Raw genomic sequence first — 143,664 nt, forward strand, 5'->3', positions numbered from 1 at the left:
CCCACCCCCCCCCCCCCCCACCCCCCCCCCCCCCCACCCCCCCCCCCCCCCACCCCCCCCCCCCCCCACCCCCCCCCCCCCCCACCCCCCCCCCCCCCCACCCCCCCCCCCCCCCACCCCCCCCCCCCCCCACCCCCCCCCCCCCCCACCCCCCCCCCCCCCCACCCCCCCCCCCCCCCACCCCCCCCCCCCCCCACCCCCCCCCCCCCCCACCCCCCCCCCCCCCCACCCCCCCCCCCCCCCACCCCCCCCCCCCCCCACCCCCCCCCCCCCCCACCCCCCCCCCCCCCCACCCCCCCCCCCCCCCACCCCCCCCCCCCCCCACCCCCCCCCCCCCCCACCCCCCCCCCCCCCCACCCCCCCCCCCCCCCACCCCCCCCCCCCCCCACCCCCCCCCCCCCCCACCCCCCCCCCCCCCCACCCCCCCCCCCCCCCACCCCCCCCCCCCCCCACCCCCCCCCCCCCCCACCCCCCCCCCCCCCCACCCCCCCCCCCCCCCACCCCCCCCCCCCCCCACCCCCCCCCCCCCCCACCCCCCCCCCCCCCCACCCCCCCCCCCCCCCACCCCCCCCCCCCCCCACCCCCCCCCCCCCCCACCCCCCCCCCCCCCCACCCCCCCCCCCCCCCACCCCCCCCCCCCCCCACCCCCCCCCCCCCCCACCCCCCCCCCCCCCCACCCCCCCCCCCCCCCACCCCCCCCCCCCCCCACCCCCCCCCCCCCCCACCCCCCCCCCCCCCCACCCCCCCCCCCCCCCACCCCCCCCCCCCCCCACCCCCCCCCCCCCCCACCCCCCCCCCCCCCCACCCCCCCCCCCCCCCACCCCCCCCCCCCCCCACCCCCCCCCCCCCCCACCCCCCCCCCCCCCCACCCCCCCCCCCCCCCACCCCCCCCCCCCCCCACCCCCCCCCCCCCCCACCCCCCCCCCCCCCCACCCCCCCCCCCCCCCACCCCCCCCCCCCCCCACCCCCCCCCCCCCCCACCCCCCCCCCCCCCCACCCCCCCCCCCCCCCACCCCCCCCCCCCCCCACCCCCCCCCCCCCCCACCCCCCCCCCCCCCCACCCCCCCCCCCCCCCACCCCCCCCCCCCCCCACCCCCCCCCCCCCCCACCCCCCCCCCCCCCCACCCCCCCCCCCCCCCACCCCCCCCCCCCCCCACCCCCCCCCCCCCCCACCCCCCCCCCCCCCCACCCCCCCCCCCCCCCACCCCCCCCCCCCCCCACCCCCCCCCCCCCCCACCCCCCCCCCCCCCCACCCCCCCCCCCCCCCACCCCCCCCCCCCCCCACCCCCCCCCCCCCCCACCCCCCCCCCCCCCCACCCCCCCCCCCCCCCACCCCCCCCCCCCCCCACCCCCCCCCCCCCCCACCCCCCCCCCCCCCCACCCCCCCCCCCCCCCACCCCCCCCCCCCCCCACCCCCCCCCCCCCCCACCCCCCCCCCCCCCCACCCCCCCCCCCCCCCACCCCCCCCCCCCCCCACCCCCCCCCCCCCCCACCCCCCCCCCCCCCCACCCCCCCCCCCCCCCACCCCCCCCCCCCCCCACCCCCCCCCCCCCCCACCCCCCCCCCCCCCCACCCCCCCCCCCCCCCACCCCCCCCCCCCCCCACCCCCCCCCCCCCCCACCCCCCCCCCCCCCCACCCCCCCCCCCCCCCACCCCCCCCCCCCCCCACCCCCCCCCCCCCCCACCCCCCCCCCCCCCCACCCCCCCCCCCCCCCACCCCCCCCCCCCCCCACCCCCCCCCCCCCCCACCCCCCCCCCCCCCCACCCCCCCCCCCCCCCACCCCCCCCCCCCCCCACCCCCCCCCCCCCCCACCCCCCCCCCCCCCCACCCCCCCCCCCCCCCACCCCCCCCCCCCCCCACCCCCCCCCCCCCCCACCCCCCCCCCCCCCCACCCCCCCCCCCCCCCACCCCCCCCCCCCCCCACCCCCCCCCCCCCCCACCCCCCCCCCCCCCCACCCCCCCCCCCCCCCACCCCCCCCCCCCCCCACCCCCCCCCCCCCCCACCCCCCCCCCCCCCCACCCCCCCCCCCCCCCACCCCCCCCCCCCCCCACCCCCCCCCCCCCCCACCCCCCCCCCCCCCCACCCCCCCCCCCCCCCACCCCCCCCCCCCCCCACCCCCCCCCCCCCCCACCCCCCCCCCCCCCCACCCCCCCCCCCCCCCACCCCCCCCCCCCCCCACCCCCCCCCCCCCCCACCCCCCCCCCCCCCCACCCCCCCCCCCCCCCACCCCCCCCCCCCCCCACCCCCCCCCCCCCCCACCCCCCCCCCCCCCCACCCCCCCCCCCCCCCACCCCCCCCCCCCCCCACCCCCCCCCCCCCCCACCCCCCCCCCCCCCCACCCCCCCCCCCCCCCACCCCCCCCCCCCCCCACCCCCCCCCCCCCCCACCCCCCCCCCCCCCCACCCCCCCCCCCCCCCACCCCCCCCCCCCCCCACCCCCCCCCCCCCCCACCCCCCCCCCCCCCCACCCCCCCCCCCCCCCACCCCCCCCCCCCCCCACCCCCCCCCCCCCCCACCCCCCCCCCCCCCCACCCCCCCCCCCCCCCACCCCCCCCCCCCCCCACCCCCCCCCCCCCCCACCCCCCCCCCCCCCCACCCCCCCCCCCCCCCACCCCCCCCCCCCCCCACCCCCCCCCCCCCCCACCCCCCCCCCCCCCCACCCCCCCCCCCCCCCACCCCCCCCCCCCCCCACCCCCCCCCCCCCCCACCCCCCCCCCCCCCCACCCCCCCCCCCCCCCACCCCCCCCCCCCCCCACCCCCCCCCCCCCCCACCCCCCCCCCCCCCCACCCCCCCCCCCCCCCACCCCCCCCCCCCCCCACCCCCCCCCCCCCCCACCCCCCCCCCCCCCCACCCCCCCCCCCCCCCACCCCCCCCCCCCCCCACCCCCCCCCCCCCCCACCCCCCCCCCCCCCCACCCCCCCCCCCCCCCACCCCCCCCCCCCCCCACCCCCCCCCCCCCCCACCCCCCCCCCCCCCCACCCCCCCCCCCCCCCACCCCCCCCCCCCCCCACCCCCCCCCCCCCCCACCCCCCCCCCCCCCCACCCCCCCCCCCCCCCACCCCCCCCCCCCCCCACCCCCCCCCCCCCCCACCCCCCCCCCCCCCCACCCCCCCCCCCCCCCACCCCCCCCCCCCCCCACCCCCCCCCCCCCCCACCCCCCCCCCCCCCCACCCCCCCCCCCCCCCACCCCCCCCCCCCCCCACCCCCCCCCCCCCCCACCCCCCCCCCCCCCCACCCCCCCCCCCCCCCACCCCCCCCCCCCCCCACCCCCCCCCCCCCCCACCCCCCCCCCCCCCCACCCCCCCCCCCCCCCACCCCCCCCCCCCCCCACCCCCCCCCCCCCCCACCCCCCCCCCCCCCCACCCCCCCCCCCCCCCACCCCCCCCCCCCCCCACCCCCCCCCCCCCCCACCCCCCCCCCCCCCCACCCCCCCCCCCCCCCACCCCCCCCCCCCCCCACCCCCCCCCCCCCCCACCCCCCCCCCCCCCCACCCCCCCCCCCCCCCACCCCCCCCCCCCCCCACCCCCCCCCCCCCCCACCCCCCCCCCCCCCCACCCCCCCCCCCCCCCACCCCCCCCCCCCCCCACCCCCCCCCCCCCCCACCCCCCCCCCCCCCCACCCCCCCCCCCCCCCACCCCCCCCCCCCCCCACCCCCCCCCCCCCCCACCCCCCCCCCCCCCCACCCCCCCCCCCCCCCACCCCCCCCCCCCCCCACCCCCCCCCCCCCCCACCCCCCCCCCCCCCCACCCCCCCCCCCCCCCACCCCCCCCCCCCCCCACCCCCCCCCCCCCCCACCCCCCCCCCCCCCCACCCCCCCCCCCCCCCACCCCCCCCCCCCCCCACCCCCCCCCCCCCCCACCCCCCCCCCCCCCCACCCCCCCCCCCCCCCACCCCCCCCCCCCCCCACCCCCCCCCCCCCCCACCCCCCCCCCCCCCCACCCCCCCCCCCCCCCACCCCCCCCCCCCCCCACCCCCCCCCCCCCCCACCCCCCCCCCCCCCCACCCCCCCCCCCCCCCACCCCCCCCCCCCCCCACCCCCCCCCCCCCCCACCCCCCCCCCCCCCCACCCCCCCCCCCCCCCACCCCCCCCCCCCCCCACCCCCCCCCCCCCCCACCCCCCCCCCCCCCCACCCCCCCCCCCCCCCACCCCCCCCCCCCCCCACCCCCCCCCCCCCCCACCCCCCCCCCCCCCCACCCCCCCCCCCCCCCACCCCCCCCCCCCCCCACCCCCCCCCCCCCCCACCCCCCCCCCCCCCCACCCCCCCCCCCCCCCACCCCCCCCCCCCCCCACCCCCCCCCCCCCCCACCCCCCCCCCCCCCCACCCCCCCCCCCCCCCACCCCCCCCCCCCCCCACCCCCCCCCCCCCCCACCCCCCCCCCCCCCCACCCCCCCCCCCCCCCACCCCCCCCCCCCCCCACCCCCCCCCCCCCCCACCCCCCCCCCCCCCCACCCCCCCCCCCCCCCACCCCCCCCCCCCCCCACCCCCCCCCCCCCCCACCCCCCCCCCCCCCCACCCCCCCCCCCCCCCACCCCCCCCCCCCCCCACCCCCCCCCCCCCCCACCCCCCCCCCCCCCCACCCCCCCCCCCCCCCACCCCCCCCCCCCCCCACCCCCCCCCCCCCCCACCCCCCCCCCCCCCCACCCCCCCCCCCCCCCACCCCCCCCCCCCCCCACCCCCCCCCCCCCCCACCCCCCCCCCCCCCCACCCCCCCCCCCCCCCACCCCCCCCCCCCCCCACCCCCCCCCCCCCCCACCCCCCCCCCCCCCCACCCCCCCCCCCCCCCACCCCCCCCCCCCCCCACCCCCCCCCCCCCCCACCCCCCCCCCCCCCCACCCCCCCCCCCCCCCACCCCCCCCCCCCCCCACCCCCCCCCCCCCCCACCCCCCCCCCCCCCCACCCCCCCCCCCCCCCACCCCCCCCCCCCCCCACCCCCCCCCCCCCCCACCCCCCCCCCCCCCCACCCCCCCCCCCCCCCACCCCCCCCCCCCCCCACCCCCCCCCCCCCCCACCCCCCCCCCCCCCCACCCCCCCCCCCCCCCACCCCCCCCCCCCCCCACCCCCCCCCCCCCCCACCCCCCCCCCCCCCCACCCCCCCCCCCCCCCACCCCCCCCCCCCCCCACCCCCCCCCCCCCCCACCCCCCCCCCCCCCCACCCCCCCCCCCCCCCACCCCCCCCCCCCCCCACCCCCCCCCCCCCCCACCCCCCCCCCCCCCCACCCCCCCCCCCCCCCACCCCCCCCCCCCCCCACCCCCCCCCCCCCCCACCCCCCCCCCCCCCCACCCCCCCCCCCCCCCACCCCCCCCCCCCCCCACCCCCCCCCCCCCCCACCCCCCCCCCCCCCCACCCCCCCCCCCCCCCACCCCCCCCCCCCCCCACCCCCCCCCCCCCCCACCCCCCCCCCCCCCCACCCCCCCCCCCCCCCACCCCCCCCCCCCCCCACCCCCCCCCCCCCCCACCCCCCCCCCCCCCCACCCCCCCCCCCCCCCACCCCCCCCCCCCCCCACCCCCCCCCCCCCCCACCCCCCCCCCCCCCCACCCCCCCCCCCCCCCACCCCCCCCCCCCCCCACCCCCCCCCCCCCCCACCCCCCCCCCCCCCCACCCCCCCCCCCCCCCACCCCCCCCCCCCCCCACCCCCCCCCCCCCCCACCCCCCCCCCCCCCCACCCCCCCCCCCCCCCACCCCCCCCCCCCCCCACCCCCCCCCCCCCCCACCCCCCCCCCCCCCCACCCCCCCCCCCCCCCACCCCCCCCCCCCCCCACCCCCCCCCCCCCCCACCCCCCCCCCCCCCCACCCCCCCCCCCCCCCACCCCCCCCCCCCCCCACCCCCCCCCCCCCCCACCCCCCCCCCCCCCCACCCCCCCCCCCCCCCACCCCCCCCCCCCCCCACCCCCCCCCCCCCCCACCCCCCCCCCCCCCCACCCCCCCCCCCCCCCACCCCCCCCCCCCCCCACCCCCCCCCCCCCCCACCCCCCCCCCCCCCCACCCCCCCCCCCCCCCACCCCCCCCCCCCCCCACCCCCCCCCCCCCCCACCCCCCCCCCCCCCCACCCCCCCCCCCCCCCACCCCCCCCCCCCCCCACCCCCCCCCCCCCCCACCCCCCCCCCCCCCCACCCCCCCCCCCCCCCACCCCCCCCCCCCCCCACCCCCCCCCCCCCCCACCCCCCCCCCCCCCCACCCCCCCCCCCCCCCACCCCCCCCCCCCCCCACCCCCCCCCCCCCCCACCCCCCCCCCCCCCCACCCCCCCCCCCCCCCACCCCCCCCCCCCCCCACCCCCCCCCCCCCCCACCCCCCCCCCCCCCCACCCCCCCCCCCCCCCACCCCCCCCCCCCCCCACCCCCCCCCCCCCCCACCCCCCCCCCCCCCCACCCCCCCCCCCCCCCACCCCCCCCCCCCCCCACCCCCCCCCCCCCCCACCCCCCCCCCCCCCCACCCCCCCCCCCCCCCACCCCCCCCCCCCCCCACCCCCCCCCCCCCCCACCCCCCCCCCCCCCCACCCCCCCCCCCCCCCACCCCCCCCCCCCCCCACCCCCCCCCCCCCCCACCCCCCCCCCCCCCCACCCCCCCCCCCCCCCACCCCCCCCCCCCCCCACCCCCCCCCCCCCCCACCCCCCCCCCCCCCCACCCCCCCCCCCCCCCACCCCCCCCCCCCCCCACCCCCCCCCCCCCCCACCCCCCCCCCCCCCCACCCCCCCCCCCCCCCCCCCCCCCCCCCCCCCACACCCCCCCCCACCCACCCCCCACCCCCCCCCCCCCCCCCGCCCCCCACCTCCCCCACCCCCCCCACCCCCCCCCCCCCCCTCCCCCCCCCCCCCCCCCCCCCCCACTGGCCGGGCCCCCCCCCCCCCCCCCCCCGCACCCCTCCCGCCCCACACCCCCCCCCCCCCCCCCCCCCCCCCTCCCCCCCCCCCCCCCCACCCCAGAGAGGCTGCAGCCGCTTTGGGGACTCTTTTTTAGTTTGGAGAGGAGGCTGGCTAAGGGGGGATACATATGATTGAAGTCTATAAAATTATGCATGGGGTAGAAAATGTTGACAGAGAGACATTTTTCTCTCTTTCTCACAATACTAGAACCAGGGGACATTCATTGAAAATGCTGGGGGGAAGAATTAGGACTAATAAAAGGAAACACTTCTTCACACAACGTGTGATTGGGGTTTGGAATATGCTGCCACAGGAGGTGGTGATGGCCACTAACCTGGATAGCTTTAAAAGGGGCTTGGACAGATTTATGGAGGAGAAGTCGATTTATGGCTACCAATCTTGATCCTCTTTGATCTGAGATTGCAAATGCCTTAACAGACCAGGTGATCGGGAGCAACAGCCGCAGAAGGCCATTGCGTTCACAATCCTACATGTGAGCTCCCAAAGGCACCTGGTGGGCCACTGCGAGTAGCAGAGAGCTGGACTAGATGGACTTTGGTCTGATCCAGCTGGCTTGTTCTTATGTTCTTATGTTCTTATAAGTCTCTGGGGGCAGGGATTACCAATAGGTTTTTATCTGAGGACCGGAGCATCCTCCACAGGCGATAAGTGGTAAGGTGGCTCGCAGATATAATGGTCCCAGACCATTCAGGGCCTTAAAGGTTATAACCAGAACCTTGATCTGATTTGGCATTTCCTTGCTGAAGCCAACCTCACTCTAGCTATCTCGGCTCTCTTTTCGTCACCCTAAGCTCCTCCTCGGTATACGAAGGGGCCAGACTGGTGTGAGAATGGAGAGGGCGTCAAGGAGCGATCCCCTTGATGGCTTCAGAGAGCCGGATATTCCAGTCATCTACCAGCGCATTAAGGGAACTGTCGGTGGGCTTTGCATCCTGCAGGGCATTCTGGAAACCAATTGGATCCATGAGTCCCCGCAGGTGGGCGTAAACTAAACCCATCGCCTAGACTGGGGGTGGGGGATGGGGATTGATGTCCACCCAGGCCTTCAGGATAAAGCAGTCTAACCATAGCACTCCAGAGGTGGGATCCAACCAGTTCTCACCACTTCTCTAGAAGTGGTTACTAATTTTTTTCTGAGTGCCGAGAAGGGGTTACTAAAGCAACCTCCCTGCCCAATAGGGACTGGAGGCGCGTGTGTGCGGCGGCGGCGCCACTGTTTGAATCCCACCACCATCGGAACCTGTTATTAAAATTTTTGGATCCCACCATTGTAGCACTCCATCTATAGACGTCAAGGCCAAATTCACGCCCTCCCAAAGATCAAATCCCATGTGTGGCCTACTTGATGGGTATGGTCCAGGGGTCTGAAACCTGCGGCTCTCCAGATGTTCATGGACTACAAATCCCATCAGCCCCTGCCATGCTGGCAGGGGCTGATGGGATTTGTAGTCCATGAATATCTGGAGAGTTGCAGGTTGCATACCCCTGGTATGGTCCATCTCAACCAAGGAGAGTCCCAATGCTGCCATGGATGACACCAGGTCCCCTGCTTGTGATGATGTAACTGAATCCACATGGGTGTGGAAATCACGCCAAACAAGAAGCCTAGGGTGCCTCAAGACCGACTCAGAGACGACCCCAAGCAACTTCAGCTGGCTATCCGCCAGTGCACTAGGCTGGCGATACACCAGCAGGACAGCACAGTATCCCACGCACTCAGTGCTGGACATCTTTGGCACAGGGAGGAGAAAGCCTCTCAGATAAGCATCGCCAGCCCCACCCCTTACCCCTTTGTCCAGGACTGGTGAAGGACCGAGAAACTTGGTGGGGCAAGCTCTTTTAAGGCAAGTGTTTCGCCCTCCCTGGCCCGGGTCTCGGTCACGCGTGCCAGGTCCACATTTTGGGCTGCAAAATAGTCTTGCAGAGTTTTTGTTTTATTATTTATGAACCTGGCGTTGCAAAGCATCAGTGTTGGAGAAGGATACAATTTCCTAGGCCTGTGGTGCCGAACCTTTGGCACTCCAGATGCTATGGACTGCAATTCCCATCAGCCACTGCCAGCACGGCCAATTGGCCATGCTGGCAGGAGCTGATGGGAATTGTAGTCCATGACATCTGGAGTGCCAAAGGTTCGCCACCACTGCCCTAGGCCCACCACCATTGTGTCTCAGATTTGGACAAAGGCCAGAAGGAGGTTGAGCCTGACCATATCTCAGTCTCCTTCTCTCATTTGGCATAAATGCCCTCGTATGAAAGTACCATGTTCAACCATGCACAGAATAACGGTTTTGACAAAGGCCGTGGATAAAAGGGAATGATAATTCTCCCATGCGTTTGGGACTATATTCTAATGCGGAAGCACACCATTTTCTCAGCTGCTGCACCTCAACTGACCGCACCAACACCTTTATGTGAAACAGTTTATAGCTCTGGTTACACCAACGGGATTGAAACTGAAATCTCAGAACTGGGGTTTTTTCCCCCATGTAACTGTGAGCACACTGTGGCGGATTTCCCATGGTGGAGAGGATGTCGCATTCTTCCCGTGCCGGGCAGAGAAGAGTACATTACGTAACATGTGCAAATGCATGCAAATGCTGCCAATTTGCATAACCTTTACAGATGACAGGCTTTGACGTGGCTTGATGCAGATCATGTGCAGTGTTGACACAGAAGTCTGCTCCTTCTTTCTCCCCTCCCCCTCGTTTGCAATCCAGAGTACACACAGACCTGCTCGTTTCCTTCATTCCCTGCCTCATTTCCATCCCCACCTTCCATCGGCAGACAAAAGTTCAAATTCTATTGCCCAATTAAGATAAACAAGTTTAATGTTTGCACGGTGTATTTTGACTGGACAAATTGGAAGAAGGTTGTGTGCAGAGTTAGCATAGGAAGAAACAGAAATGCCTCGTCCTGTTCTGTAAGTCTCTGACAGAGTGTACGTGAGGGCCTTAAGATGCCCCTCTGGCCCAGCAAGGGGCAGTGGTGAGATAGTAGCACAGAAATGCTGGACTGCAGGCAGAGGCTTACCTGGGGTAAATGGCGCCTGGAGACAAATTGTCTCCAAGACGCTCCCCAGACTCTGCCCCCCGCCCCACCCCCAGGCTCTGCCCCCCCACCCCGGCACTGCCCCCCACTGCCCTCAACCCCACCCATGTCACCATGGACATGGACAAGGTCTAGGGGTGCCCACTCTCCCACAACTCCCTGCCGGCTGGAATACCTCAGGCCGGGTGTAGTGCTCTGCAGTCTCTTCTGACCTCCCTTCCGGGCAGGCCAGAAGAGACTGCAGTCCCGGCCTTGGAGACCTTCTTTTATAAGCACTGAGGCTGGGGGGTGGGGCTTGGGGAGCAGGAAGGGGTGGGACTTGGAGGCAGCAGGAAGTCCTGCTGTCTCATCGTTTTTGCGTGCCTCGGATGGGGTCGAGGCACGCGAAAATGACGAGACAGCAGGACTTCCTGGTCACATGGGGGGGCTGATTTTGCACACACACCCATGTGACCAGAAGAGTGGCGCCCGGGGACAAGGGGTACCCCTTGTCCATAGGCAGATACGCTACTGACTGCAGGAGGAAAAGCTCCTTCTAGCTAAAAGGTCAAGAAGCCGCTGCTTCGGCCTGAATGCTGTGACATCCAGCTGCTTCTGTAACCCCTGAACTCATCACCCTGTCCACAGAAGAAGAAATCTTCTTTCCCATCCTGAAGCCTTCCCCTTCAGTGGCAGATAGCTGAAATTTTGAGTCTCCGAACCTGTTTTCACACCAAGGTTCAGCCCAGAATATGGGACACAAGAGTGCATTTGAACATGTGTTTCCTTCACCACATCCAACACCCAGGAAGTTGGGACTGGGGGGGAAGGACTTCCAGATCCAAAAAAGCATCGTAGCTTCTGCTGTGGGGAGGGGCAGGGGAGAAGCCGAGGACCTCGGCTGTCCACTGGTGCTGGTGGGCTTTTGCCTATTAACCTGCACACCCCCTACAGGGATGCCTACATCTTGGCGGTCATCAACAGTTTGACCAGCTTCTTTGCTGGCTTCGTGGTGTTTTCTGTACTGGGCTTCATGGCATCGGAGCAGGGGGTGGACGTCTCCCAGGTGGCGGAGTCAGGTGAGTGCCAGCCATGTCAGTGGCTTCCCCCTCCCCTGTGCCGGCGGGCTGCTGGAGGCATTTTGCACGGGTGAAAACAAAACAGCTGGGCTGGGAAAGACCTTTTGCCTGCACCCTGGAGATCCGCTACCTGTCAGAACAGGGCTCAGGCGGGTCAGGGTCTGATAGGAAACACCTAGTTGGCTCCTTTTGATCCTGTCCAAAGAATTCTCTGCCGCCGCAGCTCCTGTTCAGCCACCTTCTCTCTTTCAGGTCCGGGCCTGGCCTTCATTGCCTATCCCAAAGCTGTGACTCTGATGCCACTCTCTCCACTCTGGGCTACGCTGTTCTTCTTCATGCTTCTTGTTCTGGGGCTGGACAGCCAGGTAGCCGCTTAACGGGGAACCGGTGAAGGAGGGAAAGGGGGATAGTGCAGGGAGGGGCTGTGACTCGGTGGCCAAACTTGTGGTCGGCGTGCAGAAGGTCCCATGTTCAATCCCCGGCATTTCCAATTAAAAAGAATCAGGAAGCAGGTGATGTGAAAGGCCTGTGAGCCACTGTCCATCTGAGCAGGCAATAGTGGTGTAGCTGGGGGGGTGTAGGGGGTGTTGGAGCCCCAGACGGCGCTCCCTAGGCCAGTGATGGTGAACCTTTCCGAGCGCCCAAATTGCAACCCAAAAGCCACTTATTTGTCGCAAAGTGTCAAAATGGCAATTTAACCTGAACACTGAGGTTTTAGTTTAGAAAAAACAATTTGCTCCAAGGTGCTCGTTACTTGGGAGTGAGCTTGGTGAAGCAACCGTACAATGCTTCAAATGGGTGAATCACGACCAGAGGTGGGATCCAGCAGGTTCTCACAGGTTCCCGAGAGTAGGTTACTAATTATTTGTGTGTGCCGAGAGGGGGTTACTAATTGGTGATTTTGCCACGTGATTTTTGCCTTAGTTACGCCCCTCCTCTCAGCAGTAGCGCACAGAACTTGAAGCAGTCTAGCAGGAGGTGCACTGGCGTGCGTAGCAGCCTGCGCCTGCGTGCATTCGTTTCCCACCCAAGGACCGGCGCAGTGGCTGTGTCCTTGCCACAGCCCCGCCCAGGAATTCCCCACCCCAGGAATGCCCGGCCACACTCCTGTCGTGCCCCACCCAGCCCCATTGGCTCTACGCCACAGTTTGAATCCCACCACCATGGGAACCTGTTACTAAAATTTTTGGATCCCACCACTGATCACGACCCTAGGAGGGTTTACACAAGGCCAGCCTAGATGTGCGTGTGTGTGTGTGTGTGGGGGGGTGATTTTCCACTCCCCCTACATGACGAACTCTGCATGCATGCCCACAGAGAGGGAGAGGGAGGTTCGCCACCACTGCCCTAGGCTCACGTGGGGTTACCTACCAGGCAAAACTGACTGTGATAGAACCAAGGGTCTGAAACAGTATAAATCAGCTGCATATAGGTTCATGTCATTGCTATCTGACCAGGAGGATTGTTCTGTCTACACTGTTGTGGATAACAGCTGCTTTATCCGTGCAGCTCAGCAAGTGACCCTTTTCTCGTGCTGACGGTTGCTATCGTCTACAGATAAACCTGCTTTTCCAAGGCCAGGCAGCAGGTTAGAAACAAAGGCAACCATAAGAACATAAGAACTAGCCTGCTGGATCAGACCAGAGTCCATCTAGTCCAGCTCTCTGCTACTCGCAGTGGCCCACCAGGTGCCTTTGGGAGCTCACGTGCAGGATGTGAAACCAATGGCCTGCTGCTGCTGCTGCTCCCGAGCACCTGGTCTGCTAAGGCATTTGCAATCTCAGATCAAAGAGGATCAAGATTGGTAGCCATAACTCGACTTCTCCTCCATAAATCTGTCCAAGCCCCTTTTAAAGCTATCCAGGTTAGTGGCCATCACCACCTCCTGTGGCAGCATATTCCAAACACCAATCACACGTTGCGTGAAGAAGTGTTTCCTTTTATTAGTCCTAATTCTTCCCCCCAGCATTTTCAATGGATGCCCCCTGGTTCTAGTATTGTGAGAAAGAGAGAAAAATGTCTCTCTGCCAACATTTTCTACCCCGTGCATAATTTTATAGACTTCGATCATATCCCCCCTCAGACGTCTCCTCTCCAAACTAAAGAATCCCAAATGCTGCAGCCTCTCCTCATAAGGAAGGTGCTCCAATCCCTCAATCATCCTCGTTGCCCATAGGGCAAATTGCCACCCAGGGCAGGTACCAGGGCTCGGAAGTGTGCATACAAATGACGTAATATAAAAGGGAAGACAATGCTGGACCAGCAGGGCAAGCCCATGAGGAACTCCAGAGAGACTAATGTGAGGTTGGCCGAAATGCACACCAAAGTTGTGTGTTTGCTGGGGCTGATGACCATGGATGAGCATGTGCAGAGGGTCCTCTTTTCACGATTGCGTTGTCCCTCCTCCCTCCTCCCCCCACCCCCCCCACACACACCCTAAACCTGCTTCACTTATGGCAGCTGAAGGCTGTACGTTGGAAGCCAAAAGCAAGGGAGCATGTACTCAATTAGCACCACCAGCCTTGGCACACCTGAGCAACGTGGCTGCCTTGCTTGGCTCAAAGGCTCAGAGGCATCCAGATCGAGGCCGGGAGCTGCCAAGCCAGCCGGCATGAGCGCAGGCACGTCCTTCATCTTTTAAAAAGACGTTTCAGTTCCGTAACGCAGCGCTTGGTGGAAAATCCCCTTTCCCCCTCTTTCTCTCCCATGCAGTTTGTGGGCGTGGAGGGTTTCATCACGGGGATCCTGGACCTGTTTCCGCAGCCAGCCGCCGGCTCCTGGCGCAGAGAAGTAACCGCTGCGATCTGCTGCCTCGTTTGCTGTATCATCGATCTCTCCATGGTGACCCAGGTGAGGCTGAAGTGGGGAGAAACCGCAGGGTCTCCATAAAACTGGCACGGGATCAGTGAACTTTTGGCGGGGGGGTGGGGGAGCAGATATGCAGAATAAAGCAACTCCATTCTTGCAGTGGGGGGGCGGGTGGCGAATCCCCCCAGGAACAAATTCAAGGCACACTTGACACTCCTGCTCCAGGTTGTGTCCTGATAATTTCAGCCACTGGTTGTCAAGAGCCAGTGGTTAAGAGCAGGTGGATTCTAATCTGGAGAACCGGGTTTGATTCCCCACTCCTCCACCTGAGTGGCAGAGGCTCATCTGGTGAACCAGATGTGTTTCTGCACTCCTACATCGCTGCTGGGTGACCTTTGGCTAGTCACAGTTCTCTCAGAACTCTCTCATCCCCGCCTGCCTCACAAAGTGTGGGGAGAGGAAGGGAAAGGAGCTTGTTAGCCACCTTGCGTCTCCTTACAGGAGAGAAAGGTGAGGCATAAATCCAAAATTCTTCTACTTCTTCAAAAGCCACGTCAAACATAGGCTCCTTCCGCACATGCAGAATAATGCACTTTCAAACTGCTTTCAGTGCTCTTTGAAGCTGTGCGGAATGGCAAAATCCACTTGCAAATAGTTGTGAAAGTGGTTTGAAAACGCATTATTCTGCGTGTGCGGAAGGGGCCATAGTTAAAATAACTATTTGCTAACTTGTTTTCTAAACAAGCTGAAGAGGCTTACTGTGATCTGTGAGAGATGCTCAGGCTTGGATTGTGGCGGACCTCCGGGGAAAGGGAATCTTCTGGACGGGGGCTGAGCATGAACTTGGCGGGGTGGCCTCGGATGAGGTTAGATTCTAATTGGCTTTACCTGCAGATGACTGAGGCTTCATGCACATCTCTGGGGGAAAAAAAAGCTTTCTTCCGCAATAAACCCGTTAAACCTTTAAGAAGCTGCAAGGTACTGTGTTGTTTTGGCTGCCACAGACCAACACAACTACCCCTCTTTGAGTGATGACGAGAGGTTCTCTGGTTGATCCTAAGGAGTGTGATGGGACCAAGGACCGAGACACCCGTTATAGGTTAGGATTCTTCCCATTCCTCAGCATGCATCTCCCAGGACAGCCGAGCTCCTATGGAAAGGTGATGATAATGTCATGTATGCATACTGGCTGTTGATATCAAAGCCAGTTCCCAGCATTCAGGATAAGGCTGCACAGCCTTGATTTTACAACAGTCGGGGTGATAGGATAAAAAGGAGGTTTGCCCCCTTCCTCTGAATGCTTTCCCTTTCCCACATTTCTGCCATTTCCCCCTTTGGGCAAGCTGTCACAAACAAGAGGGAAACGGGGATTCTATGATGAGGTGGTGGATGAGCCCGCCCTCTCTGTATTGGTGCTGGAAAGGTCACACGTGAGTTTCTGAGGCAAGAGATCAACAGAGGCGGTTAGCCGTTGCCTGCCTCTGCACAGCAACCCTGGACTTCCTTGGTGGTCTCCCATCCAAGTACGAACCAGGGCCTATCCTGACAAGATCGGGCCAGGCTAAGCCACCCAAGTCAGAGCACTCCCTGTCATTTTGTGCCCTTTCAGTAATGCCCCTCAGCTCCCTGGGACTTCCCACACGCCTTCCTCTGTAGGCCCTGCCAACCTGTAGGCCCTGCCAACCAACCTGTCAAATAGAAAGGGCTTTCTGTAGTTAAAAATGAAACGTCCTTTGCGCGTAGGAGTGGCTGCTAATTGTGTTTTTCTTCATTTGTCATGTGTGACCCTAGGGGGGCATGTACGTCTTTCAGCTCTTTGACTATTATTCAGCCAGCGGCATCACACTTCTGTGGCAGGCCTTCTGGGAGTGCGTGGTGATCGCTTGGGTCTACGGTAAGAGGCAATGGACAATGGGGAACTGGGGAACAAAAACAAAATTGAAAGGTATGAGGTACGTCCCTGCCTGCTCCGTCTTCTTCCTGAATCTAATTGGTCCCCTGAGACTGTGGGGAATCTGGGTACTGAGGCTGGGCGCCCTGCCCTTCTGTGTGCTTTTCAAGCCACATGGGGTGGGTGCGGAGACGCCGTGCCCGATGGCAGATTTTGACAGATTCTTCCCTGCAGGAGCTGACCGTTTTATGGATGACATTGCCCGCATGATCGGCTACCGGCCTCTGCCCTACATGAAGTGGTGTTGGTCGCTCATTACGCCGGCTGTGTGTGTGGTGAGTCACCGGAGCAAAGTGAAATCTGAAAGTCCTTCCCAAATATGGGTTCATCTAGGCGGCTTCCACATGGAGATTCCGGTAAAGCGTGGTGGGAGGGGTGCTCATCGCCACGTCCCCCCCCATCCATGGCTCCCCTTTTCCTTACAACTACCCTGTTTCCCCGAATATAAGACATCCCCTGAAAATAAGACGTAGTAGAGGTTTTGCTGAAGTGCGAAATATAAGGCATCCCCCGAAAGTAAGGCATAGCAAAGTTTTTGTTTGGAAGCATGCCCGACGAACAGAACACAGAAAAATAAGACATCCCCTGAAAATAAGACATAGCGCATCTTTGGGAGCAAAAATTAATATAAGACACTGTCTTATTTTCGGGGAAACACGGTACCAATCAGCTTTTTGCCTTTTAAAATATATATATCAGTACTAATGTATAGTTGTACTCACACTATTATTGGGAAAAAATGATAAAGAACATGCTGGAGGCGGGCTGGGGGTGGGTGGGCAACAGTGGGACCAGGGGACAAAAAGAGGAGTTGTGCAGCGTGGAATTTCCATTGCTGCTGACCACACCTTTGCATTTGGCAGTGGAAATGAGATGAAAACTGCTCCTCTGTGGAACCTCCCCCCCCCCCGGCTTTCTGGTAACCCCATGAGCTGCTTTAAACTTCTTTTGACTGTATGGGAGTTGAACCTGTACTCTTTTTGTGCTTAGCCCCATTCCTGTGCGGTGCCACTTAAGGATTTGCATGCATTTGAATAACACGACACGCATGCAAAGCCAGATTGGCCACTGCCTCCCTTCTCCTGTCCCATTCCCTAGCAAGTGCGAGGATGCCAGACGCCCTGCAGTTTAAGCCCTGCCCAGATCCCATCTGCTTCCCCCTAAAATGTTTGCCCTGGTGGCACCAGCTGGCATCGAGCTAGCATGGGAGATTTTAAAGGTCAAAGCCCGTAAGAAACTGTGAGCTCCTTTAGCGGCACTGACTGTGTCACAGGCCAGGAGAATGCAGTTCTTCTGGCATGTTTTTGACAACACATATAGCACGCACGCACACAGAGAGAGAGAGAGAGAGAGAGAGAGAGAGAGAGAGAGAGAGAGAGAGAGAGAGAGAGATCCACCCTGCTTCCCAGAGTTATTGGAAGTATTTAATGGGAACAACCCACTGTTTACCGACTTGAGGTCCAGGTAGAAGGTGCAGGAAGTTCTCCGTGGAAGAACCAGGTCAGTATAGACCCATGGGGTGATGTCACATCATGATGACCTCGAGCCAGCTATGTGAAACTGACTTCTGCCAGGATCAAACTCAGGTCATGAGCAGAGCCTTGACCGCAGTCCTGCAGCTTGCCACTCTGTTCCATGGGGCTCTTTCTCCATGGGGGAGGGCAAGATACAAACATGCTTTTTAAAAGATGGCATCCATTTTCACACTGAGTTTGCACACCTTGTTCCCCAGATAGAAGAAGAAGAAGAGTTTTGGATGCAGGAGACTCAAAGGGGCTGACAATCTCCTTGCCCTTCCCCCCTCACAGCAAACACCCTGTGAGGTGGGTGGGGCTGAGAGAACTCCGAAGAACTGGGACTAGCCCAAGGTCACCCAGCTGGCATGTGTGGGAGTGTACAGGCTAATCTGAATTCCCCTGATAAGCCTCCACAGCTCAGGCGGCAGAGCTGGGAATCAAACCCGGTTACTCCAGATTAGATACACGAGCTCTTAACCTCCTACGCCACTGCTGCTCCTAGATAGAAGCGCAGGTCATCTCCGGCTCCATAGTTCTGCTAGGAATCTGTTCTTAATAGTAGTGTGATAAAGCATTTGGGAGAAACCGTGGCTTGGTGGTCGAGTACCTGCTTTGCACGCAAGTTTGCAGGTTCAGTCCCTGGCATCTTGAGTAAAAAGACCCGGAGATGCTAGAGAGTGGCTGCCAATCAGAGTAGGCAGTGCTGAACTTGATAAGACCACTGCTCAAATGAACCTTGAAGGGTTTTGCGAACAAGAACTCTGAACCTGGACTTGGGTTTGCCTGTCTCTGCTGGGCCTCCCAATCCTAAAAGCCTCTCTCACACCCCTCTCTCCCCAGGGAATTTTCTTGTTCCACGTGGTGAACTACCAGCCGTTGACTTACAACAAGACATATGTCTACCCCTGGTGGGGAGAGGCTATTGGCTGGGCTCTGGCCCTCGCCTCCATGCTCTGCATTCCCTGCACCGTCGCATACAAGCTTCTGCGAAGTGAGGGCTCCTTGCAACAGGTGAGTGCCAGTCTCTCCTCTCCCCCAGGCACCCTGTGTCCAACCTGGCCACCAGCAGGGCTGGCCAAATGTCCACCCGGGAATGCAGCTGCCAGCATAGTTTGTCATGAAGCTACCTGGGTTGTGCTGAGTGTCTTTGTCCCTGGGGAAAAAAGCCACTGGGATAGCCTAGTATCCAGAGGGCACAATATCCAGCCACCAGAATGGGAAGTGGGTTCTTCAGTTGCTATAGAGCAGGGGTAGGGAACTGCGGCTCTCCAGATGTTCAGGAACTACAATTCCCATCAGCCTCTGTCAACATGGCCAATTGGCCATGCTGGTAGGGGCTGGTGGGAATTGTAGTTCCTGAACATCTGGAGAGCCGCAGGTTCCCTACCCCTGCTATAGAATGTGCTGTGCTATAGAGAGTGTCTTAACCTACTGCATCTGTGTATGGTTCTCCAGTTGCACAGTGGCAGATAGGAAGGCGCTCCAAAGGGTGATCACTACTGCACAGAGGATTATCGGCTGCCCTCTCCCCTCCTTGGAAGAACTCTATAATTCCTGAAGCCTAAAAAAAGCCCAAAATATTCTGAGAGACCCGTCTCATCCAGCACACTCTCTTTTTGAACTGTTACCATCCGGCAGACGATATAGGTCTATCAAAACTAGGACAAAGATGCTTAGAGACAGCTTCTACTCTAGAGCTGTGGCAATGCTAAACTCCGCGGCTTCGTGTTGATGTATTTGGGGCTGTGTAGGGATGGCTGGAGGAAGGGGAAAGTGAGGATGGGGTATGAGTCTGAAATTGTGTGCATCAAGGAATGCTGCTGTAAATTTCGTTGTGCGTGCACAATGACAATAAAATGCTTATGCTTATGCGATTGTGCCACACTTCCTCTTTGCTAACCAAAAGGACTGATGGTCTTACTCTTCTGCAGTGCCTGCAATCTGCTCCCAGGCTTTTCGAATAGATTCCGATCTTTTTCCACAGGCTTAAGATACTCCTGATTTTCTTGGGAGTCAATCCACAAGCATTGGAGAATCAGTTTGGGCAGGTTTCTCATTTTTCTTAAAAAATGAAAGCTAGGAATTAAGAGAACCTGCTTCAAGTATCATTGCAACATTCCACCCTGCAAATTGCAAACTGCTGTTTTAGGGCTGTTTTTTAAAAATTGAAATCGCTCATCTGGGGTGGGGAAGAGGGAGTGGTTTAATGATGACAACAGTCCAATGATTGAAAAGGAGGCTGGAAGGGGGCGGGACAAAGAAAACGATCAGAAATATTACACACGAGGAAAAAGCTGATGGAAAATCCAGGCTTCCAGGAAATCACAACATGAAAATTGGTATCAAGAGCCAGAAAAAAAAACTGGGGAGGGATGTGTGGAAGTTAAAATTAAAGGCCCAAAAATGCATGTGGAAATCAGGGAACAGTATGAAATCAAAACCACCACCAACAAACCCTATGTGGAATACCCTTCAATGTGGTATCTCTTAGCAGCAAGGAAATTTTGGTATATAGATGTTGGGGGATGTTTTCTGTTGTGCATTTCCTTTTTGGAATCCTGGCTGGTTTGATTCTCTCCCATTCTGCACTAAACTTGAGGAGACTTCTTTTGTAGTAAGGGATTTGGGTCTCTGCAGGAGTCACTAAAGTGGCTTTATCTTTTGGCATCGGGTTCTAAAAAGTTTAGTGAGTTTGGATTTGCGGTGGGGGGGGGGGGAGTTCAGTTTTTATTATATTGATATTTAATGTAAGCTGCTTCAAGAGCCTAGCCAAGGCAAAAGAAACCACCCAAACATACTGAGGCTGCACCTCGAGTTGCTAATTGATCCTGCGATTTGTTTCTCCCTCAGCGCTGGCAGGTGCTGACCACACCTGTCTGGGGCCACCACCACCTGGAGTACATGACACCTGAAGCTGAGGCAAAACTCCTGCCCCCGGACGGCCTCGCTGCAGCCCCCATGGAGAAGGCAACGCTTTTTGAGACTGTGATCTAAGGGCTTCTCTTCCTTGTAGCGGTAGCACGTGATACCAAGATCAATTGGGGGGGCGGGGGGGGGGAGTGTAGCGTGAAATTAGCACAGAGAGTTCAATCTTTTACTGAATCAGAATGCAAGAGACCAAAAACACCCCCGCCCACACGAACTGCGCTGCCCACCCTTTTGGTTGTGATCCATACCCTGCGCGCTTCAGGAAAGCCATCTTGCGTGAGGTTCACGTGGCTGAAAGACTCTGAACCAGATCTGGGAAAGTCCAGCGTGTAACATGGAGGTGCTAATGGCAGCAGCGGGCAACCCCATAACCCCAAACACACCCTTCTTCTAGAACAGGGGTAGGGAACCTGCGGCTCTCCAGATGTTCAGGAACTACAATTCCCATCAGCCCCTACCAGCATGGCCAATTGGCCATGCTGGTAGGGGCTGATGGGAATTGTAGTTCCTGAACATCTGGAGAGCCGCAGGTTCCCTACCCCTGTTCTAGAAGAAGACCTGGTCTCTACCCTCCGTGGAAGGACAGGTGGTCACTTTATCCCACTGCCCATCAGTATTAGCTTTCAAGTATTATGCAAGAGCATTTGCTCCCTCACAACCACCAGGCTAGGCAACCCATCCCAGGCCAGACAAATCCATCCCAGGTTTGCCAGAATTCTTTAGTACATCTAACTTAGATCTGTACGGCAAATGCAAATGCTCCGGTAGGTTCCCCCCCCCACCCCCCCCACCCCAATCACTGTACACTGGTCTTTGCATGGGGCTTTTAACCCTGTGTGGAAAGCACTTTGGGGTTACTTGTTAACGGTCTTCTGTGTGGGCCCGATACACGTAACAATTGCTGGTTGCATTCAGGTTTCGCTTCCTAGACAGAAAAGACAAACCCCACTCCCTTGCTAGCACTGAGTGGCACATTCTGCTTCATCTCTTATTCACGGCTCCCAAAATCACGACCCCTGCAGTCAGAATTGTAGCTATAATCATGACTTTTGTGTCCTCCGCTTTCTCCACGAGGTGGCGATTTTCCAGGTTCTGTCAGTCGCTGCTTGCAGATGCAACGTTTCTCGTTTCTGTCACATTAAATGGCCCAGTCATTCTTTCCCACCCTTCCTTTCTCTTGATCCCATTCTCTTCCACCCTTCATTTCACTTGACCCTTTGTGGGGCTCTTTTCTCGAGAGCCAGAATCGAGGGCGTGTCAATTCCTGACTCAGCCTCTCACTGGAGAAGGGAGTCTTCCCAAATGGATGATCTGTGATATTCTTGTGGGCCCTGTCAAAATACTGGCAGGGGCTGGGAAATAGGACTGGGGTGGCAGTCAGATGAGGAATGGGAGGCTTTTCCTTTCCTGAACACGCTGCTTGCCTTCTGTGGCCTTCTCCCTTCCCATCAGGGCTTCTGAGCTGTTGACAACTGCATGAAAGATAGAAATCCAACAGATTTAGCCATTTCTCGTTCGGGTTCTGGCTGTGATCAAGAAAACTCTGCTTGTTGAATTCCTCCTGGGAATACAGGGGTTAAAAGGAGGAGGAGCTCTGCGAGACCCCTACATCTTAGCCTAGTGTGTTCACATCCCCTCCTATACACACACATACTGTCGCTTTCAACCATGCTGCTCAATGTATGTATTTGTAATATATGAATGTTTGTGCCAAATTGGGCTGAGCCCAGCTCTTCCCCGGCTCCTTTACAGGCTGTAATTGCTACCACTCACTGCTTCTAACTGACCTACTTCTCAGCTCCCTTTTTTTCCCCGCAGTCTCTACTCAATATGGTACAGATCCAACCATCCGACAGTAAATACAGGAGCGATTCTGACTGTGTGAATGGCATCTTTGTCAAAGGGGGGGGGGGGGAACACACACTAACCATCTGTTTGACAGATGAGTCAGCGGAGATCCTATGGTGGTGCATACGCATCTACTTAGGGAGAAGGGATAGTCAATATTTTGGCTGGAATGCTACCTCTTCTTAACTTTAATGGGTCTCTTGTCTCTCTCTTCTCTCTGGCCCCGCTTGCTCACGTAGGGAGCCCATTGCTGGATTGCATAAAACATAATATTCAATACCTGCTGATTCTGATTGCTAGAATTAAAGAGAAGTAGACATACGCAGCTATGACGAATTGCTTCTAACGGAAGTCTTTTTGGGGTTTGCTGGGTGACTTGTGTCATTCGTACTGTCAGAGGCCTGGGCCCAAAGGTCAGCCAAGCGCTGAGTGAAAAACACAAGGGCAGAGGTTGAGTGGTATGCACCTTCGGGTCATCCCAGGCAAGTGTAAGGGAGGCTGGCAGGGAAAAGCATCGTTGCTTGCCGTAGGGCTAATTCAGTCAGTGGGGGTGGGGGGTGGAGGAACTCTACTGAGTGGGGTGGGAAAGGACTTTCTCCATCCAGGCAGAAGGGAAGACTTTGTGGGACCGCAGGTGAGAAACACCTGGCTAAGGGTTAGCCCAGCAACAGAGGGCAAACTGGGTAATCTCGTCAAAATTCCAGGGGCAGCAGCTCTGTTAGCATACATGTTGTAGAAAGACAAAAGCCGTCTGGTGAACAAAGGGGGCTGAGAAGCTCATTGGTTGGGTAATCTCCCTTACTTATGTTCCAAGGGCTCAAGCAAGCCAAACAGCTCATTGGCTAGGTCAGTGTTTCCCATCTGTGGGTTCTGATCCCAAAGGGGGTTGCCTTTGCAAAGCCTTCTAAAGTGGGTCCCGGGCTTTTTGCAGTTTTATTGGTTTGTGCATTCTTTCTTTAAAAGTTGACAATCATACTGAATAAATTCAGACCTGTGGGTCACCAGACTGCAACGATGGGAGACACTGGGCCAGGTGGTGTCTCTGGCATTCGAAAAGGTGTGATCAATGCCCCCCCCCCCCAATGAACTGTGTGGTACCTTAAAAATGGAAAGGATATTATTCTAACTCTCATTCATTGAATGTGCTTCAAAAGTATACCACAAGAAACCTTGCAGATCTCACAAACCCCACCACTGTTCTTAAGACTACTGTATTCATTTGGGAAGGAACTTGATTCCGATCAATTTAAAAGAAGATTCCAGGGAAACTGCCTTCTCCTCCATCACACTGAGACACTCATAGCCCTGCTGAGGACCCTCTGAAAAGCAGATGATGGACAGCCTTACCCTTAGGTGTCAGAATGTGGCTCTCACAAGCTTTGCCAATTCACGATCCAGAGAAGGGAAGTAACCTTCCAGTTTAGACTAAGCACAATGGCATGCTCGGCTTAGCCCACCGATGAGCTCACTGCAATCTAATATACTCTACCTTTCCTTCAAGAATCCCCATATTTACCAAGCAGGAATGCAAACGCAGGATTGCTCTTTCCTTTTGCCCCCATGTCGCAACGGCAACCTTGTAGGGTTTGCAAGGTGGTGGACATTCAGAAGTGGTTTGCCACTGCATGGCATCCTGGTCGTCCTTGGTTTTCTGAGAACCAGCGTGGTGTCGTGGTTAACAGCAGCGGACTCCTGTCTGGGGAATTGTGTTTACTTCCCCACCCCTCCACATGAGCAGCGGACTCCAATCTGGAGAACAGGATTTGTTTCCCCACTCCTACATTCCTGCTGGGTGACCTTGGGGTAGTCACCTTTGGTTCAGCCCCACCTACCTCACAAGGTTGTGGAAAGAGGGAGGTGATTGTACACAGTCCTGAGTCTCCTCACAAGAGAGAAAGGTGAAGTATAAATCCAAAATCTTCTGCCCATCCTAGACTCACCAGGGATGACCCTGTTTAGCTTCCAAAGTCAGGGAACTAATCCATGATTATTAATCTCGAGTATGCACTCTTAACATGGCCAAACGACGTCCATTTTTTTTTTTGCAATTGCTGTTTCAAGAGTTGCAGCATCATAGAGGCAGAAAGTGGCTCCCGAGTCCTGAGTTGCCAACTTTGGTCCTTTGCCTGGGGCGAGCGCTGAGACTGAGCAAAGGAAGCCTGCCAAACACTGATCGCTGGGGGGGGGGGGGGGGGCTGTATTTTTATAGCCGTCGCGTTGGAAGAGAGAGGAACGGAGGTGTAAGACGGAGTATATGAGTCAGGGTGCTGCGATGACCTATTTGAGAAAGGAGTCTTTCCACCCCTCCCCGACGGGATTTCTGCAGGCAGAAGAGCTCCTCCACGGCACAGGCCAGCGGCGCTATGCGCAGTCTTCCCCGTGGAGACCTGCCTTCCGCCACCAGGTGGCGCTCTGCTCATTCCTCAGCCCGTCCTGCCGGACAGCTCTTGCTCGAGAGCCACATTTCTGGGGGGGGGGCATCAACAATTGGGGGGGGGCTGCCTTGTAGAAGACCACCCCCCGCCGTCCTCTTCTGTCCAGCACTAACGCGATGGATAAATGGGACAGTCCCTGGCACCCGCCCGGCCTGCTTTAAAACACCGGTCCCCGTTCTACCCCCCGTTCTGTCCCCGTTCTACCCCCCCACCCCCACCCCTCATTACCCTCGGAGGAGCAAAATCCCATCGGGCAGGGGGAGCGATACTGCAAAACCTCCCACAGCTGCTTCTTTCTGCCATGAGCGGCTGGCTTCCACGCAGCTGCAAGAGAACCTCTCTCCGTAGAGGCAGGACCAGATTCCCGGGACAGATTAAGCCCAGACCAGCCCGGGCCACTGATCAGCCCCCTGCGCTGTCCTGCTCGGACCCTTTCGTGGCCCACCCAGCAAACCCAGCCGTTGCTCCAGAGCCGTCTTACATAATGCAGTGGCGCCATCTGCTGAGCGATAAGCATAAACGCACCCAGCACCTTGCTCTGAGGTCTTCCTCGCAGTTTGTGAGGAGACGCTTGAAGGGGCTGCTGCTGCTGCCGCCACAGGCCATTTCGGGGCAGAGAGGAAGCCAGAGAAACCCCACAAAACCCCTTCAGCGTCTGTGCCTGCATCCCACCATCTTCAGGATTCTTTTGCTTCATAGGAAGGGAGGGTAGAATAATTTGTAGTCATGGTCTCTGCCCTCCCCCACTGCCATCCCATAACCACACCAAAGGGGGAGGTCTCAGCCCTGGACCTTTTGGGAGTGCTTCACCTCAAGCACCATCTTTTGTGGGGACCTGACAGAAGGGCCAACCCGACATCTTCCTACCGGGCCTTGTTCCTCAGCTCCAGAATCCTTCTCTGCTACTCCAAACAGATTCCTGCCCTCCATCACCTCCTCAGTGAGATGGGCCAACTGAAGGTTCAAGGCCCACTTGCCATGGGATCATCCTGGACCTTGGAATATATCAAATGTCATCGGAATTTGCACACAATGGTATAACGGATGGGCATGACACTGCCTAGCGAGTGGCCATAGATGCATGCTGAAAGGCCACTTTTCCATGAATGTTCTTTCTGCACCAGAAGGAATCTACAAGGAGTCCTTCTCAACCTCCTTACAGAGCTACTGCAAATGGAGAGATTGTATGGTTTGTAAAAACCACTGTCCTGACCTGGATAGCCCCAGGCTAGCCTGATATGAAGAAGAAGAAGAGTTTGGATTTATATCCCCCCTTTCTCTCCTGCAGGAGACTCAAAGGGGCTGACAATCTCCTTGCCCTTCCCCCCTCACAACAAACACCCTGTGAGGTAGGTGGGGCTGAGAGAGCTCCCAGAAGCTGTGACTAGCCCAAGGTCACCCAGCTGGCGTGTGTGGGAGTGCACAGGCTAATCTGAATTCCCCAGATAAGCCTCCACAGCTCAGGCGGCAGAGCTGGGAATCAAACCCGGTTCCTCCAGATTAGATACACGAGCTCTTAACCTCCTACGCCACTGTTTATGGTCAGATCTCAGAAGCTAAGCAGGACCTGGTCAGTATTTGAATGGAAGACCACCTAAGCATATCAGAAGAAAATAATGGCAAACCACCTCTGAACATCTGTTGCCTTGAAAACCATGCTGGGTTGCTATAAGTTGGCTGCAACTTTGCACCACTTTGCGTGTGTGCACACCATCAAGTCACAGCTGACTTATGGTGAACCCATAGGATTTTCAAGCAACAGAAGTTTGGAAGTGGTTTGCCATTGCCTGTCTTCATGTGGGCTCAGAGAGTTCTGAGAGAACTGCAACTGGTCACCCAACAGGCTTTATGTGAAGGAATGGGGAAGTGAACACGGTTCTCCAGATCTGAGTCCACCATTCATAACCACTAAATCACACTGGATCCCTTTATAGAACTTAACACAGAGAGATGCTTTCTACACTCAGGGCTCCGGAGGCCCACTAGTGTTACCCAATGGAATGTTATATATGTGGCGAATGACCCTTCATTCATTCATTCATTCATTCATTCATTCATTCATTCATTCATTCATTCAACCTATAAGCCACCCCTCCAGTCCTTATTGGACACCTTATTGGACACAAGTTATAACCATACAATAAATAAATAAAAACAAAACAAGTCTGCATAAAACAATACAAAACCAGAGTAGAACAATCACCGAACATCCTAAAAAATCCACAGAAACAGACTTCAGACTGGAAGGACACCATAAAATAACTGGAAAAGAGTAAACCCCTTAAAGTGGGGATAAAAAGTAGGGATGGCAATCTCCAGCTGGCTGGAGATTTATGGTCTCCAGGTTACAGAGATCACAACCTTTGAAGAAAATGACTGCCTTGGAGGGTGAGAATCATAGAGACCCCAAGGGCCATCAAGTGCAAACCCCTGCAATGCAGGAAAACACAATCAAAGCACTCTTGACACATGTCATCCAGCTGTGTTTAAAAACCTCCAAAGAAGGAGGCTCTACCACACTTACAGTAAGAATAGCCCTTACTGTTAGGAAGTTTTTTCCTGATGTTTAGGTGGAATTTCTTTTCCTTCACCTTGAACCCATCACTCCTAGTCTCTGGAGCAGCCGAAAACAAGCTTGCTCCCTCACCAACATGCCATCCCTTCAAATATCTAAATATGGCTATCATGTCAACGTTCTCTTCACCAAACTAAAAATACACAGTTCCCTGAGTCTCTCCTCATAGGGCATGGATTCCAGACCTTTTACCTTTTTGGCTTTCCTCCTCTGGACCCGTTTCACCTTGTCAATATCCTTCTTGAAATGTGGTGCCCAGAACTGTACACAATATTCCAGGTGAGGTCTATGGCATTGCACCCCACTCCCCTCTCCATGCTTCACCCCCCACATTTCCAGGAATTTTCCAACCCAGAGCTGGCAAATCTAATAAAAACAAATTTTTTGTCATGGTGCCCAAATGACAGTATGGTAGGGTTGCCAACCTCCAGGTGGTAGCTGGAGATCTCCCGCGATTACAACTGATCTCCAGGCAACTGTGATCAGTTCATCTGGAGAAAATGGCCTCTTTGGGAGGCGGACTCTATTGAAGTCCCTCCCCAAACCTTGCCCTCCTTAAGCTCCGCCCCCAAATCACCAGGTATTTCCCAGCCTGGAGTTGCCAGTCCTACAGTACAGTATATGCCAGCAGAGTCTCAAGGGGAAATGGGTGAAGTGCAATCACTAAAAAGGCCCTGTCTCTGCTTGTCATCAGCTTCACTTCTGAAAGAAGGGGCACACAGATCTTAACTAGGTCAGACTGTCCTTCTGGCAGACTTAGCTCAACGGTGTGGCCTTTCAGTTCTCCATCATCAGGAATATGGGAATAGCAGCAGCATAACTGTTTCACTAGGACCAACCATATAGGCATCTTAAAAGGCTCATTTTGAGCTCATCAGCACCCACCCTTTATCAATTTTCAAAACTGATAATTCAAAACCAAACAGACAAAGGGACGGGGAAGGGTGCCTTACTGTGGTAGCGATTCGATTAATCTGAAAACTTGGTCCTCTCTGTGTTTTGAACGGCTGCTCTCCCGCTGAAGCCCTCCCCCCCTTTCCCCGAATCCCCAGTTCTTGAATGCTTTTAACCAGCTTGCAATGCACGTAACCACCAGTAAAGATGGTTTCGTTTTAAACCCTGTACCATAGAAATGAGTGTTTCCATTTAAACACCTATTACACAATAATAAATGCTGCATTGCATTTATTACATTATCGAAAAACCTTTTTCAAAAAAATTAACACGCGCCGGCAGAGCATTTGCAGTTGATGGTACAGTCCGGTCCTAAGAACTTGCAGCAGCGCTTACTCCCAAATTGCAATCGTAGTATAGTTCCCTCCGTAGCTTCTGCAGAGCAGCAGCTAGTGCATGCTCTCCCAGTCCCAGTCGGCATTTTCGACCCCCCCAGCCCTCAATGGGCATTGGCCGAGATGGAGCCTTTCTTGAATCGGGCAGTTGCACCCAGTTGACGCCAGAGAGCTCCCTGTTCCCTGTGCGGGGAGCGGGGATATATTTGCACACCACCGACTGCAGCTTCTGGTCTTTGCAGCCAGACTGCAATCCCCTTGCCAGGCGACGCGCGCGCCACAAAACCGGCGCATAAGCACGAGCGACCCCTGCAGGCAGAGCCGGAGAATCAATTGGCCCGGGTCCCTTATCGATTTATGTAGTGATTTGCGTCTCTAACCCGCCCTTTTCCCAGGGAGCTCAGGGCGGCGCACACCATTGTCCCCTGTTCCCCCCTGACTGTCCCTTGTCAGAGCGCGCACACGAAACTGGGTCTGCCAGCTCGGGGGTCCCACTCCCACATGTCACCCCCACCCCACCCCCCACGTGCAGAGCGACCCGCATAGAGGCCAGGGCTCCCGAGCACGTGCCAAGCCCCTCCCACCAGCTGCGCGCCATCCAGCCCGGAGAGGCGCGAGGGGTCTCCGCAGCGGCGTGCCCGGGTCCTTCCAGCTGCGCCGCGCGGAGGGGGGCCCCTTCTTGGGTCCGCGCGCGCAGGTTCCAGATGTGCAGGCGAGCAGGCAGCGGCGCGCGGCGCGGCCACGAGCCCGACGCTGGTTGCACAGGCTGGGCCAGGAGGGAGAGGAGCCCGCCAAGCTAAAGGAGGAGGACGAAGAGGCGAGGCGGCCGGGAGGTGGATGGCGAGCAGGGGTCTCCGGGCGGCCCCACGGAGATGCCGCAGCCGGGCTTGCGCGTCCTTGGCCGCTGCTGAGACGCCAGCCGTCGGCCCCAGGTGAGTGCTTCCCCGGGCGCCCCCCGCTCCCGGCTTTAGGGACAGGCGCTGGCAGCAGATGCCAGGCCAGGGCTGCGACGGTGACGGCATCCCGGGGGCTCTGCGCGGGACAGCCAGGACGGACCCAGCCTCTGCCCCCCGATGGGAGAGGTGGGTGGAGGCTTCAGACGCAGGGCCAGTGCGCAAGCGGAGGGGACTTTGTGGGGTCGGAGTCCAGTGGCACCTTGAAGACCAGCGTCATTTATTCCCGGGCATAAACAGTCTTCAGGTCTTTCTGGGGCTCCTCGGAGCCAGGGCTCCAGCTCACTTGCAAGACTTGCCCCCCTTCTTGGGGGGGGGGAGTGAGGCGGTCTTCACATGCCCCGGAGCGCTGCCGCCTTGGTCTGAACTGCGACTGGACGCCGGGGCTCAACTTCGCCCTCGTCCTTCCTCCGCCCAGGGATCTGGCCCCCCTCCCGCTTCTGCGCCTCTGGCTGGACTCCAAGCTCCCAGCCCCCTTCGCTTGAGCCCGGCCTGCTCCGGAGGGTGGAGGGGCCCGCCGAGCGAGAGGGCCAGAGGGAGTCGCCGGCGGCGTTCCGGGGCAGGGAAGCAGCCCGGGCTGACCTTGGGAAGCGACCTGCGGCGGCGCAGGCTGAGGGAGAGCGGCTGGGCAGGTGGGAAGCAGGCGGGACTGGGGAGATACTTGGCAGAGGAGGGGGTCTCTGGACTGCGGGGTAGTTTGGCTGGGGGGGAGGGGAGAAGGGAGGGGGTTTAAAGTTTGGACCAGGCTGCTTGGAGGTGGGTGGCATTTGGCGGAGTTGGACGCCTGGGTCCGTTGTAAGAGGGACCAGGTAAGTGTCAGATCTTCTGCAAACCCTGCGTGGATAGCCAGTCAGGATTGCTCGTGTTTTTTGTTTTTATATAGAAGGGGGTGAGTTACAAAGAGTCCTTCCTTCAGAGTCCTTCCATTTATTTGACAGGGAGAAATAGGGAAAAAAGAGTAATTTCTCTAACAGGCTTGGATTAAGACCCTGGAGATCTTGGGTCATTTGAGAAAGGCAGACCCCAGCCAATCTGGGAGAACCCAGCATAATCGGCTGGGAAAACCCCAGCAAAATCTGCCTTCCCCTTCTCCCCCCCCCCCCCCCTCCTGGCACCCTAACTATGTCCCTCCTAGGAGGTGCAAAAACTCTTACGCTGTGTCTGGGGGCAAGTTCAAAGACTGCCTGAGAAAAGAAGGAAACCTAAGATAGAAATGAGGCACGCACTTTTTCTTCTGCTGCAACTTGGGGCCTTTGCTAGTTAACTGCCTGGCCGCAGGCGCGGATCAAAATACCCACACTGAATGGGAACATCCACAGGCAAGGGCGGGGACTCTATACAGGAGAAGATGGCTTTATAAACTGCTAATAAGGGGAAAAGCTCCCTCCATCCTGATGAGGACGGAAAATGCTTCCAGTACGGCTGGAGTGTTGAGAACAGCTAAGCATCAGTTCAAGGGATGGGATGGTGAGTTAGACAGGTGAGATTCCCTGAGTGTTTAAAGAACCCTGGAATGGAAGACCTGGGTGTGGGTAAGATGAGATTTCCAAATTGTCCCTTCTGCTGTAGCTGGTAGGCGCCACATCCCAGCAAATTTTCCAACAGCAAAGTCGTGGTCCCCGTGTGACTAATGGAAGCAGAAGAACAGGGTCAGGCATGAGAAAGATAAAATCTGTTGCATACCAGCTGGAACTTCCAGGTGTGCAGAAAAATGCGATTTTTCCCAATATACTCCCCCAGAGGAGATGGAAAATCCCTCCCACAAACTAGCAGATTAACTGCTGTGCCTATGCAGTCTTGGTTGTGCCCATTGATGGGTTGAATGCTGCTTCCATTCAGCCTAAAATACAAGGGAATAAACTTTTCCGGGGGGGAGGGGAGTTGCAGAGGAGGAAATACACTGTCTCCACTGTCCCCTCCCAGCAACAGCACAGGGGCAGGGAGTTACTGGCCCATGGGCATGCGGAGGGCTAGTTTGTATCTCAGAAGACTTTAGAAGCAGATGTCCATATAAGTTTGTGAAAAGCTACTGCTTTTTAAAGTCTCAAACCTCAGCCTAGCTCTTTTCAAAGGATATTTTCCCCATAAGGTTTCTATTGTAGGGTGGAGATAGCGGAAAGCAAGCTTTATATTGATTTGTTCTATCTGGAACACTTTGTATTGACATAAATTTTGATGATGAGGATGAAAAGCAGACCAGCAGTCAAATAGCAAAACGTCCCTTTAAGACTTCTAAAATAAGGCTAGAGAGTTGGAAAGTCATCTGGTCTCTGCCCTGATGGCATTAGGTCTGCCACTGGGCGGTGAGTGTGGCTGAGTAATAAGGTGTTCTCATCCCCCACCCCCGCATCCCTATGGGTAACTAATCCTTCACATTTTCCAAGCTACGTCTCAGAGGCTTTACGTTTTCTAAGGCTCATTCCGCACATGCAGAATAATGCGCTTTCAAACTGTTTTCAGTGCCCTTTGAAGCTGTGCGGAATGGCAAAATCTACTTGCAGACAGTTCTGAAAGTGGTTTGAAAACACATTATTTTGCGTGTGCGGAAGGGGCCTAAGACGAGGATCAGTGAGGCTTCTGTCTGCACCTGTTCTAAACTCCAGTTTGGCAGTTGTCAGAGGACTCCCTCCCCTCCATGGGATTGTTGGGAATGGGCAGTTTGGGGGTTTTGAGGAGTTTCTTAGCTTTTTCTTTCAGGGGGAATTTGTTTTTAAATCTCAATTTAGATCATGATTTAAATCGCTAATCAGTAAGACTGGTTTTAAATTACAGTTTTCTACACGAAGACGTATTCTTGGTGGCATAATCTTAATGTTTACAACCAGATCAGGGTTTCATTTTTAGAAAAATAACGTTTCAGATTAGTTTTACAGTTATAACAAAAACTACTGATTTAGTTATACTAATAGAAATATATAAATAATTACGAAATTATTGCAATGTGAACTGTCTCAAATTTCATTCAGACCATCAGACCTTGCATTTCTTTGTTGCAACGTTTGCATTTTGCATGCTTGCCTGCGTTGCCCATAGATAGAGGAACTTCAGTAAAATATTGGCAGACGGTGTCTCTTTTACGACCTGTAGCCATTAGAGAGTTTCTCCTCCAGGGAGAAAATTATATGATAAACCTCACTCTATGCACACAAAGATCCCAAAGCTTGTGGAGTATTCTGCTCAAAAGGTTTCACTTTAATTTTTACTCCTTGCCCCTCTCTCCTCATACTTAGCTCCTTCTGCAGGTGTGGTTCACTCCAAACAATCTTCTATCTATTCATTGAACTTCTTGAATCTTAGCACTGAGAGATATGGGGTTGATTTTGTGTATATAGATTTGCAAAGAAACAATGATTAAGGTATTTTTATCAGCTCTGTATGTTTATTTTATAACATTTTTTGCTGTAAAGAAGTATGTTATCTCTGCACTAATGCAGTTTTGAGAACTGCAAAACCAAACATCTGTGATAATATCTTCTAGACTGAAAAATTGCCCCAAATAATCTTACAGAAACCTCTGGAAGAGTACGACATTGTGAGTGGATTAATAGAATTCATTTATCAAAAATTTTAAACATTGCATTAATATATAGCCTCATGATACGTGATTAAAAACTAATCCTTATTTCATGACGAATAACCTTCAGACTATAATGTATCTTAAACAGAAAACTCTTTAGATAAGAATTCACCTCTTAAAAACATTTTATTTTTAAAAATCCAATTTAAATAAAAAATCTGATTTGAATCAGAAAAATCTGATTTTAAAATATTTTTAAAATATTGATTTTTATTCCCCCTGCTTCCTTTTCTCTTCAGTTAGTGGACACATGGGGAAAGTCTCTTTAAAAGTAGTGTATTAGGGTTTCCAAAGCAGCTGCCATCTTGAACCCTAATCCTCAGTGTAGCAATGTTGGGGATGTTTTCCATCATAGGCATAGATGTTGAAAAAATCACAGGGTCCCAAAAAAGATGCTCTCTGGCCTCTTTCTGTATTACATTTTCCTCTTTTTTATGGAGTCTTAATGTGCAAAAAGAAGAAGAGTTTGGATTTATGTAAACTCCTTTCCCTTCCTTTCCCTACAGTAGACACCTAGTGAGGTAGGTGGGGCTGAAAGAGCTCAGAGAACTGTGACTAACCCAAGGTCACCCAGCAGGAATGTAGGAGTGGGGAAACTAATCTGGTTCATCATAGAAAACTTATCTGCTCATGTGGAGGAATGGGAAATCAAACCCGGTTCTCCATCAGCTCTTAACCACTACACCCCGCCTGTCTTGGAACTGGACAACAGAAACCTTTCCTACCATTGAGGTAAATATCTTCTTGCGATTTTTTCCTCAATTTTTGCCTTCAAGTCATAGCTGACTTACAGCAACTCCTCAAGGGGTTTTCAAGGCAAGAGACATTCACTTGCCATTTCTTGACTGTGTGGTGATCCTGCTATTCTTTAGTAGTCACCCTTCCAATCTAGGTAAGGGGTTTTTTTCCTCGGGTCCAACCCCCTCCATTACATGTCCAAAGCTCTGCCCCCCCGTTTGTGGTTTTTTTGTATTTTTAAAATGTTTTTTTCCCGGTTTTTGGCCTGCAGGCGGCACAGTTTTTAGGCTAGCAGCACCAAAATTTCAGGGATTTGTTGGGAGACTCTCCTGATGATACCACCCAGGTTTGATGAGGTTTGGTTCAGGGGGTCCCATTGTTTCCAATGGGAGCTAATAGAAGATGGGGGCTACACCTTTGAGGGTTCATAACTTTGGACCCCCTGAACCAAACTTCACCAAACCTGTGTGGTATCATCAGGAGAGTCTCCTAAAGATGCCCTGAAATTTTGGTGCTGCTAGCTTAACAATTGCACCCCTGACAGCAGGCACCCCCCAAATTTCCCCAGATTCTCCTTTTAAATCCACCCCCTTCGGCATGGATTTAAAGGGAGAATGAGGTCCCCAGTTTAAACATTGAAAGTGATGCTGTTTCAGGGTGGGGGATAATCCACCCCAAAACATCATCACTTTCAATGTTGTTTTAACTGGGGACCCCAGATTCTCCCTTTAAGGTGGATTTAAAAGGAGAATCTGGGCTCCCTAGTTTAAATACCATTGAAAATGATGCTGTTTGGAGGTGTATTGCAGCATCACAGCAGCCTCACATGGGGGGAGGGGCGCAAAACTCAGATTTTAACTGGGCTCTATTTTCCCCAGCTACGCCTCTGCCCGGAGGGGAGGGCAGAAGGGACTGCTGGCTGGGAGCCCAGCTGGGGGGGGCAGGGGAGTCTGCCGTTCCTGGCCTCGGAGAGCTGCTTTTAGAAGCTCTGGGGGTGGGGCTTGGAGAGGTGTGGTCACACCCCTGCCCCCCCCCCAGCTGGGCATGCCCCCACCCATAAATATACCTATGTCACTGCTTTCAATACTAACTAGGGCTGGAACTGTTTAACTTCTGAGATCTGATGAGAATGGGATAGCCTTGTCTGTCCAGGTCAGACCACTTGGTGAATAGCATCACATAAAGCCCGAAGCTGGGTGATAAATCTGACCAGATGCTCTTCAGCCCAAATGAATCAATTTGATTTTCTCAGAGGCAACCCATATGTACCTACTGCTGTTGGAACCTTTAATACTAAAAAAATTACCACAAATTCTATATGGCATTCCCATATGGATTGAGGCATTTAATAATATAATATATTTAATAATATCACAGAGGGGATTCAAGTATTCTGCGCCTCTTATTTTTCTGAATGTGCTGAATTGGGACAACACCTATTGGAGACCAAAGCCTGGATTATAAATTCAAGTACCGTACTAGCTTAAAATTCATTTTAGAGCTGAGCCAGGAAGTCTAATATCCCATTTAAAAAGTGACTCTTATAATGCAATGTGGTCCTCTGTAATCATGATAAAACTTAACCAAATTGGGTTAGAATCAGATTCTTTCCTTTATTCTAATGAATCATATAACTTTCGTGTCACTAAACAGAGATTGGTCTATAAGTGGCATAAACTTTTCCCCTCTCAACCATATATTTGCTCTGCTTCCAATGTAGTTTGGGGTGATGGCTCATTATTTTTATAATCTTCATTCCTGCACCTAATGTAGGTACTTTATATTGGCTGGGATGAGCACATTCCCCTCAAGTGTGTTAGGGAGAATCATACCATTGTGTCCCTTTTCAGGAGAGGCACTTCCCGTGTGGAGCAAACACACCTGATTCAGTGTATTGTTGAAGGCTTTCACGGCCGGATTCAACTGGTTGTGGTGGGTTTTCCGGGCTGTGTGGCCATGGTCTGGTGGATCTTGTTCCTAACGTTTCGCCTGCATCTGTGGCTGGCATCTTCAGAGGTGTATCACAGGGGGAAGTGTGTAACAGACTTCCTTCTGTGATACACCTCTGAAGATGTCAGTCACAGATGCAAGTAAAACGTTAGGAACAAGATCCACCAGACCACGGCCACACAGCCCGGAAAACCCACCACAGCACCTGATTCAGTCCAGCATATAGTTTTAGACTGCCATTTTCAGGAGGGACATTGTACAGAACTTGTGTTATCTTTGTACCTGTCTAAAGGATTTGTTAATAGGGACCTTGCAATTTATTATTTATTGAACTGTCATGTCCCTGAAATGGTGGTTGCAAAATTTTTAGCAAAATTTTTTAAAGTTGAAATGAAGTTTTCTTAATATGGAGAAAAAGAAGAGTTAACCCCCCCCCCCTTTCTCTCCTGTAAGGAGACTTACAGGGGCTTACAAATTCCTTTCCCAATAGGAGACACTTTGTGAGGTAGGTGGGGCTGAGAGAGTTCAGAGTGAACTGTGACTAGCCGAAGGTCACCCAGCAGGAATGTAGGAATGGGGAAACAAATCTGGTTCACTAGATAAGACTCCGCTGCTCATGTGGAGGAGTGGAGAATCAAACCTGGTTCTCCAGATTAGCGTTCACCTGATCTTAATCACTACACAATGCTGGCTCTCCAAAAATATATAATAATATATCATTATTTTCTACTTTCTCCATCAGTACTGTTTCCCATTTAACTTCTGTCCCAGGTGACACTTTGTGGAGTTTGTAGTACATATTTTTCTTCATTTTGATGGTATGCCAATAAAGGAAGTTTTTTTGTGTGTAGCCACATTTCTCCAGGCTTGTTGGCAACCCTGTCTCTCAGCACTACCTTGCTCTACTTCTAGGACAAACTGAACTTTTAAAAAATAATATTTTTATTTCCTTACATTTATTTCCTGTCCTTTACCAGAGCCCCTTGGTGGGGAACAACAATAAAAACACCGTACAAAAGTATAATTTTATAAAACCACCCTAAAAACTCAACTGATGTGCTGTCTAAAAATACATACCCACACACCAACCCCAACAAATTCCAGGGTTTGTGGCAGCTTTGAGGCTGGGGCTAAAACCTGGAGAGAGCTGATACAACCCGCCCCCCCCCAACCCAAAAAGAGAGTATGTGGGGGGAGTGCAGGCAACACCCAGCAGGGGTCAGCCATATGCCTGAGTTCAGAGGGTGGTCTTAGTGAGACTCCTGAACTTCTGCAGAGTTGGTACCTGGCAGACCTCTGGCGGAGGGGTAGAGTGTTTCAGTGCCACTGCAGAAAAGGCCTTCCGGGTGTGCCCCCCCGCCCAGCTGACCTCAGTGCCCAGGCAGATCTGTATGGGAGGAGGCTTTTCCTCAGATATGTAGGGAGTCCACTGTTTACCCACTGTTGGTGTTTCTGCTTCTCAAGCTGTTATTGCCACAGGGGTAGGTGAAGAGCAAGCTTTTTACCTTCCCTTCCACCCCAAGCGGCATCCTTGTGTGGAAATGTCTCTCTGTGAAAATTCTCCCTAAAAGGAGAACTTGGTTTTGAGAAGGTAGCTTTTGTCAGAGTGTTCTGCAGGCTTCACTCCATTGAACTGTTTCATGCATGCATCTTAGAATGTAAAACATGAATGGGACAAATGATTGCTTGCAAACTGCCTACCATGAAGGAACCAGTGTCGTATGGTACTTAAGAGTGTGGCACCTGAATCTAGGTGATCTGGGTTCAAATCCCCACTCTGCGGTGGAAGCTTGTTGGGTGACCTTGGGCTAGTCACGCTCTCTCTCAGACCAGCCTCACAGGTTAATTATTGTGGGATAAAAAGGGGGATGTAAGACTGTTTTAGTAGGCTGCTGTGAATCCCTATTGATGACCAAAAAAGTAAAGTTTCCCCTTCAGTAGTGTCCGACCCTGGGGTACCACTGCAAGCAGTGATTTCATAGGCAAGCCGTTTTTGTGGGGTAGTTTGCCATTGCTTTCCCTGGCTATTCTTTACCCCTAGCTATGTGCTAGGTGCTCATTTACCGACCAAGGAATGAATGGATGGCTGAGTTGACCATGAGCCAGCTGCCAGGATATCTGACCCACAGAGGGCTCAAACTCCTGACCGTGTGAGTGGCAGTGCAAGCACCTAACCACGACGCCACGCGGCTCCTATTGAAGACAAAAGCATGGTATAAATATCTAAATAAACAAAGACATGATTTGCTGCAGCTTTCTATTGAGAGTGTGCTTTATGGGAAAGCAAGATTTTCCCTCTGAGTTATACGCATGGTTTTGCTGGTGTTTAACTTCAAGATCCACAAGAATGCAAAATGCACGTACCTAGAATCTCCAGCTGTGAAACAGTCTACCTGCCGATTTCAGCTTTTTTTGCCTGCATGCAAAAGCTTTCTGTGTGAATTAGATCTTTGGTTCGATACAGTGAAGTTGGTCTTATTGTAAGTGAGTACACTGGGCATCTGCAGTCTCCTGAAAGTGAGGTTTATTGCAGCACAGGGAACGGAAACCAGGTTATTTACTTCCATTTGCACCTCTCAAAACAACTAGATTTTCATGGGCAAGGGATGAGGGAATGAATATCACCGTCTTGCTTGAATGCAGTGTGTTGCACAGTTTTTGGTGAGTGTGTGTGTGTGTGTGTGGGGGGGGCTGGTAGAATGTAATGGAGGGGTATCTGGAGCCTGGCTTTTGTCTTCTGAGGATGGTGAGTGTAGTCTGTTGAGATAATGTATGTTTGCCTGGGAGCAGGATGCCTTTGATTTATTATTGCTTGTAACTCCAAAGCAGACTCATTTTCTGGCTGTGGCCAAGTCAATCTCTCTCTCTCTCTCTCTCTCTCTCTGCCTCACTTATAAAATGAAGGTAATGATGTTCCTTTGCCAAGCTGCAGGGGTTGGAAGGACAGTGATTGGTTGTGAGGTGCCCAGATGCTAGTTTAGCATCGATGTTGAGGACTCGGGGCTATGAGACTCCTAAGATATATTGTTGGCTAGGTTGTTCCTGTTCTTTGCAGCCTGCTGTAGTTTGAATCTGCATATTCGTGGGGGAAGTGGGTATGGGGAAGGGTCCGTCTTGGTTGATTCTTTGCTAATGATTATAAGGTGGCACAGTTCAAAATAAACAACGAGTTTAGTGGAACCTTAAAGACTGACAACTTTTTACTCCAGCTTTAACCTTCAAGGGTTGCTGTGAAACTGGAGTTCTGTTTATTTTTGCTGCAATGGGCTCCCCACCCACCTTCTGGAAGAATAGTCACTACTGTGGATATTTAGTGATCTTTACGTACTTCAAGGTAATAGATGAATGACATATTCCCCACTCTCTTCAGTCAAAAACAAGGGATCACATTGGTGATGGGGGTTGGGGCGTGTTGAAAGGTCCAGAATGATGTGGAATGCAGGGATGTGATTTTGCTTTACTTATTTTATTTTTAATTTTATTGAATTTATATCCTGCCCTATCCCCTCAGATTCATAGTCTGTGTGAGATTGCAAGGATGCTATTTAATTGTACAGCCCCGTCATTTTGGCTCAAAAAGCCCCCTGTTTTAATGTTGTTTCTCCTTTGTGCAAATCAGCCTATTTTTTTCATCAGTCGCATATACATGGAACAATAACGATGTCCAATAAGGAAACAGAGAAAAATGGGGATTGCTAGGAGGAGGGAAAGAATAGTGTGGGGACAGGGATATAGGGGAAACGGTGGGCTGTCCACCATGCAGCTGGGTTCAGTAGCTGGCACTGCACAACTGGACCATAGTTTTCCCAAGAAGTGGCAGCTGGGGGATGGAATGAGGGATAGCTGAAGATGGGGGGATGAACAGATAAATGTAGGTTTGGCTGGTGGTCAGGAAGGAGAGAAGGAAGCAGAAAAGGGAGAGATGAAGGAGTTTCAGGAAAGAGAAAGAAAAAAATTAAGGGGGGGGGATGAAATGTCCCCTGCAAATCCTTGCTGATCTCCTGCATGTACAAATATAATAGATACCGTGTTTCCCCGAAAATAAGACAGTGTATTATATTAATTTTTGCTCCCAAAGATGCGCTATGTCCTATTTTCAGGGGATGTCTTATTTTTCCGCTCCACAGCTACATGCTCTGGTATTCTGTTTGACAGGCATGCTTCCAAACAAAAACTTTGCTACGTCTTACTTTTGGGGGATGCTTTATATTTAGCACTTCAGCAAAACCTCTACTACGTCTTATTATCAGGGGATGTCTTATTTTCGGGGAAACAGGGGATGTGGGTAGGGAAATTGGAAATTCCAGAATTCCTGTCAAAATCTCTCCTTTCCAGATTCTCTAGTCTCTTGGGGTATTAACTGTCTGATTTTGCCTCCTTTCTTCTCGACCAAAATTTACCTGCTCTCCATTCTGATACATTTTTAATCCTCAGATTTTTGGGGACTTTTTATTTTTTAAGTTCATTTACAAAGTCATTTTTTCCCCACATCTGGGGAATTGGTTACCTCGTTTATGGCTAGTGTGGTATAGTTGCTGCATTATCCAGAGAGGACTGAGATGCAATAAATCACACAAGCAACAATCTAACTTTTCCTCATGCCAGCCCTGTGAGGTAGGCTAGGCCAGGGGTAGGGAACCTTTAGCACTCAAAGAGCCATTTGGACCCGTTTTCCACGGCAAAAGAAAACACTTGGAGCCGCAAATAATTTTTGATATTTAAAATAAAGATAACACTATATATTATGGGGTTTTTTTACCTTTTACTCCGCTCATTCTGAGAAGTGCATGGATGCACCCGCCCTGCTACCTGCAGGGCGGGCAAGGATGAAGCCAGCGGCTCGGCCTTGCCGGCCGCTGGGAAAGCGCCTGCTCCAACGGGGTGGGCGAGAGGGGAAGCCTGCAGCGTGGCCCAGCCGACCGCAGGCAGTTGGTGCGCCCGCCCTGCTGCCTGCAGGGCGGGCAAGGATGGGGCCAGCAGCTCAGCTCGTGGAGCCACAGTGCAAGGCCAGAAGAGCCGCATGCGGCTCTCGAGCCGCAGGTTCCCTACCCCTGGGCTAGTCTAAGAAAGTGGTTGTCAACCTTTCCAACCCCAGCCCCACCTTTAACCCCCATGCAGTAGCAAAAACCCACTGAAATGTAAGGATGTGACATCAGAGTCATAGGAAGAAGAGCTACAGAACCTGCTTGTGCTAAAAAGGAGTCCTCTCTAGCACCGAGTGCGTCCTCATATCCTGCCGGATCCTCTCTACGTGTGCGCAGAGAAAGGCGGGAGATGCTCTGTGTAGAAGGGAACCGTTTAAGAAATGGGGCCGGTGTTGTTCTAACAGGACAGTTTCCATCATTTGGTTCCTCTGCAGTGGATCATCTTGTGTTGTGGTTTAGTTTATGATCCTCTGCTGACAGTGTGAAGGTTAATGAGGCATTCAGAGCTGTGCTTGGCATCCTTTTTTCCTCTCAAATCTTTGCCTATGCCCAGGGGTCATTCAGCACATTATCTGAGAGCCCATAAAAGCAAGCTTTTTTCATGAAACAGCTTTCTCAAGCCTCCTACTGTTCCATTTTTATGGGATTCCCTGTAGCTGAGAGATTTTCTGATGGCTTTACAACATCTCTCCTCAGTGGAGATAGGCTGGGGGGTCAAGGGCAGGTTCTAATGGGCTGGTATCTGTGTGGGATCTGCAGGAAGACCACAGAAGTACAACAGGGAATACCCGAATAAAAGCCTAGGCAGATAAAAATCTGTGAAAGAGATTTTGCAGTCTGATGCATGATGTATTTGCAAGGGGAATGCTTTACTTAAGGGGGGTCATCACCCACACACAGCACTGGAGGATTTGTGAAACATGTTTCTGTTGTTAAAACCCAGTGCTGTGCAACTCAGTGGGCATGGTGTGTTACCTAGACCAGACCCAATAAGTTAAGAAGGCTAGAATCGTTGCAAATCTGTACCTGTAATTCTTGGTCACTTGGAAACTGGTCGTGCCCTATAGTCAGGCACTGAATGATGATTTTGTCTCTTCCAGGTAGAAAGGTGAGGAGCTCCCCCCCCCCCCTTCCCGGTTTCTCCAAACGCAACTTGATGTGAAATATTAAAAAAGTAATAACTGATGAAATCTCTGCCCATGTAATTATTGTGGTTGAATTAAAATAGCCCTTTTTATTGCATTGGAAAGTTCCTGTCATCCTTTGTTGTGCAGTATGAAAGGCAGAGAACGACAGATGTCCAGGAAGTTGGAAAAGCAAAGCATTCAAATGCAGCAATTAGTATTAACTTGAATGTGCTTTTCACCAAGAGAGCAGCGAGTGCCATCTGTGGTAGCAGAGCCTGCACTGCTCACAAGGAAACCACTTACCTGCCTGTTGCTAAATTGCAAATGTCACCTTGATTCCAGACTATATAATTCTGCAGGGAACTGAACTCAAGACAACTCAGTCCAAGTCTGACTCTGACTGTATTCAGATGCCCCCTTTAACTACAGTTAAATGAAATATGCCCAAAGCAAGCTTGTGCCAGTATCACAGCATGCCTGACTCTTCCCTTCCTTTACAGAGTACGATGAAGGAATGAAAATCGAGGACTGTTTCCACTTATCCACAGTGGGCACTTTCGCACATGCAGAATAATGCACTTTCAATCCACTTTCAATGCACTTTGCAGCTGGATTTTACTGTGCAAAATAACAAAATCCACTTGCAAACTATTGTGAAAATGGATTGAAAGTGCATTGTTCTGCATGTGCAAAAGTGCCCAGTGGATATGTGCAGATGTGCACTTTAACTGGAGTTAGTCTTCCTTGTTAGTTTTCTTTCTCCAGACTGGACATCAGTTAAGCTACTTGGCTGCATTTCCCTGTTAGAAAAGTAACTGGAGTTAGGTTGAAATCACAGTTCATTTATGGTGCTTCATACAAGAAGGAAAGGGAGAAGGCTGAGGAGCCAGATGAAGACGTCAGTCTGCTATAGACTGAGTTTGTCATGCACATTATTCAGTAGAGGTCAGATGGGATGTCCAAATATAATCATTCTGCCCACTGTTATAGAGCAGTGGTGGCGAACCTTTGGCAATCCAGATGTTATGGACTGCAATTCCCATCAGCTCCTGCCAGCATGGCCAATTGATGGGAATTGTAGTCCATAACATCTGATGGGAATTGTAGTCCATAACATCTGGAGTGCCAAAGGTTCGCCACCACGGTTATAGAGGATAACGTGTTTAGCGTAAGAGACTTGAATTCAGCTCTTCCTTCAAGCCAAGATAGACAGCCGAAGTGCCTGTAACTAATGAGATTATAGTTATAGTTGATATATTACAAACCTGACTCAGCAGAGATGATCCCCAACCCGGAAGCCATGAGCACCCTGGTGCTTGTCAGTGTGTTTGTTGGTCCCTTCTTGCTTCGTTCCCAAAAACTTTTCTTTCTCAACCCAGAGAGTCAACCCAGACTTCCTCATTGAAGCTTGAGGTGCTTCAGAAGGGTACAGGAGACACGGCCTTAGGGTCTGCACTGAGTGCCTACTTAAAAATAGCTTACTCCATCATAGGAGAATGCTTGGCTTGGAACATAATCATTTTCTAAATGCTACTCCCGTAGCAATCAATTTGAGATGGTCCTTTTCTCAGAAACCCAAAAATGTCCACTGGATGAACAGTATTGGGGGGCCCTGCTTTACAGAAAGGCAGGGAATGCCATGTATCAGTTGGTGTTGCTTTGCATAAAACCTAATAAACTAGAAATCTTAACAGGAATAAAGTATTTCTCTCCACAGAATTGTTGAGGGTAAAAATATCAATTCTGGGGTGGAAGGCGTGGGGACAGTTGAAATTAATGAAGGTGATTTTAAGGCAGGAAAAGAACAGGATGGCAGCCTAAGAAGAGACTTTTGTTGTTCTCAAATTACATGACTTAGGTTGATCTCTAATTGACAGTAAGTATCTGCAGCAGACAAAATATCTAGAAGTGGTAAATTATTTCATTGTGGAGCTGTCAGTAATACAGTGGAACCTCGGTTTTCTTTGCCTTCGGTTTTCATCAGTTTCGGTTTTCAACGATTTTTTCAGTGAAAAATTTGTCTCGGTTTTCATTGATTTGCCTCAGTTTTCATCGATTTGCAGTAAAATGCAGGGGTTTGTGGAGATAAATCACCCAGACAAAGCTGTTGCGGGCCGTGTCTGCAACTTGTTTAATGACAATGTCTTGCCCCATTTCAGACAAATCTTAAAGAGGTGTCAGAAACAGACCTCTTTGGACAGCTTTCTGGTGCGACATTGGTACACTGGCTCCAAAGCTGGTCCTAGTGTTATTGTTTGTTACAGTTTTCAGCATTAATCACTATGTTCACTAAAAATGTGTTTTTGGTATGTTTTTTTGGAGTGCCTAGAACGGATTAATTGGATTTACATTGATTCCTATGGAAAAGTTTGCCTCGGTTTTCATTGGTTTCGGTTTTCATCGATTCTTTTCGGATGGATTACCAATGAAAACCGAGATTCCATTGTAGAACCAACCAGGGTTAGGAGGGTCAAGAGCAGGTATCCCCAATCTTTTTGAGCCTGCAGGCACCTTTGAAATTCAGATACAGCACTGAGGGCACAGCAACAAAATGGCTGCCAAAAGAGGTGGAGCCAGCTGTTGTGCTGTTGTGGCAGCTGCTGCCAAAGCAATATTTGTAAGAATCTGCACAGCCAGTCAGAAGCATTGCTGGGCAAAAGCCCTCCCTGCACCCACCCATTTAATAAAAACATGTAGTGGGCTCCAGAAAAGGTGTCAGCAGGTGGCCACGGGTACCATTTTTGGACCTCTAGTCAAGATAGTCAAAGGCTGATTATGCGCAAGATATCTGGCGTGCGATGTTGGGTAAATGTCTGCCGTGGTAAGATTTCTTGTATGGATGTATTTCCTTGAGCCCTGCTTTCATTTTCCATTCTTTCGTGGCAAGCAACACCACTTCTAGTGCAACTTTTAGTTTGCTTCACTGCCAGAGTGGGAAGATTTGCCAGCGAGCACAGCTTTGTCCCAGGCATGTTCCCTCCACCTACGGCCTACCTAGTTCCACACTTCCCATTCCCTCTCACTGCAGTCCCCACCGTCCCCCTTCCATGTTGCTGTCTCCTTCCTGCTTCTCTAAATGCTCATATTGAGATATCAGTATTTCAATATATAATAATATATTATTATATGTGAGGTCCAGGGAATTACTTTGCCTCTTTCATGGGGCCGGGGCGGGGGTATTTTTGGAGAGGGCTACAATATCAATATAACAGCATTAATTAAAGCAGCAGTGGCGTAGGAGGTTAAGAGCTCGTGTATCTAATCTGGAGGAACCGGGTTTGATTCCCCGCTCTGCCGCCTGAGCTGTGGAGGCTTATCTGGGAAATTCAGATTAGCCTGTACACTCCCACACACGCCAGCTGGGTGACCTTGGGCTAGTCACAGCTTCTCGGAGCTCTCTCAGCCCCACCCACCTCACAGGGTGTTTGTTGTGGCCCGAGGGGAAGGGCAAGGAGATTGTCAGCCCCTTTGAGTCTCCTGCAGGAGAGAAAGGGGGGATATAAATCCAAAACTCTTCTTCTTCTTCTTCTTCTTCTTCTTCTTCTTCTTCTTCTTCTAATAGAAATATTGCTATAACAGTGACTTAAAAGCTTTTACAAATCCAACCAAATCTTGGCATTGCCGGGTGTCATGAGATCTGGTGCCTTTAAGGCTGAGTTGATGGTCAGAGTTAAGAGAACCAGGAGAAGCCAAGACCTGGGAGAGTTCTCTGCAGAAAAACTGTATGAGGACACCCCACTGCAAGCCCACTGAGCAGTGAAAAGTCCCAAGGTAAGCATTCATGGGCCGAAATCTATACATTTGAAAGGTTATTTGAAACCCTAATAATAGAATCCCAGCTAGAAAGTGTGTCACAGATTAGAAAAGGCTTGAGGATGCCCAAGTTGATGCTTGTGTGGCTAATGAGGAAATTCATGAAAAGTACAAAAGGCAAGAAGGCTTCCTTTAAAAAGTAGAAGTCGTGCTCGTTTGACAAAAGGATCACAATACCCCCAAAAAAATAAAGCAAAAGAGGCTGGGGGAGGGGGACCACGAAGCTAAAAATACAAGGACAGACAATAAATATTTCTTTAAATTCATCTGTTACAAAACTTTTTTCCTACTGAGGGGATGTACGCAGCCTCCTAAGATTTTTGGAATCTTGGTTCATTTTGAACTATACATCTTCCACTCAGTTTCCAGATACTTTGCAGGTAACAAGTGTATAGGTTTTGAGTTCACAGCTGTGAGGTTAGTTTTGTGGTGCCCGAAAGTATTGAGATCGCAGAGGCTGGATTAATATGTAAACAACTAAGAAGATTTATTTATTTACAGGTTGGTTTTAAAGGAACAAACCACCAGCGCAGCTCCTCCAAGTAGACAAAGTAGAACCCTGACTGAGGCACAAAAATTTAAACTGGTTATGACTTCACATAAGTCATAACAGACTTCTGTACAATGTTTTCAGGCACAAATATACTTTTATTGACTAGCTGCTAGGTTGGATCTGCTCTCAAACACAGGATGCCACCCACACCAGCCTTCCCTTTCCCCAGAGTCAGACTAAATTGTGCAAGGTCTGCTCATCACCCAAGACAGACCTGACCGTTAAGGACTCTCTTACCTCCCCCAGAGATGGAGCTAAACCACTAGGCCACACAGTCGGGCAGAGCTCCCCTTCACTCTGTCTGCTCTTTTTCCTGAGCCAGACCTGAGCTTTTCCTTCTCTTTCCCTGAGGCAGAACTCAACTTCTACGTCTTTTGTGTTCCTGCTAACATTTCATCCCTCTTCTCAAAGGTGATTTGATGTTGGAGCAGTTCTCCTATGTATGAGCTCATCTGAGCGGCTGATTTTCCCTTAAGGGTGGGACAGCCACCGGTCTGTGCAATATCAGAAGCATGAAACTAGCCAGGATGGCCTTTGAACTGCTGGATAATGAAAGAATGAAAGTATTGAGAAAGGGGGAAAAAAGAAATTGCAGATAAGTTTTTTTAAACTGCAGAATACGTTGATTTTTACTGCAGAATCTGTTAAAGGTATGCATACCAGAATCATTTTTTTTTCCCCCTAGGGAGAATGTTTCAACAACTAACAGTGCTGTCCTAGACAGAGTTATAAGCTTTTGGAGTCCATTTACTTCAATGTCAATAGTATAAGATTACACTGTTTAGGATTACATTGTCAGCTGAATAATGTTCCAAGATTAGCTAACTAGTCATCCAAAGGCCCAATTGCCTTCTTGACTGGCTGGCATAGATTTAAAAGAACTCAGATGTGAAATTGCTGATCTCCTAACAAAGTATTCAATTTGCCACTACAATTGGACTCCTTATCATAGGGTTGGAAGTAGCCAATGTAACGCCGCTTTTAAAAAGGGATACAGACAAAGGAAAGAAATTACCCATCAGTTCTCTTAGTGTTTATCCTGAGTAAATTGATAGATAACATTCACTAAACTAAGAATCAGCAAGGCTTCTGCAAAGGGAAAGTCCAGACTCAACAATTATGCATATTTTTGAGCATGTTAAGGAGCCGCGTGACGTAGTGGTTAAGTGCGTGCACTGCCACTCACATGGTCAGGAGTTCGAGCCCCCTGGGGGTCAGATATCCTGGCAGCTGGCTCATGGTCAACTCAGCCACCCATCCATTGCTTGGTCAGTAAATGAGTACCTAGCTCATCGCTAGGGGGTAAAGAATAGCCGGGGAAAGCAATGGCAAACTACCTCACAAAAGAGGCTTGCCTATGAAATCACTGCTCACAGTGGTATCCCAGGGTTGGACACGACTGAAGGGGAAACTTTACCTTTACCTTTTGAGCACTGTTAACATGCATCTAGACAAGGGAGACCTGGTAAATATTATATATTTGGACTTCCCCCAAGCTTTTGGTGAAGTTCTTACCAAAGACTGGAGTAAATCTGTGGATGGGATTCCCTAGCACAACACCATCCCTGATTCCTGGAGCACTTCCTGTTTGCTGCTTCTAATGGGTGCCAGAAGCAGTAGAAGTTACTGCGTAGGCCTGGTTGATTCACTTTAGATTACTGCTTCGTAATGTTTTTGGTGCAGTTTGGCCACAAGGCCACCTTAGGGATCCTATTTGGGTGGCAAGGCAGCATGGAAATGTTTTAAATAAATAAAAAATGAAAGTTACGGCTCTGCTGTGATTCCTTCTACCATCTTCAAGGTACAATCTGTACCATCTCATTACAGTTGGCCAGTTGCAACCGTGAATCCCTGCTATTCCCATAAAATATCCCAGCGCAGCAGTAAACGATGTGGCCCCATGGCTCCAGTCCCAATCCCTTCCTTGCTTTCCTCTCCTGCCTGCTGCACTAAGCAGGTTGTTTTTCTTTTCTTTACCCCTTACAGAAGACAGGAGAAGGTAGGTCAGTAGATCTTTGGTTAAGAGCTATGGCTTTCACACTCTCCAGATACTCGGGACTATTTAAGATTCTGACAGGATTTCTGGGTCGTTATGAGACAGTAACTCTGCAGTGGCATTGTTCGTAGTTCCCTAACTATAGCCCTGGCACTGAATTGAATGATACAAGAACGTTGCAGTAGGCCTGAGCACAGAAAGTAAGTAGCCTTTGAGCACATGCAGACTGGCTGTCCTCACTGTGAACCAAATCTAACCTTCACAAGTGTGCTGGCTGTTCTGTCTTCTCCAGCTCTGATGCTTCACTGAGTCCTCAACCTTCTCTCTCAAAAGGCACATTGAAATAATTCCCCATCCTCTTTCTAAGGTAGTCAATTATCATCCTGCCAAGATTATTTTATTTTAATGCATTTGCTTCATGTGTTCTTTTATTAGGTATTGTTGTTTTTAATCAGTGCTGTGAGCTGCTGACAAGATATAATTATTTGAAGTGTAAACAGTATGCAGATGCATATGTATATAATATCTGAATAGCGAATGTTTTTCTGAATTGTGAGAGATTATAAAGGAGTCTCGCAGAGGCACAGAATAGGTATAGTACTCTACCTACACTGAGAACACTGTCAAATACGCCACAGAAGGAGCTACTATTTTATTTGTTTACTTAATTTATTCCCTGCCTTTCTTCCCCTTGGACCTAAAGTAGCTTGCATTGTTCTCTTCTCCTCCATTTTGTCCTCACAACAACCCTATGAGGTAAATTAGCCTGAGGGTGTGTGACTGATGTAAGGAGATTCAGCTAGCTTCCAGGGGATTTGAATCTGTGTCTCCCAGATATTTGTCTGTCACTCTAACCAATATACAGCACTCTCTGGACATCTATTCTGTCACACATTCGGCTAATGGTTCTTGCGTTTGCTGTGCCTATTCCAAAATCACATTCCAGACTGTTGGTACGGATCTGTTGAGCCTCTTTCTTCATGAAATATCACCTGACTAAGAAGTAGGTATACCTTGTACTTCTTTAACAGTCCACCATTAGGGCCACAGGTGTACCTCAGAGGTGCTCATCCCAAATTCAGTCTCTGTCACCTGTACTTAATCTCAGGCAATAGGGTAGGGAAGACCTTGATACCCACCTGAACTACAGCCAAGCTCATTGATACTACTGTGGCAGATGGACCCAATAGTCTAAGTTTGGATGTTTTCAGCTCAGTATTTGTTCTAAGTCTCCTTGACCCAAATCCAATAATTAGGTCTATCCTTACTGCAAAAGCGCAGCTTACCCACAGCTCCAGCCTCTTTCCAAATTAAAGCGCATCTCCTCTAGCTGCATTCTGTCTTCGTGTCAGACGCAGTAATTCTTCGTTGTTTTGGAAGTCGGCCGAGTTCTGTCAGGAGCTCTGTGGAAAATCCTCAGGTGTTCCACCAGACATGCTGACCTCTAACCACCCATATATTAAATCTGCCACTGTTCCTTAATCCACATCTCTGTTTGCATTTTATGGGATGAAGTACACAAGATGGCAAAGTTCTGTAGTTTGTTACAGAGAAAGAATTAACTCCCTCTTCTCCAGCGCCCTAGTCACAAGCCGTATTGGTACCCCTTGAGGCTGTTTCTTTTCTTCCTCAAGAACCAAATGGGTCTGCAACCTGCGGCTCTCCAGATGTTCATGGACTACAATTCCCATCAGCCCCCGCCAGCATGTCCAATGCTACAGGCTGATGGGAATTGCCTGATAAGGAGTATCCACCTGAACATCTGAGAGTGAAGAGCACCAAATTGCCTGACTCCCAAAATAATGCATCTGGAGTTCCAGCAACACATTTAGATGCAATGAATAAAACGTTCTGTTGAAACTAGCCTCGAGGGGATAACTAACTCAAGGCTAACTTTCATATGTCCCTATAATTAGGGATTTTTTTTTAATTGTGTAAAGTTTATCTATTGCCTGAAGCTGCTGGTGGGCTGATCACTTGGAGAGAGCTGAGGATTTTTAAGAACTTCATGTCCTAAAGTGGGCAGCCTTTTCCTAAGAGACGTGCACTGAACAGGGAAAGATTCCTCATTCTCTGGACTCTGCCTTATGCCCACCCTGCTTTCTGTTTGCCCAGCCCCCCCAGGTGTGCCTGTGCATATGTGTTGCGAGTGCATCTTTTTCACAGTGGGCTGTCTTGCCTCAGGAGCGCGTGCAGAGCTAGTTATCCGTGGAACAGACACAGCCGACATTGCTTCATTAGCTTCATTAGCAGGTTGCTGTGGTGCCAGACTTTGATGGGCTCGTATTAATTTACATGCACAAACATATTTGCCAAGGGGCCAGTTGCAGATGCTGTATGCATGTTCACTGAGCTGGTACCAGGTTATATGGGGGCTGGGTGGAGGAGAGAAGAAGAAGCAGGGGGGAGATATCGTTGACATTTAAGCAGAGCTGTCTGGAATTCTGTGCCCAGGGGTTGCAAATTCTGTAGCCACAAAACCTTAAATAACCATGGGAAGCAATTAGACAAACTTGGTTCATCTGAGTGCATTTATTGAATGTACATTCATAGTTGTGTTTTTTTGCTTTTTGTGTTTCCATTTTCCTGAATCAGTGAGAGGGACTTGTGGGAAAGTATGGGAAAATGGGATGGCAGGGAGAGCTCTGAGAAAGCCCTCCTTCCCAGTGGCAGAAAATACTATTGAAGCCCTCTCTGGTCGGGATTGGCCCTCTCAGCCATTAACCAGAAATTCTTCATACTTGTGGCCTTTGCAGTCCTCTAAAGAGTTACCCAGTCTAAGTCCTTTGATTTCAGAATGCTTTGATTTGAGTTATTCGGTATAGAATTGCACTATAAGTGTGCAGAGTGTGGTTTCAATCCCTCTTCTCATTAGCCAGCTACTGTGGTTCTACCCTGCTGACAACGGCTTGATGTGACGAAGCATCACCTACTGACATAAGAACAGGCTTGGCTGCTTTCCTTTGGTCAGCTGACAATCTATCAAAAGTCCCACGAGATCCTATTTGAGTGTTTCGGAGTGGAAATGCCAGCTGAGAGTGTGGGGTTTGCTCGAGAACACCCTGCAAATCCAGCGCTGAACAAGGATTTGATCTCAGGTTTTTTCTGCAGTTCAGTGGACCAAGGAGAGTTTCTTTTCGCATTTTGCACAAACTGCTTGAGGTACCCTATCAAAGGCCACATCCCATGCAAATTCTGTTGCTTGCTGTTTTCTGCAGAGTTATCACATGGGTAGCCGTGCAATAATTCTGTCCAGTTCTTAGAAAGCAAATCTTGGAGCACACCCTTTTTGTTTCTTTGTTTTGGAGACCAAGGACTACTCTTCCTGTATCTTTCTTGTAGAGAAGGATGCAGCTGGTAGATGCTTGCCTGTGTAATTTGACATACAGAGGCACCACTGTAGTGATGCTTTTTGAGGGTCTTGATGGCCATATAATGATAGCTAATGGGACAGGACTTTCACAGGGCTAGAAAAATGTGCGACATCCCTTCCAGACAGCATGCTGACGTACCTGGATTTCAGTCTCCCCCAAATGATTAAAATGAAGCAGGTTTGAAAAGGAGAATATTAAGGATGAGGAGAAACTGGGAACAGGAGGAATGCTGCATGATGGCATGTGGAAGCTCCCAAAAAGCGGGCCAGTTTGGAAGCCAAGGCAGTAAAAAAAAAACCCCTCTTCCCATAGAAACTGCCAATCTTGGAGGCCCATCTTTAAATCCCCACTCTGCAAGGAAGTTTGCTGTGGGAACTTGGACCACTCACTCCTTGTTAGTGTAAGCCAGCGATAGCGAACCTTTTCAAGACCGAGTGCCCAAATTGCAACCCCAAACCCACTTATTTATCGCAAAGTGCCAATGTGGCAATTTAACATGAATACTGAGGTTTCAGTTTAGAAAATCCGGTTGGCTCCAAGGTGTGCGTTACTCAGGAGTAAGCTTGGTGGTAGTCGATGGCTTTGCTTTGAAGCAACCGTGCAATACTTAGAATGGGTGAATCACGACCCTAGGAGGGTTTACTCAGAAGCAAGCCCCATTGCCAGCAACCGAGCTTACTCCCAGGTAAAGGATCACACTTTAGTTCTTCGCATGAAAATCAGTGGGGTTTAACAGCGCTTAACAGAGTTACCTACACTGCTTCCCCAAAACTAGATCTTAGGTTTAATGCTAATAATCGAGCCCAGTGGCCCAGGCCAACCTAGATGTGGGGGGAGGGGCACTCTGTTTGTGCATGCCCACAGAGGGGGCTCTGAGTGCCACTTCTGGCACCTGTGCCATAGGTTCGTCACCTCTGGTGTAAGCTATCTCACAGCGTTGTTGTCAGGATACAGTAGGAAACGGAGGACCCTAATCAGCTCTTTGGAGGAAGGCCAAGACAATCATATACTACAGAGAAAGATCTTTCTTTGAGGGAGACAGAGCTCATCTCTAGTCCTTTCTATTTATTATGTAACTCCACCACAGAATTTGATTGGTTTAATAATTATTCTCTTTCCATAGGAAGCTGGAGGAATTGTAGTTCTGTGAGTAGGACAAAGATCTTTTAATGGAAAGCAGTCAGCACCCTCACCAAAGTACAGTCCCCAGTAGCCTCCGGAGGAAACAGCTACAGGTTATATAGCTATGTTAAGTGTGTCATTTATCTGTTCCCTAAATGTCTGCCTCTTCCTTCTTTCTGTGCCATCTCCTCTGTGCCTGCTTTCTCTTAGGACATTACACAATTTCCTCTTATCACTTCTGTGGCTTTCTCACCCTTTTCTTACACTTGGGATGCATGAGAAAGCGTCGGCCTTCTGTCACAGCTGCTCCCCTCCAAAAATATGGGCTCCTCTTTTAAGTTTGGAGCATGCTTTGTTCATGTCCCTCACACCGCCAGCCTACGCCACCTTCGCCACATTCATAATGAGTCACGCGGGACCCCGTGTTTCGTGCCAACTTTGACGGATGGGTCTGTTAGCAGCCGTGGCCCGCATCCCCTCCTGCCAGCACCTTCTCTGTGGAGATTTATGCCTTTAATAACCCCAGCCTTCCTTGTAAGATTTCCCACAGTAATGAAGCAGCCCGAGGACAAACGGGTGTGTGGAATGAGTCCCCTTCCCGCACACGCACACACACCACCAAGAGTTTTGGTTACAGTCAGAGATACAGACAATACATGAAGTGGTGGAGGAGGGAATGGAGTCTGCCTCATCATTTTCTTAGATGGATCCTATCTGATTTTTTAAAAATATTAATTTTATTTATGACTTTTCCCCTAAAAGATGCATAATACCAACATCCAGTGATAGACAAAGTCACAATATGTATGAGTAAGAATAAAAGACTTCCAATTTCTTTTGCACTGAATATCATTCATCTTAGAATTTACCACTCGCTGCTTAATTAGAACCAAATAAATGTGCTTTCCTGGCAGGGTAGACATCTTGATCCTACCTGATTGTCAAAAGGGGTATGTACTATCATCTTCATTGAATATGCATTTAAATGTAGTTGTTGTATGTGGAAGAGCATACACCCTGGGGGGGTTTCCCCCATCATTTGATTCATATGAAAAATTAATCTTCTATGAAAGTACCTTAATAACCAGCTTGAGGTAGTGGTTAAGAGCAGGTGGAGAACTGGGTTTTATTCCTCACCCCTCCACATGAGTGTCAGACACTTACCTGGTGAACTGGATTTGTTTCCCTGCTCTTCCACATGCAGCCTGCTGGGTGAACTCGGGCTAGTCCCTGTTCTCTCAGTACTCTCTCAGCTCCACCAACCTCACAAAGTGGGGAGAGAAAGGGAAGGCGTTTGTAAGCTGCTTTGAGACTTCCTCAAGGTAGAGGAAAGTGGAGTATGAATCCAAACTCTTCTGACAGAGCTGGGACCGAGATATTTAGTGCCTTATTTCTATGCTGATATTTTTCAGCATCCCTTGAAATCATATCTTTTCACTTCTCGGTTAGCTCTTCCCTTATGACTAGTGACTACTCCGGTTTATACAGGGAATCAGATCCCTGAACCCACATGAAGATACCTTACAGTGAATCAGACCATCTGTCCATGGAGGTCAGTATTGTCCACTCAAACTGGCAATAGCTCTTCAGGGTTTCAGGTTGGGGTCTTTCACATCCCCAACTGCTTGTGCCACCATGACAGCTTCGTTCATCCAAGCAGGGCTTTCTGCAGGCAGCCACATGCAAATAGGCAAAATCAGCCACTTCCTTTACACTTCCTTTCTCCATTGAGGCCCCATCCTATGGAACGGATTGCCTGAGGAGGTCAGGAAGGCTCCCGCTCTCCTGGCTCTCTGCAAACGAGGCAAAACTGAATTTCTTAGGAGGGCTTTTCTAATGCACGCAGTTGAGTTATACTGTACAAAAGGCTTCACAAAGTTACTTGGATAAATTATTGGGGGCAGTGGCTGGTGCTACTGTCTATAGTTTGCTGTGGTTTGGATCCCGTTATGTAATTTTGCATCATCTAATATTATGCTTTGCTTTAGGTCTGTTTTTAAACTTCTGGTTGGTTCTACAGCATATTATTATTTTTTTAATTGAATGTCCTATCTTATTGATTGTACTGACTCACTCAGTGTAATGTGCTTTATGTCCGAGTGAGAAAGGCAAACGGTAACTAACGTAAATAAAGAAATAACTGAAAATGTGGGGAATGGAACCTGGGGCCTTCTACACACAAAGCAGAGGCTCCTCAGTTGCACCACAGACCTTCCACCAGTCTTACCTATTTTGTTTGGTCTCCAAGGTTGTCTCAGTCAGTGAACTTGTACGCGCCTCATTCTTCCCTGACTCATGGATCTGGCTAGCTGGGTGCCCCTAAACACGTTCAAGCTGTGTTAGTGATAGTTATCCCTTCATGAATCTAGAGAACTTTGGTTTTGGAGATGAGGTGCTTCAGCCTACCAGCTGGCAAGTCCAGAGAGGAGAGCTGCATGGCTAATCCTTAAGGTGTCCTAGCGGAAATGGATGCAGTTAGATACTAGTCTCTGACCTAGATAGCCGCAGGCTAGCCTGATCTTGTCAGTTTTTGGAAGCTAAGCAGGGTAGGTCCTGGTTAGAAATTGGATGGGCGACCACCAAGGAATATGAGAGTCCTGACATGAAGGCAGGCAATGGTAAACCACCTCTGAATGTTTCTTGGCTTGAAAACCCTATGGCAGTGGTGGCGAACCTATGGCACTCCAGATATTCATGGACTACAATTCCCATCAGCCCCTGCCAGCATGGCCACACAAAGATACTATAGTGTTTCCCTGGGTGCAGGGGAAGACCCTCTTTAGATGTGTCCTTCATCTCCATATAATTGAGAGTCATAGAGTCTATAATTGAGAAACATAGAGATTGCAGCTTTGGTTACCGTAACTAGGAGCTGTTACTCAACCTGTTCTTTATACCTTTTTAAAATTCTTTTCAAAGGTGTGAGCAGCAGCTATCTCACAGTGGTGTGATGATGCTTGAGGGAGGCAATTCTGCATTGTGTGACCATCACTTTAAGGCCCCCAAAGACTTGGAATACCTGAAGGATTTCTTTCTCCCAGTCTACCCAACCAGTTACGATCCTTTTCACCTACACAGGTGGCAGTAGTGAGCAAGCAACTTGGGGCAGGGCTTTTTTAGTGATGGCACCTCATCTTAAAATCTCTCCCTGTGGAGTCTTGTCTAGCACATACTTTATTGTCTTTAAAGAGGCAAAATATTTCTCTTTATCCAAGTTTTTAATTGGAGGGTTCTCTTTGTTTTTAGATGATTTCATAGTCAGTTTCTAAACTAAGTAGTGTTTATTTTATTACCTCCATTTATAAACCACCTTTATCCCTAGTGGGGATCCAAACCAGCTTACATTGTTTAACCGGCCTTCACAACAACTCTGTGAGGTAGATTATTCTGAGAGGATATGTCACGCCCATAGTCACTCAACAAGCTTCCGTAGCAGACTCTGTTCAAATCCCCACTCTAACTACTTCCCCACAACCTGGGTTGTGCTGTTTTTATGTCTGTTGTAGTATTTTGCCTTGTTGTAAAATATTGTTCATTTTATAGCTGCTGTTTTTATGATTTTATTGAATCATCTTTACTTTATGAGCTGCCTCAAGAGAGGTCTCTGGAGAGATGACATAAACATTCAGGGGTAGGGTGGTATACAAATCTAATAAACCATATAGAGGGCAACCATTATTCGTGCTGTATCCCTGGCTCCTGAGATGACCCCATATCTTTTAATCATGAAGCAGTTCAGTTAAGGATAATATCCTCTCATACAGCTCACTAAGTGGGCTCCAGCTTCTGCATATTTATGACATAATATACTTGTAAGCCTTTTAAGGCACCAGAGGAGCCTTTGTTTTTACCCACTAGGACAGTGGTGGTAAACCTTTGGCACTCCAGATGTTGTGGACTACAATTCCCATCAGCCCCTGCCAGCATGGCCAATTGGCCATGCTGGCAGGGGCTGATGGGAATTGTAGTCCATAACATCTGGAGTGCCAAAGGTTCACCACCACGGCACTAGGACAAGTTGAAGATCAGGAATCCAGTTGTGGGGGTTTAGATGCAGGTAGATATGTAAGCCAACATACTTCCTTCCCTATCACTGCCTCTAAACCTAGAAAAACCACATCTGGCTATTCCTCACCTAGCCTAGTGCTTGGAATATGCAGGCTTAGCTGAGTGAGAAGGCCTGTTGCTACCATAGTTATGCTGGTACCCATTGTCTGATGTGGCATTTGTCAGTTGTGCCCACAGTGTGCCCAGGTGAAGCATTGGCAGTCCCCCACACTACCAGGAGACATGTGGTATGGCATCCCTGCCCTTTTTCTGCAAGATTTGCACAGCAGTGAGTGTCAGCTCTGTTGACTCACAGGGGGAAGATCCCAGGAATAGACAGTGTGGGCCCATCTGTGCCCTTCTGCTAGCATTGGCACCCTCCCTTCTTGGTGCTCTATGACACACAGATCAAGGCTGCTAGTGCGCCAAAAAAAGATCCCGTGTGGATGCAAATGTTGAAATGCCCGACCCAGTTTTGCGAGCTTTGCTTTCTAAAGGGGTAGGAAATTGCAGCGTGAGTGGTGGATGGGGAGGCAGCACAGGTGTGAGTGTACCAGCACGCAAGGATGAGGAGACTCAATCTGCTCCTTTGGAAATGCTGGCAGGCGAGCTATTAGCAACCCTTATGGGAACTGACCCGGCATAGCTCACAGCCCTTGCCTGGGCTTTCTCAGAACCCTCCATGGGATTATCTCTGGATTAAAGGTATTCCTTGTGCTGCCATTTTACGAACCAAGGGCACTTTGATCCTTTGACTGAGTTTGATTGCCGACTTCTAACAATGGGCCTGTCTCCCCTGATGATGCTAGTTAAACATCCGCCCCGTCTGCAGAGCTTTTCACAGCAAGCTGCCTTGAGATTGCGTTCGCGCTCTTGCCAAGCATACTGAATTACCTGCAGCCTCTCTGTCCTTCTGCGTGGTTTGCAGGGATGGCATAATCAGGATGCCTACAATCTCGGCATGCCTCTGTAGCATTTTTATCTGTTGAACAGGATCCTCATCTCGTTTCCGCTCAGCGGCTTGCAGCGCTGTTTTGCCTATCCAAGCGTATCCCCTGCTAGTGTTTGTGATGTTGCATTTTTAATCTCACTTTCTAGCCATTGCTCCTACATTACACAGATAACTCCACCGAGGTTCTTCCAGATTGGAGACGCAGGCAGTCCTGCTGTGTATCAAGTTGATCCTAGCAAGTTTCTGGAGTCCATAGGGAGCCCAGCCAACGTAAAATCCACCTGTTGTGCCAGCTGATCTTTCCCCTCCATTTTGTTGAAAGGGAACGCTTCCAGCCAGAGCCACAAGATGAACTTGTGATTCTAACATAAGAACAAGCCAGCTGGATCAGACCAAAGTCCATCTAGTCCAGCTCTCTGCTACTCGCAGTGGCCCACCAGGTGCCTTTTGGAGCTCACATGTAGGATGTGAACGCAATGGCCTTCTGCGGCTGTTGCTCCCGATCACCTGGTCTGTTAAGGCATTTGCAATCTCAGATCAAGGAGGATCAAGATTGGTAGCCATAAATCGACTTCTCCTCCATAAATCTGTCCAAGCCCCTTTTAAAGCTATCCAGGTTAGTGGCCATCACCACCTCCTGTGGCAGCATATTCCAAACACCAACCACACGTTGCGTGAAGAAGTGTTTCCTTTTATTAGTTCTAATTCTTCCCCCCAGCATTTTCAATGAATGCCCCCTGGTTCTAGTATTGTGAGAAAGAGAGAAAAATGTCTCTCTGTCAACATTTTCTACCCCATGCATAATTTTGTAGACTTCAATCATATCCCCCCTCAGCCGCCTCCTCTCCAAACTAAAGAGTCCCAAACGCTGCAGCCTCTCCTCATAGGGAAGGTGCTCCAGTCCCTCAATCATCCTTGTTGCCCTTCTGGGGATTAAAAAAAAAATCACTCCATCATAGCAGTCAGGGCAGGATGTGGTAGCTTGGACCATGGCTGCTTAGTAGCAGCAATCTTTTGGCAGATTTGGTGTGGTTTTTGTTGGTCAGGCAAGGGATCCTGTGGCCAGAACTGAAGTGGCGACTCTTGAGTAAAACAAGAAACAACTAAAGGAGAGCCAAGTATGGGAAATGGGGAGCTCAGGGTTAGTTCTGTAGTGGTTTAAGAGCGATGGACTCTAATCTGGAGAATGGGGTTTGATTCCCCACTCCTCCACGTGTGTGGTGGACTCTTATCTGGGAACTGGAGTTGTTTCCCCAATCCTACATTCGTGCTGTGCCAGTCACAGTTCTCTCCAAACTCTCTCAGCCCCACCTACCTCACAAGGTGTCTTTTGTGGGGAGAGGAACGGAAGGAGTTTGTAAGCCACTTCGAGGCTCCTTAGAGAAGAAGAAGAAGAAGAAGAGTTTGGATTTATATCCCCCTTTCTCTCCTGCAGGAGACTCAAAGGGGCTTATAATCTCCATGCCCTTCTCCCCTCACAACAAACACCCTGTGAGGTAGGTGGGGCTGAGAGAGTTCCGATAAGCTGTGACTAGCCCAAGGTCACCCAGCTGGCGTGTGTGGGAGTGTACAGGCTAAACTGAATTCCCCAGAGAAGCCTCCACAGCTCAGGCGGCAGAGCTGGGAATCAAACCCGTTTCCTCCAGATTAGATACATGAGCTCTTAACCTCCTACGCCACTGCTGCTCCTCTAGAGGAGAGAAAAGAGGGATATAAATCCAAACTCTTCTTAATCTGCTGCTGAGTTTCTTCCAGTTTTTAACTACTGTATACGAGTGAAGATCATGCCAATTCAGCTGTCATTTTTCAGATGCCTGCCTATCTTTGGGGGCGGGGTTTCCTTGTGACATCAGCACTATGATGCAGACTTGCAGGACTTGGATTTTAATACTCTTCCCTGGAGAACAGAACTGAATGCAGTGAGAATTTTCCCACAGCAGTCCCCTGGTCTAAAAATAAAGTTTCCTGCATCTTCACCTAAGGGGCATGTCCTTGGGTTTTTAGAGCTTCAGCCAGATTTGAAACTCTCCGGTTCTGGTCCTGTAGCGAAAGAACCTCTGGCTTATTGCAACACCTCCAGTCTGCTAGATGTCAACCTAAGAACTGGTAGAAGGACATGCCCTCCTCTTCAGCTCAGGATCAGACATATTTTACTTGCTTACCTTTGTATGGTACCATCAGCTGTATTTCCTGTTTGATGTTGAACCCAGGAGTGTTTAATGTTTGGGATTGTTTGCCGGAAAACCTGGTACAACAATCCCTTCTCACAGAAGAATGGCCCAGGTGTTAGAGCATTTGCTTCAGTGTAAGAAGGTCCTATCCAAGATCCAATCCTTGGCCCATCTCTGCTTGAAAGGAACAGATTGTAGTTGACGCAAAGAGCTGTAGCCAGTTTGAGTGCAGTACTGACTTTGAGAAACCAAGGGTCTTATTCAGTGTAAGTCAGTTTTATGTCTTCAATCATATAGTCACAGGATAGTTCCCCCCCAAAAATATTTGAGGATATTGCACAAATCAAATGTTTAGTGCCACAGACATCCAGCTTCCCTGCTCCTAACTTAATGCATTTTGGAAGGATATTACATCCTTCTTCCTGAGCGTTAGGGCCTGTGGGATTCATGTGAAGGCAATATGTCCGACCCCACTCCCAATGGGAACCTCCGCATGCAGTTTTCTCTGTTGTTGCTACTGTACGAGTCAGTTGTGCTGCATCTGCTTGGCTTTGAGACGGTTGTTACAGAACAGGGTCGAATAGCCCTAGTTCATGCTGTGATATGCTAGTACATTTTCAGTGCTTCTCTGTTTTTCATGCCAGTGGGACCTGAGGAAGGTAAATAGTCTACCTCCTCCTTGCATTGTCTTTTTGTTGACAGATGCGTAGGAGTCCCAGGTAGAGCCATATTGCAGAAGACTGTACTATTAATTGTTTTACTTACATTAGGGTTCTCAGTTGACCAGCCCGGCTCTAATATGCTTTCAGGTTGGGATGAGCAGATTTCCCCAGTATTATTGATCTAGAGCACAGGTGTCAAAATCACGGCCCTCCAGATGTTATGGACTACAGTTCCCATTATCTCCTGCCAGCATGATGCTAGAGCAGCCATTCTCAACCAGGGTTCCCTGGTACCCTGGGGTGCCGTGAGCATGTCCCAGGGGTACTGCGGCAACACTACCACCACCACCCCTCATTTTTGTGGTGTCTCCCACCGGCACTAACAAGGACATGGAGCTGGCCCAAGGGGCAGGGCCTGCCACAAGGTCAGCAGCCACCCCCACCCCCAGTGCTTCCCTTCACCCTGGGAGGGGAAGGTGGGGGGTGTGGCAAGCAGGGGCAATGGGAGGGGAAGGTGGAGAGTGGCGGCAGGGGTACCGTGAGATATGAAGAGTGAGGTCAAGGGTACCCTGACCTCGAAAAGGTTGGGAAACACTGGTCTAGAGCTTCACTTCACTCTGAGTTCTGCTCCTACTTAAATCTGGTTTAATGAACAGAACTGTTAAAGTTAATACCAGAATTTGAATAATGCATGGTTAGCCACAACTTTACGGACTTTCTGTTCATGCACATCTTCTGCCTTTCTGGGTCCCTGATGAGGGCATGCATTTTAAGAAAGCACGACTAGGGGGGAAATCTTGATGTGTTGGAATGTATATCATTTATATGTTAGATTTAGCATCTGTAAACTGGTAGAACGCCACTTAAAAATAAATTCAGCATAGCCATGCATACGATCACATTACGTTTTTGCAATGCCCATGCAAGCATCAGTAGCATAGAGGAAGGAAAAACACAAGAAATTGAAGGGAAACTGGTGCCAAACCATTCTATGCTGAATCAGGACATTTTTTAAAATTGAGGCTTCCTGATTCATTGTTTTGCCTTGACCTAAATGGCCCTGGCCAGCCTAATCTTGTCAGGTCTTGGAAGCTAAGCAGGATCAACCTTGGTTAATGTATGGATGGGAGACCACCAAGGAAGTCAAAGGTTGCTATGCAGAGGCAAGCAACCTCTGAATGTCTCTTGCCTTAAAAGCCCACCAGAGACCACCATATATATTGACTGCAACCTCATAGCACTTTACACATGCAGTGCATTGTTTCAAGGGTGAAAAGGCTCTGGTAGTTCAGAAATCCAAAATCCAGGGAGAAATTCAGATGAGACTTTTGAAAGCATCCCCATTTTCCAGTCAAATGCCTTCATTTACGTGAAGTAGCACTTAGAAGGAGAGGCACTATCTGCATGGGGTCTTGGCAGACACAGAAGAGAACAAAACACAAACACATCTGACCCCTGCAAATAGTGTAACTCCAAAAGTCCTAGCTGGCAACCCAAGAACTTTGCCCAAAGAATAGGAACTAAAAAATTCAAAGACTTTGCCTGAGTCATCGCTATGTGTTGATATCACATGTACAGATCTGAAGACAGCAGCTCAAACCTGAGCAAAGTATCTTTGGCTAGAAGCTATGCTAGGAAAGATTGTTATATCACTGAACTATTCTTGAGGTAAGAAATATTTACTGACACAGATTCATGGAAAAGTTACCTCCAGAAACCAAAGCCTGGCACAACTTTACACTGGAGGGCAGAAGCTCTCTAATTTGGGGGCATGAACAGTCTAAGGACAATCAAAGTCCTTGAATCAGTGAAAATATGAAGTTTCTTATACTGAGTGAAATCTGGTCTGTATTTTCTACATTGGCTGATGGCAGCTCTCTGAGGATACTGGTCTTTGCTATCGGAGATCTTTCTACTTGAGATTGTAGATATTCGATCTTTGAGTATCTGTTGAATCGCAACCATTCTACCAAAATCAGCCCCTGCCAAAATCTTGCCACAAGGCAAGTTCTAACAGCCTCCTACCTCAGAAGAAAAAGCTCCAACTGAGCCTATCAGGACATCATGACTAATGGCTACAGATTGCACTATGTCTAATGAGGATGATAATTTTTACTGTTTATGAGGCAACTTAAAATCAAGATGGTGTAAGCTAAAATAGCAAACCCTGACTGCCGTTTTATAATCCATGGAAAGGGACAGAAAAAAAAGAGGAGGGACAGAGGTTAGAGGTGGCAGCAGATGAAGTTTGCCTTATATGAGATCAAACCCTTATGCCATCAAGGTCAATCTTGCCCGACTGGCAACAGCTCTCCAGGGCTTCAGGTGATGGGGATTAGAACCCAGAACCTTCTTCATACAAAATAGATGCTCTGCTGTTGAGCCACAAGCTTGGTAGAAGATAAAAGATACTGCCTCACTTTTCATAAGGATGTCAGGAAGCAGTGCGTTTCAGAGAAAAAGGTCTGCAAGGCGTAAAACAGAATCAGCCAAGGTGCTAAGAGAAAAATAACATCAGAGCCAAGATGACAGAAGACAGAGATGAGAAACAGCTAAAGAGTGATTTAGAAAGAAAACATAAGTCCTTGACCTGGATCCAAGGGGGGGAAATGCTGATGAAATTGCCTCCTGGAGACAAGAAGGATGGCCTTCAAGCCCTACTTTAGAACTTTGCTCTGATCTGGCCAAGCTCTAGGGTCCTATGCTAGGTAGATTGCAATCAAATAAAATCATCTGTCTCCATTCTTCTTCTTCCAGGATGAAGGTCCTGAAGCAGTTTGAAATGAATTGTTTGATTTTGATTGATTGCAAGGAATTGTGACTGATGGAAGAGAACTGGAAGGCATGAAGAGCAAGTCCAGATGAGCACATTTGAGGAAGGGCAGGATAAGAAGGGGGGGGAGGAAAAATAAAGTCTTCATTACCTGTTTCCTAAGTGATGGCGTGTTCAAGGGAACTTATTTAAGGTCAGTTTCTTCAGGAGAAAAAATAGTGGATATGTCTTACTGTTTATTTTTTTAAATTACAGACTGGGAAGGAAGGAATCAGTAGGGAAAAGAGCATTTATCTGAGGTGGTGTCAATTCCAGGGCTAAATCAAGACAGGCCCCTGAGTACAACTTGTGCCCAACACACCAGATTACTACGATCAAATTCTACTTTCAACAGCCAGCGCCCGTGCAAAAGTCACTTTGGCTAAATACAGTCCCACCTTATGTATTTTTTTACTCAGAAGTAGGTCTCATTGATTTCAACAGATCTTACCGTGAGGTAAGCGTGAAGAACATGGTAGCTTTAAGAACTTTGAATTGTTCTCATTAATCAGTCTGTTGTATCCTGAATAGCTGGAGAGTGGCTCATTTCCCTGGGCTGTGGTAAACCAGAGGTAATCTGGCCTTCGACAGAAGCCCCTAAGACACACAAGGAGTTAGTTGTGCGGAGCCCTGAAATCTGTGTCTGAGGCCCTGTTGAGGAAGCAAAAGCTACAGCAGAGTTTCTCATGTACAGAATGTTGATAAGATTTTGTATTTGGGTGGTTAATTTGTGGACACATGGGATTACACAGTCCTGAAAATCCGCTTGCAAATATGGAGAGAAAGTTTGTTAGGGCAGCAAGGGGCTTTGTTTCCCATCCATGGAACTGTTTATGTCCTCATGTACCATGTTCCCAGCTCATAACTCAGGGCAATGCATGCCATGCACCTTCCAGATGAAGTGCCACGTGTTAGTTCTTTAGTTGGTCGCCACCTCTTGCTATAGATAAAATCAGGTTCCTCTCTGGGTCAAAGTCAAAGACTTCGTTGACAAAGGAAGGCAAACAAGCATAGCCAGAATGCAAAGGGACAGATTGCTCTGGGATCTGTCAACATGGTTTCTGGAACACCACCCAGATGGATCCGACCTGATATTATTAGTGTTTCTATTCTCTCACCCACTTGGTGCATTTTGTTGCTGTTTCTCTCTACCTGGATCGTCCGTTAAAAATATTGATTCTTGCACAGTCTCCAGTCATTTGAAGAAACGTTTGTGTGTGGTTTGGGAACTGGAACGGAAAAATATCCTTATGATTCCATCCATCTTTCGGATTGCATAAACAGATTCTGCTGGATTTGAGAACGTGGGTTGTCCACAGTTGCTTTCTCCAGTTTCAGTGTCTTAGATATGAGTTAGTGTGACCTTGGAATAATTTTCCACACCTCTCTATAGCAAAGTAGCCAACTACTGCAGCAGTTTCGTGAGGTTTAACTGCAGCCATTCAGATTGATGCTAAGCTGTTATTTATTTCTGCCAGTGATTCAGAAGTTGTCACTTTTAATTGCTGTCCCAGTGATTTGAAAGTTGTCAAGATTTGATTGCTGGCTTGTTTGCTTCCCAGATAACTCGGAGTTGCTTCTCTCCCAGCAGCCGTTCAGTGCATGTATGAATGGATTTTGTTTTGATTTAATAGGGGGGCTTTTTAAAGAAAAAAAATGGACTGCTTTTCGTTCCAGCGGTTTTGATTACTTTTGGTTCAGATAACAGAAGCTAAATCCACTTTTCTTCATGTGGAATAGAAGTAGTGAATACTCTCCTGTAACGCTAATTTTCAAGGATACCCAAAGAACTTGGTGGGCAATGGATTAAAGGCATGCAAAAGGAAGTACTTCTTCCTTTTGTGGAATTGGCTACCGGAGGTTGTAGTGAGGGCCATGAGCATATATGATTGGGGGTTAGATTCATGGAGGATTGGTCTATCAGCAGCTACTAGGTACAGAGGCTAAAGGGAACCTCTGTATCCAGAGGCAGCAAATCTCTGAATGTCAGGCCGTTTCCGCACGGCCACGTTTGCGGGGGGGGGGTGTCGGCATATACAACGCCAACACCCCCCCACCCCCCCGGGACCATTTGCACGAACAGTCCTGGTAGGGGCAGGGAAGACAGTGCAGCGCTGCGCCATCGCCCAATCGACGTACCTTCCCTTCGACCTTCCGGCACGTCGCCCAGGCCAGGGGACACGTCCCCCTGCCCTGCGCGACAACTCTGGCGTCGCAGAGTGGGGGTGCGTGTCCCCAGACCTGGGCGATGTGCGAACAGCTCCCTAGGGACGATGTTTTTGCCGTCCCTGGGGCGCTGTAAATGGCCTGTGCAGAAAGGGCCTCAGTTTTACAAGGAAGCATCAGAGAAGGACCTTGACCTCCATGGCCTGTTCATTGTTCTCCAGGACAACTGTTTGACCACTGTGTGAATCTGTACTGGATGGACCACTAGTCTGATCCAGCAGGGCACTTCATGTGTTCCTACAATGTGATATCCCTCCACTCTGGAAACCAGGTTGTTGCTAGCCACACACTCCTCCAAACCTGTCCAAGTGACCACAACTTATGCTTGATCAAGTATCCCGGCTTTGACACCCATGCTATCATGCCAACCTCTCTCTGAATCTTTGGATGGATTGTGAAACAACCAACGTGTGGGTAAGCACTCCCTGGCGCTCTTTCCAAAGAGTGGTACACCAGACCATTTTGCTCAGGCAGCTGTCTGTCCAAATAATTATAGTGAGCCACTGAGGGCCAGTACTGTCAGAGAAGACGTTGCAAATGGCTTCTGTTACATCATCGCCTCCTGGCAGCAGCCGCTCTGTTTCAAGGTGAACTGCTGAGGCACGGTGCAGCTGAAGTTTGGCTTGCTCATGCTATGTCTGGCCAAGAACAACCCTGATTGCTTCTCCCCTCCCTCACCCGTTTGCTGGCATACCAACATCCTCACAATTAGACATGGTTTTTTCCAGCCGCTAAGGTACTGAGGCAGTCCTGCCCACTATTTCACCCCAGATCATCAACAGTTCTTAGAATCACTCAGCCTGACTGTGGTAAAAACAAAATGTGGTGGGTCTTATCACTGTAAACAAAAGGCCTTTCTGGAAATCCTAATTGGGGGTCTTCATTTGGCAACTGGGCAGCTTACTGTGACCCTAGCGATCCTGTTTTATTTTCAGTTCAGGGTAAGGCCTTTCCTTTAGCCCTTGTATAAGCAGAGTTGCTCTCTTTTGGGCCAATCTATGTAGCTTCCCCTTTCTTGTCTGTTGGATCTGTGGCAAGAAAGATCATGTTTAGTTCTTCCCGTGGAAGGTTTTACCATGTTTCCCCGAAAATAAGATAGTGTCTTATATTAATTTTTGCTCCCAAAGATGTGCTATGTCTTATTTTCAGGGGATGTCTTATTTTTCCACCACGCTCTGGTGTTCTGTTCGATGGGCATGCTTCCAAACAAAAACTTTGCTACGTCTTACTTTCGGGAGATGCTTTATATTTAGTACTTTAGCAAAACCTCTACTACGTCTTATTTTCAGGGGATGTCTTAGTTTCGGGGAAACAGGGTATCTGCTGATTTTTGTGTGGCAGGACTCTTTTAAAAGGACATAAGCAAGCCAGGCTGGTTTTCTGACTTGTTGGTAATCTTGTTCACAATCGTATACACAAGTACCTCAAATTTTTATTTATTTATTTATTTATTTATTAAACTTACAGGCCGCTTCATCCCCGAAGGGCTCGAGGTGGCTCTCAACATGGCTGTTCTAACGAACAGCAAATCAACAATATAAAATTCAAATCCCTTAAAACCTATGCAGCAATAAATTAAAACAAATGGGCTGTAGTTGGTTTCATTTCAGGCCTGGTTTTATTTCTTTATTATGTAACACCACAGGCAGATTCCTAGGCAGTCCCCATTCAGGCAGCAAGTAGGGCCAAATCTGGTTAACTTCCGCAGTAGGTTGGTCTTTTCTGTGGGTTGCAGCATGAGCAGCTACAAAAGTGGCAGCAATTTTCAAGCTTCCTTTCTCCACAGCCAATCTTGTCAGCTGCTAAGATAGAAACGGATTCAGTTGCTTCTCCCTCCCCCATCTCATCATGCAGATTATGAAGATGAATGTGTGTCACCTGTGCCAGTATTGTGCTTTGTATCAGACACACACTCTAAAAAGTATTTTAATAACCCATTGATTAAAAGAGGCAGGCAGTGCCGAAACATCTTTGAATGTCTCTTGCCTCAAAACCCTTATGGGGTTGGCATGAACGGGCTGCAACTTTACTTCACTCTCCATCATCGCCATTGGTTAAAAGAAAAATACAAGTAGTTATCTTCATGTTATCCATGCGTGGAAGGTACCGATTAGCACACAGCAGACGGAAGGATGTCAAAGACGTCACCCAATGCTAGGGTTTCCATCTCTGATTTTCAGAGGGGAGGGAACGCGGAAGAACATAAGAACTAGCCTGCTGGATCAGACCAGAGTCCATCTAGTCCAGCACTCTGCTACTCGCAGTGGCCCACCAGATGCCTTTGGGAGCTCACGTGCAGGATGTGAAAGCAGTGGCCTTCTGCTGCTGCTGCTCCTGAGCACCTGGTCTGCTAAGGCATTTGCAATCTGAGATCAAGGAGGTGCAATTCCATACAGCCCATCCTCCAAAGCAGCCATTTTTCTCCAAGGGAACTAATCTAGCTAGTCTGGTGGTCCATTGTTACAGTGGAAGATCTCCAGGCTCTACCTGGAGGTTGGCATTCCTACCCAAGACAGAACACAGACACACAAAAAGCCCACAAGAGATTATGCTGTGTTGGTGCTGTGGTTAGAAAGCCTATAAAAGGTGAATCTGTAGATTTTGGAGTCCCATTGTGGGAACAGTCCTCATAGCCAGACTTTATTGGAAGGACATACAACATGACTGTACTGCTGTCCGGGAATCTGCATTTTGTAGATGTGTGGATGGGGCCATATACGTAAGGAAGAATAGCCATCTCATAGCAGGTAAGCACAGTAAGTAAAAAAAAAAAACAATGCAAGGGAAAAACTGTAGGAGGGAAATCAATTTCCACTCTGTAAAGATGAGAATAAGGCTTCAGCACAGAGCTCATCTTTTGTTCGCAGAAACTCAGGTAGGCAAAGGGAAAACCCTCAACTACAGAGCCACCAACAAAAGGAGGGGGCCTATGGTGCAGCCTCTGTAGTCTCTCAGCAGTACAACGGAGAACGTGCCCGCCTGCAGATATTGGAGGGTTCACAGGGAGTTTCCTGTGGAGAGGCAGCATGATCAAGGCACAGGCTTGCAAACTCATTCAGCCTCAATTTGTCTCAGGTCCAGAGAATGAAAAGGGGGGGGGATTTAACTCTTCAACCTCCAGTCAGTTTTCTGTTCAAAACCAGGCTGCCCATTTTGTTTTTAGCATTTTAAAGGCATGCCCTTCAAAAACACACTTAAAAGGGGTTAACTCCCTTTTCCTGCATGGCACCAATACAAGCTGAGGTTGCATGAGTCAGCAGGTTTGCAACTTCATCTCTGTTTGAATCTTTAGTATCTAAAGATCCCGGGGATCATTCCGAACTATGTTTCCCCAAGGTAAAGGACTGGGAAGTTTCACCCAGAGACTTACCTGTGCCAGAGAATTCAGTCTGACAGAGTAGACCAAAGGCCTTATTCAGAAACCCACCTGGACATCTCCCATTGTGCTTTCACTTTGTCTACCCAGCCATATACACACCAGCCATGTGCATGGGATAATTGCAGATGTCTCTGAGTTAATCTTACTGGACAGCTTGTCATCAGCTCCTTCATGCTACTCAACTGGTGAGATTATCGTTACTACAGTCATAACCGGTGGGGAGTGGATGGAGGACATGGCTGCTGGACCCTCGCATTGTTCCAGTTGTGAATACTATGTTTGTCTGTTCGTTGCTCTTACCCACACGAAACTGCCTTTTACTAAGTCAGACCAGTAGAACCACCACCACAGACGTTATCTTGCGGGGGGGGGGGGGAGCTGGCCACAGTGGGGTAATGCTGCTTATATTATGACCACCTTGCTCCTGCCAGTCGCCTGGACCATCTCACTCTCTCGCCTGAGGTACTGTACCTCATGCTGGGGAGAGAGAAAAGGAAGCCCTGATCTTCCCCCCAGCTACACTAGGGTTCGGTAGTGGTGGGGAGAGGTAGCCCCACATGATCAAAAGTAATCTAATTAAAGTTAGTTATACATTTTATTATATATGTGTATTTGGTAGGGGTCATGTGGTTCCTTCGGTTGCTAGTAATTGTGAGTGTTTTCATCTGCAGGCCACAGAGTGAGTACCATTTAGTCTGCCCTTACTGGAAGCAGCTCTCCAGTTATCTTAGGTCAAGCTATTTCTCATTTTCTGTTACCAGATCCAGGGCATACCTAAGGGACACGTGAGGGGGATTGAGATTCAGGCACCATTAGCTTGGGTCATGTGGGGGTACATTTGGCCACCCGACCCCTCCTGGCCCCCAGCAGACCAGAAAGGCAGCCCAGGGAATCACAGCCTGCCACCACAACCTCCTCCTCCTGTACCCCCAACCATCATCCACTATTCCCTACCCCCACCCGCCCACTCGCTTTCTCACCTGCACACTCACCCCCACTCATCATTGCTTCAGCTCCTTCCCCCCACTGCTACTGCCTACACCGCTGCTGTATGCTAGGCCAGATGGTGAGGTGGGTGGAGAAAAGTCACCTGCAGCAAAAGGCACCCTCTGGTGGGACCCCCGTGCTGGGCCCGACATGGCAGCAGTCATGGAGCAGCAGTTTAAAAATGGGTTAGGCGAGCGGTTTTCCTTTCCCTCTGACCTTCCCCAGGGGCACAGATTGGGGGGGGGGGTGCAATTTTAACACTTGCCCGGACGCCATTTTCTGTAGGTATGCCACTGACCCCGATCTCTTTTAACTGGAGATGCTGGGTTTGAACCTAAAACCTTATGCATGCAAAGCAGTTGCTCAGCCTCTGGCCCACAGCACCACTTAGTGCCCTGTCATAGCAGTGAGTGAGATGCAGACCCTGTGGGCTCTGATTGTTTAGTCCAGGGGTCTTCAAACTATGGCCCTCCAGATGTTCATGGACTACAATTCCCATCAGCCCCTGCCAGCATGGCCAAGTGGTAGGGCTCATGGGAATTGTAGTCTATGAACATCTGGAGGGCCATAGTTTGAAGACCCCTGGTTTAGTCCATGGTGTCCTGTCCCCCAGCATGTGTCTTATCATGAAAACATCTGCAGTGAGTAGCAAGTAGGAAGGAAATCACTGTCCGTCGACCATTTTAAGGGCAGAGACCACAGACTTTTGTTGAACCGCCTCCATTATGCATAGGGAATTAATGGGATTGCCAGGTCTCTCCCTCATACAGGTGCCCCCTCTCCCCCAGCAGCTACATGGTGGACAGGAACAATCGGTGGAGTTTTCTCCATCAGTGTGCTAGGTAGAGGCACACCTGTTCCGGTGTCATCTGCCAAGCCTCCTGGGGTGGCCAGGGAGCCTCAGGAGGACAAAGGTTGCCACCCCATAGAGGCCCAGCTGTCTTCTTGTTGGCTGCTTCAGGCCTCACTCATGTGATCTTTGTGGCGCTAGGAGTGCAGACCATCTTGACTTCTGTTGTGTAATTGAATGTCTATCAGGCTCCCTGTTGGGAGACCAGCAAAACCGGGGATGGGGGCGGGGGGGGGGTTGATGAATAATAAATAAGAGAGAGAGAGAGAGCAGTCCTGTGACCATGTGCTCATTAGGAGCTGTTGAATGAATTCATGAGAGCGCCTGCAACCAGCCGGGTGCTCTTTTATTCCACATGCCTCAGGCAAGTTCCTTCGTGGCAGCTGTCCTACTGTCTGAGCCTGGAGCGTCACCTGTTGGGGAAGGCTGCAACATCATTGTGGTGTGTTTCACCGGGGTTCTGTCGGTCTGCGTGTTCAGCTTGTTCTTTGCCACTCCTGTGCTGTGCCTGGCAAAGGCAAATCCTTGTTGTGTGTTTAGTGGCCTACCGTAGCGGTTGGTGGAGCAGAATGTCTGGCGTCCACAAACCAAATAGGCTGTGTTCTCATTGCCTTCACCAGTGCCTTACTGGAGAGCTGTGGTACTTTGTGGGTAATTCCTTTGATATACAGTATACGTTGAGACTGTGGCCATTTACACATGCACTATCCAAAGGCTTTTTTGCTTCTCAGTGGCGTTTCCCATGGTATTTTGTATGCATAGGGATTCTCCTCCAACGTGGCATAGTGGCAAAGATCAGGTGGACTCTAATCTGGAGAACCAGGTTTGATTCTTCACTCCTTCACCTGAGTGGTGGATTCTTATCTGGTGAACTAGATTTGTTTCCCCACTCCTATGCATGAAGCCTGCTGGGTGATCTTAGGCCAGTCACAGTTCTCTCAGAACTCTCTCGGCCCCACCTACCTCACAAGGTGTCTGTTGTGGGGAAAGGAAAGAAAGGAGTTTGTAAGCCCCTTTGAGTCTCCTGACAGGAGAGAAAGGCAGGGTAATTTAAATTATTATTCTTCCTGCAAATTGTTGCTCCCCAAGCTGAGCTGCTATTTTGCCCACCCACCACTTCCTTGTTGTTTCTGTTACTTCAGTAGACCATTTCACCAGGGGTCTGTTGCTTCTGCAATAGACCTTCAGCATTAAAACAAAAAACAAATGAAGCTCTTCTGATTGTTCTGAAATGGTGGCTTAAGGAGTGGGAGGAACTATTGTGATGTGATTGACAGAAGGCAGAGAGGAGCAAGAAAACCAAAGAAATCCTCACACACACATATATATCTCCTTCGCTTTCCCTGCGAAGGTAGAGAAAAAGTTGTACTTTGAGAGCTTTCAGAAACTCCAGGGATGTTCTGTTCTAAGAGATCAGTAAGTTCCAAAGGGGGAAAAACGAGTGTTTAACCGAGAATCCAACCCAAGGGGGTTGTAGGCTCAGTGTATAGGAGACCACAAGTGTGTAAATGGCCTGTAGCCCCTCTGTGAAGGAGATGCAATCATTTGTCAATCATTTGTCAGATAAAGAGCAGGTTTCTGAGCCCAGTAGAGTTATTTTTCTTGGGACATCTGCCTAACTACACCTTCAGATATCTAGCTAAAGCTTTGTAAAAAAATGTTTTGGAAGGTAAGTAAATTTTAACTTAATTACTTTGTGATGGTCCCTTTTGTTATTTTACTGCTTGGTCAGAGTCCCTCCAACATGAGAACTGAATCACTCTTCATCTCCCTAATGTAAGATTATTTCTAAATTGGTATAATTTGTTTTCTACCCAGCGCAGCAGAGTTTACTAGCAATCCTGCCTTACCTTGCTGGTATAGTCCAAAGGCTGGACTGCACCATTAGCCTGTATGGCTGATAGTATTCCTACAACACAAACCTGTCTTCTAAGGCAGATCTTAAAGACTGACGATCTCCCAAATCCGTATCCACTCCATATCCAGTGTACCTCAGATTCTGGCATCCTTGTCTCATTCCTCAGCAGACAGCTCCACAAAAAATTGTGAAGTAATCAGTGTAATTTTTTTCTGGAGTAAAATTTTATTTTGACTCAATGTGGCCCGCAATTACGGAGTTGGAGGTGCGTTTCTGTCTCTGTTCGTCTTAGTTTTGGCCAACAACCATGTGTTAGGCGTCAGACCTTGAACCAATAAACGGACTCTGTGTTGTTGATCAGCGGTGTTTATTGAAGGGCAACAAAGCACCCAGCTTGTTAAAGCCAGTTCTGGCGAACCTGGCTTTTGCTATCCCCTTTATTCAGAAATAATCCCCCCTCCCGTTTCCCCAAAGAATGTGAGATACATGTGCCTCGGAGCCAAGGTGCCCCAAGGTCTCTCTCTTTCTCACAATACTAGAACCAGGGGGCATTCATTGAAAATGCTGGGGGGAAGAATTAGGACTAATAAAAGGAAACACTTCTTCACGCAACGTGTGATTGGTGTTTGGAATATGCTGCCACAGGAGGTGGTGATGGCCACTAACCTGGATAGCTTTAAAAGGGGCTTGGACAGATTTATGGAGGAGAAGTCGATCTCTGGCTACCAATCTTGATCCTCCTTGATCTGAGATTGCAAATGCCTTAGCAGACCAGGTGCTCAGGAGCAGCAGCAGCAGCAGAAGGCCGTTGCTTTCACCTCCTGCATGTGAGCTGCCAAAGGCACCTGGTGGGCCACTGCGAGTAGCAGAGTGCTGGACTAGATGGACTCTGGTCGGATCCAGCAGGCTAGTTCTTAAGGTCAGCAACAGATAAAGATAAAGCCTCCTACACCCACAGAGCAACGGAAACATCTCATTTCCCATGGGAGTAGAAGGTGTGTCAGGGGTAAGCCTAGTTATATGTGAAGTTATAAAGAAGAGATCAAGGAAAGAATGTCCCAATACAACAGTGGTAACATTAGCAGGCTGGTTACATATATCTTGTCATGATTACATTGCGGTAGGAATGCATCTCAATCAACTAGATCGGGGTCTGCAACCTGTGGCTCTCCAGATGTTCATAAACTACAATTCCCATCAGCAATCACTGGCAATATATTTTGTAACAACTACATTGAGCTAGGAATTCATCTCAATCAACTAGGTGCAATTCCTGACACCGTGTGAGGTAGATTAGACCGTAAGCGTGTGGCTGGTCCAATCCCTGAGCTAGATGCCATGGTGGAGTGGAGATTCACATCTGGGTATCTGGGATCCTAGTCTGGCATTCTGGTCACTACACCATGCGGAAGGTCCACATCATTATAGCATGAAATGATAGTAGAGTATTAAATTCGTAAATAATTGCTTTTCCACCATTTGCAAAGCAGCGTGGAAGTCAACAAGAAATCACTTTCTAAAACACCACAACTGATTAAACATGGCAGCAAGAAGATAACACATTTGCCTGTGCACAGAAAAACTAACACAACTCTGAAGGTGAGGAGAGTACGTTTAATAGGCTCTTATTTGAATGGAGAGGGTATTCTATAGCGTAGGGGTCTCCATTAAGGAAGACCAACGTCAGGCACCAGAAACACTAATCTCTGGTGGTGGTGGTGGTGGTGGTGGCGGCGGCGGCGGCGGCGGCGGCGGCGGCGGCGGCGGCGGCGGCGGCGGGGGAGGGGGAGATTAAATCGAAAGGTTTAATTGCAGCAGCCTAATAGCCCAGGGTAGGCCCCAGCCGCAGTTGGTATTTGGATGGGAGACCACTGAGGAAGACTGTGGAGGAAGGCAATCGCAAACCACCTCTGTTTGCCTCTTGCCTTGAAAACCCCATGTTCTTGGGGTTGCAGTGAGTCAGTTGTAACTTCGTGGCACACAACTGTAATTAGATTTCTGTTGAATATTAGAAGAGCCTTCCTATCAGTAAGAGTAGTTTTGCAGTAAACCCAATTAGCTAGGAGATGGGCTGGGCTGTCTCATCCTGGAAGTCTTCCAGTAGAAGCTGTCAGGGTTGCTGTAGCATTGGATTTCCTGCACTGTGGAAGGAATTGGGTCTCGATTTCTGTGACTCCGAGAAGGGCTTCTGGAGCAAGAACACCGAGTGAGAAGTTGGCAAACATTTTGATCAGTAGGCCCAGCGCTGGTCATGTTAACAATGGGGGAGGCGTCCCGATTTTCCTCTGAGGCGATTGTGCCTCGAATTGTTAACCCGTGAGCATGTGTCGCTTGCTGAATTTCTGCTGATAGGCTAATCTGTGGGGATTTAATCTTGACGAATGTAGTCGCTTGCCAGATTTGGTCTTTAGATTATTCACTCCCCTAAAGTCAAAGGATTTGAATGAGGCTGTCAAGAGAAATGTTCCAGTGTGGATCTTTCAGGGGGAGGGGGTGGTGCCTAATTAGCGGTTTCTTCAATGTGCGGAACATTCAGAGAGCTTTCTCCTCTAATGTATTGATGGCTCCTCTGAAGTTTCCTGAGGCATTTATAATTAGTCCCAGGTATATATAACTGAACATTTTCAGTCTCTCTCTCTCTTCTCTGTGGGGAAGGTATCACACAGCTCGTTTCTTCATGCCTTGCCATCTCTTGGTGTTTTTAACACTCTCCTGCACAAAAACCAATAGTAGTTTCTTTTTCTATGGACTGAGAAAATGTTGGAACAGAGGTTCTGGTGGGTTTCTCACCAGATTCTGGTTTTGAAGCTCACCTGGTGTAACATATCTGCAAAGTTGAATGCTGGATCAGGTTGTCCAAGTATATATGTGTTTGTACGAGCATATACTCTTCACTTTGCTCAAAAAAAGTCACAGAAGTTTCAAAAATAACTGCACACCTGTTCCTGTGCATGTCACAATCAACTTTTTCTTGACCCATAGAATCATAGAGTTGGAAGAGACCCCAAGGGCCATCAAGTCCAACCCCCTGCAATGCAGGAACACACTATCAAAGCACTCCTGACAGATGGCCATCGAGCGTCTCTTTAAAAACCTCCAAAGAAGGAGACTCCACAACTCTCTGAGGCAGCCCTGTCGAACATCCCTGATGTTCAGGAAGTTCTTCCTAATGTTTAGGTGGAATCTCTTTTCCTGCACTTTGAACCCATCACTCTGTGTCCTAGTCTCTGAGGCAGCAGAAAACAAGCTTGCACCCTCTTCGATATGACATCCCTTCGAATATTTAAACATAGCTATCATGTCCCCCCTTAACCTTCGCTTATCCAGACTAAACATCCCCAGCTCCCTAATTTGTTGCCTTTCTCGGGACCCGTTCCAGCTTGTCAATAGGAAACAAGCAGAATCAGTTTATTTCTTCGCTCATTCCTGGATGTTGAAATGTACATTTTAGCATAGGGGATTTGCTTTTAAGCTATCTCTGGCATACTTGCAGGGCTATCCAGTGGTCCCAAGGTAGCCCATTAACTTTTGAGTAAACTGGTATCCTGTGGTCTCCCAGTACAGAAAATAAAAGGAAAAACGATATGCTTTAAGGGATAGGAAACACTATAAAATTCTAACAGCTATCACTCACCAATCACAAAGTTGTGTGCTGTTGACACTCTACTGCACAAAAGGAGCCAGCCTATATAGGGTGGTGCCAGAACACGCCAGGGTACCATGATGACACACCACATACATGATGCAAAACAGGAAAGATACAAAGGCAATTCAGCAATCTCACTTGTGTGGATCACTGTAGCAAAGCTATTAGAAGTGATAAAAGTCTCAGGCTGATTGCTTGCCATTTTGCATAGTCCTTTTCAGCAATGTGCTGAATTTGAGAATCTCAGATTCTCATTCCGCTAGTGTTACAGCTGGCTTGCATTTGTTCTGCCTGTGTCATTCACCTCTCTGGAGAAATAGTCACCACCCAAGAATTCACCCCAGGATTTCAGTTATATTGGGACGGCTCTCTGCCATGCCCAGGAGCCCAGCTGCAGACTCAAAGCTAGCAAAAAAAAGGAGAGGGGTGTGAAAGAAGGGGCCATCATCCTCCGAGCACAGAGCACTCAAGTTCTTGGCTATGCTAATGGGTCCGGCCAGAGCAGGACAGTAGCTTACTGTCTCCCCCGCAAAAGCGACAGAGATGACTGACTGCCAGATGGCTAGAAAGTAAACTCTTTTGAGGGAAAGAAGAGCCAAATGGCCTCCAGGTGGGTCAGACGCCCCCCCCCCCCAAAAAAACACAACCCTGTACATTTTCAGGACATGAGGAAGCTGCCATCTTGTACTTTTACTCATCCGTCTTGGACAGCCCTGAGCCCATGCCATGCAGAATTAAGCTTTCACCTGGAATGTTCATCTTGTCCACGTAGCAAGGAGCCATGAAAATATGAGAATGAAGGTCAGGGGCGAACCTAGGCAAACTGGAGCCTGGGGACAAAACCTGAGTTTGGTGCCCCCCCCCCCGCCCGGCGAATGGGTGGCCACCCTCCCCCACCATGACCAAACAATGATTTTTTGCACCAGCTCACAAAACACCTCCCACTCCCAGCAAAACATACATGGCTCTCTCCCCACCAACTCTTTTCCTAATTTCCTAATCACAACAACCCCATGAGGTAGGTTGTTAGCCTGAGAAACAACTCCAAGCCAGTGCAAGTGGATATTAAGCATGTAAATCTCTCACAAATCACCCCCAGCAAAACATTTACCAAACAAATATCAGCATCATCTCTCACAAAACACCTCCAGTCCGACTCCACCCCCAAAATCAGCATCACTTTCATCATGGTGTTTAAACTAATGGGAGCTCACGATTCTTCTTTTAAATCCACCTTAAAGGGGAGTAGAATCTAACTGGGGTCCCCAGTTAAAACAACATTCAGAAGTGATGCTGTTTGGGGGTAAACGATTCTCCCTTCCTCACCCTGGAAAACAACATCACTTTTTTGAGGGTTGGAGATCTTAGATCTGAAAACAACAATACCAGATTCTGCCGGACTATTTGGGCAATATTTGGGCACATTCTAACGACAAAAAGTGTCCCATTATGTCTCAAATTCTCAAATATGTCTTAAACAAATGTGAATGCAAGGTATTTAGCTTGGGGGTATTTTTTGGTGTTTTTCGTCTCCTGTAGGAGGGTATTTTTTAAAAGCTAAGGCATCCGATGATTTCTGTGGGCATCATTCAGGAGACTGCTCTGATGATATAACTCTAAAGTTTGAGGATGTTTGGTTGAATGGGAAAGCAAGTTAGAAATGGGACGCCCAAAATGGAATGCCCCCATCCCTCATTCAAGAAAGTCCCTTGGCCTCAATGGGAGCTAACAGGGGAGATGGGGGTTGCCTCCATTTGAACCGGGACCCATAATTTTGGTCCCCTGAAACTCTAATCTTCACCAAATCCTTACGACATCATAAGAATGTTAAATTGTTTTTCAACAGATGATGATACCCCGAAGCTCTGGTGTCACTAGTTTTAAAAATCATTACACCTCCTTGACAGGCAACCTCAAGAAAGTTGCTCAAGATTCTTTGTTTTAGAAGTGACTTTGCTCCATTGTAGCCAATGGGGAATTTCTGAGGCAGGCTGCACCATTTCTCTGAAGATTTGAAGAGAACCACTTTGGAGACTTTCTCAATGGGTTGCTCAGGAGGTCTCCTCCTGTGCAGGTACAGAGCATTCCAGGTTTGCTCAGCTCTTTGAGCCTCACCACTCTATGGGCTCCTCAAAGGCGCGTTTCATTTTGCTTTGCTGTTCTGCCTGCCCATGAAGCCTATGCGTGGCTGAGTTCCTCTCAGAACTCTCTCAACTCCCCCCCCCACCCAGAAGCAAAGCTCTCACCAAGCTTGGATGCTGGCTACTTCCAAGACCTCTTGGAGCCACCTTTGAAAGTCTGGCTCTATCTTAAAAAAAAAATGTGTGGTCAGTGCTTACACACCTCAGAAATACCTCCCCAGAATCTGCTAGGCTTTTCAGCAACGTGTCATGGTGGGAAACATTATTTTTTCCCAATTCATAGACTTGAAGTGGAGCATTATGTCAGCCATGCTCAGCTGGAACTGGTGAGTGTCGGAGGTGTTTCCAGGAGGCAATGTGGTAGTGGTCTTGCATTCTGTATGGGGGCACTAAAGTTTGCTCTGGGATAGGCTGAATGCTGTGGGCACATCAACGGGTTCCCACCTTCCCAACTTCAACCAGGAAAGCCCACAGCATTTTAGCAAATTCTCCTGGTTGGTTCCCTTTCAGAAGAGACCTCACACCAGCAGCCCTGCAGGAAACCTGCCCCCACTCAGAGCAAGACTCCTACCACAGTGCTCTCCCATTGAAACCTCCTCTACCACAGAGCCATCTGGGCATATACATGAAAAGCTCCCATTGAAGTCTATGGTGGGAAAAGTAATTTTTCCCACCACAGAACGCTTTGTCCTGAAGCAGCCTGGCATGATTCTTGGGAATTTCTCGAGTGTGCTAAGCTTTCGGTGGCTGCACATTTTTCACAGAAGACATAACGAGCGCACCCAGGACTTCTCAAGGTACGGCTCCAAGAGGTCTTGGGTACTGTAGCATCCAAGCTTAAATGAGCTTTGCTTCCTGGAGTGTTGGGGGGACCGAGTTGAGAGCAGAGTTCTTGGAGAGAACTCAGCCTGCAAGGCTTTCTCATGTGCAGGAAGCTGGAAACAAAATGTGGCCAAGCTTTTTGGGGGGCCCATAAAATTGAACCCTCAGAAGCAAAGAACTCCTGGGCAAACCTGGATGCTATTACACAGGAGTGGTGCCTCCTGAGCCACCTTTTCCGGAAAGTCTGTAATCTTCAAAAGCTCCTGGTAAAGTTCACACCTTTCTAAAGCCAATGTGCAGCCTGCTTACACACCTCCAGGAAATTCCCCATTATTAAGCAATGGAGCAAAGTCACTGCAAAACAAAGAATCTTGGGCAACTTTCTTTGGTGCTCTTTCCTGTTAAGGGGTGTATTTTTAAAGATAGTGACACCAAAATTCTGCAAGTGAAACGTATCATTCTGTTAACTATTCTTATGATACTCACCTGTTTGAGTGAAGAATTAGGTTCAGGGGGACCAAAGTTATACGTCCCTCAAAATGGGTTAAACGCCCCTACCTCCTGTTAGGCTCCCATTGAAAACAATGGGGATGGGGCACCCTCTTTGGGGGTCCATAACTTTGCTTTCCCTGAACCAAACATCACCAAACCTGGGTGGTAAAATTAATCAGGACAGAAGTTCTCTGGATGGTACCCTGAAAAATTTGGTGTTGCTAATGCCTTAAAAATGCGCCCTCCCTGCATGGTACCAACAAACGTATAAACACTAAAAAAATTTAAAATCACACAAACGACCCTGAAATGGTGGCGCCCCCCCACGTGACCAAATGGGGGGCGCCCGGGGACATAGGGTACCCCCTGTCCCTAGGCAGGAACGCCACTGATGAAGGTAATGCAAACCTTCCAGCCTCTGCAATTGAAGCAAAGCTAGCTTGTCCCTCATAAGCATCAATCCTGCATGTTTTCTTTGCTCAGTTTATTTGCTGTCAAGTCATAATCTACTTAAGACAACCCCTAGTGATGTTTGCAAGGCACAAGACATGCAAAAGTAGTTTGCCATTGCCTCCCTCTGTTTCACCAGTAGTATACCTTGGAGGTCTCCCATCCAAATATGGGCAGGGTCGACCCTGCTTAGATCCTGAGATCTGATGAAATCAGGCTAGCCTTGCTCATCCTGAAATGCTTGGTCAGGACATGTGTAATCTTTTTGTTCATTTATTAACCTTTCTTATAGTTTGAATGCTCTACGTCTGATTTCTGGAAAAAACACCACAACAATTCAGTCATGCTGTCCAAAATGCAGTAATGGCAAGGGGCAGCGAGTAAGCTCGCCATCCCGATTAGATAGCTTCAATTTGCAGAGATGCAGTCGATCACTCCCACGATAGCTTGTGAAGGCAAGTGGGTGGCCTCAGCAAATAGGCAGAGCCTTTAAACAGCAGATCAGGTAGCTAAAAGAGGAGCTGGCTTATATATCCTGTTTTTCTCTACCTTTAAGGCAGTGGTGGCGAACCTATGGCATGGGTGCCAAAGGTGGCACTCAGAGCCCTCTCTGTGGGCTCGTGCAAACAGAGTCTCCCTCCCCACACACACACACTTCTGGGCTGGCCTGGGCTGCTGGGCTCGATTATTAGCATTAAACCTAAGACCTAGTTTTGGGGAAGCAGTGTAGGTAACCCTGTTAAGCGCTGTTAAACCCCACTGATTTTCCTGCAAAGAACTAAAGCCTGATCCTTTACCTGGGAGTAAGCTCGGTTGCTGGCAATTGGGTCGTGATTTACCCGTTGGAAGAGTTGCACGGTTGCTTCAAAGCAAAGCCACCGACTACCAACAAGCTTACTCCCAAGGAACGCACGCCTCGAGCCAACCGTTTTTTCCAAACTAAAACCTCAGTGTTGGCACTTTGTGATAAATAAGTGGGTTTGGGGTTGCAATTTGGGCACTCAGTCTTGAAAAGGTTCGCTATCACTGCTTTAAGGAGTCTCAAAGTAGCTTACAATTGTCTTCCCCTCCCCACAACAGACGCGGCCGGCGGGGGGGGGGAGGGGAGCTGAAAGATTCCTGAGAGAACTGGGACTGTCCCAAGGTCACCCAACAGGCTTCATGTGGAGCAGCGGGAAATCAAACCAGGTTCTCCAGATTAGAGTCCATCACTTTTAATCACTACACCGCTCTGGCTCTCATATGATTCCATGTGACAGATGATACTCTCAGAGTCATTGGTGATACCACTTTGTTTTTGGGATCCCTGTCCAGGCGAGAGCAAGGAGAAGGGGCAGCATCTCCAGCTGCAACGGTTTTCTGAAGGGACAATCAGAGGAAGCAAGAGAGGCTTGCAAGCCCATTCCTTCACAGCCTGGTTTGGGCAAGACTTCTGCTTCCAAAAGGAAACCATCTTGCCTTTGCCAGTTAACCATACTGGCATCCATTTTGTTGGGATGGTCCCTTTCTCGGTCTGCAGGATACCTTTTGCCTGAGCTTCGGATATTACAGATGCACATAGCATTCAAGGGTCCTGAGGAGATTCTCTTTAATGCTCTCTTTCATTTGCCTCCCTCGGCTAATCCTCTTGTTTCTGAAGAGTTTCCTCTTCCGAATCCAAATGTGGTGGCTGTTGGAGTTTTTGGGCAGCCGTCCATTTGCATAAACGCAGAACTTAATATCGCTGTGGTCACTGTTTCCATATGCGATATGGATATGCTGGCAGGCTTTTACAGACTGCAGTTGGTGTTGCTGCAAAATTAGATGGAATCTGATATTCCATCATGTCAACATAGGTGGAGTGGGCGACAGTGGAGAAGCCGTCATTCTTTTTTGTTGAGCCTTCAATGTCACCACCAGTTCACGTAACGGGAGTACGCTTCTAAGATTTGCCACACGCATTCTTTCTTTGCAGTAATCGTTTTCGCCAGCGGTGGTCAAGTGCAGACCTGGGGCTGAAAAGACCTGGGATATTCCGTTCATTCTCCTCTCCCACTGCACCCCCCCTCCCCACACACACACACACAATTCTGGACCCTCAAAATCAGCTGAGCTGGCAAGATGTTGTGCTGGTATCACAATGCGAGGGTGCAGCCTCTCCAGTCCTTGGTAATAACGATATGTTACAGCCGTTTATATATGGCCGTAGTTGGCAGAACTCAGGGCGCACTTTTAGATTGCCGTTCCATCATGGACTACAATTCCCATCAGCCCCTGATGGGAACTGTAGTCCATGAACATCTGGAGTGCCATAGGTTCGCCACCACTGATATATGGCAATCCTGAACAGAGATGGACTTTAGAGGGGTGTACTTTACTTCGGGTTGTAGTGATTGTATGTTCACGCCCTACATTGATTCAAGGTTTGCACTGTTAGAACAGCACATCTGTATTCTCCTGTTTGAATGATGCATCTGCTTTCCCCCTAAAAACTTCCCATACTGGACTTAGGGACTTAGAAATGACATGCTCGTTTTCTTGCTCGCACGTCACCTTACCACTTCTTATGCCACTCCTGAAATTTAGTTGGTTGTCCATCATGACAGTCGATTTGGCCTTCTTTAGCTCACTCTCATCAAGAGATACCACCACCCTTCTTGAATCTAACTGTTCTGCTACAGACCAACGCCCTCTAAAACTCCCAACTGTTCTTTGTCTGTATAATTTTAGCCATTTTGACTTTCCACTGGAAGGCCACTGTTTAATTTTGACCCACAGGGTCTCAGTTTGTGGAAGAAATAAACGAAGTTTGTCTGCGAAGTTCATTCCATTTATGTCGTGAATGGCCATAATTCGAAGCTAACATGCTTTTTTTCACAAGAAATCTACATCTCTGTGTTAGCATTCTGCTGTTTTATTCTTATTTTTACTTTCTAACGGAGTTTTTTTGTGCGAGGGGAAGGCTTTTCGGTTATGAGGCACTGATGTACAATTGGGGATCCATTGAGCCAAAGTAACAGTTTTAATCACATATACAGCACTGATTAATGTGGAAAGCCTTTGGCGATCTTTATCCCCCCGAGAATATGTCTTGGTTCTCGTATTATGGATGGAGATCAGCAGCCCTTTGAACTGTCAGAATGATTTTCTCAAGGATAAAAGAACAGCCCTTTTCAAATGACAAATGCAGAGAGAGAGAGAGAGAGAGATGCAAATGCATATGGTGTGGAAATGGAATTCAGTAGTGCTTCCCCTCCCCCCCATGTCTGTTCAGTAAACTGAGTGCATTCAGCTCACATGGATGCGTGAACTATATGCATATATAGGCTGTATGTCATTTTGGGAGTGCTGTGAAAAGAAACAGGGTTCTATATCACACAGACAAAACTGAAGTTCACAAAGGTTATTAAATAGTTTCAGACCGAAGCCATGTTGGTCTGCCGTGTAACAGCTAGATTTGAGAACAGTAGCACATTAGAGATTAACAGGATTTTCAGGGTATCAGCCTTTCCTTAGAGGAGGTTTATTAGATATTTTTTTTTAATAATAAGCCTTTATTTGGCATAACAATAATCATAACACAATAAAAAACCTGAGATAAAAGGTATACAAATACAAAAGTCGTATTAAGAGATCTAAAAGGTATGTACAAATATGCAAAGGTTTAAGTTCTATAAAATATAAAATTATTCGATTGTGCATCACCTCCAGTAAAAATTATTGTGCAACCAATTCACAAGTTTCATTGTTTCAAGGGAATTGTCCAAGAAGAAAAGCAAGAAGTTCTACTTGATTCTTCCATTTCAACTAGGTATCCTAGAATGAGAATGTTACTGGAATATTTTGGATCCTTTTGATATTAGCAGATTTAGGGCAATGCAAAGCAGTTTGATGTGCCACCATGTTTCAATTTGTTGTTCACCAATAACGAGTTGGTCATACCCTTTCGCTCATTTCCCAAAAGTTGTTAAATCTACCACGCAATAAAGCCTAACGAGGGGAAAACATTGGAAAGCGAGCAAGTGTGAGGGCTCTTTCCTCTGCATTGGATTGGGGTCAAAAAATAAAATACAAATAGGGAGCCATCCTTGTTTTAAGATATAGGGGTAGGTATTGAAAGATGTAAGGTAAGTGAACAAGTTTTCTTATAGCAGCCCTAAATAAATTAATCCATTCGTCTTTCCAACAATTTTTTGTTTTAACAATGTTTGGTAGTGTGATTCTTAAACGACTAAATGATAGCTGGAAAAGCGAGCTGAACGACGAAGATATACCAAGTGATCTCAATTCCCTTTTCCTTTGCTTTTCTCGACCAGAGTATAGAATCCATGGATTAGTCCTGAGCTATCAATGAGTCCGTACAAAAGTAGGTGAATCAGCGAGTGCTCATCATTTCTCACGAAATGCATAGGCGAAGGCTTTCAAAAATTTGGGTAAAAAGCTTTCCTCAGAACCATAGTTTTTCTCCTATGGCAAGCTAACATGCAATTTTGGGCTCCAGTTCCTAAAACAGAGGGTCGCATAACGGTTCACACAATTTGGCAGAAACGCCCATAATTTTTTACCGGAAAATTTGGATTGGACCAGAGTGCGGAACGTCTCCTTACTGGTGTCCATTGTTTTATTTTAGGTTTTGAGGAGATTCCGGGTTCCGGCGGGAGGCGTTCGAGAGGGGAAGTATCCGCTTTTACCTTCTCCGCCAATAAAGTCTTATCTCCAAATATTGGTTAACTTTTACTCAAAATATTTATTAACTTTTACCAGTCAAATATTTATTAACTTTGCAAATATTTGTGCTTTTGCAAATATTTATTCAATCCTCTTTTACCATAATATTTATTAACTTTTACTCATTAATTTCTACTTGCTATTTTAACCTTCTGTCGCCTTTATAATAATTCCATCAAGCTTGAATAAGTTAAGTTCTAAATGTTTTGGGAATTCCTCCAAGTTGGAATGAGCTTTGCATCTCGACATCGGCCATGCTGAGCAGTTTTAGTTAGTAAAACTTACTTCCAGCTGTAGTTAAGTACGAAGGAGTTTTGTGCTTTTGTTTATGTGATTTTTTACTTCTCCTTCAACGTGGTAAATATTGTTCTGTTTTGGAGAAATATGGGAAAACAGGGGCAAAACGTTTCCATGGCTGTCCTCCCCCAATTCTATCTGGCAGGAAAAATGTTCAAAACAAAGTAAAATGAAAGCTTAACTACTTTCAATGATAGATCCATCAGTTGAGGAACTGCTAACAGATGTTGACCTGGAAAATAGGTTTGCTATTTTAGAGGAACTTCAACAAACGAGTTCAGCTTAAGTATTCACTGCCTTGAATGAATCCTGTATGCACTCCCCTGTCCCTCCTCGAGGCAATGGTAACCAGCAACCAGGTATCAGTTAAAGCAAAACGCCCCATTGATCTGATTCTTTAGCTTCTTGCCAAGTCATGCTTATACATTTCCAACAAAACCTTGGAACTTCTTTTTGGACAATTTTAACAATATTGGAACTCTGCAAAACTAGGAGAGTCATCACTGGAATAGGCTTCCTAGTCAAACAATGGAGCAATTTAGCAATCAATCTTCTGCTTGGGTGAGGAGAAATCAATTCAGTTCTCATTTTAGCAAAATCTCAGAAACCAAAATCTCTGAACATCTAAATCTGAATTTCCAATCCCTCGTCTTTGCAAAGGGAGCAAATAACTTTGTATATTAGAGAGTCCAGTCTGGAATGCATGGTTATCGTTAAAGGACACCTACTCTCCGGATTAGACAATCATCCTTTGCTCCTTATTGCACTGCAAACCAGCCAGATTTTATATCTTTTAAGATTTGAGATCGGCTTCCCAAAATAAAGGTTACTACAGAAGACTTATGCCCTTCCACTTTCACGCTAGAAATCTATGACTCCTAAACAGACTTTTTTTAAAATTAAGGGACTATCTTGCAAGAAAAAATATGATATACATGTGGTGAGAATGTTTTAAAATACAACTGTCAACAATCTTAATTGAATCCTGGAGCCCAGAATCGGCTGTGCCAAAGCTCAGTCTTCCAACTCCAAGATTTAATTAATCGTTATTGGAGACAATTGGTAGCACAATTGTCTCTGATTCTCAGTTCCTCACTCTCTAAAAGAAACAGAGAAGTCCAACTTATATGTATTCAATGACTCTACCCACTAATTACAGGAAAAGCAAACACCCAACATAAAAGAAAGAAAATCCAAGCAGAACTTCCTCGAATTATGGGAGTTCGCACTTTGGACAAGTGCATAGAGCTCCACTGCTGCTTCAACTTCCAATATACTCCATTCACAGCGAATGGGAAGTCTGATCCAAAACCAGTTGGAAACCCTACATCCTGGAGGATGGTCAACGTGAAACAGAGAGGCAAATCAGCAATGCTATTGCACAAGCAACTAATAGAAATCAATTGGTACGATCCATCACGTAATCCAAGCAAATTCCAGAGGCACAATATCAACTACAAGTCTACTGTAAAACAAGGGACTTACAGGGACAAGTTTTGGTTATAATCTCGAAACAATCTGATTGGGCCAACGAAGCACCTTGAGGCAGTTGTAGGAATTTACCTCAGGTAGGAGAAGTAGCAATCAACACCATGCCGTCTAATAAAATAAGTCATTTTATATCACAAGCCTTCTTTGACCAATATGGATAAGGATTTGATTAATGCACCAACAAGAGAAGATTCTAGGTAATGTATTAGCCAATGGTCCCTCTATCTGCCAAACAGAGGTGCTCTTTGCTGCTAAGGGCCGACTCCTATCTGACTCTAGACTGCTAGTTCCCACAATATCTATCATGCGTGATACATTGTGACTGAAATGGGACGCTATGACACAAAGCGGAAACAGCGGAAACACGAGCCTGGTGAAAGCCATAGGAGGCCACAGGGAACTCTTAACGAGCAAACCAACCGGCTGGAAGTCCTCACCTTTGACAGTGTCCGCCAGAATACTTGGTCCCCTCTCCTCCAAGAGTCTGGGCTGGTGGCATTCCTCCAGCTGCTAGCGCATGCAGCCCTCTCTTAAAGAAGAACATCCTTCCTTCAATGGCTGTGACATACAGCATTCTCATACCAGCAATTTCCTATCCCCTGGATTTCTTCCACCTGGATCCCACGCCGTAAAAACAATTCCCGATCTTTCGGGTTCTGTCTTTGAGATATCTCGAGATTTGGAGGGAATAAATGCGGGAACCCAAATCCTTTCTCAAATATCTGAGAAAAGCAGGATCTTAGATTCCTCTTTATACAGGGGAAACTTCATTGGCTATATCATCCCATAGATTTTGAGGGCTACAGGCCTCTCTCTTCCTGCTCCCCAGCAATTAAATGCAGCAATGGGCCCGCCGCGTCCTTCTGAACTGGTGGTTCCTCTTGCTGTGAGATTTTAATTTCTGTCTCCTCTGCCAGCAAAAAAAATTCTATCAACCTCCTCCCACTTAATTCAAGCATTCGTTGATTACATCTGGGGCAAATCATCACTGATATTCGCTATCATATTAATACATGATATCCGCCTCTGGTGCGTAATAATAACCAACGTTAAAGTCAAATGGATGACCATTGGCAAAATTACCTATCACTCGTTTGTTGAGGAGCTAGAACTAAAATATCCTTCAACTGAAATTACTATATTGGGGGATTTCAATGCGAGAGTGGGTAATAATCTAACCTCATATTTATTAGATATTTTTGTGGACCCTTTGCTGCCCCTTTGCTGCAGCGTCTCCATCACAGAAGGCTAAAGTGATCCCCCAGCGCAAATGTGGCTGCATAGAGATTTTAACGCCAATCTCCAACTGTTGTCCAACGTTGCACCCTGTGCAATGCTGTATTTCTGTTCTTTTACGGGTTAAAAAGTCTCCGGTTCTACAACACATAAAGCCATAGAATTGGGATTGCGAGGTATTGTCTGTTCCCCTTTCGGTATAGTTTTAAAGTTCAGTCCCGAACGTCAAACGATTTCCCCCATTACGTGGTTAATGAGCAAGTGTACCTTATAAAAATCATTCCGACTTACTCCCCCGCACACATTTTGTTTGTTGATATTATTGTATTTCTATCCCACTCTTCCTCTGCTGAAGCTACTGGAGCCCTCACTATGAATTAAAATATGAGTGACAGATAACCGATTAAATTTTGAAACAATGAAGCTGTTATACAGTTTGCTAATGTTGTCATGTAGGTTTCAGCTCAGTCACAGATTGGTGGACTACTCCTTGCTGAAGGTCTTCAAGTTGCCATCTGTTGGAAATGTTCTACCTTTCAATTTCTTCCATTGAACAAGGGGCTGAACTAGATGGCCTATGTGGCTACTTTCAACTCTGTGATTCTGTGGTTTACTTTCATAAATAAAACTAGCGGGCCCGGCCACGCGTTGCTGTGGCTCAGTCTGGTGAAGTGGAAAGAAAAGGGGAAGCAAACGGTTCGAACATGTGTCATTGCACAATGATTGCAAGGGAGGGGAGGGGCAAGGGGCCCCTCGCAACCCAGCCTGTCCCTCTCTAACATTCCCCTTCCTCTGCTAGGGTGGGTGGGCCATGTGCAGGTGGCTGGCCCTGGCCCTTTCACTCCCTTCTCTTGCAGGTGAATTATCTAGCTTAAAACACTTCTATAGTAGGCATGAGCTATGTTATGTTCAAATTTCAGAGCGTTTGGTCCAGCAAACCCCTGGACCCTCCCTCACCTTCCTTCCTTCCTCCGCTAAGGTGGGTGGGCTATGTGCAGTGATGTGGTCTGTTCGCCCCCATCCCTTCTCACTACCTGAAGATGGCAGTGGTTTTCAAGGGAAGCTGCATGCATAACTTCCCTTTGTGTATGTCAAATGAGCTTCTTCCTAAAGGCACCTGGTGGGCCACTGTGAGTAGCAGAATGCTGGACTAGATGGACTTTGGTCTGATCCAGCTGGCTTGTTCTTATGTTCTTATGTTCTTATCAGAGGCTGTCTGCTTTTGAGCCGGCCAAAGTAAAGATGTGGGCTGTTAAGCAGGGGAACCACAAGAACTGTGATTCCAACTGTCAGCAGGTTGTGGCATGTAACACAATTGGCTAATGTAAGGCACAGTTGTGACATGTGTACAACAACATGGAGAGTGCCCGTGGGAAACAGTGCATGGAAACCTGGGTCATGAACCCAGACAAATGCGACGTCGTGTGAAAATTTCAAAGCAGTCGGTCCAGTAGTTTGGGAGATTACCTGTCAGCAGAAAAACGCACTGATAAATTTTTATATAGAGAGATTGTATCTGTTTGCTCAGTTTGCAATGGATCTTTCAGCATTTTGAAGAGTCAAGATAATTTTTATGTTAATAATAGGCAAAACTCACAGGGGCATCTCATTTTCTCCTGTACTCCCCTCCGCGCACTATTTCTTATTTCCCTCCCTTAGCATAATCTCTCCCCTTTCTCTACTTACTTCTTTCCCTCCCTCTCTTTCACTCATTCCCTAACCAGTTTACCCACCCACCTGCCTTTATCCGTCCTCCCCATTCAGCTTATTTTCTTTCCATCTGCCTGGCAGCCTCTTTTCTTTTTTTGTCTCCCACACACCTACCTTCCCTTTCCTATCCTCCCTCCCTCCAGTTTCCCCTTCTTCCCTTTTTCTTCCAGGCTAACCCATCTTTTAGCTTTTTCAGTCTCCCATCACCACCAGCTTACCCTCACAGAAACTGAAGCTGGGAATATTGTGACTGCCTAGCAACGCTCAAAATGGCCAACAACCTCTCAGAACCTAGTGATACAAGATCTTAGGAGCCATTCATCTCTTAAAGTTATAGGCGCTGCTCTGATTGTTTCATCTGTTTAAACACCCCCTCCCCATATATTTCTCTTTTTAAATCTCATTTTTTTCTGCATATATTCCCACTGTCTGTCCCTTGCCCCATTGTGTGAATTTTTTGATCCACACTCTAAGGTCTAGTTCAGAATTGTATAGAATGATGAATAACATTTCATCATGTGAATAGTGAAATCACAGTCTGGTTTAAAAAATAATCCAGTTGTGTGAGCCTTTTAATATATCAGAGTTTTGCCTTTTCTCCAGAAGGTCATCAAACATTGAGGCTTGGCCAGTTATTCTAGGGAGTCTCGCAATCATGATTCGTCCCACTCAGTATCTAGACTCCTGAAGGAAGGCACAGACTATAATATGTTGTTAGCAAAGCTGGGAAGTTAATATGGAAATTGATATCCTCTTTGTTCTGTGTCTTTGGACAATTATGTTTATTGCAGTCATTCAAAGAGACCTACCACACAGGATAGTTTGGCAGATGAATGTGACATTTGTTTATTTTACCCATGTCCCCTTTTTTGCCATATTCTCCCCCTAAGGGCTCAAGACACCAAACATAGTTAAATAGTCAACATCGTTAGTAAAGGCATTTTAAAAAAATGGCTCTGAGATGCTTATCAAAGTATAGCATAATCATAGTGATTTTAAAAGACCTAAAGGTTTGGGTTCAAATAGGTTTCTACTGCCGGGGGAGAGGGGGTGTTCCATAACTGAGGAGTCCACATAGAGAAAGCCTAACAAAGTGCTGTACCTGGCCCCAACTGAAATACCCCTTCCATATTTTAAAGATTTCATGGCCTCCTCCAGGAAGAACTACTGCCAGACCTCAGCTATACAATTACCTAATGCAGTTCTTGCTATATTGTACAAATTCAGGCTGTGGGTGGGAAATTATCTACTGAGTGCTGTCTTCCACCCCCACTCTCTCTCTCTCTCTCTCTCTCTCTCTCTCTCTCTCTCTCTCTCTCTCTCTCTCTCTCTCTCTCTCTCTCTCTCTGTGTGTGTGTGTCTGTGTGTGTGTGTCTGTGTGTGTGTGTCTGTGTGTGTGTGTGTGTGTGTGTATTGGGAAGTATTAAAAAGATGGAGACTCCCGTCCAATGTCTGAAGTGTTGCAGAATCATGAAATCCAGATTACCCGATTCTGTGATCCTGTTGGCCCAAATCATTCGTCATGCATCATTTACCACTTCCTGAACTGTACCTGGAAAGGTGCTGGCAACCAGTGCAGATGCTGAAGTGCAGATACCATACCTTTCCATTGATTTCTTCCTTTTTAGGCGACTGCCAGCCGTATTCTGATCAGCTTCCAAGCATTTTTCTTGGGCAGCTTTATATCAAATAACAGGTATTTCGTACTGGCACTGTCTTTCTCTGTGTGGAGGTGGGGGTTAGAGCAGGAGATGGAAGGCACACTTTGGCCACATTATTTCTGGCACTCCATAGCAGCCTGCACCAGCTTACTTCTCTCTCTCTCTCTCTCTCTCTCTCTCTCTCTCTCTCACACACACACACACACGCACACGTACACGTACACGTACACGTTGAAGTGGTCATTCCTGGAGCTTGAAATGCATTGACAATAAGAGCTACTTCCATCTCAAAGAAAAAACAACAGCGTCATCAAATGAATCTGAGAACGCCCAATGATCTGACAACCACAGCCCATATCCAAGGAATCATCATCATTATTTAATTATTTATTTGATTTAATGCCCCGGTCTCCCTGGCCTATATCAGGCTCAGGGCGGCTTACATACATGGTTATAGTGGCATTTAAAAACAACACTCACAAAAATTGGAGTTAAAATTCAACAAAAGCTGTATCTCAATGGCGATGGTTATTACATTGGCCATGTAATAGAACTCATCCCCACCCAAAGGAGGGGTGCAAACCGGGGCCAGTATAACTCCATATGTTCCATGTGGCGTCAGTCATAGGCCAGGCTAAACATTTCAGTTTTGCATGCTTTGTGAAACTACTTGATGTCTTGCAGAGCTCTGATGTCCACCGGGAGAGCATTCCACAATGTAGGAGCTAGAGCCGAAAAGGTCCTGGCTCCAATGGAAGCCAGCCATATTTCCTTGGAGCCGGGAATCTCTAGGAAGTTGCTATTGGCAGCATCTCAAACGAGAGTCCTCCTTACGGTACAATAAACGAAAAGACGCGGTCCCAAAGGCAGCGTTGCTCCGAGAACCGCTTCAAGGTCTTTCAAGGTAAAACACCTCTTCAAACCTTGGTGACGATTCAGAATTCAACTGGGAGCTAGTGCAGCTGATGGAGCACAGGTTTTATGTGCTCCTTCACTGGGGTCCCGATGGGCATACTTGCATCTGTATTCTGGACCTGTTGCAGTTTCCGGAGCAGTCTCTAGGGCAGGCCAGTGTAAAGCCAGTTACAGTAATCTAGCCTGGAGATAACAGTCGCATGGATCAGTATAGCAAGGTCTGAGCAAGACAGATCAGGGAACAACGGCCTGGCTTGACGAATATGGAAAAACGGCAATTTAGCCATGTTTGTGACCTGGGACTCCATAGATAGGGAGGACTCCAGAATCACCTGCAGCTTTTTGCAGAAGAGGCAGGTGTTAGAACCTCGCCATCCAAATTTGACAGATGGAACCCCTGAACTGGCACACGTTGTCCCAGCCACTGGACCTACGTCTTTGTTGGATTTAATTTCAGCCTACTCTGATGCAACCATTCTGCCACAGCTTCCACACACTGGGCCAGAACATCTGGGGTGGCAGCCAGCTGGTCCTCCATCAACAGAAGAAGCTGGGTGTCATCTGCATATTGGTGGCAACCCTGCCCAAAGCTCTGGACCAGCTGTGCCGGTTCACATGTGTTAGGCCAGGGGTGTCGAACTTCAGCACTTACTTACTTACTTACTTACCACTTTACTTTCTACTTTTACTTACTTCACTACTTACTTAATTTCTACTTACTTCTACTTACTTACTTTACTTCTACTTTTCTACTTATTCGTTCATCATTTCTACTTTACTTACTACTTTCATTTCTACGGTTTCGTTTTTTTCGATGACTATTTCGGCCCCTCCTCCCGCATAAGGGCCTTTAGCGGGCAGCTTACAACTGGTATAAAACAAAACATCAATCAGATTAAGTCATATGGCATTAATGTCTGGTACATGCTAAAACCAACCACAATATACAATAAAACCAAGTAGAAGACTAAAACAATTCAGGTGGCGATGTTCATGGACTTCAAATGTTCATGGACTACAATTCTCATCAGCCCCTGCTGGCATGGCCAGTTGGGAATTGTAGTCCATGAACATCTGTAGCGCCAGGGTTGGACACCCCTGAATTAGACTGTAGACTCTCTCTCTCTCTCCCTCCCTCCCTCCCTCCTTCCCTCATAATGCTTCTTAACTTATAAGTTTGAAGCAGGTTACTGAAAAATGTAAAAAACTAGACCACATCTGAACAGCTGCAAAGATCAATCATAAGGACATAAAATTTTGCAATTGAAAGAGTGATAAATCTACTATCATCTTCTAGTAAAAGAGGTAATGGCCCTGCTTGATCTATATTTTGGAACAAAGGAAGAAAATTAAAAGATTTCTAGCCTCAGTAAAATAGTTGCAGAGTACCTATATTACGTATTGTCAAAGGCTTTAACGCTTGAATCAGCTGACTGTTGTGGGTTTTCTGGGCTGTGTGGCTGTGGTCTGGTGGTTTTAGCTCCTAACGTTTCAACAGTAACTGTGGCAGGCATCTTCAGAGGCATGGCTTTGTAAGATGTGTTTCTCTCTGGGGCCATGCTGCGCCCATGGAGAGAAACATATCTTATCACAGTGGTGGCGAACCTATGGCACGCATGCCAGAGGTGTCACTCAGAGCCCTCTCTGTGGGCACGCGCAAGCAGAGTCGCCCCCCACCTCACCCCACACACATCTAGGCTGGCCTGGGCCACTGGGCTCAATTATTAGCATTAAACCTAAGACCTAGTTTTGGGGAAGCAGTGTAGGTAACCCTGTTAAGCGCTGTTAAACCCCACTGATTTTCATGCAAAGAACTAAAGCTGCGATCCTTTACTCTGGGAGTAAGCTTCGTTGCCTGGCAACTAAGGCTTCCTTTTGAGTAAATCCTCCTCAGCGGGTCGATTCACCCGCTGGAAGTGTTGCATGGTTTGCTTCAGCAAAGCCACCGACTACCACCAAGCTTACTCCTGAGTAACGCACACCTCTGAGCCAACCGTTTTTTCTAAACTAAAACCTCAGTATTCAGGTTAAATTGCCGTGTTGGCACTTTGCGATAAATAAGTAGGTTTTGGGTTGCAATTTGGGCACTCGGTTTCGAAAAGGTTCGCCATCACTGTCTTATCAGGATATGCCTCTGAAAGCACGCCTCTGAAGATGGCAGCCAAAGATACAGCCAAAATATTAAGAGCTAAAACCAGACAGCCCAGAAAACCCACAACTGCCAGGATCTACCCTACCTTCACTGCAATATACGTTCTATCAGTGTAGAGTATCTTTAAGATACTTTCCTTGCAAGACTAGATGGTAAGGCAGCTGGGCACACCATGATAAAAGCACGCCTGTAGAAAGGAACAGTCAGATATGAACAGTAGTCAGGAAACTTGCTAAATGAAAGGGTACTGACAAACTGGGTGGAACAAACACGTTGTTCTCCACCAATTGTACTGCTGTAATCATACCTAAATAAATTGGGCTCATAGCTTCCTGCCCGGAAGCTTAATTGTGCTCATAGCTTCCTGCCTGGTGACTGATTGAAGGGAGCCCAAGGAAGGATTGAGGAGCTGAAGTCTTTGTTCTACAAGTTTATTCCAATGGGAAACATAAGAATCCTTGATCAATCTGAGGTAGCCCTCTTGGTGACCAGGTGCCTGATTTTGAATGTAAGAGAAAACGCCTTCATCCAGAAGCATACTGGGAAGGTGCCTTAGCGGGAAGGAGCTGCTGAGTTCTCCCACTGGTGACAAGCCAGTTAACACATTTTAAAAAAACAACAAATCTTTCTCCTCCCTGTCATTTACAAGACAGAAAGGTGCTGAAGGCCTGAAGTTGAGACCAGTGAAATTAGCAGAAGCCCCAATCGTGGGAAGCAAGTCGTGAGATTGTAGTGCTGGTAGGCAGAGGAACTGGTTCAGCATGAAAGTGACTGGGGGGGGGGGGGGGGCACTATGTAGGGATGGGATCCTTGTTGGTGGCTCATGATGCTCCCATACCTGTGCAGTAGCCCTAGTTCAAGATCTGGCAAGCTGCCGATATGCCACTCCCATTATTCAGCAGGTCTGTATCCCAAAGTCAGAGCCAACTACAACTGTACATACAAGAGGTCTGGTTTATTTCACCTCACGGGGATAGAATGGACTAGATGGGACGATGTCAGCTGCTTTGGGTTACTGTTGGGGGATAAAATAAAATAGATAAATAATGGTTAGACTGAGAGCTCTGGGTTCAAATCCCTCTTCTTTGGTCAGTCACGCTAATCACCTTAAAAGAGAATGTATGCTTCCCTGATTGTTTGGGGAGAGGGGGGATGTCAGAATATATTACATGAAAGAATCTGGCTTTCCGAGAAACCATTTTGATTCTTGGTCCCCCTTTCCCAGATGGATTCATCTTCCCGCTGCTACCTTTTTTCAAAAGTTCAGAAGTTTTGAGGCCTTTTTCTTCCTGGGCTGCGGCGTTTTGATTGGGATTGTTTTTGTCTCGCATTGATTCTCCAGTTGCCCGAGGGTGTTGGTGTTATTTGTCATTTTCTTCAGTGTGTGTTAATTTTCCCCCTGTGTTGTGCTTTTTCTTTTTCCCCTCTGTTCTGGAACAGCATTGATCGATAGTCGCACAACGAGGTATCATAAATGTGCATCCATTTGTATCCAGGTTTAATGTCTTTCGTACTGGAGGAAGATCATCTTTTTCCCCCCTTAGTACAAGGCTGACTTTATCCATCATTTGTTCTTCCCACCCCACCCCCTTTTCTTTCTGGTGACTCTTTCTGGGTGAAAGCTAAAGTTTCAGGAGTAAAGGACAGGGATGACTTAACCCTTCCCTCAGCTGTCACATTTGCAAATGAAAGTGTAATAGTTGAGGTGTCAGACTAGGACAGTGATGGCGAACCTTTTCGAGACCGAGTGCCCAAATTGCAACCCAAAACCCACTTATTTATCGCAAAGTGCCAACACGGCCATTTAACCTGAATCCTGAGGTTTCAGTTTAGAAAAAATGGTTGGCTCTGAGGCGTGCGTTACTTGGGAGTAAGCTTGGTGGTAGTTGTTGGCTTTGCTTTGAAGCAACCGTATAACTCTTCCAATGGGTGAATCACAGCCCTAAGAGAGTTTACTCAGAAGCAAGCCCCATTGTCAGCAACCGAGCTTACTCCCAGGTAAAGGATCGTGCTTTAGTTCTTTGCATGAAAATCAGTTGGGTTTAACAGCGCTTGACAGGGTTACCTACACTGCTTCCCCAAAACTAGGTCTAAGGTTTAATGCTAATAATCAAGCCCAGCGGCCCAGGCCAGCCTAAATGTGTGTGTGTGTGGCGGGGGGCGATTTCCCCCCCATGAGGAACTCTGTTTGCGCGTGCCCACAGAGAGGGCTCTGAGTGCCACCTCTGGCACCCGTGCCATAGGTTCGCCATCACTGGACTAGGAGGTGGGGAAGCCAGGTTCAAATTCCCATTTGCACATGGAAGCTTGCTGGGAGGCCTTGGACTGGTCACATAGTCTCAGCCCCAACCCTGGCAAGAATTAGGGTTGGAGACTTGCAAATAATACCAGAGGTGTGGTGCAGAAGTAGGCAATGGCAAACCACCTCTGACGTCTCTAACCTTAAAAATCCTACAAGGTCACCATAGGTCCACTATGACTTGATGACAAAAAAAAAGAAATTTGGGGTGGGGAGGAATCATTGGGGGAAAATAAAAGGAGGGTGCAGAGGAAGGGTTAAGTACAACCGCGCTCCTCAAGTTTTCTGCTGAAACTGAGAGCCACCATGGTATAGTGCTAAGGAGCAGCAGACTCTAATCTGGAAAACTGGTTTTGTTTCTCCACTCCTCCTCATGAGTGACGGACTCTAATCTGGTGAACTGGATTTATTTTCCTTCTCCTATACATATAGCCTGGAGGGTGACCAGAGGCATAGCTAGGGAGAATGGAGCCCGATGCAAAATCTGAGTTTTGCTCCCCCCATGTTAATTTGTGTATTTTGTATTTTTAGTGTTTGTCCAGTATTTGGACTGCAGGGGGGCAAGTTTTTAGGCTAGCAGCATCAAAATTTCAGGGTATCTTTAGGAGACTATCCTAATGATACCAGCCAGGTTTGGTGAAGTTTGGTTCAGGGGGTCCAAAGGTATGGGCTCTCAAAGGTGTAGCCCCCATCTCCTATTAGCTCCCATTGGAAACAATGGGGTAGGGGGCACTCACTTTTGGGGTCCATAACTTTGGACCCACTGAACAAAACCTCACCTAACTTGGATGGTATCATCAGGAGAGTCCCCTGAAAACTCCTTGAATTTTTGGTTCTGTTAGCAGCCTAAAAACCGTGCCTCCTGCAGGCCAAAAACTAAAAACACTAAAAAATACAAAAAACAAATCCGAAATTTTTGCTGCCCTCCCAGGCACGTGCCCAGTGCAACACGCACCCCCCCAACCCCTCTGTAGCTCCGCATCTGTGGGTGAACTTGGGCTAGTTACAGTTCTCTCAGAACTTTCTCAGCCCCACCTACTTCACACGGTGTCTGTTGCGGGGACAGGAAGGAGTTGGTAAGCCGCTTTGAAACTCCTTACAGTTGAGAAAAGCAAGGTATAAATCCAGATTCTTCTTCTTTCCCCAGCTGCTTGTCCTTAGTCCCATGAGGGCTTAATTGTCCATATGTTCAAAAAGCATGTGTTGGCCCCTGAGTTTGGTTGGTAGTTAAAAGAATCAATGTTAAAAGTCTTCTCTAGCAATCTTGGTTTGTGGCAGGTTGAATGCAATGAGAGGAAGGGAATTGGCTCCCTGCTCATTTTGAGTTACATCACTACCGTGTGCTGTGCAGTGACCACCTCCACCCATACGGGTCCAAGGCCATCCTGTGGAGGCCGGAGGCCAAATTTTCCTCCCTGCCTCCATCAAAGGCTGTCTGGATTTTCTCACTTCTCTGCAGCCTTGTGAGTTGTCTCTCTCACTTCTTCCCTCTAGTCTCCTTTCAGAGTTTATTCAGCAGTATGCCACCACAAAACGGCACCCAGGGCAAGCCATGGCCAAACTCCCCCCATCAACGTGCCCCCCCCCCCAATTAAAAATCCACCAACAAACCTTTTCCTTCATGTGGGGTGGGCCGAGCAAGTAGCGGCAGGCGAGTTTGGCTGAGCGGGGGGGGGGGGGGGCAATTGGCAACCGGTGGCAAACAGAGTGAGCAGGGCGCACTGGCCAAATGGCAGCAGGCAAATTTGGCTGGGCGCAGGGCGGGAAAGTGAGGCAAGCGACATGGCAGACCAGGGGAGATGGGCAATTTGCAGCAGATGAGTTCAGCTGAGTGGAGGGTAAGGAGGCAAGTAGAGTGGTGGGCTGGGCAAACAAGGTGAACCGGGTGAGCAACAGCAGGTGAGTTTAGCTGGGCATGGGGGAGGGAAAGGAGGCAAGCAGTGTGGCAAGCCAGATAAGTGGGGTGGGCCAGCGGGGGTGTTCAGCTGGGCACATGGGGGAGGGACAGTGAGGCAAACGCGGGCCAGGCAAGCGGCGGGCAAGTTCAGCTGGGGGCTGGGAGGGAGGGGGCAGGGGGCTGAAATGTGCCCTCCCATACAACCCAGTCACATAGTGCCTGGTCGTCTGCTACCTCTTTCCCCCCTTCAGATACACTATTGGCTATATTTCTGTACGTATGCAGATAATTTCAACTCCTGGGAATTCTTGCTTTAATGCTCATCAAAGACATCTTTGCATACATGTAGGTGGTGCTTAACAAAAGCCTTGGTTGCTCTGTCAGAGGGTGGGGAAGGGGATTTCATTCCTGGTTGTTGGTTGCGTTCTTGCATTCACACATCCCCCAACATCCTTACCCTTGAAAAGTCAGCTAGTACAATCAATTTTCAAGGGGAAACTCCCCATAAGTTAAAAATTTTTTGTAATGTCTGTGTGTTTAGTTGTTCTTGCAAATACACTGCAACCTGGGCCAAGGACAGATCATGTCTCTGGGGTCTTATTTTTTGGCGTAGGGAAAGAAATGCACAGGTTGTATTTTCTTTCCATTGTGTGGTGGTTGCAGAGATTTTTCAACTAATGCTAAGATTTCCCTGTTACCTTTTTTGGGCTAGCCTGATCTCATCGGATCACAGAAGCTAAGCTAAGCAGGGTCGACCCTGGTTACTATTTGGATGGGAGACCACCAAGGAAGTCCAAGGTTGCCTTGCAGAGGAAGGCGACGGCAAACCACCTCCGAATGTCGCCTGCCTTGAAAACCCTACAGGTTCACCATAAGTCAGCTGCGGATGGATGGCAAAAAAATACTTGAACTCTCATTTTTGCCAGAAAAAAAAGGATTACAGAAAAAGAAAAGAAAGTTAACAGTGATAACAGTAAGGATATTTTAAAAAATAATTAGAATGGAGCTGCCTTTGTGATCTTATAAATTTACATTAGCTAGTATACTGAATAGAACAACTTTCGTCATTAAGCATTAAGCAATGTAGTCATTTCCTTTGTTCGTCCTGATTTCTTCTAATTACAGGTCTTTCTCTAATTTTTTTTTCTGACATAGCTCAGGTACTAGATAGGTAAGTTTTATGGAGTAAAGAGCAAACCTCAGAGTCCCAATGAGCAAAGTTTGATGTTACTACAATTAGCGTCTAACAGTATCTCTTTCTCCCCACAGGTGAGGGAGCTGCCTGTAACCCCCCAGGCCAGTCCGAGGACTATGCTCACGGCTCCTTACTCCCTCAGCCATGGAGAGTCCCATGTTCGACACTGTCCTGGAGACGACAGATGGGGTGACCCCTGACCCCAGCTGGACCCTGCCCTACCCACTGGGCTTCCAGGTCTCACTGACGGGCTTCCTAATGCTGGAAGTTGTGCTGGGTGTGAGCAGCAACCTGACCGTCCTGGTCCTCTATTGCCTGCAAGCTGGCCTAGTTGACTCGGTCAGCAACATGGTGACCATGAACTTGCACGTGCTGGACGTGCTCATCTGCGTGGTGTGCGCGCCACTCACCATGGTGGTGGTCCTGGTGCCCCCGGACCGCGCTGCCACCTTGCTGTGCTGCTTCCACGAGGCTTGCATCACCTTCAGCAGCGTGGCAACGGCCACCAACGTGCTGGTGATCAGCCTGGACCGCTATGACATCTCCGTGCGGCCAGCCCAGCGCGTGTTGACGCCGGCCCGTGCCATCCTGCTACTGGCTGGCGTCTGGGTGCTGTCCCTGGCGGTTTTCTTCATCCCTTTCCTCGAGGGCGAGTTTGGCCACGCCGACAAGTGGCAGAACCGCACCGTGCTCTGCGTGGGCCCGAAGGAGTTCCACGCCGAACTCGGCACCTCCTACCACCTGGCCATCCAGATCCCCACTTTCTTTGCCGCTGTGGCTGTCATGCTTGTGACCTACGCCAAGATCCTGCAGGCTCTCAACATCAGTATCGGCAGCACCTTCAAGCGCAGCCAGCGCCGCAAGACCAAGAAGAGGAAGCGGCGGAAATCGGCCGAGACGAGCTGCAGCCTGCCCAGCGGAGGAGAGGCCAAGCGGCTTTCTCAGCCGGTGTCTGCCCTTTCCGCGCAGCCGCCGATGGGAGTGCAGGCCTCGGTCTCGGTGATCAGCGCTGCGGCGAGCAGTGAAGCGTCACCGTGACCGGAGGGAGCGCCAGCGGCGCGTTTTCCGCATGTCTCTTCTCATCATCTCAACCTTCTTTTTGTGCTGGGCACCCCTCTCTGTTGCCAACTTACTTATCCTGTGCAGGGGACCCGGCCCTTTGCTGGGGAAGCTGCGGATCTGCTTCCTGGCCATGGCCTATGGCACCACCATCTTCCATCCCCTCCTCTATGCCTTCACCCGCCAGAAGCTGCGCAATGTACTCCGTAGCAAGCTGAAGAAGCGGGTGGTGTCAGCCCTGCAGGTAGACCCTGCCCCCGGTGGCACCGTCATCCACAACTCGTGGGTGGAGCCTCCGCGCAAGAGCTGCAAGGGCCGCCCACGGGGCAGCGATGGGGCCGAGCACTGTCTGACTGAGGCCACTAAGGAGTGAGGTGCAGTTGCCGGGCCCTGAAAATGGCTTCTGGAAGAGTTTGGGTGTGTGAACTAGTCACTGCCCTCGTCCGAGTTGGTGAATAGTGAGTGCCAGACATTGGAAAGCAAAGGGCAGGGGCTGAGACCTCATCACGGTCACCAGAAACTACAAAACCGGTGCTAATCCCTCAGCTGAAGCCACTGAAGAGGGTGAGCAGTGTTTTACCAAGGAGTGAGGGCCAGCCATAAACATCTCAATGAAACCCTAACAATTTCAGTGCAGGGGGTGACACTGATTCCTAATGAGGGTCCCCAACGGGCCTCCCGTAGCCAACGCTGAAGCCACCCGACTGACTGAGGTGAAAGAGGAAGGCTCAGGGCTTCCCGCCGAACATGTTGGCCAAATTATCACACTAAGACCCACAATTCTTACTGCTACTATTTAATGTTTATATAGTGCCAACCGTTGTGCTAGAAATCCACTCAAGGCCAGACTAGCTACATGTTGGGTTTTCAGTGTGGGCAGCTCCCAGTGATTTAAAAAAAAACAACACGCTTTGAAGGCCCACAAGGGCCTGCTTTGAATTGGGACCACAGTGTGTGGGGAGAAAGGCACACCATTTTCCTGACCTGAAATGGTCCCAGGTAGCCACTGTTTAACTTGCTGGGCTAAATGTACGGACACGCTCAAGTTTAGTTCAAATGGGCAAATAGCTCCCTAAGGCCATTTCCGATCAATAAACCGGTGGGGGAGCACGACTTAAAGCCTCTGTCCCTGCACACTGCAGAACTAATCCAAATCAGCCTCCCTTCCATGTGCCTTAAAAACTGCTTTTTTCAAAAATCACTGGCGGTTGTGAACACAACTCACCGCACACGGGTGTTGGATGAGCACCCTGGATACTGGGCTGTTGAGTCCTTGGAGCTCAAGGGAGCTATTCACTGCAACAGCCTCTTAGTTCTTGATTAAGTACAGGACAGCTGGCACAAACTCTCTTGTCTGCTGAGGGAGGAGAAAGGAGGACCGGAAGGCGTTTATGGCTGGTGTGTCTGTAGAAAAGGGCTGGAATTAGCATGAGCCTCACCCATACCTTGCTCCTCTGGCATGGAGGTATTCCCTCCAGAGGTTAGGCAAACCCTCTTCCAGAATGTCAGATCCAGAACCTGCTCAGGATTTCCAGACAGCGGGGGTGGTTTCCCACTCCCTCCTTCCAAGTACTGGAGCCTGGGATCTATAATCTTCCACAAATGCTATCTCACACATCCATGTCAGGACCAGTATCCTAACTCGCTGTGCTAAGGCACTTGCTGGCAATCATTTCCCTATTCGTTTCCCCCATTGCTGCATCAGTTCTGCTGTGTTTGGGGGTTTCACCTCTCTATGGATGTCTCTGGGAACAAGGGAGAGAAAAATAGACATCTCTGAGGAACTTCCTTAGGGGAAGTGACATCTTTGCTGTAGCCCATAGCATCCCTGTTCATCAGTCCTTGGCCCGAGGGCAGACAAATCCTGACTCTGTCCTCACAGCAAGGAGCATAGGCTGCATGTCCTGGGAAAACAAGAGTCTTCCTGACAGACTTCCCCTTCCAACAGCAGAACTTGATGGGACCCTTTTATATACACGTTCTGGATAACAACAGTGTCTCTGCTAACAGGTTTAGGGTGTTCTGAATGGCGGGTGCAAAAGCTTGGGATTGGGTTTGATAAAGTTGACGGCTCCTTGACAGAACTATTTGAGGACTCTTCCAGTGTATTTAGTGCCGATGGACAACAGGGTGACAGTGAATGACTTGTGTGTCCGCTTTTTAATGGAGATTCTTTCAGAGTTGAATTCATCCCCTAGCCAGGAGGTAGTATACAAGTTGCATTTATCTCTTCCCAAGGCTGCCATAAAGCATCCGTGTGTTCAAGCATACACTTGCAAATTTCCCAACGCTGCAAGGGAGCCCAAGATACCTCCCTCCACCCAACCATTCATTTCTGGGTTGTTTAATGGAAGGAAGAGAGCTGGGGTCTAGAAACCAGTTGCAAGCACTCCCAAAAGTTGCCTGGTAGTAATCCTAGCAACTGCCCATCTCCTCCCTTCCTCCTTCATGACCATCTGCAAAATGGCTGAACAGTACACTGAGACGTTGCTGGGCGAACAGCCTTCCCTCACTCTGCCCTCTAGAATGGACCCCAGATTCCTCTGGATCTTCAGCAACGATCAGTAACGAGCGGGGTTATGAGTAGAAATTTCCAAACACCAACGTAATTTGGGAGGCCAGCAAAGCGTTGAGAGTTTTGCCTGGTAGCTGACAGGAATTATCTCACCTCGGAAGCCCTTGACGTGGAAACTGTCCTGTATGGCAATATACACACGGGCATTCAGACACGCAAGCCACAATTTCACGCCCTTTCTTCACCCCGAACCCACCCGTAGGTTATCAACAAAAGACTCGTGTCTTCCTCACCTGTTCTGTATGGCAAAAAGCAAATGAACTGGCTGACGTAAATAATGGTGCCCAGCCTGTGAAAGTGCCTGGATTCCTGCTGCTGGGAGCTGAAGGGGATCCCACAGCGGCCTCCCCTCCCCCCTCCTCTGTGTATATCTGTGTACTCTAGCGATAGATGTAATATTCTGAAAGTTGTACTGCAGCCAGTTAAAGGCAATAAAGAGCTGGTGAGTTACAGCGTGAAACGTGTCAGGAAATAGTGGGGGTCTCCTGAGGAGAGAGCCAGCTGATACCACACGAGCCACCCTGCTGTCTCTTTTGATAAAAAGTTGGGATTCACAGATTTATCCTGGCAGTACACCATCATTTGGGTGATAATAGGTTGCTTTAATAATTTCCCAAGGGCAGTCACACTGGGAGGACGAAGCAGAAACAATTATCAGACACCTCACATCCATATTTTCTTATCATGTCCCAGAATGTATCCACCATCACTCAAGTGCATTCCCCTGACTACAGCATATGCCCAGGGCAAATTTGGGGGGGGGGGGGGGCTTTCAAGGTGACTGCCCTTCTCCCCTTCGAATCCCCCTTTTCTTTAAGAATAAGGACCCCACTACATTGGAAGGCAGATTGGAGCTTGGTGCTTGATTTAGCTTTATATTTCTCCCTTTAGTGTCTCCTCTCTACTGCACCTTCTGTTGAAGTTATTAATTGCCTTGTTCTTCCCTGATGAGATTGACTAAAACACAGGTGTCAAACTCGCGGCCCTCCAGATGTTATGGACTACCGATCCCATCATCCCCTGCCAGCATCATACTGGCAGGGGATGATGGGACCTGTAGTCCATAGTATCTGGAGGGCCGCGAGTTTGACACCTATGGACTAAAATATTCACAAGTAAATTATGGAATCCCGTGAACAGTGGCATGGGTCAGTGGGCCGTGATTTATAAGGAGGGAATGACAGCCATTTTGTTTTTTAATTATGTGGTGTCACATGTCAAATGGTTCGCTTAATGTGTGATGAGAATACTGTTGTTTGATTTAAGTGTGTGTGTTAGTGTGTGTGTGTGTGTATAAAGAGAGGCTGAATATATATATTATGGGAGGAGTTTCCCATTTGACACTTCTTAATTATAGAGTCACTCCTATTAAAGCATTGGAAGACACCTTCCAGTGCTTTTACAACAGGTGTATAAATACACAAGTCTAAGACTAGGAAAGAAAAGATTGGGGAAAGTAAGAAGGGGGAAAGAGGGCAACTTTTCATCAGAGAAACAGGATTGTTTCCACCACTAAGTGCTGGGTGTTTAATTTGCTTGCCAAACATTGCCCTATTGCAGCAACTTTTATCAAAGAGGAATTTGACTCATTTTAGTCACCTGGGGTGATCACATTTCATGGAAAAAGCAGGAGTTCATTTTCAGTCTTCGTGGACATTTGGGACTATGCCCAACAGGCCACCCACTGGAGGATGTTCTTCATCTTTTCTTTAGACTTCTAGGATCTGAGGAGGAGCCACTCGGCTTCAGAATACACTAACAGACGTTTTTCCCATTCAGATATTCATGTGCTCCAAGCGGAGGTGTTTCCCCAGTTTTTCTTTCACCTCTGCAAAGAGAGGACTAGCTTTAGGTTAGCTACTCTTTGTTTTTCATCAGCAGCACAATGTTCTGGCTCCTCTCTTTTTCTTCAGGATGTCGTGAAAAATGTTCCCAATGTGGAACACTGTGCCTCATGTTTTGTCGAAGGACTGTATGTTCTGCCCCCAATTCACTCCCTAAGCTTGACTGAAGACATGTTTACCCCCCAGTGGGGGTTTGCTTATCCTGCTCCAATAGCCCAGCAGGAAAGCTATCTGCCCAGGCATAGTGCCGCTGGTGCCATCTAAGTCACCCACCACCTGTCAGGTTCACTATCTATTGTGTCTGTTCCTCACTCAGATCCAACACAGCACCACTCCCGGTCTCTCTCTGACCAGAGGATATCGTTTTGCGCGATTCCTACCAACCTGCTGGAGAGTCAGGAGCAAACCTTTCACTTCTTCTGGGAGTCACCCTTCTTGTCCTCAGTTCTTTTCCTGCCTCAGGGGAGAGCAGTAGCCCAGCTGCTTGTGCTGGTACATTTGTTATGCCGTTAGATCCCTTACAGCTCTAGCCAGAGGGAAAACTCCTCCACGCTCAGAACAGACAATACCTCAGCAATGAACAGACAAGTGGGCACAGCATCCCTACCTCCTTGCAAGAGGCCCAAATCATCTGTGATTATGTGGTTTCTCAGGGGATTACAGGCTATTCGTACAAGGGCTGACATCCAAAACAGGCTGAAATGTTTGGACCACAAATGGTATCTTGGGAGGGAGTCATCATTCTTGTATTTACCCAGTGGGGGTTTGCTACGGTGGATTTATCTGCTGCTCAGCACAACATCAAGCGTTAGGTGTTCTGCTCCAGACCTGGGAATGACTATCTATACAGGATGCTTTTCAGTTCTGGTGGGCAGGCAGCCGCCTTCGTGCTGCTTCACTTTTTTCCTTGATAGGCAGAGTCATCAACAACATCTGAACAGAGGTGACTAGTATTCTAATGGCACCTTTCTGGCCAATGCAGGTGTAGTTTCAGACTCTTCTATCACTTGCCAAAGATACTCATATCCATCTACCCAATTTCCCCAGACTTATGAAGCAGAAGCTCCAAAGATCACTACAAGAATGCACAAATTACTTCTTTTGACTTGGCTCCATCAGAGTTCTCTAAACAAGTGGCTGTGGTCCTCCTTTGCACCCACAAACCCTCAACTGGGATGTCTTATTCTAGAAAGTTGGAGAATTTCTCAAGGTGATCTGCTTCAAAACAGGTTCCCGGATATAACTTCTCTTCCCTTCATTTTGGGATACCTTCTGTCACTGAGGACTGGTCTGATAGTTTCATCAATCGACCTATGCTTGGCAGCCATCTCTGCCTCTCATTCCTTGGTAGAGGGCATGACAGTATTCTATCAGTCTTCTAGAATATAAAGGTATTTAATTGGTTCCCCCCACCCCACCCCCCACCCCGGACCTTAATAGTATTTCAGTAGTCTTTGTCCTTGGTTCTCTTGAAGCTTATTTTGGCACCCTTTGAACCCTGCGTTATGTTTGTTTGCACTCCTCTCTATATAGGTGGCCTTTTTGGTAGCAATCACTTCAGCCGGAAAGGCAGGAGAATTAGCAGCCTTTCGGGCTGATCCTCCTTTTATGAAGTTTCACTCAGAAAATGTTCTTAGACCCAGTATACAGTTCCTACCTAAAGTACTTTCCCAGTTGCACCTGGCACAGGAGCAGCAGTGGCGTAGGAGGTTAAGAGCTCGTGTATCTAATCTGGAGGAACCGGGTTTGATTCCCAGCTCTGCCGCCTGAGCTGTGGAGACTGATCTGGGGAATTCAGATTAGCCATACACTCCCACACATGCCAGCTGGGTGACCTTGGGCTAGTCACAGCTTCTCGGAGCTCTCTCAGCCCCCCCTACCTCACAGGGTATGTGTTGTGAGGGGGGAAGGGCAAGGAGATTGTAAGCCCCTTTGAGTTTCCTGCAGGAGAGAAAGGGGGGATATAAATCCAAACTCTTCTTCTTCTCCTCTTCTTTTTGTCTTTGTTTCTTCCCCAACTTCAGATGCAAGGAAAAAAAACTATTATCCCTAGACAGAAAGGCCGACTACCCACTGCAGGGTGTTCCCAGCCTCACCCTGCTCTGGTGTGAAAAGTCACATCAGAAGTGCTCTCGCTTACCCACGGAAAGCAAGAAGCACAGGCAGGACAAGGGACAATAAATCTTGCCCCAGTGTGCCTCCTCTGAACACACCACAAAGAGGAAGCAGGTTAGGACAAGATTTCTTGCCCCGATGCACTTCCAATTCCACTGTGCACCAGAGTACCGGTGGGTAATTGGCCAAAGAGAGCATTGTTTTATTTGCACAGGACAAAAATTGTTGTTTTTTTAAATCACCACACTTATTTCTTTGCCATTCAGCCACTTCCAAGGGTAACTCAGCCTCTTCACAAACTCTGTCGTTGTCGATAGCAGCTGCGATTAGATTATGTTACAACCAGGCTAAATAGTGGGTGTCTGCTCACTGCCAAGGGTTGAGGCGCCGTCCGCTGTGTTCACACAAGGTACCTTTATTAGCGGACATCTGCAGAACAGCAACACCGCTGGTCTTTTAATCAATAAACAGGCTCTTGATTCTTGATCAGTAGTGTTTAGTGAGAGGCATCGACGCACCCAGCTTGAGAAAGCCAGCTCTGCCCGACCTGGCTGGCTGTAGTCCGTTTATTCCCAAAACATCCCTCCCCTCCCGTTTTCCCAATTAGAAAGTGTGAAACGAGTTATTTTGGAGCTTAGCCGCCCCCAAGGTCGGTGATAGAGGCACAGTCACCTGGCTCATCCACCCCCGCAGTGCAACGGAGACATCTTGTTTACCCATGGGAGCAATTTGTCAGGGTCAGCTTCCTTATCTTCAATTGTGCTAAGTCATAAAGATCAAGAGAGAGAGAGAAAGGTCCATTACATATGGCAGGTTGGTTACAAATCCTGCAACAATCATCCTGCAGTGAAATTACCCTCCTACTGCCCAGATACCATCTCTATCAGTATAATTTGTTGCAAAGGCAATAAGCTAGGAATGACTCTCAATCACCAGGCGCAGTTCCTGACAAACACGTTGATCATCAGATACTTTTGTCTGGCGCTGCTGTGGATGAATGCTGGGAGACGTCGGATGGGGAGGCAGTCCTGCACTCTATATTCCAGTGAGACCATCACTCCGCCTTCCAGGCTGAGCAGTTTCCTAGGTCTCCCAAAGGTGGGATTGCACAAAAGACAGAAGATGAAAACATGGCAACAGTTACCTATACTCGTTCACAGAGCTGTCCTCTGTGCAGGCAAACATTTCCTCCCTCCTGCCCCATTATGAGCTCTCTCTGGTGATAGTTCTTTGGTGGTTGCTTGTTTGTTTTGCAAGCTCAGGGCCAATGAGGGGACAAGGGTTGCATCCCCTTGGAGCCTGTGACCGTTTGAGTGGGAAAACGGGTCCCTGTCAAGTTCTAGAAGTGTAAAGAAAAGCTGAAGACATTCCTCCAATGGCTGGGCTGCACATGTGCAACGCCAAATGTATTCCTGCACAGATTGCTTGATGAGTTCATGGTTAAGTGCAACACCGTTATACTCTGTTCCACAGAAAGATGATAGTACGGTTGTATATTCTGCCACAGAACAAAGCATGCCAAACCTTCTTTGTTGAAGTCTGCTCCACCTGGGTTCTAGTGCCTCCCTAGCCAGCCAGCCCCCCCGCCCCAAATCTAGTGCCTCCCTAGCCCGCCCGCCCCCCTGCCCAAATCCATTTGAAAGCAAAAACACATTTTGGCTTAAATGCTCTTGGGTCAAAGTTCCATGTTCGATAACACACAAAACAATTGCTTTGACAAAAGCTGCTCATAAAAATGGACGATTAACTGTCATATACGTTCGGGACTATATTCTCATGCAGCAGGATACAACTTCTCAACTGCTGCAGCTCAACTAACCAAACTGTCATCTTCCTGCAGAACCTAGTTTGCTGTCAAAATGGCAATCGTCTCTTAAATATGCAATGATGCCATGGAATTAAGATTCATTTTCAAGTCAGGGAAAGCATTTTCTGAATATGCTTCTCTCCAGTGGGATCTCGGACTTTTGCTTGTAATGAATTGCACATGAACCCTTCTGCAGCAAGCCAGGGGCAGACGGAGCAGATGTAAGTGGAGCCAGGCAAGTGCAGAACCGCGCCAGAGGCCTGCTATCGGTCTCCATCAGGGACAAAGGCTGGGAAGCCACTGATGATGAGATGCACCTGCGTGGTGTCCCTGGGGCTAGAGATCTTGCCCAGGGCTGCTGTTTCTAGCGGCCAATCTAGCCCCAGCAGAGCCTGCCATGGTTCTCCATCAACGACCTCTCCAATTCTGGCACCCAATACCAGTTGCCAAAATATGCCCAGTGTACAGGTGGGCTCTGCGTGTCAAAGGTGTGGTAAAGCTACTGTCTCGCCAGGAATGGGGGGAGGTGGAAAGAGAAATGCCATTTATTGCTCATAAGAGCTATTGACAGGTCTACTGCGCTGGCTTCCTTGAAAGAAGACATTGCAAGGAACAACATGCTGGAGGACTTCAGGTCTTCGTGGCAGCAGCCGAAAAAAGCTGAGAGCGAGCGTGGTGTAGTGGTTAAGAGCAGGGGACTGTAATCTGGAGAACCGGGTTTGATTCCCCACTCCTCCATATGAACAGTGGACTCTTATCCAGAGGGCCAGGTCCAATTCCCCACTCCTCCACCTGAAGTTGCTGGGTGACCTTGAGCTAGTCAAAGTTCTCTTAGGGCTCTCTCAGCCCCACCTACCTCACAAGGTGCCTGTGAGGAGAAGGCGATTGTAAGCTGCTTTGAGACTCCTTGAAGGTAGAGAAAACCTGGGTAATAAACCCAGCTCTTCTTCCTCGTCTTCTTTTGGGCACAATTACTTCTATTAGTTGGAGAAGAAGATTGTCACAAAAAAAGTGCAGTGATGTTGGCTGGGAGTCCCTCCCTCAGCGGCTCAATAACATCCTTGATATGAGGCCTTGTTAAGACTGCATTCATATCATGAGATCAAAGTTATTATGTAATATATGAGCGTATGAAATCAAATCATCGGTCCAATTAGCCCAGTGCTGTCTATTCGCCCCGGCAGCAGCTTGCTAAAGATCATTCCTAGCCTTTGCTACCCGAGGGCCTTTATCTGGAGGTGTTGTGATTGGAATGTGGGACTTGTGCGTGCGAAATGTGCTCTGCCCCTCAGTTAAACACCCTCCCAATTCAGGAGAACAGATATTTGTTTGCACTTCTGTTCCATTCTTTGATCAGCTTTCAGCTCTCACTCGGATCCGGCCTTTGCAAATACCCCAACTGTCTTCTTATGGCAGTGGTGGCGAACCTATGGCACGCGTGCCAGAGGTGGCACTCAGAGCTCTCTCTGTGGGCACGCGCACAGAGTTCGTCATGTATGGGGAGTGGAAAATCACCCCCCCACACACACACACATCTAGGCTGGCCTTGCTTCTGAGTAAACCCTCCTAGGGTCGTGATTCACCCATTCAAAGCGTTGCACGGTTGCTTCACCAAGCTTACTCCCGAGTAATGCATGCCCTGGAGCAAACCGTTTTTTTCTAAACTAAAACCTCAGTATTCAGGTTAAATTGCCATGTTGGCACTTTGCAATAAATAAGCGGGTTTTGGGTTGCAATTTGGGCACTCGCCAAAGGTTCACCATCACTGTCTTATGGGATGCCCGTTACATTTAGGGTCTGCGTTCTCCAAAGTGCACACACAGACACATGGATCCGTTTATGCTGGCGGCTTGCTAATAAGCACCTGATCCATCCAGCCTTGAGCGAGCCCGAGAATCGGCATCGCAACGGAGCGTGGATCCTTTGCGACTTGGTGCAAACGTCTGAGATGGTATCCCGTGCTGAGCTGTCCTTTGCCTCCCTGTATCTGATTTAAGATGCACAAGGTTTACCTTGACGCTGCCTCTGGTTTCCGGCCACATCAGAGCCACGGCTTCAAGATGCTGCAGGCGCACCGCCTCATCGTCCTTGACGTGGCTGCCAGGCGCAAGCAAATGCATTTAAAATTTCAGTCACAGTCTTGCTTTTCCATGTCAGCAGAAATTGATTTATACAACCACGATTACCACCCTCCCCCCCCCCCAAAAAAAACAAAAAAGAAAGAAAATGGGTAGGTTTAATGCATTTTAGGGAAGGAAATACCTGAGATAAGTTGTTATTTTCTATGTGCCTTTTGCTGGTTGGTTTCTCTGTATTGTGGTGTCGCCTGTACATTTTTCATGAGCTGGGATAGGAAGATAGAGATCAAGCGAACGCATCATCACAGTCATTTAATTTCAGGTTCCCAGCAAAGACCTGTTTCCTCTTGACAAATGCTCCTCGGACACCCATCCAGCATTTCCTTACCCGATGGGGCTTTCCTGCCTTATAGATTTTCTTGATTTTGTACAGCCAATTATATGATGAATGGAATGGGTGGTCACCTCCTGTCAGGTATCAGCAGGGCTTCCCCGAGGGTCCATTGAGAATTTCCAAAAGGCATTCTGCCCCCCCACACACACTCCTGTCCCTGGTAACGTCACCATTTTCCATAGGCTCTACCTATACAGAGGTCGGCATTTTTGCTGTTGATGTTTTCCTCTCACCCACAAAACGAATGCTATGCATACCATGTGGTGCAACGCCTGCGTGATATGTCAGGATTACAGTTCCGTGCAGCCTAAAGAAAAGGCACATTTAATTTACAGTCTTCTGCGGCAGCTCTTCCTGAATGTTCACAACAGAGCTGTCTGTGGTTGTTCAAGTATCTTGAGGCCTGATTTCCATACATGTATGGCACAGCACCTAAATTGTCAACAGGCCTGGGGAGGGGTGGTGGTGGGAAATAGGCAGGTGAAGCTTTTCAAGGCACAAAGGTGCCATCGGGCTTTTTAAAATCCCTTTCTCTTCAAAGGGCAGGATATTTATTCTTCAGGCCTGTTAGTAACCCTTCTTCCCTCCCGCCCCAGTTCCAAGTCATGCCCTTTACGTTCCCTTCTGATCCCAGGATTTGTCCTCCAGTTGCCACAATTCCTCTTGTCCCATCAACTCTATGATCCCTACGACAAAAGGACAAGTTAATCGGAGCCGAGTCTGTGGCCCAGAACCTACTTACTGTGTTGGGGTGCAGCCCTGGAAGAGGTGGGAAATGATAAAGAGAAAGGACTCTTTCAGAACAGGTGCCAAACGTTTTCCCCCCTCGCTGCAGACTCACTGTAGCCTGCCTTCAAAGCTATGGAACGAAAACCAAGTGCTTAAAAGTCAGTGAGGGAAGGCACAGAGAAATTATTTTTCTTTGCAGAACGGCCCCTTAGAGGATCGGGTAGATAAAATGTAATAGATATAGGATGAAAGGGGGAACAGCAAAAAAACAGGAGGCCGGACAGCGTTGGCGTGAGGGTTGAACCACTCCTGGTCCAGAATTCCAGGGCTAAGGAACATTCTCTGATTGAACAAGCGACGGACCAAACTCACGTTGCCTGAGAGGGCTTTGTGAATGCTGTGGGAACAGGTATCTACAGAGTCATGTCTGTGCCCCCAAATACATACAGACTAACTGAAAGTCGCAGAGCCTCCTCCTCACAGCAACGAAGATGTCAGACTCCTGCTGGTGTGAAAGGGACGGTTGGTTCCAATCTAAAAGAGAGCCAGCAAAAGGTTTTTTCCCCAGATATGTGGATAAAGGGGGCTTCCCTATTAATATCTCCCTCTTCCCACTCAACATTTATCAATGAGATCAATGAAAAAACAACCACCTGGATTTGTGCTGTTATTCAAGCTAGGGGGGAAGACTCTTTAGTTTGGAGAGGAGACGTCTTGAGGGGGGATATGACTGAAGTCTATACAATTATGCATGGGGTAGAAAATGTTGACAGAGAGACATTTTTGTCTCACACAATACTAGAACCAGGGGGCATCCATTGAAAATGCTGGGGGGAAGAATTAGGACTAATAAAAGGAAACACTTTTTCATGCGACGCGTGATTGGTGTTTGGAATATGCTGCCACAGGAGGTGGTGATGGCCACTAACCTGGATAGCTTTAAAAAGGGCTTGGACAGATTGATGGAGGAGAAGTCGATCTATGGCTACCAATCTTGATCCTCCTTGATCTGAGATTGCAAATGCTTTAGCAGACCAGATGCTCGGGAGCAGCAGCAACAGCAAAAGGCCATTACTTTCACATCCTGCATGTGAGCTCCCAAAGGCACCTGGTGGGCCACTGTGAGTAGCAGAGAGCTGGACTAGATGGATTCTGGTCTGATCCAGCAGGCTCTTTCTTATGTTCTTATGAGGGTGGATATGCACGAACCGCAGGGCATTTTTATCTGGCTTTCTGCAATAACAGTAGGAAATGCCAGGAATGAAATGACAGGATGTAGGGAATGGAAGATCCCAAGCTTTCCTCTTGCATTGCTGTTGGCCCACCAACTGCACCTGGCTGTTGCTCTTCCTGCAAAAAAGCCTTGTTTCTCTGAAGAGAGAGAAAAGACTGGGGCTGGACAGAGCACTGCTGCCATCTAGTGGGCCTTGGAAGAACCTGTGCCACTGAGAGCAGTTTTCACAAACGTCACACAGGTAAATCAGATGGGCTGGATTGTTTTACATTTCCTGCACATACATAAACGAAACCCTCTTACACTGATCAAAATACGCACACAGTAGAAAAAAAGGGTCTTGTGTCTGCTTTGTATGCTGCCTTTTCATAAATGTTGTTTTCCAGAATGAAAAGTGTAACTGGGGTGCTGTGTGGTTTCAAAGGGAACAAAGGCCAGGCTACTTCTATTCATATGCCCTCGCCTATTGACCTTGCTATCTTCATTGTTACTCACATGCTAATAGGTGGATCCCACTCAACACATGTAAATCTAGTTTGCTAATTGCACCCTTTACTTGTTAACAGACTGTGGTTCTTTCCCCCACACTGAACACTCCAACAGAGATATATACTCCACTTGCTTTCCTACCATCAGATCCTCTGAAGATGCCAGCCACAGATGTAGGCAAAACGTCAGGAGAGAATGCTGCTAGAACACGGCCATACAGCCAGGAAACTACACAGCACCCCAGTGATTCCGGCCATGAAAGCCTTTGACAATACAAAAGTGTTACCATTCCTTGAGAAAAAGGTCTCGCTGCAGGGGGGAAAAATCCCTTTTGTTTGAGAGATTTTATTATGAAATGTTCTCTTTTCATTTCCTGAATCTCACAGAGGCTAAATTAACTTCCTGATAGAACTTCCCAGTGACATCTTTGCCCAGATTTCTGGAAGAGCTTCCATATTAAACTATTGCTGGTGACCTCTGTGGTTCTTTACACACGCATCGCTTCAAATCATGCCTGGGCTATTGTACAAGATGTACAAGAGATGCTGGTGGAAAGAAAGCACCATGCAGCGTGTAGAAAATGTTCCCCAACAGCTTCACAAGTTAGAAGCTCAGGGCTCAGCTAAGCGCTCCTGTTAAAACGTTTCTACTGAACTCTGCAGGGCAGTAAAAACCACCTTTTTTTCATAGTGCTTTACATAACACTTCCTCAGAACATACAGTTCCATAGGATAGTCACAAAAACAACTGGATAGGCTTCTGGGCCTAGCATCCCAAAAAGCACCAAGAAATAAGCTTTCTTCTTGCCAGAAAGGTTCCATCTGTACTGTTACCAACTCCACAGGAAAAAAAACCCTCATGACACTTACAAGGCAGACTATGTTTACTGAGTGGTTTGCCGTTGACCTTCCCCACTCATCTACACTTTTCCCCTCAGGAAACTGGGTGCTGTTTTTGCCAATTTCAGAAGGATGGAAGGCTGAGCCGACCTTAAGCTGGCCACCTGAACCAACTTCCGCTGGGATCAAACCCAGGCCATGAGCAGAGCTTGGACTACAGTACCGTACCACTCTGTGCCACAGGGTTCTTCTAACAACAGCTTAACACAGACCTGGGCATTATACGGCCCGCGGGCCACTTCCGGCCCGCTGGATGACCCTGACTGGCCCCCCCCCCTGCCGCGGCTGGGAGCCGAGGGCTTTGAAAGCCCCAAGAGAAGCCGGGTTGCCTTGGCTGCTGGCTTTCTGCTGGCTTTCAAAGCCACTACTTCCTGCCTTTTAACTGCCCTCCACAATATTTTCTGTTTCTTACGCGGCCCCATGGAAAAAATAATTGCCCACCCCTGGCTTAACAGGATATTATTCACCCAATAATTTCCTCCCTCCATTCCATGAAAAGCTTCAGAGGCCCACTGCTACACGTTAAGCCTCTACCAAAGAGACAGGACCTTTTTCTCCACTGCAACCTTCCCTTGGATCAACCCTTCCCAGTTTAACATACCTCACAGAGTAGTATGAAGGATAAAGGGAGGGAAAACCATTGTAGGTCTCCTACTTGGAGGAAAAGCAGGATAAAGTAGAGACAATGTCATGTCCTATTTTGTCCTGCTAGGTTTTTTCCCCCCGGATAGTAGGATTCCAGGCAGAAATCTCTTCGGCTTAGAGCAGGGGTAGGGAACCTGCGGCTCTCCAGATGTTCAGGAACTACAATTCCCATCAGCCCCTGTAGTCGACCCACGCGGTCAGCGTAAGAACGAGACGAGACGCGGAGATAACATCTGGTGGAGATCGCCAGCAGCGGGAGACCGGAGGTCCGTGTTCCTAGCGAGTCTCCCGTCTGCCGGTTCCTGGCACCTTTTATTGTTACTCTATCGGGGGCGTGTAGGAGGGAGGACTGGGGGGAGTTCCGGGAGAGCGGGAGGTCGGGAGATCACTGTGGCGAATACATCTCCACCGGCTACGCGTATGGAGAAGAGCGTACGCTGCCTGGATTTTAATCCTCACCAGTGCAAGATCCATTGTCCCTGCTCCCGGTGATTGAGCCAGAGCAGTCTTTACTCCGTGACTCCATGGGGGGATGAGGAGTGGGGGTGCTGGCGACCGGCAAGGCCGCAGGTGCCTTGAAATGCTATGTCCTAAATGCCTTCTACTACGGCACTGGCTAAATCGGCAGTGCATTACTATAAGTTTCTTTACTCCAGCATGGCCAATTGGCCATGCTGACAGAGGCTGATGGGAATTGTAGTTCCTGAACATCTGGAGAGCCGCAGGTTCCCTACCCCTGGCTTAGAGGAACCAGGAGCAGTTTTCCATTACCTCTATTAACTTTGCAAGCCAAGCACAACTGGAACCAGACTGGACCAGAAGTGACTGGAAAGGGTTCTGGTAAATGACTGGCTAATGGAAGAGATGACCCACAGCTGAGAAGCTACATGGTGTGTGATCCCGCCTATCATGTCTGTTCCGTATCCACTTACAATGTAACTTTCCAATCAGTTGTTTCATGATCTTCTGAGAGTTAAGGTTGGAATTAGGAGATACCTTGAGCCCAACCTATGGAGATTCCCTGGCAGTTGTGACATCTGATTGGGATTCTAGTTTATCAGTGTGGAAACGGATAAGCCATAGCAATATGGCAGGATGACCAAACCCTGACTTCTCCTACAGTCCAATATCGTTAAGCACTTCCCTTTTTCAGGTGATGAGGAATTCCAAGAGCACGACCTACCCAACTAAATTTCCTCTGGAGTCTCATGCTCCCTTTTAACATATGACGTATTTACAAAGGCTGAAGCACAGCATAAGTTGGAACAAATACAAAGTTTGAGAAGAACTTTTCAGATGCCCTCCCAAGCCTGCATCTGCAGATCCAGATACTCTCAGCTCTTCCAGCTTCCCTACCTCTCCTTGTAAATCTACTGTGTCTCCCTTGCATGCTGGATCTGTAGAGGACTCTGATGGGTAGCTTGCTCAGGAACTATCCAAGGGAAGGCTGCAGTGGAAGAAAGGAACATTAGATTCCTTTGGCCAAAGTGCTGGCCTGCAATCACAGGGATTAAGTCAGCCTAAGCAAATCTGATCCATCATGTCATGCCTCTAGGACAGAGGTGTCCAACTCTGGCACTTCAGCTGTTTGTGGACTACAATTCCCATCAGCCCCTGCTGGCATGGCCAATTGGCCATGGAGAACAACTAATATTGATCCTGTTCTTAAAATATGTTTCTTTAAAAGCAAGCGAAAGATCCTACTTTAAGGGAGGGGATCTTTGCTTTTCATGTATTTATTTTCAATCATTCACATTGGAGAAGAAATGTAGTCTGCACATGCTTGAAGGAACTGGGTACTTCTTAAAAAGTTCTCTTTGCAAAAGGTGGCACACTGAACATCTTCAGAGGCAGCCCAAGATGCCTACAGTTTTGGCAACAAACGCTGGTCTTCGCTGCTTATTCCAAAGACTGCCTCTCTCTTCCCTACGCCCAAGTGAAATACTTCTGTTCTCTCTGCTCCATTTGTGAAGCTCGTCTCAAACTCAGCCTTGTTCGTATCATCTAAAAATATTCACAAATGGTGCACTTTTGATTTATGAGAATAATTTCACTTCTGCCAGGCCTGCAATCTCTTTTAAGTGCTCACAGGTAACATGAAACACGATCGGCACCTCCGAGCACTGCCAGTCCTGATGAAGTTATCGTAGATTGATGAGTATTACTGATTTTTCTCATTTCTGGGATTCCTCCAGTGGGAAACACTAAAAAGCACATCCAATTTACTCCTCCTCTAAAGTGCACAACGCAACGTACCCCACAAGTTTAACAACCTGCTGCTGTAAATTGATGCCATTCTGAAAGCCCCATTCGGTCCCATGGAACTCCTTTGTTAGAAGAGTTGCTTTTTATACCACACTTTTCTCTACCTTTAATGCGTCTCAAGGTGGATCACAGTAGCCTTCCCTTCACCTTCCGCCCCACCTGCCTACTTGTGAGATAGGCGGGGGCTGAGAGAGTTCTGAGAGAACTGTGACTGGCCCAAGGTCACTCAGCATGTGGGGAATCGTACCCGGTTCTCCTGATTAGAGCCCACCTTCTCTTAACCACTACACTACACCATGCAGAGTCTGACCAGCAGTTCAGTTACCCTTGAGGTCCATAACATGGCATAGGGGGCCTCCTAATATTTATGTTGTCAAAGCATAGGCGAGACTGGGAGTCCTCTTGAAATTACAACTAATCTTCTGACTGCAGAGAACAGTTTTCTTAGAGAAAAATGAGGATGGAGTCTATGACATCATATCCTGCTAAGGTATCTCCCCTCACCTCATTCCATCCTCCCCAAGCTTTACCTTCATATTTTTGGAATTTACCGGCCTAGAGATTACAGCTCTATATTCATAGGTTTACTGCCTCTGCGTGTGGAAGTTCTCTTTAGTACAGTGGTGGGGAAACTCTGGCATGGGTGCCAGAGGTAGCACTCAGAGCCCTCTCTGTGGGCACGTGCAAACAGAGTGGCCCCCCCACATCTAGGCTGGCCTGGGCAAATGCTGGGCTTGATTATCAGCATTAAACCTAAGACCTAGTTTTGGGGAAGCAGTGTAGGTAACCCCGATAAGCCGCAGCAAACCCTTAATTGATTTTCATGTGAAGAACTAAAGCGCGATCCTTTTACCTGGGAGTAAGCCCGGCTAAGCTGGCAATGGGCTTTGCTGCCTGAGTAAACCCTCTCCCAGGCCGATTCACCCATTGGAAGAGTTGCACGGTTGCTTCAAAGCAAAGTCACCGACTACCACCAAGCTTACTCCTGAGTAACGCACGCCTCGGAGCCAACCGTTTTTTCTAAACTAAAATCTCAGTATTCAGGTTAAATTGCCATGTTGGCACTTTGCGATGAATAAGTGGGTTTTGGGTTGCAGTTTGGGCACTCTGTCTCGAAAAGGTTCGCCATCACTGCTTTTGTAACTGTGGTCAGTAGCCACTGCTGGACATATCTTCCATGAATCTGGCTAACCATGCTGGGTAGCCCAATTCAGAGCCCTGGGTAGGAATTATGGTACTTTTGCTGCACTGCCTCACCGCCTCCAAAGAGCTTTTTGGCAGCACAGGGAGGCAAAAAATGAAACAAAACCTCCCTGCCATTAGAAAGTCCTCCATTGGGCTACATCAGGGGTTTGTAACCCACTGCTCCGGAGCCACATGCGGCTCTTTCAGCCTTATACTGCAGCTCCATGTGGCCTGGAGGTCGGAGGGTAGCGTGGGCGTGTCCCTTCATGAAAGGTGAGTGGAGGGGCCAAACTGGAGGTGGCTCCATGCGGAGCTGCCTCTGAGGCTCAGTAGATCTTTGGGGACGGGGAAAACGGGTCCAAATGGCTCTTTGGGTGGTAAACAGAGGTGGGATCCAGCAGGTTCTCACAGGTTCCCGAGAGTAGGTTACTAATTATTTGTGTGTGCCGAGAGGGGGTTACTAATTGGTGATTTTGCCATGTGATTTTTGCCTTAGTTGGTGCCCCCCCCCCTCCCCAGCAGTGCAGGCAAGAACTTGAAGCAGTCTAGCAGGAGGCGGTGCAATTCAGCGCAGGTGGCAGCCTGGCGCTTGCGCGGTGCATTTGTTTCCTCGGCTTCAAGGACCGGCGCAGCGGCTGCTTCCTTGCCACAGCCCCGCCCCCGGAGTGCCCGGCCACGTCCCCATCATGCCCCACCCAGCCCCATTGGTGCTACGCCACAGTTTGAATCCCACCACCATGGGAGCCTGTTCCTAAAATTTTTGGATCCCACCACTGGTGGTAAAGGTTGCTGACCCCTGGGCTACATGAATTTACACCACCCAAAAAGGTACCATTAAGTCAGAGTCCCAGACCGCTACATACCTGGAGGCAATACTGGGGTGAAGGCCAACTTATGTCAGCTCCATCCCTGACCATGCCTCTGGAACGCCTCCGCTATGCCAGCAGGGACGGTGGCAGCTCAGGAGTGTCAATGCAGTGTTGAGCACCATGTCTGAGCAACTAGGAAAGCCACAGCAGTTGCCTGTAAGCAGATCTGTCCCTCCGCAGGGGTAAGTGCCTCAGGGAGGGCAAATCCGCCTCTGGTGCAGCCCTGCTCTGCCTCCAGCCCCCAGATTGGGCTGTTAAAGACATCTATACTTGCTGCTATCGCTATATCCACTGGCAACAAATTCCACAACTTAATTACTCATCAAATAAAGAAAATATTTCCTTTTGTCTGTCCTGAACCTGTTGTCCATCAATGTCATTGGATGCCCATGGGCTCTAGTATTATGGGAGAGCGAGAACAAGCTTTCTCAACCCACTTTGTCTTCCCAGTCTATAATAATGCATATTTACAGCATGATACATCCAAGCCAAATGAAGAAACCCGGTTCTCCAGATTAGAGTCCACCTGCTCTTAACCACTACACCACGCTGAGATAACTATTCCATATCATCTCGGAGGTGTAAACTACTGAAGCATTTTAGAAATGCTCAGTGCTAAGTGCATTTTTCTACAGCTCCTTTTCTCATATAGAATTTTATTGTCATGGTGCATTTGAGCAGACAGGAGTCACTGGGAAAGACAAGCATGCTAGAAAAAGTTGAGGGCAGCAGGAAAAGAGGAAGACTCGACATGAAGCCTTCAGCTAGGAGACTTGAGCAAGGCTGTTAACAATAGGACATTTTGGAGATCTTTAATTTGTAGAGTTGTCATAAGTCAGAAGCAACTTGACAGTACTTAAGAGACACACGCTTACTTCCTGAATAGTTAAGGGCCAAACATTTTTTTCAGATTCTACTAATTTCAATCAGAGATGTGTAGGTATGTGCCGAACTTTATGGCAAAACAGCGAGGGCCTGTTTCCACAGTAAACAAAGCAGGCTTATGCCACCTGAACACGCACATGACATGAGACTGCCTAAAGATATGTCAGACTTTGATCTCTCAACGCCAGCACATTCTACTCAGACTGATGGCAAATCTCCAATACAGGTCTTTCATCTCATATTGCCTAGTCCTTTTTTAAGGTGAGTGTCAAGGATTGAACCTTGGGACCTTCTGAATACAACACAGATACTCTGCCTTTAAGGATTTGCATGGATGGACGGGAAGGAGGAGGAGGAGGAGGAGTTTGGATTATTACCCCATCTTTCTCTCCTGTAAGGAGACTCAAAGGGGCTTACAATCGCCTTTCCTACCCCATCCCCACAACAAACACCCTGTGAGGTGGGTGGGACTGAGAGAGCTCCGAAGATCTGTGACTGGCCCAAGGTCACCCAGCAGGAATGTAGGAGTGCGGAAACACATCTGGTTCACCAGATGAGCCTCCACCACTCAGGTGGAGGAGTGGGGGATCAAACCCAGTTCTCCAGCTTAGAATCCACCTGATCTTAACCACTACACCACATTGGTTCAAGGGACCCAGAAAAAGCAGTTGTCGCTGAGACTTAAAGGAGTCCAGACTGAACACTTCTGGTTAGTGTTAACTGTTCTATAGTTCCTTTGCTAACTGTAAACAAACCTGTGTAAAACCCCTGAGGACAATCCTCTCGTCCTTCACAACACTACTGATGAACCGTCCCTTGGAAACTGGCTAGTTAAATCCATTATCTTCCTTAGTTATTGCATTTATACCCTCGCCTTTCAAAGTGGCATACAAAAGTAGGGTTTCCAACCTCCACTCGGGGCTGAGAGACCTCCCAGAATGGCAACAGATTGCCAGACTACATAGATCAGCTCCCTTGGAGAAAATGGCAGTTTCAGAAGGTGGATTGTATGGTATTATACTCTGCTGTGCCTCCCCTCCCCAAACCCCAGCTTCCAGGGCTCCACCCCCCAGGCTTTGCCAGACCCAAAGTTGGCAACCCTAAAATGCATTCCGAAGGGAAAACTGATCTTGATACTGTTCACATTGAAGCCTGCTAGCTTTCGGCTAAGTCGCTGCTAAAAATGTCTGCAGACCATTATCCAGAATGGTCTGCAGACCATTATCCAGGTATATTAGATACCCAACAATCTATACAACATGTAAAGGTGGTATGAGGGTGGAGTGGAATATTAACTGTAGGATGTGGGATTATAAATTCTCCAGCATGTAACTCTTTCCTCAAGAAGCCTGGTGAAAACAGTTCTGAGGTCTAGTTACTCTAGGCAATATTATACCCTGTTTCCCCGAATATAAGACATCCCCTGAAAATAAGACGTAGTAGAGGTTTTGCTGAAGTGCGAAATATAAGGCATCCCCCGAAAGTAAGACGTAGAGAAGTTTTTGTTTGGAAGCATGCCCGACGAACAGAACACAGAAAAATAAGACATCCCCTGAAAATAAGACATAGCGCATCTTTGGGAGCAAAAATTAATTTAAGACACTGTCTTATTTTTGGGAAAACACGGTATCACACCCTGTAGGAGAGCAGGAGGGGGTGTGCATTGTGCCCAACCAACAGGGGGCAGTAGGTGTTGCTCCTTTCGGGAAAATATTGGTCTGCTTTTAGAAAGGCATTTCCTGTAGCAATTCCTTGAAACAAAAGGCAGCGATAGCAACAGGAAACTAGTGGCCCGGCATCTTGCCAGTGGTGGCGTCCACTGCTGACTCCTTGACCCCTCGACAGCGACGATATAGGCAGAACGGAAACAAAACAACACAAATATCTGCAGCCCATGCAACAATAAGGCTAAAAATAACAGCCCAGCCACGAGGGGCCAGAGACCAGAAGACCATTGTTCAGTGAGAATTATTACGTAGAGAGGGACATGAAAGTACTCAGGTCCGCAAGGGTAAGAAAAACAGTGCAATGAGGTTAGGAGTCACAAAGGTCTGAACCGCTGATAGCACCCACACCAATCCAATCATAGCACCAAGACGTTAGTCACATGTAATGATCGGTAATCTCCAAGTGTATCCGTGTAGCGCAATCCAGATGGAGTGCTGTGGTAGCCAGGGACAGCACGGCAAAGGCACCATTGCATCGCCCCCAAAGGAGCTTTGAGTGGCACAGAAAGGAATCAAAAGCCCTCCCTTCTGAATTGTCCCATTGGGGAAACAGTGGTGGGATCCAAAAATTTTAGTAACAGATTCCCATGGTGGTGGGATGCAAACAGTGGCGTAGCGCCAATGGGGCTGGGCGGGGCACAACGGGGGCGTGGCCGGGCATTCCGGGGGCGGGGCATTGCTGGACGGGGGCTGTGGCAAGGACGCAGCCGCTGCGCCGGTCCTTGGGTGGGAAACGAATGTACGCAGGTGCAGGCTGCCACACACACCGGTTCACCTCCTGCTAGACTGCTTCAAGTTCTGTGCGCTACTGCTGAGGAGCGGAGGAGGGGCGTAACTAAGGCAAAAATCATGTGGCAAAATCACCAATTAGTAACCCCCTCTCGGCACACACAAATAATTAGTAACCTACTCTCGGGAACCTGTGAGAACCTGCTGGATCCCACCTCTGTGGGGAAACCCTTGTGGTGTAAGTCTGTGGGCCTGAAGGTGTGTGTTCCCGGGCTGGAGCACCAGTGGAATTGACTCCACCCCAGGAATGCCCCTGGCATGCCCCGCCCCCTCCACTGGCGTCTGCTTGGATGCCAGTGTAGTTCCCCGGTGCGTTTCCTCTCTCTGCTGGCATGGGTTCCCCTTTCAGTGGCAGGGACCTTTCTTCTTTGGTCATTTCTTTCAAAGCTCCAGAGAGAAAAACCAGCCAAGAGGTCCCCCACTTGCCCTCTAGCACCCCCACCCAATTTTTTTTGGGTGAAGTTGTGAGGCAAAAAATTGGCATTCTGCTCATCATAGTATGCAGGAGAGAAGGCTCAGTGAGGGAACCATGGTGGAATGGAGCCGTGTCTTGTTTCAGCGACAGCCGTGTCTTGTCTCAGTGCCTCAGAAAAGATCAAAACATAAGCCCTAGCTCCAGGGCCGGATGGGCCTTTGTCTGTTTGCACCGGGCCCGAGGGCACTGTTGCCAGGAATCACAAGGAACCGACAAGAGCCGCAGTTGCTTCCTTTGAACAAATGCCTGCCGTACACAAACAAATGAAGTGATAAAATTTTGACAGGATGTTGACATTTTAAGGCTGCAAGTGGTAGGGGTTCTATTTCTGAAGACTCCCCACAGGTAAAAAAAAAATCACCACAGGTAAACAACTTATATGTTTGGGAAGAGGACTGGATCAGACCTTTATATGTCACCTCATCTGAACACTTTTAATCAGCCCTCTCGTCTGTTTGTGTGAAAACCTTTAAGGCCGTGGTGGCGAACCTTTGGCACTCCAGATGTTATGGTCTACAATTCCCATCAGCCCCTGCCAGCATGGCCAATTGGCCATGGAGATCAACTAATATTAATCCTGTTCTTAAAATATGTTTCTTTAAAAGCAAGCGAAAGATGCTACTTTAAGGGGGGGGGGTCTTTGCTGGCAGAGGCTGATGGGAATTGTAGTCCATAACATCTGGAGTGCCAAAGGTTCACCACCGCTGCTTTAAGGTGTTCTGTGGTGGTCATACACAGAGTTGATTTAAGCAAGATGCTCATAGGACAGAAGGGGTGCCCAGTGTATTCTTGAAACTGGGCCACTATAGGCACAATCTGTGACATGTGTAATGTTAGTGCACCAGCGCCATGCCTGTCCAGCCTACCGCTCTTTGACAGGCTAGCATTGAATGTTATAGTAGCTGAAGCCTGAGTTTATACAAAATGCTGGGTAAACGCTATGTCCCGGTGCATGTAGCTCTGGCCTGCCACCGTCCTGCTTAAAAACTGGGTGCTGAATTTACACCCAGTTGCCACAGCCAATGGTATCTTTCTGGGGCGTATTTATCATGTGTTAGAACACATTCTTTCAGACATTTTACACCCACCCCAATATTCCCACAACAGCAATTCAAGAAACCATAGTCTTTACTATAACAGAAGTAACCTGGAGAATAGCCCTCTGAAATCAACATCACATATGTATTCAATCGTATGTTTAAATAACATTGAAATTTATTTTTAAAAAACTGGTACGCACCAGCTACCAAGAGGATACCACAAGTGGCCCCCCAGGACTGAAATGCTAGTAGTCCTTAGTCTTGTACGTTGCCACTAGGGGGCAGTGCTTTTCTTACTGACCAAGAGCAAAGATTAATGTTGGGCATAGTTACCCCACTTATTCTGGAAGGGGGTTCCACTAGGCCATAGGTATCAAACCCGTGGCCCTCCAGATGTTATGGACTACAGTTCCCATCATCCCCTACCAGCATCATGCTAGCAGGGGATGATGGGAACTATAGTCCATAACATCTGGAGGGCCACGAGTTTGACACCTGTGCACTAGGCAATGGTTTTATAGTCATCTGAAATTGTTCTGATGTTTGTTTTATTCTCAAGGATTTTAAAAATCAGTGAAATCCGCACTGAGTAAGTTTTAAGGAAAAAGCTGGCTGAAGATGTCGGAAAGGTATAAAGGGAGCAAGATTGAGCCCTGGTGAGGTAAGCAAGGCAAGACATGTTCAGAGGTGGTTTGCCATCACCTGTCGCTGTGTTAAAACCCTGGTATTCCTTGGAGGTCTCTCATCCAAATACTTGCCAGGGGCCTGCTTGGCTTCTGAGATCTGACAAGACCAAGCTAACCCGGTCTATCCAGGTCAATGGTTTGCCCCACCCCACCACTTGCGCGCACACACACACACACACACACTTACCTGGCTGCTGCGGAGGAATGTGGCTGGACCAGCCAGGGTCTTTTCGATTGATGGGCCACCGTGGGGGGTGGGAGATGAGAGAAGGTGGCAGCTGCTGCTTGGCCCAAGTGCTGCCGGGCCTGCCGCCTGGCCACCAAAGGGGCCAAGTTTCTTTTACCGGCTGGCCATGGGAGGTCTCCGGCCCTGGAGAGGGTCGCATGCCTGGGGGCCAGCTGTGTTCTCCCGGGGGCCTGGGGGGTGGCAGTCGCTGGAGGCCCCTGTGGGGGGCTGGCCAGCGACCAAGCGGGCTGTGCACCTCTGGGCCGGTGGCTCAGCCTTCAGAGGAGGCCTGCTTGTGCCAGGCCACTCTAGGGCTTAGAAAGCCCCCTTGCCAGTGGTGGGATCCAAAAATGTTAGTAACAGGTTCCTATGGTGGTGGGATTCAAACTGTGGCGTAGTGCCAATGGGGCTGGGCAGGGCACGACGGGGGCGTGGCCAGGCATTCCGGTGGCGGGGCATTCCTGGGCGCGGCTGTGGCAAGGACGCTTGGCCAGCTGCCCATTGACCAGTCCTTAGATTCAGAGGAAGCTTGAATGTGCACTTGCGCATGGGCTGCCACGCACGCCGGTGCCCCTCCTGCTAGACTGCTTCAAGTTCTGTGCACTACTGCTGAGAGGAGGGGCGTAACTAAGGCAAAAATCACGTGACAAAATCATCAATTAGTAACCCCCTCTCGGCACACACAAATAATTAGTAACCTACTCTCGGGAACCTGAGAACCTGCTGGATCCCACCTCTGTCCCTCGCTCGCCCTCCGCCGGGGTGGTGGAATTCAGCCAGTTCGGCAAACTAAGCAAAAAATTAGCTATCTGTTCAGCCAAACTGGTGCGACCCAACTGAATCCCACCACTGCCTTCATGTATTCAGCTTTACCCAGCAAGCACTGGGTAAAACCCATTTTTGCAACATAACTTGTTCAGACTTCATTCGCCACAATATAATATTAGATACAAATTGAGAGCCCGGGGGGTATCGTGATTAGAGTGTTGCACTATGATCTGGAAGTGCCAGGACTGAATTGTGACTTGTCCAAGGAAACTCACTGGGTGACCTTGGGCCAATCACACACTCTCAGCTAAACCTACCTCACAGGAATGTTGTAGGATAAAAGGGAGGACCGGAGAATGATATAATCTGCTTTGAATCACCATTGGGGAGAAAGGTGAGATACAAATGAAGCCAATAAATGAATGAATGAATGAATCCAGGACGTCCAACCGTGCCTATATCCTGCCAGTTTCTTATACCAGTTTGAACTTTGAAGCCACATCGCTATAGACCCCCAAAACATTGGCATGCATGTACAGCCAACTTTATTTCATTTAATATTCATCCATTCTGCTTCAAAATCTTGTACACTCTGACACCAACAGAAATTCGACCCAAAAATTTACAAAAATGCTGCTTTATCTCTTTTATCAACTCCTCTTAAACTGGCACCCAGCCACAAAGGAAACCTGGGCCTCAGCCAAGCAAAAGGGTAGAGAGACCTTGCCAATTAAATGCCCTAAAAAAGACCAGGTTCCCAGGGCAGACTGCTCTGCTATCCTGGAAGGAAGAAGGGCCAGGAGCTCAGGAGGGCACGGTACCAAGGGGAAAGTGCCCCTTGACAAATTCCTTCTATAAGACGGGGGTATGAGGCAATGTCAAGGGAGAATAATTTATACCTCATAATCCACTGAAAAATGATTCCACTCTCCCTTTACTTTACAAATGAGATCAAGTTAGTGAGATCCTGCCTGTTGCTGGGACGTTACGTTTCCGGGCAACCTCTGCTCACAGATCTTTGGCTGAAGCAGTCTTAGACATGATGGGACAATTGAGGCAGCTGCCCCAGGCCCTGCACTGAAGGGGGCCCCAACTACTCAACTGTCAAAGTGCACCACTACTCTCTGCAGTTTCTGGTTGTGATGGTGGGGCCTTCAGGGCAGCAGCTGGCGCCATCAGGTCCTCCCTGGATACCCAGTGGGAGATGGGGGTAAGAGGAGCCAGTTCCAGGATGGGGACAGAACCTGGGGAGGAGCAGGGACCTATAGTTGCCACATGTGCCCTCTGAGGCTTGGGGAGTCGACTCATGTTATCAGCTACTCATACCCACCTCACGCAGGGTAACACTCATGCTTTGCAATGGACCCAGAATGAATCTGGTGTGGGGAGATAGCAGTGATCCTGAGACCCACCCCTAGCCTTGGATCACAAGTTAAAAAAAAGGCCTCAAATTTGTCTTCTGACAGGTTCTTGCACCTTGGAAGCAGCATGGTGAAGCAGTGAAGAGAAGCTTCACTTGTTGGCATTTCATTTCTCATACAGCTCTTAAGAACATAAGAACGAGCCTGCTGGATCAGACCAGAGTCCATCTAGTCCAGCACTCTGCTACTCGCAGTGGCCCACCAGGTGTCTTTGGGAGCTCACATGCAGGAGGTGAAAGCAATGGCCTGCTGCTGCTGCTGCTGCTCCTGAGCACCTGATCTGCTAAGGCATTTGCAATCTGAGATCAAGGAGGATCAAGATTGGTAGCCATAGATCGACTTCTCCTCCATAAATCTGTCCAAGCCCTTTTTAAAGCTATCCAGGTTAGTGGCCATCACCACCTCCTGTGGCAGCATATTCCAAACGCCAATCACACATTGCGTGAAGAAGTGTTTCCTTTTATTAGTCCTAATTCTCCCCCCCAGCATTTTCAATGAATGCCCCCTGGTTTTAGTATTGTGAGAAAGAGAGAAAAATTTCTCTCTGCCAACATTTTCTACCCCCATGCATAATTTTATAGACTTCAATCATATCCCCCCTCAGACGTCTCCTCTCCAAACTAAAGAGTCCCAAACGCTGCAGCCTCTCCTCATAAGGAAGGTGCTCTTCAAGGCATAGGAATCCTGTGAGGGAAAAGAGGGGGGCAGTGACCCCAGTTTCCAACCATAATTGTGGTGCTCAGTGGTGTTCTTTTGATTGGGCTCTGTTTTTCACGTCCCTCCTTCCTGCTTTCCCTCACCCCTTGACTCAGATTTTTGCCTTTCTCGACGTTGGTTGTGACGAAGAGGGAGGGGGGTAAAGGCTATGTTTTGCTTCTCTCTCCTCCTGCTTGCCAAACACGGGCCCTTTGATCCTGTTTACAGAGTAAATGGGACCAGAGTCCTGGACAACACACAGCCCATCCGCTTTGACACGTGAGTGCCCCACACGTGAGGCTTGTTGTCTTCTAACAAAACCTCTCCCAGCATCCTTCCCAGCTTGGCCCCAGTGCCAAGGTCTTTCCCTCATAAGCAGTGTTGCTCAGTGAAAGTCAGAGGGATTTCCCAATACCATCGTTCTGTATTCAATTTCCTTTGCTTTATTAAAAAATGTATTGTGTTTTTTTTAATTCAAAAAGTGGACTTGGACTGTAATATGTATATTTGCCTGGAGCATTCATCTAGTTCCATTGTCTGTCGTATCGTTCAGCTGTACATGGTGGCTTTGTGTGTAGTTACTATGTCTTTTTGTACATCTTTATTTTAATGTGTATTAGGAGCAGCAGTGGCGTAGTGGTTAAGAGCAGGTGCATTCTAATCTGGAGGAACCGGGTTTGATTCCCCGCTCTTCTGCCTGAGCTGTGGAGGCTTATCTGGGGAATTCAGATTAGCCTGTGCACTCCCACACACGCCAGCTGGGTGACCTTGGGCTAGTCACAGCTTCTCAGAGCTCTCTCAGCCCCACCTACCTCACAGGGTGTTTGTTGTGAGGGGAGAAGGGCAAGGAGATTGTCAGCCCCTTTGAGTCTCCTACAGGAGAGAAAGGGGGGATATAAATCCAAACTCTTCTTCTTCTCTTCTTCTATTTATTGGTCACTTGAATTATAGCCACATTAAAATTGGCACTTTTAAAAGGCTGTTTGATTGTTGCCTGTAGTAGGTTTTCTATATCGTTTGACTTTTTCTGCCTCGTCTTTTCTCACTTGTTGTTTTGCAGTTCTTTGTTAAACTTATTTACAGGAGAAACTTAGCAAAATCATAAGAGTCGCAGAGTTGGAAGAAGCCGTACAGGCCTCTAGCTCCACCCCCTGCTCAATGCAGGATCAGCCTAGACTGCAGCATCCCTGACAAGTGTTGGTCCAGCTGCTGCTTAAAGACTGCTAGTGAGGGGGGAGCTCACCACTTCTCTAGACACCCTGATTCAACTGCTGAACTACTCCCGCTGTAAAAAAATATCCAGCCAGTACCTTTCTGTGTGTAGCATAAACCCATTATTGCAAAGCCTACCCTCTGCTGCCAACAGGAACAGCTCCCTTCCCTTCTCTAAGTGACAGCCTTTCAGATACTTCAAGAGAGCAATCGTGCCCATCATCCCCAACCACCTCTTCTCCAGACTGGACATTCCCCTCATCCTTTCCTCACAGGGCTTAGTCTCCCAGTCCCTGATCACCATCACACTCCTTGGCACCTGCTCCTTTCTGTCCACATCCTTTTGGAGGCCTCCACAACTGCACGCAGTACTCCAGGTACGGCCTGGCCAAAGCAGCATACAGCGGGATTATGACATCTAACGAATTGAACATTATGCCTCTGTTGTTACACCCCGACATCGTGTTAGCCTTTGGCCACTGCTTCACACTGGCTGTTCATGTTTAGCTTATCGTCCACAACAACCCAAGCTCATGTTTAGCTTATGATCCACAACAACATTGCTACCCAGAAGCAGTGGTGGGATCCAAAATTTTTAGTAACAGGTTCCCATGGTGGTGGGATTCAAACTGTGGCATAGCGCCAGTGCGGCTGGGCAGGGCACGATGGGGGCGTGGCCGGGCATTCCGGGGGTGGGGCATTCCTGGGCGGGGCTGTGGCAAGGACGCAGTCGCTGCGCCGGTCCTTGGGCGGGAAATGAATGCACGCAGGCACAGGCTGCCATGCACGCCGGTGCACCTCCTGCTAGACTGCTTCAAGTTCTGCGCGCTACTGCTGAAAAGAGGGGCGTAACTAAGGCAAAAATCACGTGGCAAAATCACCAATTAGTAACCCCCTCTCGGCACACACAAATAATTAGTAACCTACTCTCGGGAGCCTGTGAGAACCTGCTGGATCCCACCTCTGCCCAGAAGTGTATCCCCCATCTAGTATGCATGTTTTGCATTTTTATTACCCCGATGTAGAACTTGTCCTTGTTGAATTGCATCTTGTTTACATCCACCCACTTTTCCATTGTGTTCAGATCTCATGGAATTCTGTCTCTATCTTCTGGTTTGTTTTCTGCTCCACCCAATATGGTGTCATCTGCAAATTTAATTAGTAGTCCTTCCACTGCCTCATCCAGATCGTTTATAAAAGTACTGAAAAGTACCAGATCCAGAACTGAGCCCTATGGAATCCTACCAGTCACCTCCCTCCATTCAAATGAAATGTCACTGACTGACTCTTGGAGTGAGGTTCCCCAAACAGTTCCCTCTCCGCCAAACTATCCTAGAGCCCAGTCTAAGGTCCTCCAGTTTACACATTAGAACATCATGGGAAACTCTGTCAAAAGCTTTACTGAATATCCAGGTAAACAACATCAATAGCATTCCTTTGATCTAGTAAACTCTTCACTCAAAGGTTGATTCCCCACGGGGAAATTCCATCTAGATCAAACCAAGTTTGTAAAGAAACCACACCTTTTAATCGAGGTTTCAACCTCCTCACCACAGCGAAGACATGTAGGCCTATCTTGGATCCCAGAAATGTAGCAATCCCCACTACCACGCGATCTCCTTTGTGGGTCTGACGTGCCACATCGGGGAAGGACCTTTTTGGGGTGGGAAATTTTTCCCTGCGATTTGTTAACCTGAGGTTTGCTCATTTGTAAGGATGAACGTTTAAGCGTTTAGGCGCTAAGTGGGTTTTCGCTCATTTGGAAGGGTGAATGGTTAATCGTTTAAGCGGTTTTTCGTTATGCTAACGCCGAGACCAACAGCAAAATCGAAACTCAGAAGAGGCTGCACGCGCATTGCTTAGCACCCGCCGAGAGCTGATTGGTTGCTAGACTTGCGTCACGCTCCATGGCAGGAATTTCAAACACAGATTGGACCCCCGTTCCTCTGCACGAAACTGGATCGAAAGCATGTAAAGGGGAAAAGTTGTACTTGCAAGCAGGGTCAGCCGGGACGCGGGGTAAGGGGGAGAACGAGCACCAGAAACGGGATGAATCCCTGTTTGTCGCTCAAGTAGTCGGGAGTTCTTGCTGAAACCTGGATATTTCACGTGAGTATCACGCAATTAATTGACCGTGGGGAATCAACCAAAGAGGGAAATGAGGCTGGTTTGGAAGGACCAGTTGGATACAAATCTACCATATATACTGGAAATCCACAACAAAAATTGCAACTGGTATGTGGAAAAGTATGGCTGTGCTGGAAAAATTAACACACCAGATTAGATTAACAAAAAAAAAAATAAAATCTGTGTGGCTGATGCTGTTCAGAATACATTTATAACTTTTGCCAGCCAGCACTCAACAACTCTTCATTTTGCCTTTAATGCTAGGAAATTCTGGAAAGATGTTATTGAATAAATAATGGTAGGGTAGGCGATAAAGCGGTAAACTGATGATGATGCCAATTTTTAGCGATAAAGCAGCAAAAAAAACCTTGTTGGAACTATAAAACAAAATGTATAATGATAATTGTGAACATTTTTAATTTTTTTTCCTTTTTAATTTGCCTTTTAGGTTTCCCCTCTTGTTTGTTATATTTTTTAATGAACAGTTCTATATATATTTGTTGTGTAACTGAGTACTAAAATAAAAGAAAAACAACATTTCAGGACCAACACTTGCTCGATTTAATGGCTATGTAATGCAATGGTGGCCTTGCGTTACCAGCTGTGAGTTTGGAAATTCCTGAATATTTGCAGATGGAGTCTGGGAAAGGCAGAGCTTGGGACGGAAGGAACCTCAGGTATAATACTGTGGAGTCAGTCCCCAAAGTTGCCGTTTTCTGCAGGGCAACTAATCTCTGAAGCCTAGAGACCAGATGTAATTCCAGATTTCCAGCCACCACAAAAGAAAAGCACCTAATGGCTAATGGCAAAAACTTACCATATATACTCGAGTATAAGTCGACCTGAATATATGTCGAGGCACCTAATTTTGCCCCCCAAAACTGGGAAAACATTGACTTGAGTATAAGTCTAGGGTGGGAAATGCAGCCACCAGCTTCCCCTGCCCACTTCCATCCAAGGCCCCGCTGGGTCTCCGATGGAGGTGGGCAGGGGATCTCTGCACCCTGCTCCTCACTCCCCCTGCCCTGGCAGCTAAAGCGAGGCTTCTGCAAGGGTTTGTGGGGGGGGGGGCTTCAAAGCCTCCCCTCTCTCGCTGCTATGGTGGGAAGAGAGGGGGCTGTCAGGGCTGTCAAAGCCTTGCAGAAGCCAGCAACTGACTTCTGCAAGACTCGAGTATAAGTCGAGGAAGGCTTTTTCAGCACAAAAAAATGTGCCGAAAAAGTCAACTTATATTCGAGCATATACAGTAAAGAAAGCTTTCATTCAAAAGAGCTTCTGCCTCAATCTCTTGTTTTTGTATACATAACACAGCTCAAAATATACAATTCACGAGAGCTTGTACTTAAGTCTCTTGTTTTGTATAAATAATGCAAATCAAGTAACACAGTGTACCTTGTCCCCTAAAGGGCTCTCAACTATGCAAGTTTTTTTCCAACTACATCAGGTATATAAGGTATTTCCATTCAACATATAAGAATAAACAGGTTATCATTCCCCAGTGTAGAACGATTTTGTGAAAAACCTTCACACTGGCCCGCTGAACATTTACCCAAGCAGGTTACAAAAGCAAATCTCCGCATTCAATCACGATACAGCTTTCCGGGATAAAGGTTCTGGCTGGTCTGGTCTCGCTCTTCTATCGAAAGCTCCTTTGCAGAGTCCAGTCCATGGCTTTATACCTCTCTGAGGTCCCACCCCTCAAGCCCTACCCTCTGCAGGCTCTATGCCAAAATCTCCTGGAACTTGGGAGTTGGCAACCCTAGAAGGGCATCCGGGCCTTGCTTGTGAACACCCAGAGGGCTTAGGCTGGGAAGCCAAATGAAGGACTAAGCATGCCTTAGGTTTGATCCAGCAAAGCCCCTCTTACGTTCCAAGCTCCCAGTACCCACCAAGGCCTGGCTGAACCTTGGCCACTGCAGAGTCCAGGTCCGCCCCATCCCGGCAGCAGGTGTTTGGCCCAGCTGTCCAGTCCAGGCACCCCAGCAAGCTGGCCGGTGAGTGTGCTGCAGGGCTGAGTCCAACCCCCATGCTTGGCCCAACCTGCAGCTGTCAGTTCCTATCTTTAGCAGGCCGGGTGTCCCCTTACAACCCCACACATATGTGCTTCTACTGCATGCTGGCCCCTTGCCTGCTGGCAAGCTCCGCTCCCTCTCCTCTCTCTTCGTTTCCCCGCCTCAAGGGAAATAACAACATCAGCGCTGGAACAGCCTCGCCTCAAAGCACCTGCTATGCACCCACCTCCATTGGCTGCACAAACCCCTTCCCCCCCCCCCCACCATCATGCCCCACCGGTGGCTAGGGGCACCTGGCAAGCCCAACAGGACCCGTAGCCTGCACAAAGCTAGTTTCGGTCGCAGCTCTTTACGTGCCTTATCCATGAAGGCACAGAAACAGAGTGTCTTCTGGATGCAGAGAGCTCCACAACCCTCTCCGGTGGCTCAGGAGAAAGAAGAAGAAGAGTTTGGATTTATATCCCCCCTTTCTCTCCTGCAGGAGACTCAAAGGGGCTGACAATCTCCTTGCCCTTCCCCCCTCACAACAACACTTACCCTGTGAAGTGAGGTGGGGCTAAGAGAGAGCTCGAAAAGCTGTGACTAGGCCCACAGGTCACCCAGCTGGCGTGTGTGGGAGTGCACAGGCTAATCTGAATGCCCCAGATAAGCCTCCACAGCTCAGGCAGCAGAGCGGGGAAGCAAACCCGGTTCCTCCAGATTAGAATGCACCTGCTCTTAACCACTGCGCACTGCTGCTCTAGGAAAGGCCGGCTCTGAACCCTTCTGGAACGTATGCCTTTCAGAGCACCTTTGCAAAATGGGGGAGAGAGCATCACGCTACTCTAGGGTTGCCAGACTCCAGGTGGCAGCTGGAGATTTCCCACAATTCCAACTAATCTCCAGGGGACACAGACTAGGCTCTATAACATTATACCCTATTGAAGTATCTCCCCTCTCTAAACTCCGCCTTCCTCAGACTCTCCCCTCCAAATCTCCGGTTATTTCTTAACCCGGAGCTGGCAACCCTCCAGCCACACTGATCCACCTTCCATTTCCAAGTACACAACAGCCCTCCCATTTTTACTAGGCCACCATCCATCCCTGTGAGCAAAATCTCCCAGTTTATGCCTGTGCATAATGACCCTGCGTAACTGGTTCCTTGGTACCAAGAAAACAAAATGCGTATGGGCGGCCCTGGTCAGGTCATGGCCCTGGGGAGCTTCACAGACAGCAAAAATAGCAGCAGGTACAACGGGGGCAAAACCATATAACAAAGGAATAGCTGGGAGCTTCATGCATTGCTTGCTTAGCCCCCAGAAGCACACAATGTACCCAATGAAGCAAAGTTGAAGTCTTCCCAAAGAGCTAGATGGCATTCTAGTCTGGGCCTGGCTACCCTCCTGGCTCTCCTCTCCCTTTCCCAGCTCCAGCCCTGCAATTTCTGCCTGCCGTTGCAGAGGCATTGGGTGTCTCTGGCCTGCAGATATTCGATCCATTCAAAGGAGGGGGGCATCAGAATGTCAGGCCAGCCAAGACTGGTGGCGAAGGGATCCACACCCACGAATGCATTGGGTGAGCGGGGGGGGGGGGGCAGTGCCCGCCTTCCCTCTCCCCTCCTTGTGTTCTGTTTTTAGCCCCAGGGCACGATGAGCCTCACCTAACCACCTTGTTCTCTCCATTTCCAGAGATAACTCCCGGCACCCTCCATGCCCGCCTCCTCCCACTGTGCATTCTTGAGATGCTCATGACATCACAGAGCCTGGCTGGAATCCTGGGACTGTCCCTCAGCAGCCTCCCTCCCTTTCCTTCCTTGGGGGGCTCTTTTGGGGGGGAGGAGTGTTGGGCAAAGGGCCAGTGGCTGTGGCTGCATCTGCTTTTTAAACTCCTTCCTGTGCAGAGGAACTGGGCCTCAGGAGCAATTAGGACAGCTAATGGCAGATAGACAGAGGAAGCTTTCTCTTTCCCTGCTCCACATAAGATTAGTCCTCACAAAAATGAGTGACTTTATCTGCATGCCATTAAAAGATTCACCATATTAAGCCTCTATTAGATGTGTGTGTGTGTGGGGTTCTCAATCCTAATTTTTCACAGGTCAGATGGACAACCAATAACACTGTGTTCCGAGAGAGGCTTTTTTAAATAATCCCAGTCTCGCGCCGCTTCTCCCGGCCACCATTTTGACGATGGGTTCTTCTAAAGCAGGGGCCAGTCAGGGTCATCCGGCGGGCTGGATGTGGCCCACGGGCCATATAATGCCCAGGTCTGTCCTAAACTCTAGAACCTTCTCTAGGAAGGACCTAGAGAAAAGGATTGGTTTGGAAAGTGAACTCTATGGCAATATACCCTACTAAGATTCCTCCCCTCCCTTACTCCTCCTGCTCTACTTAGGCTCCGCCTCCGAAGTGTCCAGGAATTTCCCACTCTGGAGCTGACAACTCTAACTCCAGCATGACCCACGGCCCAGCCAATCAGGGTTGCCAGTCAGGGTCTTTCAGAATTACAGCTGATCTTCAGGCTATAGAGATCAATCCCCCTGAAGAAAATGGCAGCTTTGGAAGCTGGACTCTATGGCAGGGGTCCCCAAACTACGGCCCGGGGGCCAAATGTGGCCCCCTGAAGGCATTTATCCGGCCCGCCAGGCATGGCGGCGATGGCTCCATTCATGTGCAGTGGGGGCTCAAGGGAGAGGAGGAACCGGCCCCAACGGCTGTTGATTGCAATTACATGATGGCACCCCCAAATCTCCATGAATTTTCTGACCCAGAGTTGGAAACCTACATGTGGCAATGCCTGCTCCGCCCTCCTCTCAGCTACTCTATGTGTTGCTCTCAGGCTTTCTGTTCCGCCTCACTCCCATTGGCATCAGCCAGGCTGGCGAATCGCTCGCTGGCTGCTAGGGAGGAAAGAACCCAGGAAGATACCTGATCCTGGGTTAGATGGAATGCTTCATTGCGAAAGTTCTGCTTTTTTTTACAGGGGAAGGTATTCCACAACCTCCCCAACAATATTTGGAGCCCACCCTGTACTTGACATACACTGTTCTAAAAATAGACCATGACAGAAAGGCTGAAAGGTGAAATCAAACATTTTACAATCATTTGTGCATAGGAATTTGTTCATAGTTTTTTTTAGTCCGGCCCTCCAACAGTCTGAGGGACAGTGAACTGGCCCCCTGTTTAAAAAGTTTGGGGACCCCTGCTCTATGGCATTACGTCCTGCTGATGTCCCTCCCTTCTCTAAACCTTGTCTTCCCCAGGCTCCACACCCAAATCGCCAGAAATTTCCCAACCTGAGTTGGCAATCCTGCCAGTTATCGTAATTTTAAAATAAAGAACTGCCACCACAGTTAGGAACAGTGGCTAGCATATAATGGGTTCATTGTGAATGCTGCTAATTCAGGATAGAAAGTAAAAGAAGACCAATTTTAAATTTACATTCAAATTACAACCACAGGAATTGGAAGGAAGGAAGAAAGGGAGGGAGGGAGGGAGGAAGGAAGGAAGGGAGGGAGGAAGGAAGGAAGGAAGGAAGGAAGGAAGGAAGGAAGGAAGGAAGGAAGGAAGGAAGGAAGGAAGGAAGGAAGGAAGGAAGGGAGGGATGCACCGTGTTAAAATGCCAGGAACATGAATCATATAGAGGGTCCGCTGGCTAACAGAGGTTGGAGGAAGAAGGAGGAAGGGAAGGAAGGAAGGAAGGAAGGAAGGAAGGGAGGAAGGAAGGAAGAGGGAGGGAAGGAAGGAAGGAAGGAAGGAAGGAAGAAGGAAGGAAGGGAGGGAGGAAGGGAGGGAGGAAGGAAAGAGGGAGGGAGGGAGGGAGGGAGGGAGGGAGGAGGGAGGAAGGAAGGAAGGAAGGAAGGAAGGAAGGAAGGAAGGAAGGAGGAAGGGAGGGAGGGAGGGAGGAGGGAGGGAGGGAGGGAGGGAGGGAGGAGGGAAGGAAGGAAGGAAGGAAGGAAGGAAGGAAGGAAGGAAGGAAGGAAGGAAGGAAGGAAGGAAGGATACTGCCATGTTTAAAATGCCAAGAACATAATCCATATAACACTTCTTACTTACCTGAAGCTAGAGAGGTCCATGGCCCAAGCAGGAATTTTGGAAGGAAGGAAGGAAGGAAGGAAGGAAGGAAGGAAGGAAGGAAGGAAGGAAGGAAGGAAGGAAGGAAGGAAGGAAGGAAGGGAGGGAGGGAGGGAGGGAGGGAGGGAGGGAGGGAGGAAGGAAGGAAGGAAGGAAGGAAGGAAGGAAGGAAGGAAGGAAGGAAGGAAGGAAGGAAGGAAGGAAGGAAGGAAGGAAGGAAGGAAGGAAGGAAGGAAGGAAGGAAGGAAGGAAGGAAGGATACTGCCATGTTTAAAATGCCAAGAACATAATCCATATAACACTTCTTACTTACCTGAAGCTAGAGAGGTCCATGGCCCAAGCAGGAATTTTGGAAGGAAGGAAGGAAGGAAGGAAGGAAGGAAGGAAGGAAGGAAGGAAGGAAGGAAGGAAGGAAGGAAGGAAGGAAGGAAGGAAGGAAGGAAGGAAGGAAGGAAGGAAGGAAGGAAGGAAGGAAGGAAGGAAGGAAGGAAGGAAGGAAGGATACTGCCATGTTTAAAAGGCCAAGAACATAATCCATATAACACTTCTTACTAGGACCAACCTGAATCTAGAGAGGTCCATGGCCCAAGCTGGTTGACAGAGGACAGAGGAGGGCCATAGGGGTTGGATGTCCTAACTTGAGCAGGATCTAAGCAGGACTTGCAAGCTTGGCCCAAAAAAGCAGAAGGATGGAGAAAGTCTGTGGGGTGGGCTTGGTTCCAAAGCCACGTGGTAGAGCCTACTATTGGTAGAGGTGGCATTCCTCTGGGTCTTTGGAGGGCCTGAAAATGCCTGGGGGCCACCCAAGGGGACATGTCCACATATTGGGGAGGCCCTTAAGGTCGGTGGTCAAAAAGTGTCTAGGGTAGGCAAAATGAACAGATTTTTTCAGATCACAGTTTTAAGACCAATTTTTCAGGATATTTTTCAGGATATTTTTGCTGGCAATGGCCCCAACTAGTGTAAAGGTACACAGAGCCAGAGCCTCTTCATTTCCTGCAACGCTTTCACTTCGCTGTCACGGCTCCTTTGTTCTCAACAAACCGTAACTGTGAGATTGTCTCTGGAATCGCAAGAAGTTCATTTATAAATCACTGATATCAAGGTCACACTTTTTAACTTCAAATGAATTGTCCTAGAAGAGCTTCCGTAGAGGTGTAGTGAAACCAACTGGACTCATCAGCGTGAACGGATAATGTGCAGGGAAACTCATGGTTGCCACACATTGATTATCCTGATCACAAGGACAAATAAATGGCTAATTAGAGTGAAGGGGTAACTTCTGGGATCTGCATGTCTTGTTTTCACACTGTCTGCCCTTCCTCTGAGGAATTATGGGAGGTATACCTGAAGAAGAAGAAGAGTTTGGATTTATATCCCCCCTTTCTCTCTTGTAGGAGACTCAAAGGGGCTTACAATCTCCTTGCCCTTCCCCCCTCACAACAAACACCCTGTGAGGTGGGTGGGGCTGAGAGAGCTCCAGAAAGCTGTGACTAGCCCAAGGTCACCCAGCTGGCGTGTGTGGGAGTGCGCAAGCTAATCTGAATTCCCCAGATAAGCCTCCACAGGTCAAGCGGCAGAGCTGGGAATCAAACCCGGTTCCTCCAGATTAGATACACAAGCTCTTAACCTCCTACGCCACTGCTGCTCCTGGTTGCTGCCACACCATTTTATCTTCACAACAACCCTTTGAGGGAAGTAGATTAGGCTAACTTAGGTTGAATCCCCACTACCATCTTAGCCAGGTTTCAGGACACAAACCAACCAGGTTTCGAGGATGACCTCCCCATTGCTTGTGCGGCAGATTCCGTTTCTGGTGCTTGTTCTCCCCGTTCTCCCGTGTTCCGGCAGGACCTGGTTGTAAGTGGCACAGACCCCATTGACACCGTTCAGAGCTGATCCGAAGGGAGGGACAAGGGTTGAAACCTGATTAGTTTCCCGCCGTGGAGCATGACGTGGAATTCGGGCAACCAATCAGCGTTGCTGGCTCTGATGCGATGTGTGCGCAGCCTTTCCTTGGTTTTGTTTCTGCTTTTGCGAACGGTCAGCAGAAGGGGACGCACGAGCAAGCACACGGAAAACGTTTACCCGTTCACCGATTAAATGTTTTAACGATAAAATGTGAAATATCAGTGATAACCCTTTAAGCAGCATAAACGTTCGTAAATATAAACGTTAAACTTTTAAACGTTAGGTTTTTTTAACACGCCCCAACAAGATACGTTTCCACGGGGGGAAAAGGTCCCGCCCCATCAAGGCACGCCAGCCTATCAGAGGAGACCGGCGAAGCAAGATCGCCTGGTAGTGGGGATTGCTAAGAGTTCTGGAGCCAGGTGTGTCTGCTGTGTGCATGCTGCGGTGGGGAGGTAGAAACTCCGATGAAGAGGACACGGTTTCACAATGAACAGGTTTTGATCTGCGTGCAATTTTCAAGTGGGGATTCGACCTTAGAGAGAGACAGACCAAAGGCCACCAACAGTGCCTTCTAAAGCAGAATAACATCCTTTAAGTCCATCGACGTCCACAGATTTATCCTGTTTGTACTGGGATTGTACTGGGAGTGATGGGCAATCAAAATCTTGGGTCTCCTCCCCAGCCTTAGTCCAGTACTCATTACATCAGACTGGTCCTCACTCTACATGTTCTCATAACTTCCTGATTTCTCCACAAAACAGCCTATGAATTGGAACCGGGAGGGTTGGGAGGTCGATTAGAAATTAACACTGGTCAAAGTTCACATCCTACTGATGTCAATGGCAAAACTCCTTATTGATTTTATTGGCTTTCTGCCGCATCCATTCCTTGTTTGTTAGGTCAGAGAAGATCTTCTCAGATAACCTTTTGACCTCGAGGAGGATTAGGCTTCAGTGCAAAACATTGCTTCTCGTTTAAGTCGTGCCGTAACTAAGCAAAGAGTATTATTGTGTCCTGAACAGCAACTAGCCCTCTGCAGGGACTCAAAGCTCCTTCACAAGTTACAACAGAAGTGGGCACATGTTGTTATTTATCACATTTCTATGCCATCTGTTCCTCCTATGAGTTCAGGACAGCATGCACAGAGATGAGATGACCCCATTTTACACTCACAACGAGGGTCGGCCACTGCTTGGAGAGAAATGAATGTCCTGTCCCTTCAATAGGGACTCCATGGAAGGTCATTTGCCAGGTAATATTCTTTATCTCCATGCCATGAAAGGCTTCAACTGGCCACACGTTAAGTCTATGTTAAAGGGCCGGGACATTTCTCTCCAGGCTTAGTGGCAACTCTACTCACAATAGCTGAGAGACAGTGAGTGGCCCAATGTCAGCCAATCTGAGAAGAGGAGTGACTCCAGCTCTTCCTTAGACCTACAGTGTTCCTCCGAAAATAAGACAGTGTCTTATATTAATTTTTGCTCCCAAAGATGCGCTATGTCTTATTTTCAGGGAATGTCTTATTTTTCCGCTCCACAGCTGCATGCTCTGGTGTTCTGTTCGATGGGCATGCTTCCAAACAAAAACTTTGCTACGTCTTAGAACATAAGAACATAAGAACATAAGAACAAGCCAGCTGGATCAGACCAAAGTCCATCTAGTCCAGCTCTCTGCTACTCGCAGTGGCCCACCAGGTGCCTTTGGGAGCTCACATGTAGGATGTGAACGCAATGGCCTTCTGCGGCTGTTGCTCCCGATCACCTGGTCTGTTAAGGCATTTGCAATCTCAGATCAAAGAGGATCAAGATTGGTAGCCATAAATCAACTTCTCCTCCATAAATCTGTCCAAGCCCCTTTTAAAGCTATCCAGGTTAGTGGCCATCACCACCTCCTGTGGCAGCATATTCCAAACACCAATCACACGTTGCGTGAAGAAGTGTTTCCTTTTATTAGTCCTAATTCTTCCCCCCAGCATTTTCAATGAATGTCCCCTGGTTCTAGTATTGTGAGAAAGAGAGAAAAATGTCTCTCTGTCAACATTTTCTACCCCATGCATAATTTTGTAGACTTCAATCATATCCCCCCTCAGCCGCCTCCTCTCCAAACTAAAGAGTCCCAAACGCTGCAGCCTCTCCTCATAGGGAAGGTGCTCCAGTCCCTCAATCATCCTTGTTGCCCTTCTCTGCACTTTTTCTATCTCCTCAATATCCTTTTTGAGATGCGGCGACCAGAACTGGACACAGTACTCCAAGTGCGGTCGCACCACTGCTTTATATAAGGGCATGACAATCTTTGCAGTTTTATTATCAATTCCTTTTCTAATGATCCCCAGTATAGAGTTTGCCTTTTTCACTTACTTTCGGGGGATGTTTTATATTTAGCATTTCAGCAAAACCTCTACTACGTCTTATTCTCAGGGGATGTCTTATTTTGGGAGAAACGGTAGAAAAAACAATGGTGTTTTCTGCATGTCAATTAGAACCTTTTCAGAATATTTTCAATCCCCCCCTTAATTGTCTGCACTCATCTCCTCCTCCTCCAAACGTTTCATTGACGCAGTAATATTTGTTTGCTTTACATTTTTTGCTTGTTAGTTGAAACTATGCTTGGTTGATTCATTGGTTCAATGCTTTGTAGATCTGTTACACTGATGCCTTGTTGATTCCTCCCAAACAGCAGAACCCCCCACCCCCCCCACACACACATAAAATGACAAAAATGAAGAGGCGAGGGGGAAAGGATGATTGAGGGACTGGAGCATCTTCCCTATGAGGAGAGGCTGCAGCGTTTGGGACTTTTTAGTTTGGAGAGGAGACGGCTGAGGGGGGATATGATTGAAGTCTATAAAATTATGCATGGAGTAGAAAATGTTGACTGAGAGAAATTTTTCTCTCTTTCTCACAATACTAGAACCAGGGGGCATTCATTGAAAACGCTGGGGGGAAGAATTAGGACTAATAAAAGGAAACACTTCTTCACGCAACGTGTGATTGGTGATTGGAATATGCTGCCACAGGAGGTATTGATGGCCACTAACCTGGATAGCTTTAAAAGGGGCTTGGACAGATTTATGGAGGAGAAGTCGAGTTATGGCTACCAATCTTGATCCTCCTTGATCTGAGATTGCAAATGCCTTAACAGACCAGGTGCTCGGGAGCAGCAGCAGCAGAAGGCCATTGCTTTCACCTCCTGCATGTGAGCTCCCAAAGGCACCTGGTGGGCCACTGCGAGTAGCAGAGAGCTGGACTAGATGGACTCTTATGTTCTTATGTTCTTAAAGGAGTGAGGTGAGAGATGTGAAAAAATAGCGGGGCAATGGCACAGAGGCATGGAAAATGGCCAAGCTTTCTGGCAGGAAAGATAAAACGTTTCAAATATGACCGCACTGAGAGGGAAGTTGGCTTGGAAACATTTAAGCGAGAAACAACATTATTTTCAAAAACAATAGAGAAAAAGAGTTTTGGAAACATTTCCAAAACCAAAGGTGGTGGGAAACAATGCAGAATTCCATGGAGGAAACATTTTATTTCCCGGCAGAAAACATCATAAATGGTATAAGCAGAATGGCCAGTAATGCTGGAGAAAGTTGAAGGCAGAGGCGTAGCACCAAAGGGACGGGGTAGGGCACAGCCTCTATGTACAGAAACAGCCTCTAGTCTATGTATGAATTTTTAAAAATCACTAGGTAGAAAGAGGTAGAAAGAGGATGTTGTGCACCGCCCACAGCCCCTTGGGGATGGGGCAGTCTATAAATTGAATAAACAAACAAACAAACAAACCTCCAGGTGGGATCAGGATTCTGGTATTACAACTAAACTCCAGACTACCGAGATCAGCTTCCCTGGAGGGAATACTGTACACAAATGAAAAAGGGGGGCTGTGCAACCGAAGTATCAACAATCCACAAGTTGCACAAAAAATG

General features: G+C 49.6%; 2 protein-coding genes and 1 long non-coding RNA gene across 3 annotated transcripts; all 3 read left to right on the forward strand.

Annotated features, from left to right (window-relative positions):
• The first annotated feature begins 10,862 nt into the window (after positions 1-10,862).
• Positions 10,863-20,586, forward strand: LOC125429447 (sodium- and chloride-dependent creatine transporter 1-like). Its single transcript, XM_048490576.1, has 7 exons — positions 10,863-10,994; positions 11,247-11,359; positions 13,707-13,844; positions 15,594-15,696; positions 15,928-16,028; positions 18,111-18,281; positions 20,121-20,586. Exons 1-7 carry the CDS (start codon positions 10,949-10,951, stop codon positions 20,262-20,264), a joined length of 816 nt encoding a protein of 271 aa, XP_048346533.1. The 5' UTR covers positions 10,863-10,948; the 3' UTR covers positions 20,265-20,586.
• Positions 20,587-20,742: 156 nt separating this feature from the next.
• Positions 20,743-26,384, forward strand: LOC125429448. The gene is made up of 3 exons (XR_007243988.1): positions 20,743-21,417; positions 22,760-22,763; positions 26,373-26,384. It is a non-coding gene; the product is annotated as an uncharacterized LOC125429448 (long non-coding RNA).
• Positions 26,385-29,794: 3,410 nt separating this feature from the next.
• LOC125429908 (G-protein coupled receptor 22-like) lies at positions 29,795-103,614 on the forward strand. The gene is given in 3 exon segments (XM_048491493.1): positions 29,795-29,930; positions 99,603-100,532; positions 100,534-103,614. Coding segments are annotated over 2 exon segments (1,287 nt in total). The 5' UTR covers positions 29,795-29,930; positions 99,603-99,672; the 3' UTR covers positions 100,961-103,614.
• Positions 103,615-143,664: the final 40,050 nt, after the last annotated feature.

The sequence above is a fragment of the Sphaerodactylus townsendi genome, linkage group LG03 (genome assembly GCF_021028975.2).
Source record: "Sphaerodactylus townsendi isolate TG3544 linkage group LG03, MPM_Stown_v2.3, whole genome shotgun sequence".
In the NCBI taxonomy this organism is placed as follows: domain Eukaryota; kingdom Metazoa; phylum Chordata; class Lepidosauria; order Squamata; family Sphaerodactylidae; genus Sphaerodactylus; species Sphaerodactylus townsendi.

Bases quoted from the DNA above. Each gene is read 5' to 3' on its own strand.
- LOC125429447 (XM_048490576.1), top strand. From the start codon at position 10,949: ATGGCATCGGAGCAGGGGGTGGACGTCTCCCAGGTGGCGGAGTCAG. The intron at 15,697-15,927 runs GTAAGAGGCAAT...TCTTCCCTGCAG, and splicing joins GGTGATCGCTTGGGTCTACG to GAGCTGACCGTTTTATGGAT. The intron at 18,282-20,120 runs GTGAGTGCCAGT...TTTCTCCCTCAG, and splicing joins GTGAGGGCTCCTTGCAACAG to CGCTGGCAGGTGCTGACCAC.